The following is a 144,179-nucleotide window of genomic DNA, read 5'->3' on the forward strand; positions in this document are numbered from 1 at the left end:
AGAAGAGTGTTTAATGTTCACATATTTGGGAATATCTCAAATTTCTTCTCATTAAATTTTAAATAATTCTATTTTGGTCAAAAAATGTATTTTATATGTTTTAATTATTGTAAATTTATTCTTTTTTTGTTTTATATACTAGCATATATATCCTGGAAAATGTTTACATGCTTGAAAAAGGTGTTTGTTTTGTCATTATTTGGTAGTGTGGTCTCTTCATGTCAGTCAGTAGTGGTTACTTAATCATGTTATTCGAGTTTTAAAAAAATCTCTGTTGATATTCTTTCTACTTGTTCTATTGACTACTGAGTAAAGAATATTGAAATTTCCTACTATATTTGCTGAATTCTGCCATCCCAGAATTGCAGGACTCACCTAACCTGATTTTTTCCCCTAAGTGGAGGGAACAGGTCCCAGGAGGTACAAAGTAAACTGCCACGAAGGAAGTTTGGGTCTTGGATTTCTGAGCGGTGGACTCGGCCATCCCTCCAGACGGCTCTGAGAAACAGGGACAGTTCTTCACCTCCAACCCTAAGGATGCCCTTATAGTCCAGCGTGGGAGCACGTGCGTATGTGCGCACACAGACAGCTGAAAGCAGTTTACACGGGAACACAGAAACATGCTGAGGTCCACCAGGAGGCCCCCATTCAGGATAGAAGTAGGTCCCTCAATGAGATCCTTTGGCTGTGGACAACATGGTGTCACCTGGGGAAGCCAAGTCCCCAGCTGCAGAAGTGGGCTGCACCAGCTCAGCCTGCTCACTAGGGAAGCTCCTGCATGACCCGAGGACCGTGAGGAACAGAGTCAGGGAATGAGGAGGCTTTCTGGTGGGACAGAAGACCCTGTGCCCCTCAGGAACTGAGGCTTCAAATGCAGCTCTGCCGCCCCCTTTGTGATCACAGCGAAGGCCTCTGTCTCTGTTTCTCCATCTGTTAAAGACCTTTGATGTGGTCACAAAGGGAGCAGGCAGGTCTGCACACCTCAACAGCATGAACAGGTGCATGTGTGCGTGTTATAAGTTCATGGATTTGAAAACAGTCTGGGAAAGTAGAAAGTAGTAATAGACTAAGTGTCATGGTAAAGACATGGATTTTGTCTTCAGAGGGTCTCTGGTGTGATGAGTGAGGCTGAAAGAGAAAATAAGCATAGAAAGCCATGACAGATACACTTCAGATATGCAAATGAATGTGGCCAGATAGTACCGTGAACTAGAAGCAAGAGTTAATACAATAACCGATTCGGAAGATGCAATGGAGGAGCCTTGAGAATCAAAGAATTGAAGATACGTAATAATAAGAAGCACTAACACATATAAGTGCTAGCCATGAAATGAGCACCACGTTCTGCCCTCACAGATAGTATTTATTAGATGCTAAAACACTCCGGTCAAATATGTACTATTTTAAAAATGAGAAAACTGAGGCTTCCAGAGGTTAAGTAACTGATTGGAATCTATTATGTGGCATTCTCTCCCAGGTCTAGAACAATGGCACATTGTCTAAGGCAATCTGACTAATCATTCATTATCCCTAGGAATGGAAGGAGGGATGGGAGACTCATCCAGTGACCTGGCTTCCAGAGATCTGGCCCCAGATGTGCTGGGAGTAGGGGACCATGCCACCCTAACTCAGACAGGGATGCTCCTGGGGGCATAACGGTCAGTGTCTCTTCCACAATGTCACTTGTTATGGGTCTGGAGAAGGGAGGTGCCCAGGCTCAGCAATGCGTCCTCAGCCCTCAGCAGAATGCATAACAAATAGTAAGCGCCCAGCAAGTTGTCATGAGTCAGTGACAGAGACCTGCACTATAGAAATGTCCAAATGAGACCCAGAGAGGAGGCATGACTTGCGCATGGCCACAGGGCTCCTGGTGAAGAGCTGGGACCTGCCACAATTCAGTCCATAGAAATATCTAAATTAGTAATTAATTGAATGGATTTAACAGCAAACTTGACAAGTAAAAAAAGAAAGGATCAGTAAATTAAAACATGACAAATAAAAATTATCTAAATTGAAGCAATCAGAGGGAAAAAAGTTAAATAAAAATAACAGAACCTCAAAGAAAAACATCAAATAGTCCAACAAATGTGTATTTAGAGTCCCATAAGAAACAGAAAGATAGAGTTAAGCAAAATAAATACTTGAAGAGATCCAATGGGCTTAGCACACTTCAAGAAGAAGAAATACAAAGAAACTCACACCTAGACACATCATAGCCAATTGGCTGAGATAAAAGAATATATTAATAATAATTAGAAAGAAAAAGGCCGGGCGCAGTGGCTCACGCCTGTAATCCTAGCACTCTGGGAGGCCGAGGTGGGCGGATCGTTTGAGCTCAGGAGTTCGAGACCAGCCTGAGCAAGAGCGAGACCCCACCTCTACTAAAAATAGAAAGAAATTATATGGACAGCTAAAAATATATATAGAAAAAATTAGCCGGGCATGGTGGTGCATGCCTGTAGTCCCAGCTACTCGGGAGGCTGAGGCAGGAGGATTGCTTGAGCTCAGGAGTTTGAGGTTGCTGTGAGCTAGGCTGACGCCACGGCACTCACTCTAGCCTGGGCAACAGAGTGAGACTCTGTCTCAAAAAAAAAAAAAAAAAAAAGAAAGAAAAAACTTTCCATTAAGTTGAATAACAATAAGAGTGGTGGCTGACTTTCTGTCACAAATAATAAATGCCAAAGGACAACATAATTATGTTTAAAATGCTGAAAAAAAAATAAAATTTGTTAACCTAGAATTCTATATTTAGCAAAAATATACTGCACAAATGGAGGACAAATAAATATGTCTTCATATAACAAACATGGAAAAAATTTGTCTGTAGCAGAAATATCAAAGGAATGTCTTTCTAGCCTAAAGAAAATTATCTCAGATGAAAGCCTCAATCTTTTTAAAAAATGAACATAAGAAAGTGTTAATATGTAAGTAAATATAAAACCAATTTTAAAAATTGAATAGTCCTTGGCTTTTAAAAATTTGTGTGTGTATCAATTTGTAGGTTGGTTAAAAAAGAAAAGAAAAAACAATTCATGTGTATGAATTTTTAAAAAGCCAAGGGCTATTCTTAAAACACAAATAGAGAAAATAAAAATGATGATGGACCCAAAAGATGGTAGGGAAGGAGAAAATAAGAATAAGAAACAAATGACCCCAGTATAAAACAAATAGTAAAGTACTAGAATTAACTCAACACCTTCTGTCATTATATTAAATGTAAGTGGGCTAAATAATCAATTTAAAACACAGAGATTGTTAGGCTGGCCTAAAAATACAACAACACTATACTAGGTACCCTTTAAATATAAGCACACAGGTAGATTGAAATAAAAGAATAAAAAATATACCATAATACACCAATCATAATAAAATAAACAAATTATTGTGACTTCATTATTATCAGACAAGGTAGATTTCAAGATAAGGTATTTTACCAGAGATGCAGAGAAAGAGAACCAATTCATCACAAAGAAATAGCAATATTAAATATGTAGAAATCAGTAACATGGCTTCAAATACCTAATCAAAAATTGGGAAAATTAAAGGTAAAAATTGACAAATCCACAGTCAAGTTGAGGATTTGAATACAATTGTCTCAAGAATTGACAGAACATGCAGATGAAAGAAACAGTAGTTGGATAATATTAATTGACATGTTTCCAAACTTATTTAATCACAAATTGTTGATACAGAAAATAGGCCTCCCGGATGGACCCAGGGCCAGAATGGCCCTACACTGACTTTGGAGCCACAGCCTCCCAGTCTCCTCTCTCATTCTTATATGACAGCAACAGCAAGATTTCCTAAGCTGTTGCCTTCTCTCCACCATCTCAGTATCTAGAGTTTTCCTTTCATCTCATTCTCATCATGCCTAGATATTAGCTGTCTCCATCTCTTTCAGTACAAACTGATACAAGGCTTTTAAAAGCTTTGTGGATTCCTAACTATTAATTTATATTACACTACATTAAACATAATCTGCATTCAAATATATTTGAGCTAATCCGTTATCTACCTTGGGTTTTCTATGAGGCTGCTGTAGGACAATACACTTAAGATCCGCAGGTGTTTCATCTGTCTGAAAGGGGCTCTAAAACCATACTTTAAAGCTAGTGAGGTCTTAATAAACGGTTTTACAGCTTGGATTGTATCTTTGCCCCGAGGACCTTTCTTACTTTTGTGAGGAGTGGCTTGAAATGACATACAGTTTTATTTTCAAATCCAGAAAACCTTGGCTCCTATATTTCCTCCAAAACCTGTTGAAAAGTGAATCATACCTTCATATTTTCTTCCATAGTTCATCTCTCTCTAGCTGTACTTTATCATGTGTAGTCAAAATAAACCAGTTTACATTCTCAACATCCTTCCTGGAAATTCTCAACATCCTTCCTGGAAATTTTATTGTTTAGATCTTTTTATTTTTCACATACATTTTTAAAATTTTTCACATTGCCACAGGCAACATTTTTCTACTACTGCATAACAAGATTCCTCTTTCTTCTCCTTTCCAACATTATTTTCCTCCTTTTTCTTGAAATCCTCCCTGGCATCTTTCCCAAAGTCTGCAAGCTTCTACTAATAGTCCTCTAGAAGACCTTCTATAAATAGCTTCCACTTACTTCCTGGCCTTAAGCCAGTGCCACATATCTTAGGTTTTTGATATGGCAGCCTTCTAAATTCAGATATCAAATTTTATTACAGTTACTATTGCTGCATTAAAAATTTACCCACAGTTTATCAGCTTAAACCAAATATTTTACCTTGCTCCAAATTCTGTGGGTCAGGAATTTGGGGAGAGTTCAGTTGGGCCATGATTGCTTTAGGTGTCCCACACAGCTGACATAAAATGTCATTTGGTGCTGCAGTCCTCTCAGCCGGGCTGGGTATGTAAGATGGCCTACTCACTTGGCTGGAAGTTGATGGTAGCTCTCGACTAGGAGTACAGTTTGAGCTTTTAACCAGAACATTTGCATGTGACCTATTTAACATTGTGATCTTTTGGTAGTCTAAGTTCTTACATGGTGGCTGGCTTCTCCCTTGAGCTTACAACCTAGGAAAATCGGGTAGAAATGCCATGATCCTTTCTGATCTAGCTTCAGAAGTCATATAGCATCACTTCTACCATACTGTATTGCTCTAAGCAGTCACAAGCACACTCAGATTCAAGGGGAGGGAGCATGGCCCCCATTCCTCAATGGCAGCAGTGTCAAATATTTATAGACCTGTTTGGAAGCTGCTGTACCACAATCACTCAATTTCACAGGTAAGAAATCACCCAGGTCATATGGTGAGTCATTGGCAGAGACTAGGCTGGAGCTAGGTTTCCTGAGTGCTTCATAATTCATCTTGGGAGTAACCAAGGGCAGAGTTTCAGTGACTATAAGTTGGCCCTGCATACCTAAGCCACTAGGTTCTTCTGGGGTCAAGTCGTGGCTACTCTTTTCTCCTCTCATTGCTCACAATACCTTGATTTCAACCCGAAATAGATCTGGGGAGTCTTTCCTCTGGCAATGACTGCTTTTCTGCTCAGAGAGAGGACAGTTTTTAGTATCCAACCCATTCCATATGGGACAGCCGTCACTCTCCTTTCCTCCTCTTCCTGGATGTGGGACAAGCAGAGCAGTGAGCTGTCTTCCTTACTAAAAACCAAAAGAGTTCTCTATAAATCTCAGTTGTGTTCTGCTGGACTTTGGGCAATCCATGAAGCTATGAAGTCACAGCTATGAAGTCAATGCCCTGCAGTAAGTATTAGAGCCCATCAGAGTGGAGAAAGTTGCAGTCCTTGAGAGGAGCAAAAGAGAGGCTGGTGAGGGTTTAGCCTGCATGCTGAATGAGAGCATGAGACGTGATTTCATCAGCATGCAAGAATCCTCTCTGACAATTCGGTAATTTATGAACTGTCTTCCAATCATGATGATTACTACAGTAGAGTTATGACTTACTTGTCAATTAAAGCACTTTCTTCCTGGTTTTAGGCTAAATGCAGGCAAACTTTCCCACTTGGGGGATGTAAGAAGCTTTAAGATGACAGGTGGTTAAGACCTCAGACAAAAGAATTAGAACACTTTTCAAAAAACTGATAAGAATCAAGAGAACAGCTTGGTTAGAAACTTGGGGTCCTTAGTGATCTACACTATTTTGATTCAACCTGATAGGCCTGATAGGTTAACATGATTCCTAAAGAAATGGAAATGGGCTGAGGTTTAGCCTGCAACAAGGACCACTACAACCAACCAGTGCAGAATCGACAAAGGACTTCAACAACCTTTTTTTTTGTAGTTTTGCCTTTACAAATCCCACCCTTACCTTTGGTCTGGAGATGGTCTTTAAGGGATACTCTCTCCTGTATATATCTTTAGAGGATTGCATCTCCAATGCCATAAAATATTTGTCTCTGAGTTAGTCTTTGATGGTAAATCTGAGGATACCTACCATTCCACAGGACTTCACCATCTGCCTTTCCTGCTTACCAAGCAGTAAAATAGCTGAATTTTCAGCATGTCTCAGAGCTATTATATTTTGTTTATCATTGTTATATTGTAACTACTTTGAAAAGTAGTGAAAAAAATATGTAATGATTAAGATGCTTCCAATGATGACTGTGCTGGATTTAGCCAAAAAAAAAAAAAAAAAAAAAAGTCCACAAAGATTAAATAGCCCAAAGTTCATGTAACCTGAATTGTAACTTAGCTAACAGGAACACCCAAAGCTTACAGAAACTTGACTCTGTAGGAAAACTACAATGATATTGTCATTACCTTTGTCTCCTTGAGTTTCTAAGGACTCAGAGTGCCCTGCAATAAGCATCATAGCCGGTCAGAGCCGCAAGATCACATGGGCAACCAGCTCACTTTGCTGCAGCCCACAGAGATCACATGACTTGTCAATACCACTCAGTGAAGTTTCAGTGCAAAAGCTGACACTGTGGGTTGGGAAGTGACTCATGGTAACGAGTCACTCCTGACACCTCAGGTGGCCCAATGCACAGCTCATCTGGGTAGTCATCGATACACACTACCAGGTGAAAGCTCTGTTGGGCACAAGGGCCAGCTGCAGCCCTGGGAACTGAAGCCCTAGAGAAAGGCTGTTTTGGATTTATCTGAAAACTAACGTGAGGGGGAGACCCAAGGCTTTAGAGACAGAAACATCTGGTTCAAATCCCAGCTCTACCACTTAAAAAAATAGTGATTTGGAGGGAAATTATTAACTTCTCGCCTGTTAGTATGTAATTAAATCACCTGGAAAACTTACTAAAAACTCAGATACCCCACCTGGTAAATATTTTACTTACGTATTCTCAAAGCAAAGACACCACGCCTGGTACCAGGGAGACAACGGAGAGGCAGCCAGTGGTCCCTTGGGGGAGCAAACAGTCAAATAAACATTTGCACTGGGTGTGTAAGTGCTGTAACAGTAGAAACAGATGGTGCCTGGGGATAAAATATGTAAATGTAAAGTAATCAAAATTTCAAATTAATGTGTCTTGCAAATGTAAAGAAAAAAAATAACTATTGTGAGTTTGGGTCACTGTAGACTTCCCAGAGAAAATAACATCTCCTGGGTGTGTTTTCCTGCTGTATCACCTGGAAAGGTATTTATCCTCTCTCTGACTTAGTTTATGTGTAAAATGGGGACAGTAATAGCAACAGCAGGTTGTTATGAATGCATAACAACTTAATTTTAGTAAGGCACTTAAAATAGAACTTGGCGTATAGTAAGAATCCAGTAAATGTTAGATATTATATTCATTTAAAAATGTGGAGGCCTCACCAGCTGGAGAAGGGCAAGAGCGGTGCTCTAGGCAGACGGGCCAGGGTGCAGACTCACGAAAGTGTGGAGCGCGCAGGGCACGGAGCAGGCCAGTGTTCACTCAGCGTCTGCCTGTCAGGCACAGTGCCAAGCACTTTGATGCATTACCCCATCTAATATTATTTTACAGATGAGGAAACTAAGGCCTGCACCACAGCACCAACAGAACAAAGTCATCATTCTCAGATCTCGGCAGCTTCCAGAAAATATGTCTGTCTATAGAGATTGCAATGCTTTGTCTTTCTGCCAAGGCAAAATGTCCCTCCGGAATGTGGTTTCTGGTCTCCCACTGTGCTCCCCTTGCAGGGCTTGATGAACAGCGATGCACAGTGAGATGCCTGCTACATGCCAGTCGCAAGGCCACATGCTGGAAGGTTCCATGGCCCATACCTCACCACCGGCCCACACTGCCCTGACCCTGCTTCCTCATTAGGGGAACACAGAGACAGTGGTGTTTATTCACCCCAAGTTCAGCCAGGAGGCCATGAAGAGCACCGGGTCTGGAAAAGCAATATCTGAGTCCAAAACTGGGCAATCTCCTTCATCTTCCAGGTCTAGCTGAGGAGTCAGCTGGGACGATGTCAGCATGCCCTGTGAACAGGACAGGGCAGTGCTGGGCTGGCACGGAGGGCTCATGGCAAGGTTGGTAGTGATGAGCAGTGTACTCGGCTGGGCATGAGCCCCTGTGGCTTTGTTTCTATACATCACTCGCATTTGGGCTGCGAGCTCCATCCCACTAGGCTCACAGGAAACTGAAAATCTGTCATTATCAGCCATCAGTTTGTACTTTTCTTTGCAAGAGCTTCAGATTTGTCTGTCCATGTGGCCTTTTCAAGGCTGGGGGCTTCATGGTGCCTGAGCCTAGTCAAGGTCTCGGATATTTAGGACTGGGAACACTGGTGCCAGGGGCATGTCTCCCTGGGCATCCTGTCAACCTCTGCAGCACGGCCAGGGAGCTCAGATGGGTTGTGGCTTCCACAGAGCTCCATGTGTCTCCTCCTGACCTCGGTCCCAGGGCAGGCTCTCTCCCCCTCCCCCACTTCAGTCCTAAACATTTAGCATCCTCTCTGCCATGGACTATGGCTCTCAGAATTGACAAGAATGGTCCCTAACCTTAGGCTGCTTTTTTTTTTTTTTTTTTTTTTGAGACAGAGTCTCACTCTGTTGCCCCAGCCAGAGTGCCGTGGAGTCAGCCTAGCTCACAGCAACCTCAAACTCCTGGGCTCAAGTAATCCTACTGCCTCAGCCTCCCAAGTAGCTGGGACTACAGGCATGCACCACCATGCCTGGCTAATTTTTCTGTATATTTTCAGTTGTCCAGCTAATTTCCTTCTATTTTTTTAAGAGAGACAGGGTCTCACTCTTGCTCAGGCTGGTCTCAAACTCCTGAGCTCAAATAATCCACCCGTCTCTGCCTCCCAGGGTGCTAGGATTACAGGCGTGAGCCACCACACCCAGCTCTTAGGCTTCTTTTTATCTCTGCCTTGAGACAAGCCCCTGGCCATGGGATCACAAACATGAAAGGGCCTGACTCTGCCTGAAATAGGGGCGGGGTGAGGAAAGAAACAAGAGTAAGAGAACAATAAAAATAGTATACCATCTTGCCACATAGATAAGTAGCCATGCAAGCCAAAGATGTGAAAGGGAAAACATCTGTCAGTTAGTAAGATCCGAGTTCAAATTGTGACACTATCTACTGCTAGGTGTGTGACCTCAGGTAAGTTACTCAACTTCTCTGAACCTTTCTGTAGAAACCTCCATTTCTGCATGTGAAGTGAGAGTCCATGCTGTGTACACTATGGAGCCGGGAGGATTCAATGAGGTAACAATAACACATGCAGAGTTTCTGGTGCTGTGCCCGGTGTTTGTTAGCTACCCTGTCTGGCTGAGTTCTCCTGAGTGAATGCATTATATTGGCAAAAGTTATTCATAAGTAAGTCTGTAAACTCTTCATGTGTATTTTCAAGGTTGAATTATTGACAGGGCTGAAGTATATCTTAGCAGCTACAGAAAGGACAAGCTTCCCAGGAGAGCGGCAGCTGGCTCTGGAGGCCCCCATGTGAGTGGGCAGAAACCGCCCCTCCACCGCACTTGTCCCCGAGCCCCAGGGAGAGCACCGTGTGCCGAAAACACCTCTGTGCAGGGCCAGGGAGCCTGCGCTGGGCAGCTATGCAGTCACGTTCCAGTCACCGGAGGCGGCACATTGACAGCGCTTCTGTAGACTGAGGCTGGACCCCAGCCTCCCTGGGGCGATCCGCATGCTCCTCGGGTCCCCTGTCCTTTGGGAGTGCTGGGTCCACTGCGGGGATCTCTTTCAGGTCAGGCTCCCAAGACCCAGAGACGCCAGCGCAGATGGAAAACCAGCCACTGTCTTCTCGGGCTTCCCGCATGGCACATGAAGCCTGAGGGGACAGACAGGGAATTAATAGTGTGCCGCACGCGGTTCTAAACAGACAGAAACGTAATCAGGGATGTTGACTTCATGTGACGGTACTTGTTGCTCTGACAAAATGATTGGATTTGTGAAGTGGCGTTAAACCCAGAGCAACCGAGAGCTGAGGACAGCAGCGTTGTCTGCCGGTTGCCAGGTTTCCAGGCCCTGGGAAGGCCGACGGGCTGGGGGAGAGGGAGGAGGGTCCGGGCCAAGTGACTTGAGAGGCTCAGCATTATCTTCCCCATCGCCCCAGTGTGTCCTTCCTCCTCTGCCTCCTCCTCTGCCTCTTGCCCACACGTTCTTGCTTCCCACGTGGTAATACCCCCACCCGGGCTGAGGGCTGCCAAAGCCTAGCAGGCTGATGCTGGCCTGGTACCAACACAGGGCAGCTCCCGTGACAGCTTCCAGTGGGACAGGGCTGTGTCACCATGAGCTGCTCACCCCATAGGGCAAGACAGGTGCGTGTGGACTAAGTGTTGGGGGATGAAGGCAGGAGCAACTGTGGTGGGGGGCACGGTCAGACCGAGAGCCAGCCAGGCAGGGGCATTTATCAGACACCACTGTGGCCTACACGGGCTGGTGCTACCTGGAGTGCGGAGCAGGGTGAGGAAGAGGAGGTGGAGAATAAGTCTCCTCACCTGGGGAGAGGCAGTGCTGTCTGGGAGGGTGAGCCTGAATCCTTGAATTCAGCAAATGTGTGAACTGTGTGTTCCTGGCCTCTCGGGGCCTGGGGAGCTTGGCTGGTGACCACTCAGTACACTCAGTTCAGGATAGCTCAGGGTGGGATTTATTAAAGTGCTGCCTTGAGATAAGACAGAAATCATAACATGTCGAACAACTCATGAATGTGCTGACCATTAATAACTTCCCTTTCTGCCATTTTCCAGACGCAGTCAGCGCTGACTGGTTTTATTTCATCCCCCACACCCATGATGATCGTGCATGTGAGGGGAGGTACGGACAAGAACATACCCAAGTGCGAGTCCACTGTGGGCCTGGCCCTTCTGTCTCCTTCTAAGCAATGTGGTCAGGGAGCATCTGCGTCCATTTTCTGTTGCTATAGCAGAACACCCCAGGTCGGGTAATTTATAACAAACAGAAATGTATTTGGCTCACAGTTCTGGGGCAGGGAAGTCCAAGAGCATTGAGTTGGCATCTGGTGAGGGCCTTCGTGCTGTGGCATCCCATGGTGGGAGATGGAAGAGCAAGAGAAGGCGAGAGTGGGAGGGCAGGAGGGTCAAACTCACCTTTGTAACAAGCCCACTCGAGAGAACGAACCCACTCTGGAGATGATGACGTCAACCTGTTCATGAGGTCAGAGCCCTTACGACCTAAGTATCCTCCAAAGTTCCTACATGTCAACACTGTTGCACTGGGGATAAACTTTCCAACACATGGACTTTGAGGGATGCATTCAAGCCACAGCAGGGAGGAATGCCTGTCCTCTGCCTGTTCCCTGTCTACGCTGGTCCTGGATGGCTGGGCAGTGTGGTCCTCCCGTGCTCTCCTAGGACTCCTTCGGCAGAAGGCACCTGAGGAGAGTTTCTTCAGACGGTGCTGTGGGGAGGGCCCCAGGAGGCCTGGCTCTGGCACCAGCTCTGCCCCACATCAGATGTCTTCTCTGATACCAGGTGTGTGGAGCTTTTCCACATCACAGCCAATTGTCTGACACCAGCTGGGCGTCCAACAATTCAATCCTATCCTGAGGCTCATCACCCAGAGTTAGCATGAAACTCCACAGGGTTAATGGCTCATTCCCACAAGACTGCCAAGTACAAATGGGTGCCCAGGCTGCCCAAACTTCTGTCTATCTTGATTACAAATTTGCGGGTTCCTACATCCCTGCTCAGGTTTGATAATTCACCAAAATGACTCAGAGAACCAGGGAAACACTTCTGTTTACCATTTTATTATAAAGCATACACCTCATGGGCAGCCAGGTGGAAATGCACCAGGCATGGTATGGGCGGCGGGGCACGGGGCTCCCAGGCTCTCTCCAGGCATGCCTCCCTCCATGCTCCCTGCAGGCCACAACGCAGAGGCTCTCTGAACCCTGCAGGTTAGGGGTTGCACGGAAGTTTCATTACACAGTCACGGCGGATTAAATCCTTGGCCGTTTGGTGATTGAACTCAATCTCCAGAGGTCAAGATGGGACTGAAAGTTCCATGATCACGTTTTTAGTCTTCCTGGTGACCAGCCCCCATACTGAAGCTGTCTGTGCACCCCCTCCTGACAGGGGTCATCCCATCTGCATGCAGAAGACACTCTCATCACTCAGGAGATTCCTAGGGTTGAAGGACTCTGTGCCAGGAACTGGGGCGGAGACCAGATATATACCTCGTGTCGTGCCACACCCGCTGAGGTGTGGAATCTCTGGCAAGATACTTAACATCCCTGGCCCTAGTTCATTGTTGACAAAGAGGACTGTGGCATGGAGTAGGCCACAATGTCCCAGCTGTTTGTGTCTCACCTGAAGCTCTGTGGTCATGTCACGCCAGGTCTGTGTGCTGTGCCCGTAGGACCCAAAGGGTCAAGGGAGAGAAATGGAGAGAATAAAATACTGCAAATGCATTTTGTACCTAGACAGCAGAGGGTAAGATGTATGTTATTTGTCAAAAGGTAGGAAGACAGAAGTTTCAGCCTTAGAATTTCAGAATGAGATACACTAAACAGCTGACAGAAGATGCTCAGAGGACAATGATGTGTAGAAAAAGGAGAAGCAGGAAACGGAAGTGGCCTGTCTGCCCAGCCGAGCACAGAGCCTCATCTCCTCCCGGGGCCCCAGGATTTGACACACACAGCACATCCTTCTATCTTTAGCCTGGAATCAAAGAAGAGGAATGTCGTATCTCACACACACACACACACACACACACGCACACACACACACACATACACACACACACACACATACACACACACATACACACACACAGACCAGGGCTATACCATGGCTAGAGTCCAGTCCAGGTGACGCCATGAGCTGTCCTAGTGCAGGCAGCTCAGGGGCATCTTGCTTGCTCTGGGAAAAGGCCTCCCTCACCCACCCTCCCCAAGGGTCCACAGGAGCCCCAGGGATTTGGAGGAGATGCGTTTTAACTTAGCTGAGAATTAGGAGGCACCAAAGGAGCTGGTATTACATAACCTTAGATGAAAATCTAGAACCCCTTTTACTTAGAAAAGGGAAAAAAAAAAAAAAAGTCCAGCAACAGCACACTGGAGAGTTTGCGCAGCGGTGCTCTCTGTTCACACTGCTTACCCCGAGTTACAGTTCTCAGCGCCTCTGTACACAAAATTTTAAAAATAAAATAAAAACACCTCCTGGGACTACAGTGGGACATTCATACAAGTAACATGGAAATACCTTAAATCTCTCTTCCCAAATGTGAGCCTTATTAAATCCTGCTCCTAAAAGGCCGTAATTTTTTATTCAAAAGCCAGAAATAGAGATAGAAACAAGTGGCTTGACCGCTCCGTCTCTTGAGTCGGGCCCATGCCTCGAATCCTGTCTCCACCACTTACTTGCCGTGTGACAAAATGAGGCTGGAGTCTGAACAGCCCTGAGGGTCTGCAGTGAGCCTGGTGGAGCCCAGGGGAACAGATGTCACAGGTCTCCCTCTTGACACTCCCAGAGCGTGAAGGGGAGTCCCCCCAGGCACAGCTTCCAGCTCCCTGGTCCTCCTGCAGAGCCCACACCTTGCTTGTTCTAGTAGCAGAGGAGGAAGCCGCTCTCCCTGCGCACGTTCTTCATCTGCAGAAACAGATGGAAAACAGAGAACCAAACCTTGCTTTCCAAGAGACTCAGCCACCTCACATTTCTAGACAACGGGTCTGTGGACTTCCACTTTTCCAGGGCAAAATTTTAATTCCCTAGGTGTGGCCCATCTCTTCCTATCTTCAGAAGGTTCATAGATGCTTTTTCTAATATTCAAAATGAGTCAAACACTGGAGATAAGCAAATCTGCTGGGAAGAAGTTGTCTTTCTCTTTCCAAAGCCAATACGCATGCCTGGCTTCTCTGCTCCCAGGAGATCCAGGCCCCACCCGCTCTCCTCCCAGGTTCCAGCCTGTGGCACAGCTGGGGCGGGAAGTAGAAAGGTCCAGACTCTCAGTGGTGATTGGATAGCAGGACAGAATATTTATTCTTTTAACTGTAAAATTCTTACTGAAATATCATTCTTTTAATTTGCAAAGTAAACCTTTTCCCCCTACACAGTGGAAAAGTAAAGATAGCATCTAAAAGAACTTAAATTGCAAATCAGCAGACTCTAAATCCCGTTTCTGCGTGTTTAAAATGACTCCCATGAGACTGAGGTGGGAGTGAGTATCTGACTGATAGAAGCTACGGGGTTCCTGGAGCAGGTCCCAAGTCACGGGACGATCCCAGCCTGCTCCTCCTTTGCGGATCTCACAGCCCCACGGTGGTCCCAGGCCCAGCTCCTGACTCAAGGAAACGTGCACCCGCTCATGTCCTCGGTGCGCATGGGGCTGCCGTTTCCAGTTGGCTCCCTGGGTCCCTTCTCCAAACAACACAGCAACCGTCCCCTTCCCCCAGGAACTCCTCGCCGGGGCAGATTCCTACCTAGAGGCTGGGAGAGGCAATGAGCAGGTGGAGTTCTTCTCTCCTGGCTTGTGGGAGCTTCACGCACTGGCTACTGCCACAGTAACTCTGTTCACTCCTGTAACACCCTCTCCAGACACGGGGATCATTTTGATCCTGGTTGGAGACACTCCCTTGCTTATAAAGACACTGGAGGCCTTTTCGAGAAGAGTCCAGCTGTGCATCCCCTCAGCTGAGGGAGGGATAGGCTTGTGTAGGCTTTTGCTCCGGCAGTCAATGAGCCTTTCAGGAGCCCACCAAGTCCTTCCTTGTGGGGACACAAAATAAACACGACTGGAGCTTTCGGTTAGACAGGCCTGGTTCAGAGCTAACTCTGGTAAGTGCCTGATGACACTAGTCAAATTCTTTAGCACTTCAGAGCTTCAAATTTCTCACCTATAAAACACTTACCTTCCAGATTATCTGTGAGGACTAAATGAATAGAACAGTGCTTGACACTTGCAAGGAAGAAATAACCAATCTCACCCGAATGCCTTCAGAAAACAGAGGATGGGGAAAATGATCGAACTCATTGGATGAAGGCATCAAAATCACCTTGACAAAGACAGAAAAGGAAGAAGAAGGAGGAGGGAGATGAGGAGAAAGAGAAGAAGGAGGAAAAGAAGGTTATTACTAACATCTCTTATAAACACAGATTAAAAATTCTTAACAAAGTATTAGGAAATTGAATCTAGTAACATCCAAAATGTGTAATACATTATGGATAAGTAGATTTATTTCACTTAGCAAGTGAAAATGCAAGGTTGGTTTAACAATCAAAAAGTAAATACTATACACTTTGTATGGAATCAGAGAAGACCCCGTGTAGCAAAAGCAATTTTAAGCAATAAGAACAAAATGGGAGATATTAATTTGCCAGACTTCAAACTATACTACAAGGCTGTGGTTCTTAAAACTGCTTGGTACTGGCACAAGTGCAGGGACACAGACCCGTGGAACAGAACAGAAAATCCAAATATAAAACCAGCCTCATATAGCCATCTAATCTTTGACAAAGCGGACAAAAACATACTCTGGGGACAAGAATCCTTATTCAATAAATGGTGCTGGGAAAACTGTATAGCCACATATAGAAGACTGAAACAGGACCCACAGCTTTCACCTCTCACAAAAATCAATCACGGTGGATAACAGACTTAAACCTCAGGTATGAAACGATTAGAATTCTACAAGACAATGTGGGAAAAACTCTTAGAGACATTGGCCTAGGCAAAGAATTTATGAAGAAGACCCCTAAGGCAATCACAGCAACAACAAAAATAAATGAATGGGACCTAATTAAATTTAAAAGCTTCTGCACAGCCAAAGAAACAGTCACAAGAATAAACAGACCACCTACAGAATGGGGAAAAAATTTCTCATACTACATATCAGATAAAGGACTGATAACAAGAATCTATTTAGAACTCAGGAAAATCAGTAAGAAAAAAATCACACAACCCTATCAAAAAGTGGGCAAACGACATGAATAGAAATTTCTCAAAAGAAGATATAAGAATGGCTAACAAACATATGAAAAAATGCTCAACATCCCTAATCATCAGGGAAATGCAAATCAAAACCACAATGAGATATCACTTAACTCCAGTGAGAATGGCCTTTATCAAAAAGTCCCAAAACAACACATGTTGGCGTGGATGCGGAGAGACAGGAACACTCATACAGTGCTGGTGGGACTGCAAACTAGTGCAGCCCCTGTGGAAAGCATTATGGAGATACCTTAAACAGATTCAAGCAGACCTACCATTCGATCCAGCAATCCCATTATTGGGCATCTACCCAGAGGAACATAAGTCATTTTATGACAAAGGCACCTGTACCCGAATGTTTATAGCAGCACAATTCACAATTGCAAAGATGTGGAAACAACCCAAATGCCCATCAATTCATGAATGGATTAGTAAATTGTGGTATATGTATACCATGGAGTATTACTCAGCTATAAGAAATAACAGTGATATAGAAAAAATTAAAAAATAAATAAATAAGCAGTGTTGTCAAAGGTTTGGAGAAATTGGAGCATTGCTTACAGGACTTCAAATTGGTTTAGATGGCTGTCTTCTCACTTCGTCCTCACATGGTAGAAGGGTGAGGTCTCTCTGGGGTCTCTTTTATAAATGCACTGATCCCATTCCTGAGGGCTCTGTGGCTAAGACGTAATCACCTTCCTAATCACCTCCCCACCTCTCAATACCATCACATGAGGAATTCAGCATATGAATTTGGGCACAGGGTCACAAACATTCAGTCTACTATAGCAGGCTAATTTCTTTTGTCTTGTGTATAGTAAATGTCTTCAAAAACTAACAACAAATTCTGCTTGGCCATCTTCAACTCCTTTTCATGCCTTGATCCACTCCAAACTGGCATCTACCTTCTTTCCTTGAATTATTGGTCAAGGCAACCAACAACTCTTTGCTGCTCAAGTAATTATCTAATTTTCAGCAAAGTACACAGACCACACACAGCAGGTTCCTAACACCAGGGGCTGCTGACGGGGCTGTTCCTGAAGGCGGGGTCAGCGTGAGCATCCCACATCCCCATGCACCCTCCTCCCTCGGGCCAGCCCTTTGTTCAGATGCAAGCCGGGGAGGTCCTGGACTGTGGGATGGCACCCAGGAGTGAGGGCATGGGCTGTGGAGAGGAGGGGGGCACTTGTGGGGTTAACAGGGACCTTGGGGAGGGCCCTGTCAGGGCTGTATGGTGTGAACCATTTTCTCTGCTGCTTTCTACCATGTTTATGTCACCAAACTTGTCTTCCTTTTTGATCACACATAAGTCCTTTGTTCTTTCTCTACCTTCTGGAGTACAAAGCTCTCAGGAAGGTGCATCAGGAAGTACTAAGATGCATGGCTCTAGGCTGAAGATGCAAGGCTTCATTCTGTGACTGCTGGGTGCATGAGTGCTTCCGAATTGCTGCTTCCATTTTCTCCATCGGCCTCCGGGTTTGCCGCCCTGCAGGGTTCCAACTGGTAATGCTCCTCCTTTACCTTTGGCCATATGTTCTCCAGCAACTTCCACTTCCCACTCAACATTTATAAATAAATGCACCCACCCCAGGCTGGGCCTAAGCTCCTCCAGCATCCCCAGGTTTGAAACTGCAGAGACATGCTCTGTTCCCAAGAATTCCCCAAAACACCAACCCACCTTCAGGCCAAAAAATAAAGTTGTGCTTCCTCCTCCCCAATCCAGTGTTACTTTGTTGCTGCTTCCAAAGCCCTGGGCTCCAGAGATGTGCTGGAAACTGGGGGTGGGGCATGAGAGTGTCCTCTCTCCACCTGGCAAAGATCTGGCCTCTGGCGCTGACACCCCTGCCCCTCCATTAAAAAAAAAATAGGGGAAGCTCTGCGGCATGTTCTGTAGCAACCCAATAAACATGAGCTTCAGGGCTCGAAGCCCCCATCCCTGCCCTCCAAGGCCTGCAGTGTACTAGGGCCAGGAGACCAGCCTAGTTACGGCTCCTCACACCCCTGACCAAGAGGCATCCTGCTCTCACAGGGTGCACAGCCTCAGCTGGGAGCTAGGGGACAGTGAGAAGGGACAGTGACACTTACCTAGTCCCCAGACAGCCACATCACCCCACAGATGGTGACATGACAGAAGCACGGTGCACCCATACACGCTGCTGAGGCAGAGTGAGGTGAGCGCCTGCAGGGAAGCTCAAAGTATGGGGATGGCTTTACACCCCCGGATATAACCAGGGGCTTCTGGGATGGTTGCAAGTGGCAGCCACAGGAGTCAGGGGCCTTGACGGATGTCAGGATTTCGGCACGGGGGGCAGGGATGACTGTAGGAAAATTGAGTGGTGTGTTGGGCGTCTCAAGCAAACTGGAGGGCAGGGCGTACAGTCTTATAACTGGCTGGGGAGTGGTCTCTGGTGGGCACGGGGTGAGTCAATGTGGTTACTCAGAGCCAGATGGCCTGGGATTGTGGCCACGACAACCCCACTCACTGGCTGTATAATCACAGGCAAGATATCAAGTCTCCTTGTCCACAGATTTTCTCATCTGTAAAATGGATCCCAAAACCTGCCCCTCAGGGCTACAGCGCTGCTTAGTGGAGTAACATGAGAGACTCAGCACAGCCCTTGCCCTCAGGAGACTCGCTCATAAGTGGGGAGTAGAATCTGATCTGAGACCACTCAGGAAAACCTCCCAAACCTCGACCCTGCTTCCCCACACCCCAGCCATCCTAGGTGAGGCTGAGGATGAGTGTGGGTTCTGGACCTCGAGTGTTTCCATGTTCTTATTGAAGTACTATGTGCACACACCTGTGCTGAGTGTGCAGCCTAATGCATTTTTATACGATGTGCATCTGTATATCAGCACCAAGACCAAGAGTAAAGACATGCCAGCACCCCAAGAGGCCTCCTTTGCTGCTCCCGCCCTGCCCACTGAGGTCCCCACTGTCCTCGGTTAGCACAGATGAGGCTGCCTGGCTTTGTAGAGCACATAAGTGGAATCATGTCCATATGTGTTCTTCTGTGGCTTCTTTTGCTCCATTTATGTGTATGTGAGTCATGACTACTACGGTGCACGGGTGTGGGTGGCTCCTTATCCTCGCCATGTGGTATTGGATCATGTGACTATACCATAGTGCATTTCACCATTCTTTTATTGATGGACATTTGGATAGTTTCTAGTTAATCACTATTATAAAGAGAATATTCTGGGATGTGTTGTTCAGAGAGCATTTGAATTTCTATTGGATATGTATCTAGGAATGGAGTTGTCAGTTTACACAGTCTGTGTATACTTACCTTTAGCAGGATGTGCAGCGGGTACTACAAGGTGGTTGTCTCCCATTAATTGCCACGCGGGTATGTTTTCATGTCCCTGTGACCTGGTGCTACTTACTGACAAGTCAATCTTTCCCACCACACTACAGTGTCACCTTTGTTACAGATCCAGCAATCCTATATGCGTGGATCAGTCTAGATTCTACTCAGTCCCATTGTTAAGTTCATCTCCCCTTGCACCAATACCAAGCTGTCTTAATTAGTGAGCTGTGTTATAGGTCTTGATATTGGGTTGTGTTAGCCTTTCAGCTACGTTTCTCTTTCAAGAAGGTTACTCCCTTTTTGCATTTTCATAAGAATTTTAGAATCAGATTTTCTACCTGTACATACACTCACAAACACAAAACTTGATAGGATTTGAATTGGGATGGTGTTTAATCTGTAGACCGATGTTGTTGGTGAGCCTGGCTTTGGGCAGTCTTACTTTCCCTTTGTGAGAGGCAACTTACGGAAAGCGGGCTGAGGTGTTTGCTCATGTGTCCCCTAACAGAAGAGCAGCTTCACACTGGCTCCTGAGGACAGTTGGGACAAAGGGAAAACTTCCCCTTAGCCCAAGGAAGGTTCACTGAAAAATCAGCTCTAAATAAAACAGATTAATAAAAGTAAAGCTATCAAATGTATTTTAACATGAATACATGGGAACACTTAGAAGTGAATATTCAACTCCAGAGTGAGGTTCAGAAGCAAGCAAGGTGTGGGCTTGGCAGGAGGACCAGGGAGCTGGAAGCTGTGCCTGGGGGGACTCCCCTTCACGCTCTGGGAGTGTCAAGAGGGAGACCTGTGACATCTGTTCCCCTGGGCTCCACCAGGCTCACTGCAGACCCTCAGGGCTGTTCAGACTCCAGCCTCATTTTGTCACACGGCAAGTAAGTGGTGGAGACAGGATTCGAGGCATGGGCCCGACTCAAGAGATGGAGCGGTCAAGCCACTTGTTTCTATCTCTATTTCTGGCTTTTGAATAAAAAATTACGGCCTTTTAGGAGCAGGATTTAATAAGGCTCACATTTGGGAAGAGAGATTTAAGGTATTTCCATGTTATTTGTATGAATGTCCCACTGTAGTCCCAGGAGGTGTTTTTATTTTATTTTTAAAATTTTGTGTACAGAGGCTCTGAGAACTGTAACTCGGGGTAAGCAGTGTGAACAGAGAGCACCGCTGCGCAAACTCTCCAGTGTGCTGTTGCTGGACTTTTTTTTTTTTTCCCTTTTCTAAGTAAAAGGGGTTCTAGATTTTCATCTAAGGTTATGTAATACCAGCTCCTTTGGTGCCTCCTAATTCTCAGCTACGTTAAAACGCATCTCCTCCAAATCCCTGGGGCTCCTGTGGACCCTTGGGGAGGGTGGGTGAGGGAGGCCTTTTCCCAGAGCAAGCAAGATGCCCCTGAGCTGCCTGCACTAGGACAGGTCACATGTTGTGGCCTTGGGCTATTGTTGTTTAACTGTAGTTGGTAGTTCTGGTCACCGGTACCTCCATTGAGGATGATCTTGTAACTGCTGGAGATCATCTTCCCCGGCTCAATCCTGTTTGGCCATCTCCCTGTGGTTTAAGGTACTACAAAACACAGAACAAAGGACATTTTTTTCTGCCCCTTTGATTACTGGCCTTGGACAGGAATGGAAGTTTTAATTTCCAAAAAGAGTGGTGGGTTTTAAAGAGACAACTCCTAATACATTCTGCTCTCTTTCAGACCTTTACCTCTGCTCCATGTTCCCCACTGTCAATTCTATCCTTCTACATCTATGGGAGCAGGGGCAACGTGGCATTGATCTACTTCCTGCTTAGTTGGGGTGATGTTTTAGGTTGAAGGTTTATACTTATTTATGCCATTGCTCTTTCTGGTTTCTCAAAGCATTGGTAGTAGATTCACAAAAAATAAAGAATGCAACAGATTCCCATACGACAAAAGGGCATAAGCAGCAACTACAACTGTGAGGATTGATAAGGCTAAATGGAGTGCCCCTGATAAGAGGGATTTTCCCCCACTTGGTATCTAAGACACCAGTAGGACTGTGGGTCCTTCCTGTCGCCTTGTACATAATGTCTGAGACAGGGCTGGGTAAGAAAGAAACATGGGCCCTCTGGGAGTATGGAGGTATTAGTGTTGATGACAAATTCAGCAGTGAGACAGATCAGCAAAAGAGGTGATAGTTTGTGAAATACTCATTAAGGAGTTGTCTCTCCATCTTCATGGGGTCCCTTCCATTTGTCTGCCAGTTGTTGTTTGGATCCCCGTTCTTTCCAGGCTGTAAGCAAGATGGGTCTCCTGGTTTGAAGGGATAGAGGGGTTGCTTCCAACTAGGGCACAGACCTGAAAGAGGCAAACTCAGGTACAGTGGCTAGAATTTGATTTATCTTTTTGACGTATTGTTTTACTCTTTTTTCCCCATGTATGTTTGTATTAGCATACTTGGTTCAGGGTGCTAGGAAAGAACACTGCCTGAAATTACAAAGGGCTCCAGGAAAAAAGAAACCCCAGAGTTTCTCATAAACTATTTCGTTGGGCTTAACTTAAACCTGCCTCCAGGGGCTACCCTTATCTGGAGGAGGGCAAGTAGCAACACCTTGTCTCACTTTGGATGGGTTTCCTACATCAGTCTTGTTATGGTTTTCTTTAAAGGATGATTTATTTTCTCCATTTTTCCCATAGATTAAGGTCTCTGGGATGCATGCAATTTCCATTCTAGATGTAGGACTGGTATTCCAGGGGCAGCCAAGGGGGTCTGCAGTTCGGGGTATAGCAACCTCTCAAGTTCTCAAAGCTTGGGGAGTAAGACCTGTGGGGCCAGGTGAGGTGCTTCTCCTGTTCCTAGGTGTTCTGGCTGCACAGGAGGGGTCCTTTGCCATCCCCTTTCTCCATCGTGTCCCCAACATAGATGCTCTGGTAGGGCTTTACTTAGTTGCTGAGTTACCTCTGATATAAAGGGGGGGTCCAATATTACTTTGTACGGAGGAAGGGGGTCCATACCTTGGTCAAATGGAAAAAGGAAACTGTGTATGCACTTTCATCCTCCCAGTTGGCACTCAGGAGTTTGTATGGGTCATTCTTAAGTCTGACCTGTTACCCTAACCACTGCCACCATGTCCTTGACCAGGCAGCCCAGGTTGGTGACAGGCATCCACTCCTGGTCCTTGGCCTTGTCTCCAAGAGCTCTGTGGACTTGGCCCTGGCCCTGGCCCTGGCCCCTGCCCCAACCATGGCCATGACCAAGGCCATGACCCAGGCCATCAATGCCACTGCTGAAGCATCCACAGACTCCACCATGGCCTCCCATTCCATGGCCCCTGAGGCCTCTGTGCTCTCCTGCTGCACAGGTACCATTGCCACTTGGTGTTTTCCCCCATGTCCTTGCTAAGAGAAGTTAGAATTTAGAACAGAAAAAGTAGCTCCTGTGTCAATTAAAAGTCCTCCAATCAAGTTCCCACTGTCAATTGTGCCTGGGTCTCCAGTGGAGCTATTTGGATCATAGCCACCAGTGAGACATGGAGCCCCAGGCCCCTTCATTCATCATCTGAGTCCCGGACTTGAGAAACCATTTGCTTTCCTGAGACTTTGTTATTACCTGGAGCCCTTTGTAATTTGGGGCAGTGTTCTTTCCAATGTCCTTCCTCTTTAAAAAAAAAAAAAAAAAAAAAAAGCACACTGATTGTATTTCAACCTAGGGTCAACTTTTCTGCTCTTTAATTTGGACTATCTTAAAAGGACTCTTGGTCAGGACTGTTAACAAAACACACATTGGTTTTAGCTTCTGTTCTTTTCTAGCCTTATATACTTTAAAGGCAATATCAACAAGCTGTGAGAGATTCATGTCAATGACCCTTCTACATATTACAGTTATCCTCCTTATATCTGGAACACTCTGTCTTGTAAAAGTTATATTAACTGTGTACAAATATTCAAGGGCCTCTGAATCTGCATCTGTATATTTCTGATATGCCTGATAGATGCATTCCAGAAATGTATAAGTATCTTCATTAGCATTTTGTTGTAATTCTTGGACCTTGTTTAAACTCTTCTATCTAGGCACTCCCCTCCAGAGGCCTTCCAAAATATACTTTCTGTAGTGATTTGTTCTGACATTGTCTGTGTCCGCGTTAGATACCAAATTGGTTCTGCCATCGGAATGGCAGCATTGAGGTCTGGGGTCTGATTAGGATTCTCACCATGGAGACACTGTGCTTCCCCCTTGGCCTTGTCCACCACCAGTGTGTGCTCATTTGCAGTAAGCAATATATTCAGTAGGACCTGTATGTCTGCCCAAGTGGGGTGTTGCATTGCAAAGATGGCTGTGAACAATTCTGTCATTCTCTGAGAGTACTCTCTAAAGATTGGGTTTGAGTCTTTCCAATTCAGTCAGTCAGAGGTGGAAAATGGCCTGTAAATCCAATGTTACCCTGCTGGCTGTCCTTGTGCATTCAAGTGCCCTATCAGATATTGCCATAATGGAAATTGTCCTGCCCCAGCTATGGGTGCCCTCTGGCCAAATTAAGTTCCCTGCCAAGTCTTGGAATGAGAGACCATTCCCATTCCTGAGTCATAACCCGGTGGGCATTGGATTAAAGAATCATTTCTAGTTGCGCCTCCCCTGACCATGGGCCCCTCCACTGGCAGTGGTGGGTATAGGAGAGCCAACAGTGGGGAATCCTGTTTTTGAAGGTTTGGATTGATGAAAGGTTTCTTGAGATTCCACCTGGTTAATTCCTTCTCAATTTTATCACCTGGGGTCTGACTATCCTCACATACTGGTGGCATAGGTTCCATTTGTACCATTAACTTTGCCCCAGGCCTTTCAGCCTGTTTATTATACAGTCACATGAAAGATTATACATATGGGATCTTGTCCCATTTACCTGATCTTTGACAAAATAATTTTAGTTGTAAGATAGTATGATAATTTAAGGTTCCATTCAACGGCCACTCCTCCTCACACTCCAGTAGGTACATTGGCCAAGCAGTATTACAATAAAACACCATTCTCTTTTTAGACACAGGCTTACAGCTATAAGTTGGCCATTCAGCCAACATTCTCCCCAAGGGACTTTCATATAGAATAGAAGTGGAGCCTCCCATGTTAAAACAAAACTCACACACAACAACAATAAACACAAGTTGACAAGTAGACAATACAGGCATTTCCCAATATAATCTCCATCTTAATGCCAAGCCTACCAAACAAGTGGGAACCATACAAAAGAGAACCAAATTCTCCTTATCAAAAGGGGGATTAATCCCCCAGTTTTCCTAGTTCCAATCTACCATGATTTCCACACCTGAGGTGCCACAAATGCCCTACTACAGGGCTGGAAGTTTCACAACCTTCCCCAAATGGGCGGACACGAGGGTCTCAGTGTGCACACTGGGGAACTTACCAAAAGCACCAAGGCATTCCAACTCTTCCCAAATCCATTTCCTTTTCTTCAGTGAGATTCAGGTTATGAGGAGTTGCATGTAATTTGGAGAGGGAGAGACCACAGTTCCCCAAAGCTAAATAGGCTCCAGCATCTGCTGGGGCTGTCCCTTACTCATCACCAAAAAAAGACAATGCTCCTACTGGCAAAGGCCCATGGCTTGACCCAGGACTGCTCCCCGCCTGTTCTTGCCCCAGTAGCAGTCATGGGGTGCCATTCCACTGGGGCACCCATGGGCCCACCCAGAGATGCCAAATTTTGTAGCAGAAAGTTCAGTATTTGTCTCTGAGGCTGAATCAGTGAGAAAGAAGAAAAAGGACAAGTGGCTTGAGGAAAAGGAAAGAGAATTTTATTAATTTGCTGGCAAATGAGGAGGGTGGCAGACTAGCATCTTGAAAGACCATTGTCCTGCCTTTTTGCTGAAATACAGGGCTTTTTAAAGGGGGAGTGTTCAGAGATGGGCTGGGGTCTATGTGACCAGTGTCACATGTCATGGCTTTAGGCTATTGATATAACTGTAGTTGGAGGTTTTGGTCAACCTTATCTCCAATGAAGATGATCTCGTGGCCTCTGGACAATTCCGTTGAGCCATCTCCTGTGGTTCAAGATACTAGAAAACAAAGAACATTTTTCTGCCCCTTTGATTACTGGCTTTGAGCAGGAAAGCACATTTTAATTCACAAAATGGTAGGGGGTGGGGTTTAAAGAGACAAGTTATAATACATTTTGCCGTTTTTCAGGCCTTTACCTGTTACAATAAGGGGCCAATAACTATAGGATGAGTGGTGAAGGAGCCACAGACTCTAAAAGCCTGTCGTACCCTTCACCTAGCAGCAGATGCATCATCCCCAACTCTCCCTTAATCAGGAGTCAGGGAGCTCACACGGCGTGTGAATCCGTGGTGGCCGAGCAGCAGGCCAGCACGGCTTGTAGCAAACTGTAGGTGAGCATGCAGGGCCAGGAGGGATTTGAATTAACTTTAAAATGAAAGAAAAGCACTATCGAAGGCAAAAGAAGCACTGAACTCACCATGGCCTTGTCCAGATGCCCCCTCTGCACAGTCCCCAAGTAGCACAGCTTCCCCCCGACTTTGCCCACGTTAACCCCTTTGCTATGATACACTGCCATAGCTTCACTCAAATTCTGTCTGTTGAAATTCAGGGTCTAGAAATTGTTATTTGCTCTTTCCAGATCCCCTCTGAGATAAGTATCCTCATCCACATTGTACAGATGAGAAAACAATACCACTGAAAACAGCCAATTGCCCAGGGCTACACCATGAGAAATCAGCAGAGCCACAGCTCTGGGTCTGGTTCCAGACATGCTTCCAGTGTCTGAAACACTACCATGCTTCAGTCTGCATCATAAACAGACTGTCCTACAGGCCAGCTGTCTGTGTTCCTGTCTCCCCCCCCACTGGTTTTAGAATTCCCCTTATACAGGGACTGTCTTGCTCATTTTTGCTTCATCTACAGTATTTTTCAGTGCTTAGTTCAAGGGGATGTTCTGTTATTGTCTTTCTTTTTTACTACATAGTCTACACTGTCTGAGTGTGTGTGTGTGTGTGTGTGTGTGTGTGTGTGAAAGAAAGAAGGGACCTAGGGCAGCAGGCAGGGTGGGGCCTTATGACACTCAGGGTATGTTTCATGCTCACAGAGGCCTGGGCTCACCACGAAGGGCCATGGTAGCCAAGGACATGCTTCGCTGGCCTCCGCACACTCTCCACCATAGCTGATTTCTCTTGGTAATCACCACTCGTCACCTGATTGCTTCCTCATTACGAAGGCCCACCCTTATGACCCTTGTGCACCTTGTTATTCTTTTTCCAGGCAAACTGAGACCTTGATAAATATAAAAGCATGTACTCTGTCCACAGGGCCAGAAATGTGAAATTTTCTAAAGATGCAATCAATCAGCATTGCAAAATGCCTTAAGAAAAAAGATACAAAAAGAAGTGTGTATGTGTGTGTGCTCGTAAATGTACTCACACAACCTCACTTGTGCTCCCACTTGGTAACTTGTCAATTTTTCCAAACATCAGCACAAAATGTTTTCTACTTTAGTATCCACAAGATAGGCCCTGCTACTGAAGGAGTTCCCATGGCATTGCTGTGGCAGGCTTTGCAAAAGTTCTTGAAGAAGGGAAGTAGCCTGGATGACAAGGAATCCAACCTCACTACAGATTCAGTCTGGGAGATGTCTGGGGTACAGGCAGGAGCTTGAGAAGCAGAAGCCCTGATTTCAGATCACTTCCCAAAATGGAATCTGGGACACCTAGGGACCTCCAGACCTCAGCTACTATCACTCATATTTTCTTGTGTGATATAGTCCCAGGAAGCTGAAGGCTCCCCAAGGGCAGGGGAGCTCTGATGGTCATTACCATTTGTTTACCCTTTTCTAGGCACTATGATGACTGCCTTTTGAATGCCGTTAACTCAATTATGCTTCCCAATAACCTTAGGTACAGGGTAGGTGTAATTAAATACTTTTCTGTTTACTGAAATAGGCTCAGAGTAATTTTATGATAAAACCAAGGTCACAGTGACTTAGTTGAGCGGTAAGGAGCCAAGCTTAGTTCTACCAGGTTTCAGGCAACATACTCCATAGCCCCAGAGCCTCACCTAACACTTGGCTCCTCCAACTCGTGCAAACAAATGAATGCACGAACGCATGAATGAATGAAAGGACCAGGAGGGTCCTGGGAAGGGGCAGGGTGCTCCTCATCAGCCCTGCTCTCCCCACGCCATCCACCCCCCATAGACTCACACTGAGGACAGGTGGCTCAGGCCATGCTGACTGACCCTCTCCTTCCTTGGGAAGAACAACACACTTCATGTGGCAGAAGCCTGAGCCCCAGGTGGCGGCTCAGGAGCCTGCGAGACAGTGGCCTCCTGGGGCCTCCCCAGAGCCGCGGCCAGCACAGGAGCCTGCACTTCCAGCTGCCAGTCCTGCTCTTGCCGCTTCTTCCTCTGGCTGCAGCGGGGCCCGGACCCAGATAAAGAACATTTTTACACACGTGCAAGCATTGGCTCAGGATCAGTCTGGCTCCAGCCACAGGAAGAGGTGAGTTGGCTTCCAAGTCAGAAGACCAGCAGTAGGGCCGGTAGGAGCCTTTTGGCACCTGAGGTCTCTTCCCCATCCCCAAAAAAGGAAATTCTTCACATCATTTTGGAAACTTTTTCCCTCCTTGACGTTACAATGAACATGGGAATAAGCAAAAGCACTTCAGTTCTCTGTGGAACTAGGGCCGATGTCCTTCTGGCTGAGAGCATGAGTGACAGCCCGGCTGTCCTGGTGCCCCCAGCGACAGCCCTGGGCCAGTGTCCCTTGGCTCCCATAGTGGCTCCTCTCACCTGTCTGCACTGTAAGCTCATGCCATGGCTCCAGGTCCCCACATAGGATGTGGCAGAGAGGCCCGAGGGCCACCAGGAGCAGGGGGAGCTACAGGGCCCTGAAGGGTGGGTTCCTGCTCCTGGAGAGAGCAGTCGCGGGAGCCACCCCTTCACCTCCGGGACGGCTGCTGGCCTCGGGGCCTGCGGGGCCTGCAAGGGCTGGGCGAAGGGAGCAGAGCCAGGACTGTTGACAGTTCACAATGTAAGATTCAAGGAACACTTTGGCCCCTGTTATGTGTGAGGTGCTTTGGAGAATAGTAGCAAGTGTTTGTCCTAATTTCTTGCAACCAAGCAAGAGCAATGGACAGGGAGCACTGGCACAATTTCGAGGTAGGATGGTGTCCTAGTCTGTTTTGTGCTGCTATTGCAGCAACGTGGGACTGGGCAATTTATAATGGACCGAAATTTACTTTCTCACAGTTCTGGAGCCGGGCAGTCCAAGGTAAAGGTGCTGACATCTGGTGAAGGCCTTCTTGGTGTGTCATCACGTGGCAGAGGTGAGAGGGAAAGACAGCAAACCCTCTTTATAATGGCATTCACCCACTTGTGAGAGCTCTGCCCTTGTGACTCAGTTTCCTCTTAAAGGTCCCACCTCTTCAATATCACACTGGGGGTTAGATTTCAACCTGCAAATTCCGGAGAGGATATGAACATTCAAACCATACTGGATAAAAGGCTGATTTTGCTTTGAGCAACTCTGAAGCCATCGTCCTCACTGCCATGAGACATCTTGCTTCTGGATTCCTGTATCCTGACAGCTGCCTCCTTGACGGGGGTCCTGATGTTGCCTCCCCTGTACTCCCGGGGTGAGTTCCTGTGGCCACAGGAAGAAGCACATCCCTAGAGCCTGGGTGTCTGGATATGCAATGGGGAGGGCCAGTCTGGCCCTCTGTGCCCAGGCTCAGGGGGTCTGTCCTGACAGGTTTGGACACACTCTCATGAGCATTCCCTGTGGGGACAGAAAAAAAAAAAAAGATTTCATGTCCTGGAAGACATTAATCATTTCCTACATTAATTCCACTGGTGATAATAATATTTCTGACAGAATAAATTTAAGAAGAAACAGAAATCGAAACAGAGGCATAATATTTCTGACAGAATAATAAATTTAAGAAGAAACGGAAATTGAAACAGAGGCATTGCTGACATCCCAATTCCAAGGGGAGCAGCCGCATGAACAGGACATCTCAGGAGAAGTGCAGTGTATCTAAGGCCACTGGGAAAGCACAGACCACTGAGCCTCGCAGACAAGGACAAACAAACTCTGGGGAAAGGAATTAAAGGAAATCCAGGCTCATCATCCGATCATGGCCTCGTCTTCCTGCCAGGCCTGAGCACGAGCTCCCTCCCCAGCCCTGCCTAACCCACAACTCCCGTTTACACTTCTGGACTTTCTTACAGGTGCCAGGATGTTCGAAGCTCTCTAGTTTCTAAAATTAAAAGTGTCTTCCATTCTCATCCCCTCCTTTGGGGATTTTTCCAGCAAAATTAGGCAAAGGAGAAAACTTGCTTTTTATAGGAACATCTGGCTCATTACCAGGGGCGAGAAGAAGATGATCATGTAATGCTTGCAGATAAACACCAATACATCTGAGCACAGCTGGCCCAGGAGTCCCGAAAGGAGATCAGCGTTTCTGACTTAGGAAGAGCTGGCCCGAGCAGCACGTGCCCTTGCATGGCTCCTCCCTGGGGAGCAGCGGGTCAATGGGGCCAGGCGTGTGCGTTTGCTGTTCCGGGCATGGGCATGAGCAGGCCGTGGGACTGCTGAATGAAGCCCTCTCCCTTTCCCCCTCTCCTGATGTCCCAGCCAGGACAGTCTGGGGCCTCCTTGAGGACCGGCTGGAAGAGCTGGTATCCAAGGTGGTCGCCTGCGCAGACACCACGGCTGCAGGCAGGGAGAGGCGAAAGTGGGGCCCAGGGTGCAGAGAAAGCCAAGTGCAGTTAGGAAAAAAAAGGGGGGAAGAGGAGAGGGCGGGCACAGGGAGCGGGCCAGTGGGGGAAAGAGAAAGTGTGTGAGGGAAAGAAAGAGAACAACTGAGCAGTCACTGTGCACGCAGGGAGACATCGAGGGGAGCAGGGAGAGAGAAGGGACAAAGGAAAGAAAGTCTTCCAGAGAGAGAAACAGGGGGAAAATAATGAGCAGAAACACCTGCACGGGATGGTGATGAAGGAGACACATGAAGGAGCCCACAGAAGGGCCAGGGGAGGAACTGGCAACCAGAGCGGGAGCCCAGCTGGGGCCTAGGACAGAGGCATCGCTGGCCCAGAGGGTGCTGGGCTCCACATTGTCCCCTCGGGCCCCATGTGCGAGTTACATGGCCAGAGGGGAAACTAGTGGGATTTCCGGATTTGGAGACCGATGACCAACATTGAAGTCTCAGTATCAGTGGGGCATTTGTTCCAGGTCCTCTGAGGACACCAAAATCCACAGATGCTCTAGTCCCTGATATAAAATGGTGCTGTATTTGCATGAAACCTATACACATCCTCTTGTGTACTCTAAATCATCTCTAGAATACTCATAATACCGAATATAATGAAAATGGTATGTAAATAGTTGTACTGTATTGTTTTTATTGTATTATTCTTTATTATATTGTCATTTTTATTTTTTTTCAAATATTTTTCATCTGCAAGTATGGAACCTGTGGATACAGAGGGCCAACTATAATTATGGATCAGGATACTCCAAAGTAAGTATATGTGCTTGAAATCTCACACAAGACAGTATCAGAGTGAAAAGGTGCATTTACTATTGGAGGTAATCAAACATCATATTCCAGGAAGGTTGGGAATATAGCTGAACCTCTGACACGACTCAGCCTAGAGGTTTGAGTGCTGAGGACCCTCCTTGTCTCCTCTCTGCTTGCTGCAGCCTGGCCTCTGTGTCCCCAGACAGCATCTACCTGGCATTGCCCAGGCTTCACACTGGGCCCCTGAGGGGGACTGAGATGGGTTCCCACAGGGCTCGTGTTAAAGAAAAGAAAACCCCGGAAGGTCTCTGCCTGGCCTAGTTAAGTCAAGGGCTGGCCAAGGAAACAAATCTGGAAGGACATGACTGCTTTTACCCCAGCCACCCGCTAGAGTGATGTCGGGGGTGGGGGGCGGCATTTTGCAGAAGGAGGCAGAAGTGTCGTGTATTTTTCTGGATAGACAAAACCGACAACATCAGTAGGATGGTCTAGTGACCTTCATGCACAAACCCGTGCAGGGTCCTCTCCTCCATGTCAGGCCCCCCATCGGATGTCATTTGCTCTCTTCCTGGCCTCATTCTAAATGCAGAGGCTCAGGCCCTGTGTGTCTGCTCAGTGCTAGCCCTTGGGGAGACAGGGTGGAAGATCAGGTGAGCCCTCAAGACAGAGATGGGCTATCACTCCACCTGTTTTCGTTCTAGGCTCCTCGTCCTCTACCTGAGCATGATGAGTTGGGATCCTTCAAGGCTGGATCCCAAGCCCACTTTTCTTCTCACTCTTCTCACATTTTTCCTAGAATATATCCTACAGCCCATGGGTCCTATTGCATCGTATCTAGATGACATACAGAGTTTGTCTCCAGTCCAGGCCTCTCTCCTGAGCTTCAGACCTGTGTGCCCCTGCCTCTGTGGCTTCATGGAGTCTCAAGAGTTCTAAAAGACAACAAGCCCCTAAGAGAGTTTATGATCTTCCCCCTCTCACACTGAAACTAGTCCTCTTCCTGTAGTGTGCCCTAACAAATTAAAATAAATGAGCTTTCATTTGGTAACAGAAGCCAGGAACCCAGCACTGCCCCTTGCCTACTCATTCTCCCTCATTCCATAATCTAAGCCGTTACTAAGTTCTTTCTTCTTAAACATCCCTCAGATTTATGTGTTTCTCTCCATCTTCGCCAAGATTCTTGCCCGAAGAGCAACCATATCCTGCCACAATTTCTAAAAGTGTTGTCTATTTGGTTTAACAGCCAACATTTCCACCATAACAGAAACGATCTTTCCAAAACTCCAAACAGATCATGTTATTATCTTTGCTTAAAAACTTCCAGTCACTATTCAATGACATCTGGATAAAAATATAAATTCTTCCTGTGGCTTGTGACACTCTGCCTGATGATGCAGGTGGCAGTAAAGAAGGAGGTGCCCATGGAGCCCTCTGCACCTGAGCCATACACGACCCAGATGTCAGTTTCAGCACCACGGCCAGCAGGAAAGACTTAGGGCTCGGGGCCTCTTTATCTTCCCTGTCTGGGAGAAGGGCTGTGTGCCCAGTGGATAGCAGAGGTCTCTGGCTTCGAGGAATCTGACTCTCAGATCAATAGTACTTAACAATATCTAAAGCAGGCTGCCTAGCTGGGAGCAGGGACAGTGAATATTCTAACCCTGAAAGCTGGTGAGCCTCCCAGAGGTGAGTTACTTATGACCCAGGGATCTAAAATGGACGAGACCACAGTGCAAGCATTAGTATGTAAATGTATGTGAAAAATGCTTATAAACATGCTTATTAGAATGGGGGGTAGAGGTAGCTTTTTGATGTTAGCACTCACCATGTGAATGTCCAGACCAATCATCCTGTTATTGATAATAAAATGTCAGCTTCACAGACTTCTTGACATCCCTGACAAGCTTTGCTAGCAAGGAGGTTATGAGAACGGTCCCTGATGCCAGGTTTCCTGGTTCAAATCTCATCTCTGACACTTATTAGGTGCAGGACTTTGGACAAATTACCCCATTTATGTCTCAATTTTCTTATCTAAAAAAGGGCAATAAAACAGCAACATGTTTCTCATTAAAACTTTTGTGAAGATTTAGTTAATTTATGCGAAATCCTCAGAAAAGCACCCTATTCACAGTAACTGCTGTGTATAGAGTGACTATTTTTACTTTTATCAACAGGGCACTTTGTAAGGGAGAGTAAACCACCTTGGCAAAGCATGTCCCAGGGATTTGACATCCAGAGAACTTGGCCAAACCCTCGTCCCATCCCTTACCCTGTGGGTGGGCCCAGACAGGTCCATTACTTCTTGTTTCTTTCTCGGTCATAGTTAACAACTGTAAAACATGGATAAGAATAATTCTAAGGGATTGAAAAGGTAAATATTAATATATATATAAAGCATTTTATAAGTCTTGGCACGTAGTGAACCCCCAATAGATGCCAAATATTGCTCCTGAATGCCACAGATCCTGTCCTGATGATACATCCTGAAAGAGACGGTTTAAATTATTAGCACAAAGTTATAATAAAATATCTTGATGACTAATATATTTGAGTACTCAGAAGAATAATTGCCTGAATTTGCTGGAATTGGGACTCCATAGAATTCTCTCTTCTGTAGACAAAATTCTCCTGTAGTCCAGCCTCTTTCTGGATGGCTTGTCCTGTCCTCTGGCCTGCTGGTGCACAGATGGCCAGGCAGTACAGCGACTGGCCAGCCGCTGCGCGTGGCTCTCAGCATGGCCCTTCGGCAGCAATTCTTAATTTAATAGCTGCGAGGCTGGAGGCTGCCGACGCTGAGCCTGCTGAGTGTTTTAATTGGCACTTATTCTAAACAGTCCATTAAAGGGCCACAGCTCCCACATAGCTGTGCAGGAAATCTGGCTGTCAAAAGAGCCTACAGTGTGGCAAACAAATGCACTAATAACATGGGTCCTGCTCTGCGCACCTTACCCTGGGCCTGTGACAGGCAGGAGGCCTGTGACCCCAAAGTGCGGACCCAGAGATTTCATGATTGCAACATCTGGACAAGAGCTGAAGAGGATAAAAACAAACCAGCACACACAGATCCCAGTGCCCGCTCCGTACCTGTGTTTTGTCCATGCATCTCACGAGCGTGTAGGCTGAGATTGTCGGGTTTTCCAGTGGGCATTTTTTATGTCAATGAGACATACACCTGGCATCCTCTGTTTACTTTCATCGCCCAGTGGTGGCCTGCCGGAGAATATGGCTCCATGGCATCCTCCCCCACACGACAGTCAGAGAATCCAGTGGGCCCAGGTGCTCCTGGTGACCTTAGGCATTTTCAGGAGCTCTCGGGTGTTCTCAGGAGCTCCTGGACATGCTTAGGTGCTCTCAGGTGTTCTCAAGTGCTCTCAGGTGTTCTCAGGGCCTCTCAGGTACCACTTGTTCTGCTGGGGCAGCATAAAGTAGAGGTCAGTAGCATGTGCTGTACAGTCTAACAGCCCCGAAATACAAACACTACTGAGCCACCACACTTCTAGAAATTAACTTTGAATAAGATACAAACCTCTGCAAAATTTAGAAAACTTCTCTATAAAGTGATGAAAATAGCACCTACCTCATTAGGCTGTATAAAGATTACATCAATGACATTAACTGCTTAGCAGAGTGTCTGGACACTGCACGTGCCTGATAAACATACTGCTGCTTGTTGGTGCCTTCACCTCTGTCTACCCAGGAGCAGAGAAACCTCAAGCAAGGAGGCCCTTCCCAAGTTCAGTCTGGCCCTGTCAGTCTACAGACATGGAGACAGAGGCCCAGAGAGGGCTGGCCCAGCTGCCCCGTGTCCCAAGACAAACCCCTCTGCTGCCCCCAGGGCAGCCCCTCCTGACAGCTCTGGCAGGGAGGGGACAGACCCAGGTGTGTGTCTCTTTAGTGGAGCCCCATCTGGTGACAGCTGCCTCCTTCCATAGAGGCACAGCCCACCTTGGTCATTGTCCCACTGTGGTGGCAGAACTGGCAGCAGTGAGCCCTGATGGTGGGGTGGACAGCCTTTCCCCAGGGAAGGGTGAGATGTCATAGGAATGTGATATTCCCAGGGATACCCGTGAGCCAGCTCCACATCTCCCCACACTCAGGGGGGGGGGGCGCCCTCTGGAGCCCTGGAAGCTGTGTGTCCCATGGCCTGGAATTCAGCAATTCTTACCCAGCATTGGTCCCTCAGCACTCTTCATTCATTCACTCACTCATTCATTCTCTCTGGGAACAGGAATTTATGCTGAGTGGGGTGGCCAAACATACATATTTACCAAGCTGTGGGAGGAGTCATGAATATTTATGAAAGGAGAAAATGTGCATGCACAATCGAGCTTGTGCCCATTCCTGGGACCCACGTTCAAAACATGGTGGTGTTAGCATGATCTGAGGGCTCAGCTTTCAGCTCTCTGACGTCAAAAGGTGAAGCAGAGGACACAAAAACCCTCACTGCACATCCTTCATAGACTGGCCAGAACCACTCTGTGGTCTCTCATCAGGAAGGAATGCTGGTCGGTTGTGTCGAAACTTCAAAAAGGGAGGAGCAGCATTGGGTGGTTGGTTGAAATCAGCGGCGGAACTAGTCTTTCCACAGGGCTGGTTTCTGTTTCATCCTTACGGAAGAAGCCTGATGGAGGTTAGCGAGGGAGGGGGTGTAACGAGGCCTGTCCCACCTCCCGTCCGTCATGGCTGGGATTTCAGTTTTTAAGGTTTCTCTGGGGTTCTATTGGCCAGGAAGGGGACCATTCAGTTGATTGGGGTCTTAGGATTTTATTTTTGTTTCTTATGGGGAAAACTTTAAGCTCCTCTACAAAAAAGTCTAGGCAGAGATGCCCATGTGCAGGGTGTGGAGGAGTGAAATGATGGGCCCAGGAGAGACTGCGTGTTTGTGGGGAAGAAAGGGATGCAGCAATTGTGAGATTGGGAGACGCCAGGTCTGGAAGGGCACCTGGAGTGAGTATCCTGCTAGGACCTTTGAGAGGACAGCCGTCCAGACCTAGGGTCTACTCGATAATTTGGGGGCATAACAGAGAGAAAGAAGGAAGGAAGGAAGGAAAGGAAAGGAAAGGAAAGGAAAGGAGAGGAGAGGAGGGAAGGAAGGGAAGGAAGAAAGGGAAGAAGGAAGGAAAGGAAGGAAGGGAAGAAAGAAAGAAAGAGAGAGAGAGAGAGAGAGAGAGAGGGAAAGAAGAAAAGAAAAGAAAGAAAGAAAAGAAAGGAAGGAAGAGAGAAATAAAGAGAAGAAATAAAAAGCAAGAAAGAGAGAAAGGAAGGAGAAATGAAAAGTAAGAAGGAAAGAAAAGAGACTCAGGGTCTTCTCTTTGTCTAAACAGTCACGTCAGGGGCATAACAATGTGACAACCCCACCCCCAAGACACACATGAGAACTGTGCCCATTTTTGCACATCCTTGCCCAGGACTGGCCCAGGAAGGCTGTATTGGTGCCCACCGGCACAGGGATCAGCCCCTCTTCTGCCCAGGAACGCAGTCCAGCCCATCCCACACCTTCTCCCCAGGGTGCTCGGTGACCAGGCCCAGGAAGGTTGCAGCCCCGTTGCTAACACCACACTGCAAAAGACAGTCTCAGATCCACTTTCTTGTTTCACAGGCACAGAAAACCAGCAATGAAAGAAATGAGACCTATTCAGTGTTAATACAATTATTTTGTGAGTTAATTTCCTTTTTAAGTAAAATCGAGTGTGGACTAAACAGAACTAAAAAGAGAGGTGATGGAGGTGGAGAAGTGTGTGTGTGCAAGTAAGAGAGAAGATGGTGCAAAATTCTCTTATTTGAAAACCTTTCTTTAATGCACAAAAGATATAAATCATGCATGTAGTTCAATGTGTAATGGTCTCTGCTGCCCAGAGATTTAATATTGGCTGTGAATGATTATACCAATTCTGGCCCTTTCTGTGTACTTTTTATAATGTATTTAATTAAAGAATAGTTTAAAATTTACATGAATTACATTAATTTATAACAATATACTGAAATAGGCAGAGAGTCATCCAAGTAACAGGGGAGATGCTTTGTGCCAGATACTTTCACACGTTGTCTTGTTTAATCTTCACAACCATTTCTAAGAGGGAGAATTTTACAAATGAAGAAACTAAAATTTCAAAAAATAAACTATTTCCCAGATCACGTGACTCATGATTAGTGGAAATAACTTCAAATTCAGTGCTCTTTTATATTGCTAAGATATCACTGCAAATACTCACATTGTCATGCACAGTGACAAAGTGACAGCAAAAAAACACAAAAAAGAGTTCCAGAAGAAAAAGGTAACAAATTATATAGAAAGGCAAAAGGCTCTCCCTTTCTGAGTGTGAGAAACACTCCACTTTCCTGATATCTAACACGCAGTTACTACGAGAGCCTGAACTGGGTCATTTTTATTGCAAGTTTACAGTCATCTAACTGATTACTATGGCCCTCCAAAACCGCTTCCAGCAGGAGCTTCCAGACTATCTTTCAGCAAGGTAATAGAAATATGTTCAGGAAAACATTTCTTTCTTTGCCGGAGAGATGTCCCTGAGCGTATGGCCATTCTATGGCTCAGTTTCAGGTTGTGCTTTGCAGTTTAAACTATTCTCTGTAGAATTAGTCATCAATATTGTTAAAATTGCAGATGGGGCCCTGTAGGATAGAGGAAGCTGCGTAGAGCAGACAAGCTAATAAGCAAGAAAAACATGGGCAGATATCGGTGTCCTGGCATCCTGGCAGGCAGGGTTTCTGAGTAATATGACAGGGGGACAATTGAATTACCAAATCCTTCCCAACGTTATATATTTAACAGATAAAATAACAGAAAATATAGGGAAATGATTAAATACCTTCTCTTTTCATGATAAAAATAGGGCTGGAAAAGGAAAAATGAAAATAATTTCCCTCTAGCATTTATATTAAGAGTAAAATAATTTTTATGATTCTATTTCACAGCAGACAAATTCTCCCAAATGATTAATGTAAAGAAACAAAAAATACACTGTATTTCCATAATAGTAACTTAAAGAATACAGGAAAATAATATGATTGCTTTTACCAATGTTATGTATTTTGATGTTATCAACCAATGGTGAAGGAAATCATTATGAAGAGGGTGAAATGCAGCTTCAAATCTCCGTGATTAAATAAATAGAAAGTAAGCCAGAAAGACTTCTCTTTACCCTATGGGCTCTTCCCTTCCATCACGTACAATCCCAACTCAACCTGTGGAACTAAGGTTTTAATGGAATTGAACAATCAGTGCCAAGTCCTCTAGGCTAGGTTAAAACAACAACAACAACAAAACAACAAAAAAGCCTTGGACAGAAACCACCTTAAAACATGTTAGAAAAGACATTTTGGGTATTCCCATTCTTTTAGCTAATTTATTCATCACAATGATTAAACATACGTTAACTCTGAATTACTCAATAGATACTACCAAGAGGAGGCCAATAGAATTAGGAAGTGCCTTGCTTGTGGATAATTTAAAAACAATGATAAAACTGAGTTCAAATTAATCTGCTTTTTATTATCAAAGTATGCAAGTAATTCTAAGCAATATCAGTGGTAAGTAGTCCTCTATCCAGAAACCTTCTTAGTCTAAATTCTAGATAATTTCACAGATTACTGTTGAGTTTTAATAATATATGTGTAAGTTACACATGAGCACATTTTTATTACTTGTCTTTTAGTAAATGTTTCTTATTCTTTCCTGTTCTGCTTTCCCTTTTCTCTGTTTCAGATTTCTGTATTGTGGATAATTTTCAAAGTACAATGAAAAAAGTAAATGCTTTACCTGAAAAAATTCAAGTCAGAGTAAAAGCCAGAGAATAAAGCTTGAAATAAGAAATCAGGGTGGAAGATGCTGGTTGATGATGAGCTCAAGCTACAGGCCTAGTCTGAAAGTGACAGGGTAACAAAATAATACCAATAAAGGGAAAGTAACATTCACTGGGTGCCAGGCAGGTGGGAGGGGTTGGGGGATGGGCAAATTCACAACAGATGCACGCAGAGCACGCTGTCTGGGGGATGGGCACGCTTGTAGCTCTGTCTTGGGTGGTGCAAAGGCAATATATGTAACCAAAATGTTTGTACCCCCATAATATTCTGAAATTAAAAAAAAAACCAATAAAGGAAAATAGAATTGGAGAGGAACAAAAGCAAACATCAAAGAGATTCAAGTTGGAGGAACTCAGATTAGGGTAGCCAGATAAAAGATGTCCAATTAAATTTGAATTTAAGATAAACAGCAACTCAAATGTAACTGCATTTTTGTTTGTTAAATCTGGCAACCTTAACTCCAGTGGAATTTTAATACGTCTCCAGAGCATCATTCAAAACTCAGCTCCTCTCTGAGCAGGCTTAGGTCAAAGAATAATAAACCTTGAAGAAAAAGGAAAGAGCCAACTCTACCTGCTATTATACTTCTTGGATCATATCAAGATACAAATTTTATAGGTGTGACCTATATCGACAAGTGGTTGCAATTCTATTTAATTCCACTGAACAGCAAACCACATGAATAATAACATGCCTGCCTTACAAAAGCATCCCAGATAAGGATACACAAAGTTTAACAAGCTTGCTTAATAGATGATAAACTGAGTCAGGTAGATCTGGGTATGAACTCATTTCCACTTTAGCAGGGTGACGTTGGGAAATTGACAAAACTTGCCCCAGAGTCCAACATTTGTACAATGAGAATGATTATAGCACAGATAAGACTGTTATGAGGATGTAATAATACTAAATTTGTAAAGGAGTTGGCAAAGAATCTGGTCTCTAGAAGTAGTCGATAAATATTAGTTACTAATTAATTTAATCTATACTTATATTCAGGAATGTATCAATTGCATAAAACAAAACATAACAACTGTTAACTACTTTGAAACAAAAGTTATAAGTGTTTCTCTTCCTAGGGAGTACCTGTGGAATTTTGGAAAACCCTACCAACCTTTCCTCTTGTTCAAATAAATTCTTCTGATCAGATTACCTTTACAGATTTTAAAAACAGTATGAGTTCTTGATTCCTGATACTCTGCTCTACTTGGGATGAGCTCTTCTCTCCTAAATCAGCCACTGATCAGATCTCTCTGCTTTTTTATTCTACAATTTATGCAGTGACATTTTCTAATGATAATTGCTTTGTAAGGAGTGAATTGTTTCAGTGCTAAAATCTATTTGCTGAAACAGGACAAAGAGAAGATGCCTAGCAATGTCATGAACACTCAAGCCCTCAATAAATAGGAGTCCGTATAGGTAAGATGCTTTGGCCAGTGTTTTCATAGCCAAAATTATCCCTGACATTTCCAAATGTCATAGCTAATCCACTGTTAACAACAATGCTTTTAAATGTGCTAAAAGGAAGGCCTCCAAAAGTCATGGGTAAGGTAAAGGAAGTAGAGTGATTTTTCCTCAGCATCTCCCCCAAAATAGCAGAGTCATTTAGGCATGCGTTTTCAAAGTTCTTTATCAATACTCTCAGAATACACACAAAAATTTAACATAAAAAATGTTTAGTGTTATTTAGTGAGAACCTCAAGCTAATGGTTTCACGGGTTTGATCCCAACATGGCTAACTTGGCTAACTTAGATTTACTCTGTTCTGTGACGGCAGACCACCAGCTGTGACATCCCACCACACTCCCAACCACAGAGCACCGCAAACCCTTGACCGTAGAGTTGGCCCAAGAGCTGGCAGTTTACCCGATCCAGGCCAATCAGAATCATTCTGATGATAGACATGGATACCATTTCTTTTCTTAGTCATAGGTCGTGAGACTGGGATGATACGACCCTGAAGATCTCTGTGGCTATGCTACATTTTCTTCAACACGTGGAGAAAGCCTGTCTGTTAGAGGAAGCAAACACACCAAATAGAAACAGAACCAAGAAATAGAGGAGAGATCAACTGGAGAGACAGCAAGAAAAAATATCTTTCTTTGAATCCATAGTGTTTCTCATTTCTAAAGACAATCCCACCCTCTTGGACTTCTTAGTTGTGTGCATGATTCCGTAAATTCCCCCTTTTAAAACTAGTTTATTTGGATTTCTGGCATTTTCAAAATAACGATATCTTGGTCATATAATTTAGCCTCCCTAAGCAAAAACAGGAGTCAGATTTTTAATGAACGTCATAAAGATTATTTTGAAGAGTCAGTCACTCTAGCCATATGCCATAAATGGATTTAGATAATCTCTTCAAAACACAGTACAGTTCAAATGGAAAGTTCTATTACAGCAATTATAAGCACACTTTTTCTCACCACCAGGATCTATCCAAACATCCCTTGCCTTTGTGTATGGATGATTATATGACAAGATTTTGAAACTTTCTTACAGGAAAGGAACAATTCACTTTCACATAGTCTTCAAATTTGCCAGTTTATAGGAATAATTAGTTTTGAAATCATAAAACTTTTATCCTCTCTTCCAGAGGTGAACAATACAATATTTTAAGAAATTTGTTTTAATTGGTGGTACAGTATAGTGTGTTGAATAGAGGCCCCCAGAAGGTATATTCACATGGCATTTCGAAATATGACATCATTTTGGAATAAAGGACTTTGCAGATGAACTAAGATAAGGATTTGGAGTTAAAATCATCCTGGATTATGGTGTCCTAAATCCAATGACAGGCGTTATTATAAGAGACAGAAAAAGAAAAGACACAGCGAGACACAAAGAAGGTCATGTGAAGACAGAGGCTGGGACTGAAGTGATGCAGCTACAAACCAAGGACTCCCGGCAATTCCTGGGAACCACCGGGAGCCAGGAAAAAGCAAGGAAGGATTCTTCCCTAACGTCTTCAGAGGGAGCACAGCGCTACCAACACCTTGATTTCGGACGGCTAGCCTCCAGAACTGTGAGCAAATACATTTCTGTTGTTTTAAGCCAGCAAGTTTGTGGTCATTTGTTACAACAGCCCTAGGAAACGAATATGTACAGAAGTGTGTAGTTCCTGTAATTAATCTGAGTGTTCTTTCTGATGGTTTCCTGGTGGTTATCAGCGTTAGGTTTCCAACACTATTCTTAGAAAATGTACCATAACACATTTTGCCACGTGTGAAAGTTTCTGGAAGTTTTGAAATCTTTATCCCTGGATAATTAAATTGTTTTATTAAATCATTTCCTTGTAAGAGCATGGACCCACCTATATTCTGCTGCTAAACTGTCTACTTCAACTGTACTGTTATAACTGGCTTTCTCAAACTTTGTATTTAAATAAGATATCTGCTGAATATCAATTTGTACTGCCATTCAGAAAATGTCTGTTAAGTCTTATAGTTAACGATTCCATAAACGATTTGTTTCTGCTTTAGATCACGTTTGTTTTAGGGTCTTTGTGAGTTTGTAAATCCTGTTTCCTGTATAGTAGTCTCATGACTCCTTTGCTCCCTGTTCCCTTCCTTGGCTTAAGTTTCCCAACATCAAGATAAAAATAAAAATAACGTTGGAAAGACATTTTGCTATTTACAAGGCATTTCTGCATACAATATGCCATTCAGTATAATTAAGTGTAACTAATATAATGCTATCTTTTTAATATTTGGAATCTCTGGTTTTTAAATAAACTGATAATGTGAATAAGTCTTCTGGGTTTCTTGCGGTTTGATTGTCTTATATATTATAGATCTGTCAATGTCTACAAAAGTGCTTTCTTTATAATAAATACCTAATACATGTTTGTTTAATGCATGAATGAATAAATGAATGATCTTCCATTCTTACCCCAGAGACAAATGCAGCCTCCAATGCAGTACTTCCCTCCCACCACCACATCGTTTGCTGTAGATGGCAGTGAGAAGAATGCCCTCAGTGGAGTTAGGCAACAATGAAGCCTCTAGTTTTCCCCAGACCTTCCAAAAAGTAACAAAGGTGGGTGGAATCACAGATCCACAAGAGGCAGGAAAGGAAACCAAGGCAGCCATCATTGGGGACTACTTAACACCCAAACAAAGGAAGTAGAAAATGCGCCTAAAGCACTGGAAAATGTCTATTTTATCCAGAAATTTACTCACTGTGACCCCTCGACAAAAGAAATTTTATTTACATGATAGGGGGATTCTAGGCCAAACAATAAATATCTGAAGATTGATTGGAAAACAAGGAAGTAAAGACAGTGAGTATGGATTACTCTGTTGATAAAGAAGGAAATGGGAGAGTGTTCCAGATAGACGGAGGGTAACATAAGGGAAGGTTTTCAAATTATGGAAAAGAACTGAAATATGTATAAGCTGAGGGGACAGAGCCATTAAGGACAATTAAAAAACAAAAACTATAAGGAAGAATTAAATTTGTAAATGTAAGAAATAAAATCACAAAAGTAAAAAAATGTAATATAATATTTTTAGAACCTCAAAGTAGAGAAAGGACTTCTTAAATGGACAAAAGTAAGAAAGCCAAAAAGAAACCACACACAGATGATTTAAAAGACAAATGACTAACCAGATGGAAATATCTGCTAGACAAGTATTCCATAATACTTATCAAATTCCAAGCATCAGTAAAAAAAAGATAAACAATTCATATGAAAATAAATGAGCAAAGGACTCTTCAATACAAATGGACAAGTCAAAAAATAAGATGTAGTTGTTACTAATAAGCAATGAAAAGATGCTCAATCCTACTAGTAGTCAGGGAAGTATGAGATTGGTGCAAAAGTATTTGTGGTTTTGGACCCTGAATTTCAAATCATTATAACTAGGCTCAAACACATCTTTATTGATCAAAATAGGAGCCCTTACAATCAACACATTTTTGCCAATGAAAAATAAATGTGTTTATTCCTGTAGCATAAAAACCCATGCTTTGGGATTTGACAAACTCTTGGAAAGCATTTTCTGCATCCTACTGGTTGTGGAAGCCTTTTCCCTGCAACAGTTGTCGAGATACTTGAAGAAGTGGTAGCTGGTTGTCGAGAGGTCAGGTGAATATGGCAGATAAGGCAAAACTTTGCAGCCCAATTCGTTCAACTTTTGAAGCGTTGGTTGTGTGACCTGCAGTTGGGCATTGTCATGGAGAAGAATTGGGCTCTTTCTGTTGACCAATGCCGGCTGCAGGCATTGCAGTTTTCAGAGCGTCTCCTTGATTTGCTGAGCAGACTTCTCAGATGGAATGGTCTTGCCAAGATTCAGAAAGCTGTAGTGGATCAGACCGGCAACAGACCACCAAACAGTGACCATGACCTTTTTTTGGTGCAAGGTTGGCTTTGGGAAGTGCTTTGGAGCTGCTTCTCGGTCCATCCATTGTGGTGGTCGTCACCGGTTGTTATACACAATCCATTTTTCAGCGTATGTCACAATCCCATTGAGAAATGGTTTGTTGTTTTTGTGCACAATGAGATGACACTTCAAAATGATGGCTTTTTTTGATTTTCAGTCAGTTCATGAGGCACCCACTTATTGAGCTTTTTCACCTTTACAATTTGTTTCAAATGTCAAATGACCACAGAATGAATGGTCAACATTGAGTTCTCTGGCAACTTCTCCTGTAGGTGTAAGAGGATCAGCTTCGATGATTGCTTCAATTGGTTGTTGTCAACTTCTGATGGTCGGCCACTGCGCTCCTCTTCTTCAGGGCTCTCCTCTCCTTGCAAAACTTCTTTTTTTTTTTTTTGAGACAGAGTCTCACTCTGTTGCCCGGGCTAGAGTGAGTGCCGTGGCGTCAGCCTAGCTCACAGCAACCTCAAACTCCTGAGCTCAAGGGATCCTCCTGTCTCAGCCTCCCGAGTAGCTGGGACTACAGGCATATGCCACCATGCCCGGCTAATTTTTTCTATATATATTTTTAGCTGTCCATATAATTTCTTCCTATTTTTAGTAGAGATGGGGTCTCACTCTTGCTCAGGCTGGTCTCGAACTCCTGAGCTCAAACGATCCGCCCACCTCGGCCTCCCAGAGTGCTAGGATTACAGGCGTGAGCCACCGCGCCCGGCCCTTGCAAAACTTCTTGAACCACCACTGCACTGTACATTCCTTAGCAGTTTCTGGGCCAAATGCGTTGTTGGTGTTGTGAGTTGTCTCCACTGCTTTATGATCCATTGTGAACTCGAATAAGAAAATCACTTGAATTTGGTTTCTGTCTAACATCATTTCCATAGTCTAAAATAAATATAAAATAAACAGCAAATAGTAAGTCCTTAGCAAAAAAAACCCATAAAGTGAGAAATGTGGATTAAAATAATGTATAACATAACCACATTTATTTAAGAATGTATTCCAATATCAAACGACAAATGTCAACAATGCTAAAACCACAATTACTTTTGCACCAATGTAACACAAATTAAAGTAATAATAAATATCTTTTTTCCTCCTGAAGTTGACAAAAACTAAAAATATTGATATTACCAGTGATGGTAAAGAAATGGGGAAGTGTATATTTACATATTCTTGGTTGTAGTATAATTGGTACAAATTATTTGAGAAGTAATTTGGTAGTACTTGCTATAATTCAAAATAAGCACATCATTTGCATCAGCATTTCAACTTCTAGCAATCTAGTTTATGAAAATAAAAGCCTAAGTGTGCAAGGGTATATATGTGAGGATGGATTTTTGTATTACAAGCAATATTGAAAAATTGGAAACAATCTAAATATACATAAAGAAATGACTGAATAAACTACAATGCCACCATATAATTGAATATTATGCAACCAATATAAAAGACAAACCTACATATTGACTTGTTAGTGTAAAAAGCAAATTTTAGCTCAGTAAGCACATAATGACTCCATTCTTGGAAACATAAAAGTGTGTGGTTATTTATACATATAGATTTCTTGCATACACTCAAGAAAATGTCAGAAAGGAACTTAACATAGGTCACCTTTGGGAGATGGAATTTGATGAGTGGGTAATAGAACAAATGTTCACTTAACAACTTTAGATAATTGTTCTAAAGTGGTGGAATTACAAATTATTTTTCCTTTTTGTTGTCTTCTAGCATTTTCCTGAAATACAGAGCAAATAATGGCTGCTGGATCAGGATCCTGGAGGAGACTGTAGAGGAAGGAACCAAGGGTATAAGCGGAAGGACGCACTTCAAACACAATGAATACTTCACTCCGCAAGTGTGTGACAAGAGGGAAGAATTGGTGGGGATGTAGGTCTGCAGGGGTGCAAGAGGTAGGGTCGGAGAGTTAGGAGTGGAGACATCTTGCCTGATGACCCTGCGTTCTCAGTAAAAATGAGAAGGAAACCTGGGCTTGAGGAGAGTGGTGAAGGTTTGGAGTCGTCACAGAGGAAAAGAGGAAAAGATGCTGACCAATGACAAGTGAGGAAAAATGCACCCGTGAAGTTTTTCTTATCTAGGCCTAGCGGTGGCCCCTCACTGCAAGACACTAACAGCAAGACAGGCTAACGATGCAGTCTTGGTTTCTTGCCAGAAAGAGGAGAACGGATTCGGTGGACTGCCATCATTCTCTGCCACACTGTGACTACCTTAGATGTTTTCTGTAACACAGATCACTTTTCCTACCCCCTCATGCATCCATATTCAGTTTTACACTCATCCATCCTCAAGTTGAAATTCCTTTTTTAAATGCTATTATTTTTTTAGTTGACAAAATTGCATACATTTATGATGCACAACATAATGTTTTACAATATGTATATATTGTGGAATGGCTAAATCAAACTAACAGATGCATTGCATCATATACTTTTTTATGGTGAGAACATGTAAAATCTACTCTCTTAACAACTCAGGTTTTTTTTAATGAAGACATCATAAAGTTATTGGAACTAAAAATGACCTTTGAAATAAGCATTGTATCTATTAAGCAAAAATTACTCCTATGGAAGGTGATGGCATGATATGTAATATAAACATATTGCAAATAATTTTATATGAAATGCATAAAAGATCATGGGTGAATAATTTGAACTGATGCATTTTTTTAATACCAGGAGCTTCTCCAAATTCTAAAGTTTGCACCACATTCAAGATCTTCAAAACACTGTCCACTACACAGTGAGTGCATTGCGCACCGTTTGGGGAATGGTCACGCTTGAAGGTGCTGACTCGGGAAGAGGGGGTGGGGAAGGGAGAGACATATACCTACATGATGGGTGCAACGCGCACTATCTGGGGAACGGACACGCCTGGAGCTCTGACTTGGGGGGAAAGGCGGTACATGGGCAACGTATGTAACCTGAAATTCTGTATCCCCCATAACAATAAGATGACATTAAAAAAAAAAAAAAAAGATCACACAGCTAGTCAGCGATGAAAAAAACAAACATACAAAAAAAAAAAAAAACACTATCCAAGGACACACCATGCTTTTGGAAGGACTACACTGCCCTCTACAGCTTCAGCATAAGTAATACCGTTTGTGGGGAAAAAACAGCAGTTGAAACATCAACATGGAAGTGTGTGCGATTAACATGCCTCAGATATTCACTTTTCCTTCTTGAACTGAATGAAAATATTAAAATTTTAATAGATTTTATTTATTTTAATAAATAAAATGAAAATATTAAAATAAAGATCACATTTTAAGCACAGTGCACTACAGTATGTATAGCAGGTAACTATTTATGTAAAAAGATATGAAATATAGAGAAAGATACATATACGTGCATATCTGTAGCTTATTTTGAGGAGAACCCTTTAGGAAATGACATCATTGCCTACAGGGAGGCAAACTGGCACCTTAGGGGTTAAATGGGAGAAGATTTATTTTTCACTGTGAATCTTACTGTAATACTTCAACTTTTTGATCATACACATTCATAATCTTTCAGGTAAGAAGAATGTTAATCAGTAAAAATTTTATTAATAATTACCTACTAGCGAAGTGTTATGCATCCAAATTTTAAGCATCTCTTTCCAGAAATTCCACAACTTCAGATAAGTGATGTAATCTTTGTGCCTGCCCTGACCACTCAATTTAAATTAAAGCATACCTTCCTTAACTCTAGATTACCTTATTAGCTACAGCCCAACATCTTCACGATATAGCCACAAAAAGGGTAGTCTATGCTAGCTCACATCTGGATAACAAATCTTGAATAAGTATACTCTATTTTATATACTGTTTTTTTTTTTTTTTTTTTCTTTTTGAGACAGAGTCTCACTTTGTTGCCCAGGCTAGAGTGAGTGCCGTGGCGTCAGCCTAGCTCACAGCAACCTCAAACTCCTGGGCTCAAGCGATCCTCCTGCCTCAGCCTCCCGAGTAGCTGGGACTACAGGCATGCGCCACTATGCCCGGCTAATTTTTCTATATATATATTTTTAGTTGTCCATATAATTTTTTTTCTATTTTTAGTAGAGATGGGGTCTCACTCTTGCTCAGGCTGGTCTCGAACTCCTGACCTTGAGCAATCCACCCGCCTCGGCCTCCCAGAGTGCTAGGATTACAGGCGTGAGCCACCGCGCCTGGCCTATACTGTTTTTATTTATTAACTAATTTCTTTAAGTTGAGAGAAACTAATTTTATATGGTTAAAATGTTAATTATGAAATAGTATACAATGAAACGTAAATCTATTTCCAACTCAGTCCTCCTCACCAAAGGAAGCTAGATGTATTCCATGTATCTTTCCAGAAATTATGCCAATAAGTATTTACTGAGTGATAGAATAAGCAATATTCTAATTGAATGTTTATTCTGTGCCAAGCATCTTTCTAGGTGCAGTGGATAAGGAGTAAACAAAACTGTCACTGACCTCATAGAGTTGACACTCTAGTGAGAGGAGGCAGATAACATATACATAAATTAATAAATATATATTATGTCTAAAAGTTATAAGTGATATTTAAAAAGAAGATCAAAGGAACAGAAGTAACAGACAAGGGAGTTGCTGTTTTATGCAGAGAAAGCTTTGAGAGGATGACATTTAACCAGATGTTGGATTCAATGGGGAGGAGGACACACGGGTATCGGGGTAAGTGCCTACCAGCCAGAAAGAACAGCCAGCACAAAGGCCTTAAGAGGGAGTGTGTACAGGATTCAAGAAAATGCCAGGCCAGGTGCAGTGGCTCACACCTGTAATCCCAGCACTTCGGAAGGCTGAGGTGGGAGGATCACTTTTGCAGCCAGGAGTTTGAGACTAGCCTGGGTGCCACAGCGAGACCCATCTCTATTTTTAAAAATATGCATATATTTCTAAAAGAAAAAAAAAAAGAATTACAGCTGACTACTTTGTTAGAAACCATGCAAGCAAAAATGAGTGGAGTGAAATATTTAAAGTATTGGAAAAAAAAAAAAAACCCACCAACCTAGAATTATATATCTGGCAAAATTATTCTTCAAAAGAGAGGAGACATTAAAAGGAAAAAAAAATTGCCAAGAGGCCAGTGTGGCTGGCGTGTAAGGCCAGAATGCTAATAAGGAACAAGATCACATAAGGCTTGGGAGACAAATGAAAGATTTGGGTTTATTCTTAGAGAATCAGAGGGTGCAGGGGAGGCTTTGGGGGTCTTCAGAGAGGCGTGATATGACCCAACTTACATTTTTTAAAGGATCCCTCAAATTGCTATGTTGAGAATAGACTGGCAGTGGGCCTGGGAAAAGGTAGAAACAGAGATGAGTTCAGTGTCAGATGATGGTAAGGTAGAGAACAGTTTGACTCAGAAAAGGGAATGCCTAAACAGCGAGCTGGGAAATAAGGATACAGATGGGATATTCAGATATGGCATGTATTTAAAATGTTCTTTTGGTAGTTTGGATTTTATTATTTCAAAATACCTTTCCCAAAGATTTATTTCATCTATCTTGCAGAATTTGGCTGACCTTGCAGGCAGTGAAAGAGCTGCTCAAACAGGAGCCGAAGGTAATAAAAACTCGTGAAATACATTAGCCATTTTTTAATAGGATGCCCAGTTTAATTTGAATTTGTAATCAAGGAATATTTTACTATAAGTATTTCTCAAATATTGCATTATGGAAATGCCAAAGTGGTATTTAAGGTAATAAAAAATAGCAAATGTACTGAGAGACTATCAGGTATTGCATGAGACATACTTAATACTAAAAAATTATTCATTGTTTACCTGAAATTCAAATTTAACTGGGCATCCTTTATTTTAATTTGCTAAGCCTAAAATAATCAAAGAAATATATTAGTCTTAATGTCTTACTGTTCTTTTATTGGATAAAAAGTACCACAGGACATTTTTAGAAACTGATAAAGTAATAGTAATCGTTTTCTGATAAGTCTTTAACATAAAAATTAGCAGTGAAATGGGTTTTTAAAAAAAAACTAGCATTTGTATCTGGCTGATTATTTGCTTTGGGCTACTATAGCATCAATTAAAAAACTAAAATTATGCAATTAATAAGATTGTATAGTTTGAAAGCCCATAAGAGTATCAGGAAAATCATCTAAAGTTTGAAAATTAATAAGGAAATTAAGAAAATGAGGTACAAAATTAATATACAGGTATAAATAACTCATAAACAAAAACCTGTTATAATATTTAGCAGACAAAAAGACTCCATTTACAATAATGATTCAAAAGATGTGATACCTAGGAAGGAACACAACAAAGTTTGCACAAGACTCATATAAAGAACACCTTAAATTAGACATGAAGGATACAAATACTTGGAAAAATGGAAAAGCATACTTAGATGGGAAGATTCAAAATCACAAAGATGTCAGGCCTCTCTATGTTAATTTCTAGATTCATCACAATCCTAATAAAAATAAAATAGTACATTTTTGTGTTTAGATAAGGTGACTTTAAAATTTGTATGGAAAAATAAAAAGAGACAAGACTAGCCAGTAAAATTCTGAAAGTGGAGTTAGGCCTACAAAATAGTAAAATATATTATGATCCTGTAGTAATTAAAACAGTGTGAATTGTCAGTCCAGTGGAAGAGAATAGAAAGTCCAACAAGAGTTCCAAATACATACAGAACTTAGAATATAATAAAGGTGATCTTTCAATTTGTGAGGAAAAGACAGCTTATACCTGAGTTGACAGCCATTTGAAAATAAAAAAGGTTGGATTCATACATCATACCATACACCAAGGAATGCATTATAAATGACTCAAAGAAGTCAGTGTCAAAACTGAAAATTATTGGAAGTCAACTTACAGTGGGAAAGACCTATTCCAACTAGGACACAAAGTACAGAACCTTTAAAGAAAGGCTTAAGAGAAACCAATAGAAAACTGGGCAAAGAATATGAATAAATATTTCATGATGCTTATGTGGGTTTAGCTCATGACTGCACTCTCGCCATACGCCATGAGAAGAGCTGCTGACCCAAGGAGGATGAGATTTTTGCAGCAGAGCTGAGCTCATTAGTAGAGCCACTCAACCGAGCCTGGCCTACATCCACACCAGTCTATCCTCAGAACTGTGGATAAGAAATAAATGTTTGTTTTAGCCGATTTGTTAAGTAGCAATATTACAGCAATAGCTAACTAATGAACCTGTGAAATAACATCTATTCAAAATCACTTATTCCTGTATTTTTTGCATAGACAATGGATTGAAAACGTACGTGTCCCTTAACAGGGGGCGGGATAAATAAATTTTGGTACATTTACACAGTGGAATTCTATGCTATAAAAGAATGAAAAAGACCAGTGTTTACTGATATGGAAAATTTTCAAGATATGTTACCAAATGAAAAGCAAAGTACAAAGTAGTGTGTATAGACTGTGAATATTTGTATCAATAAGGAAGGGAGGAAATGAATATATGGACTTGTGTTTTTAAAAATCTCTGGAAGAATAAACATCATCATAACTGGTTTCTTGGTAGAGGGACAGGAACTGGTTGAGCGGGGGATAAAAGTAGAAGGCAGCTTTTTCAGAGTGTGCTTTTTGTTGTCTTTATGAGCCATGTAAGCACATTAACAAAAAGTAAGAAATTAGAGACTAATTTCATTGTAAGTCCATGGTTGCCTTTATTTAGAGGTTAAAAAAATAGATCTGAAGTATTAGAGCAGCTCTTTTAGGAAACAGGCTATTTATCCCTCAATCTTTTCTCCCTTTTCATCTTTTTCTTTTTGCTATTTCTCTCAGGTGATAGATAACCTTTCTGAGTCACTTAATAGCTGATAGCAACAGGAAGAGAGCTCCTTCTACCAGTGAGATATTAAAGGTGGGCTCAGGTCTAATACTAAGCATAAACTTAAGCGTCTGATCCTTTAATTTCTAGTTTATTTTATAAACTACTGATAAATAAGTTTATCATCTAGAAAAGGAGACAAGTTTAGTTTTCATATTTGTATAACAAATTCAGGTGTGCGACTCAAGGAAGGCTGTAATATAAATCGAAGTTTATTTATTTTGGGACAAGTGATCAAGAAACTTAGTGATGGACAAATTGGGTAAGTTTAGCCCATTGCACACTTTCCAAATATGCTTATGTTTTTCATTAGGTTAAAAATTATAATATTTTGGTGACTCTAATAAGTGTACTGATTTCTTCCATATATTTAAAAGTTTTTGTGATTCTTTCTATTTTAAATATTTACAAGTTGTTAGTTTTAGTCTGCCTCACATAGCTTGTAAAGAATTAATTTTTAAAACTGTGGCTGACTTAAGTGTTCTACATTAAAAACCATCTTCTTTGTTATATGAAACTTCTTAATCTTTTTCTTCCTAAACTCATTTTTTGCTAAGCGGTTTCATAAATTATCGAGATAGCAAATTAACACGAATTCTCCAGAATTCCTTGGGAGGAAATGCAAAAACACATATTATCTGCACAATTACTCAGGTGTCTTTTGAAGAAACCCTTACAACTCTCCAGGTGAGTTCGATTTTTATCTCAACTTAATATGCAGGAAGAAAAATTACCTACTAAAATTAGGCATACGTTTTTTAAATTGATTAATACATTTGTTATAATAAAATTGATGTGTTATTGACTAAGTAGCATTCCTTAATTTAATTTTCCCAGACTTAATTTCTATCTCACCTCCATGATTTTTGCCACATCCAGCACTATTTTACTGAAATGGACTTGATATTTTTCTTTAAATAACTCACTTTTTATACTTAATGTATGATGAAAGGAAACTTTTATATCAGTCCTATCAATGAAAAACTACTATTACTTGCCACAAATAGAAGGTAACAAAAAAATTATGTGTCTATAACAAAATAATTCTTAAATTCCTGCCACCTAACTGTTTCTTTTCTTTGCTCTGAGCCAAAGGCCTGCATTTACTGTTTTAAAAAGGAAAGGAGAAATGAGAAATGTCAGTAGAATAGCTTTTTCAAGGAAGAATTTGATGTTATTTAATGGTCACCTTCAGGTACCCACTTAAAGTTGCTTGTGATACTCATACTCTGAAAAGCATTGCTTTAGCTATTGAGCACTGGACCAAGGTAATGTCAGAGGTACAAAGATAGAAACTGGAGTCCCTGGCTTAACAGAATTTATGAACTCTGTGACAAGGCCGATAACACTTGTTTTCTAACGTGATTGCCTTGGATTAGTAGTTAAGTGAGTAATAAGTAGGATAGCGTTAAAAGGAAAGAGAGAGACTTTTGGCTGGAAGGAAAACTTCAGAGTAGAGGGAGCATTTGCTCTGGACCTTGAGGGGTCAATGGTATCCCAGTAAGCTGGTGTTTGTAGGTTCTCTGTTAGTATCTGTCTTCAAAATATCTTTTTTCTTCTGAAGACTATCGGCCAGGGTATGTTACAGAGCACTGTTATAAGAACATGGAATGTTCCCTGTGTTCAAGAGTATTAAGCCAACTAGAAAGATTGGCTTGCTTTCTTTTAAGAGAATTGAGTACAAGAAACCTAAATATTAAGTTAGAATTTGTTTTAGTGTTGAGCACTTAGCACTTTGAGTTTTGTTTTTTATCCCCCAGTTTGCCAGCATTGCTAAATATATGAAGAATACTCCTTATGTTAATGAGGTCTCAAGCGATGAAGCTCTCCTGAAAAGATATAGAAAAGAAATACTGGATCTTAAAAAACAATTACGCTGGGCGTGGTGGCTCACGCCTTTAATCCTAGCACTCTGGGAGGCCTAGGCGGGTGGATCGCTCGAGGTCAGGAGTTCGAGACCAGCCTCAGCAAGAGCGAGACCCCATCTCTACTAAAAATAGAAAGAAATTATCTGGCCAACTAAAATATATATATAGAAAAAATTAGCCGGACATGGTGGTGCATGCCTGTAGTCCCAGCTACTCGGGAGGCTGAGGCAGTAGGATCGCTTGAGCCCAGGAGTTTGAGGTTGCTGTGAGCTAGGCTGACGCCACGGCACTCACTCTAGCCCAGGCAACAGAGTGAGACTCTGTCTCAAAAAAAAAAAACAAAAAAAACCCAAAAAACAATTAGAGGAGGTATGTATGAACCACTTATTTCAGTAAAGAGCAGAAAATGATTTATAATGGCAATCTGCCCAAATGCTCAGAGATTCTATCTGAGTTGCTACAACTTAAGTTTAAAACAGTTTTTAACCAAGAATAAATTAATTCATAAAAATTTTAGTTAAATTTACTATAAACTATAAGATTTGGTGTTTTTAAAAATTATTTTAGATTTTCTTTTTTTTTATTCTTATTTCAGCATATTGTGGGGGTACAAAAGTTTAGGTTACATATATTACCCTTGTTTCCCACCCCCCCACCCCCCCCACCTCCGAGTCGGAGCTTCAAACGTGTCCATCCCCTAGACAGTGCGCATCGCACTCATTGTGTAGGTATACACCCATCCCCTCCCCCGCCCACACCTGCCCGACACCCCATCAATGTTATTCCTAAATGTGCTCTTAGGTGATGATCAGTGAAACCAATCAAATTAGATTTTCTTTTTCATTTTCAAAAGACAAAATCTGAGATTATGAAATGGGCCAGGTAGAGATATTTAAAACTTTTCATAAATACGTATGAATTACATTAAAAAGAGAGGCCATGTATAGTTATTTACAACTACTTCCTATATTTTCATGTAATCCTGAGTTCCTCTTCTACCTCTAAGATAGAAATCTAATAATAAGCATAATCACCTATCATTTTAGTTCATTTTAACCATCATGGTCCCGTATTTTATAAAAATTTTACATGTTAGTGATCTTTTTAAAAATGAGCTAAAATATCAAGTAGTAATCTTTGGAGAACATCTTACCTTTACTGTGGGTATTCAAGACTGTTTTATGGCTTCTGCCTATTATTCATACATTCTTGGCAATTAATAGAATTGTTATAACAGCATTATTATTTTATACATGCATACAGAATAGTAAGAAGAAATGTATATTTTACTTTATTACAAGTTTGAGAAATGATTATGATAACTCTATTTTGGTTTTCTGCAGTTAGGCCGTATGTTATTTCAGTAAAATTAAAATTCTCTTAGTGAGAATTAAGATTCACGTAGAAATTTAATATTCTGTTCTTTTAAGCTACTTTGAAGGTTTTAAAATCTAGCTACATTTATTATGTTACAGGTTTCTTCAGAGACTCACGCCCGGGCAATGGAGAAAGACCAGTTAGCCCAACTTTTGGAAGAAAAAGATTTGCTTCAAAAAGTACAGGATGAGAAAATTGAAAACTTAACACAGATGCTGGTAACCTCTTCTTCCCTCACATCACAACAGGAATTAAAGGTAAAATTTAAAAGATGACTGCTTAAACTTGGGGTTTGGGATAGAATTGATATTTCTATATGCTAACAATATAGTTATGCACTTACCTTCTCATACAGTACATTCAAGAAACCCAGAACATTTTGTGTGTTTGCCTACACGTCAGCTACATCTAAGAGGTTCATTGAAAATACCTGATTCCCACATGTAAAGAATTCTAATTCAGGAAGCCTGGAATACAGTTAAAGAATCTATTTGCAATATTCTTCTTAATAAAGTCTAATACAGCTGATGGGGTGATTGGAAACTACAGGTTTCCAGGCTATGTGGGAGTATTTTCTATTTAAAGGACAGAAATATTAACTTCAGGAAAATTGATCCAGAATATAAGTCAATGTAGTGATCAAAATTCTGGCTTCCAGCTTGTATACTTTTTGTTATTAATAGGGTAGGGGTTTATTCATCCAATAGCCATTTTCTGGGGTATGAGAGTTGTCATGGTTAAGAGAATGGCCTCTGGGGCTGGATTGCCTGGATCAGAATCCTGGTTTTGTCAATTCCTAACTCTTGACTTTGGACAATTTCTTGAATTCACTTTGTTGCTGTTGCCTTATCTGTGGGGTAGCGTGATACCTACCTCATAGGGTTGTTGTGAGAATTAAATGAGATAATACATAGAGTGTGCATAACAGAACGCTTTCCACATAGCAAATTCTCAATAAATGTATGCTACTAACATTACTGTGAATAGGCATATGTACAAGCCACCATGATAGGTATACAGAAGACACTCAAGAACTGTGGGTTGACTGAGTGATGAGTAGGAAATAGCCCAATGGATGGCTTAGGGAAGAATGTTCCAGGTGGAGACCTAAATGTACAAAAGCTTGGGGTTGTGAAGCAGCATGACATGTATTCCTTGGACTCAAGATTTTCTGGTGGCCAGAGCATTTTAAACCACATTGAGGGATTTAAATGTGACATTATGCTAGGGACAAAGAAAAGCCATCTATGTGACATCAGAATTGCGGTTTAGAAAGATGTAGCTGCTGTGCTGATCACATTGGCTGGGCCTCCACAAGGATTGTGGCTCCGGAAAAGGAACAAATTGGATAAAGTGGAGAGCTATTTGCGAGGCAGACTCAACAGGACCTTGTGATTGGCGTTTGGGGGCAGGGAAAGGGAGATGTCCAGAATGACGTGCAAGTATTGCTTGCCTTCCTGGATAGCAGGTGGCAGTATTCATTGAGTGAAGGGACACTGAATGAAGAGCAATGGAGATACTGAACATTTTATTTGGTACTTCTTCAGTTTGAGATGGCGGGCAGTCGAAATGCAAATACATGAAAATAAGGTAGAAGAGCTAAGATACAGTTAGTCGATTTGGGCATTAACTACTACAGATCTAAATTAAAGTCATGGGAATGAATGAGCTTGTTTGGTGAACATGTTGAGAATGAAAATAACAGAAGGCCAAGGGCAAAATCTCAAGAAATTACTTTTCAGATGAAGGCAGAAAAAGAATCCATAAAGGAACCCAGGTTTAGCTCTAGAATTAAGAATGAAACCAGGTGAAAATGGTAACTAAGGAAAGAGAATATTTCAGGCAGCCAGTGGTCAGTGGTGTCACAGTCTGCCAAGAAGTTAAATAAGATAAAGATAGACAAAAATTCTTTACGTTTAGAAACAAGGAGCTCATTTGCAAATGTAATTTGAGTTATGTGGTGGTGGTGAAAGCCAACTTACAGGGTGAGATGGCCCATAGGGATGGGGTCTCAAATACACAGTGTATTCACCTGGGTATACATTGTGTGGTATAGGTGTGAGGCACAGAAAATGGGGCAAATAATTTGAGGATATTGACTTCAAATGTCAAACGTGATTAAAATAATGATATGGAATCTGAGATGATGAAATGAGAAGCAAGAGATGAGAAGCAAGAGATGAGCTGGCCAGAAGAAAGTCATATAACAAGGGACTAGAGTCCCTGGTAAGCTAAATAGCTGTAATGGGATTAACCCAATAAATGAGTTGGGAAGGATGGCAACTGGAGTAAGTGCAGAAGGTCTAAGATTTAGGTTTATGAGTTTCAGATAATGACAAGGTCCAGGGGTGGCATTGGGAGCAAACGAGGTTGAGCTAAAGGTTATGGGAATCAAGGACGTTTATATGGCTGGGCTTTTGCAGAATGGGCTGTGGAAAATGCTGCTCATTTCAAGCAGAAGGGCAGCGTGTGGAGAGGCTTGAGAGAGCACGTAGTATGTTCTGGAGACAACAGATAATCTGGAGAGGCAATGTGGTAGGGTAGGCTCTGAACTTGTAGGCATGAGCTCAGCCACCAACTGGCTGTACAACCTTAAACAACTTCTCCAAACTTGCTGGGCACTCAGCTCATATATTAAAAGGATCTAGTAAGAGAACGTAACCCATAGGGTTGTTGAGGGGATCACATAAGAGGAGATGGTGCGTGTACCTAGTAAAGGCGCAAGAGAACAGTGGAGACTGTGAAACCTGGAAAAACACACACACTTAAGAGTCAGGCAGAGGAACAGAAAGCAGCAAAGCGGAGTGAGCAGTAAGGACAGCCAGCTGGGTAGGATCGGAAGCCGGAAACAGAGGGGTCCCTGAAGGGATGAGGAGCCAGTGGATAAATGATGAGAGAGAACAAAGTAGGAAAAAAAGAAAATGGTAGCTAGAGCGAAGTCTTACTTATTTTTAAAAAACTCAACCAGAGAGGCTTGAGCATTTGTGAAGCAGAGAGGAGGGAGTCGGTGGAGATGACAGGTGGACACATAACTGAATGAGCAAATCTCAAGAGAGAAAGGAAGCAATGAGGTCAGGGGCACTGGTGGAGGCATTTGCTTTACCAAGGAAACTGGAAGGGAGTTGGCATTGGGAAGTACCCTGTGAAAGATTTATTTGCTGAGGGAAGTTCAGATGGGCTACCTGTGATATTACCTGCGATCTGTTCCTTCCCAGTTAGGGCTGGTACCCACAGGGGGTCGCTACGGTGATGGCAGCAGCAGCTGTCCCTCCTGTCTAATGACAGATTGTTTCAATGGTTGTAAGTCAACAACTTCCTTTCAAATAAGTCCCAAAGAAGCTTGTAAGTAACACTTCAAATAAAAAGTGAAATTTAAACAGTAGTTTGATCATATTATTATACTATGGGGTTAAACACTCATTTGAAAAGTTTGAGTATATTTTCTGATCTTGGGATGTCCTTAGACTAGTAAGATATCAAACGAGGCTCAATAAAAATTCTACCAGGTAAGTGGCTTTCAAAAATACAAACTAGTTACCTTATTTGAAACCAGACTTCTGTGACATAATTTTGATTTTTTTTTCTTTAGGCTAAATGAAAACGAAGAGTTACTTGGTGCCTTGGCAAAATTAACAAAATGAAGGACTCAAACTATGCAGGTGGATTTCAAATGCCAACAACTATAACAACAAAAACACATAAGCCTGCTTTAACTTTATTAGGAGAAATTGATGAATGTGAATTCTTTTTCAAGTGGATCTACTTGTAATTGTAAAATTATAAAAGCCTCCTTATAAAGAGAAGCTAATTATAACTTAGTTAATGTGATAAACATGTTTTTTAAATAAAATGTGTGTATTCTGGATGTGATTACAATGGAGATTATGATAAAAATAAGTAATTTTAAGAAAGTAAACATGAAGTTCTTTATTAATTCCAAATCTCTTAAGAATGATGCACTATAGGGGCAACACACAAGAGAAAGGTGTTTTTGTTTCTTCTAATCATTATCCAATTAAATTACTAAGGATATAACATCTACCTTAAACATTGCTAATCTTGAAAGGGTGGCATTTACATAGGAATCTGTTTCAAAATTATGTCTCCAACATTATAATCTACTTTGGGGAGAATTTTAAAATCTACTTACAGGGACCAAATTTCAAATTCAGAATTTGTCCTTTTTTAACCTAAGTTTCATTAAGGATCTTATATTTTATCACTCATTCATACCAGTTACCTTAAGTCACACAACAAAAGAAAGACCACATCTGTTAATGTATTTTTGGCATTCATATTCTAAGCATGTATTAGCTAATTTGAGCTTATTATTTATTACCTCTGATTGAATTTCTTTTAGAGATCTTTGACTTAGGAAATTCAATAAATATGTTTATGGGTAAATTTCTTTTTCCCCTAATTACAGCTTTCTGTTCAGAGTCTGATTTTTTGCAGTAACACTCTTGAGACGTTAACTGAAATAGGGTGGAATCCAGCAACAAAGCTGCTAAATCAGGTAATTCAATGTATTTTATAGAACATAATCTTTTTGGTCTTTTTAAAATTCTTTTCTGATTGGATTTTGTTGTTGTAGCACATTACTAGCTCTGACTTAATTTCAGTAACAATTGTGGCTCTGAAGAAGGCTTCGCTCACTCTTTATATTTATACTTGATACCTATGAGGCATCTAGAGGAAGGCTAAAAATTTCACAAGGCAAGTGTGTACTAATAGGTAAAACTTTGCTTCTAGCTCTTCACTAGCAGACCTTGGTATCTGTGATATCTGTGAAGTTTCTGTTTTGCCTTAGGAAATACCATGAGGATAAAAAGATTGATTTTAAAAGTGTCAAAATTCTCAGGAAGATAGAATATATAGATCGATACATTAGGGAGAGGTCATTTTTCCAGAAAATACTGTTAAATAAAGATATGTAGTCTCATCAAAACTTTAAAAAAGAAGGAATACTGTGGTAAATAATAAAATAAGTTTAGATTCCATATTTACTTTCTAGATTGCTCACGTTCAAAGACACATAGTTTTATAATTTATTTATTAAAGAAAATTTCATTTTCATTTTGGAATACAATTGCAGTGCTTCTTACTATCATTAGTTAATGCCTATAAAGTACATAGACAAAGTGCTTTTGTGTTCCTAAGACATACTCTAAAAGTTTGTTGTTTTTTAAAAAATACCTGGTGTAACCTTTTTTTTTTAACTTGTAGTATAACTCTTTCTCAGAATAGTAGAGAAAGTAGAGATAGGCTTCTTTGAGTATGGTAAAACATAGCCATACTCAAACCCATACTATTAGTTTTAGAAGTCAATAAATAATATTTGTTTCCCTTCCTGAATTCAGAGCCACCTGAAACATAAAATAGGAGTTGGACAGATGGGAAATTAAATTATCAGCTTTATTACTGAAGAACTTGAGGATTTGTAGCCAAATAAACTTTCCAATGTGCACCCTACCTTCCCAGTTGAACTGTGCCTCTCAGGCACAGGCAACATGATTTATTTATACGATTTTTTTTTATTCTACTCCTTTCAAAATAATCTATTCTAAATGAGCCACTTTACCAAAATGTAGGCCATTAGAAAGTTATTAAAGAAAAGAATGGCTTAAACCACCAAATGAATCAAAGTTAAATTAATTACTTAATGAATCCAAATTTTAGTTAAGGAAACAAAGCATGTATGATATGAATTCCCTCTGATTGGAAAATCTGTTTTTGTTTATAATAGGAAAATGTAGAAAGTGAGTTGAACACACTTTGTGCTAACTATGATAACCTGGTATTAGACTATGAACAATTAAGAACAGAAAAAGAAGAAATGGAATTGAAATTAAAAGAAAAGAATGATTTAGATGAATTTGAGGCTCTGGAAAGAAAAACTAAAAAAGATCAAGAGGTAAGAGAGATAGAAAATGTGAAACTACTCTAAAGTATACTTTTAAAAGAAGTATCATTGTCTTTTTTGATAATGTAAATATTTATTAAATTTTATTTTTAAATTCACAGATAACATTATGTTTTAATTGTGTACAGCATGATGTTTTGAGGTATTGTGATACGGCTAATCTAGCTAAATAACAAATCCACTGCCTCACATAGATATCATTTTTGTGGCGATAGCACATAACGTCTACTTTTTACATTTTTTAAGAATATAATATATTGTCATTAACTGTAGTCATCTACTGTACAATAGATCTCTTGAAATTTATTCTTCCTATCTCACTGTATTTATGTATTATCTGACCAAGATTTCCCTTTCCCCCTTCCTCGTAACCACCGTTTACTTTCTCTTACGAGAGATCGACTTTTGTAGGTTCTGCATTTGTGTGAGATCATGTAGTATATTTCTTTCTCTGACTGGCTTGTTTCACTTAACATAATATTCTTCAGATTTATTCACATTGTTGCAAATGGCAGGATTTCATTCTTTCATATAATTCAATGGTAGTGCGTTGTGTCTATATACCAAACTTTCTTTGTCCATCCTTCAGTTGATGGACACTTAGGTTGGTTCCATATCTTGCCTATTGTGGCTAGTGCTGCAAAAAACATGAGAGTGCAGAGCTCTCTCTGACATACTGATACGATTTCCTTTGTGTGTATACCCAGTACTGGGGTTGCTGGATCACACGGTAATTCTATTTTCAATTTTTCGAGGAACCTCCTTCTATTATCCCCACAATCCCACCAGTATTATAAAAGAGTTCTGTTTTCTCCACATACTTGCCAAAATGTTCTCTTTTATCTTTTTGATAATAGCCATTCTAACTAAGTTGAGATAATACTTCATTGTGGTTTAGATGAGCGATGTTGAGCATTTTTTCATGTACCTGTTGGCCATTTGTATGTCTTCTTTGGAGAAATATTTCTTCAGGATTTATACCCATCTTTTAATAGGGTTATTTGGTTATTTGGATTTTTGCTATTGAGTGTTTTGGGTTCCTTATATATTTTGGACATTAATAGTTAATCAGATGTACAACGTGCAAATACTTTCTCCCATTCTGTAGATTGTCTCTTCACTCTGTTAATTGTTTCCTTTGCTGTGCAGAAGCTTTTTAGTTCGATGTAATCCCATTCGTCTGTTTTTGCTTTTGTTACTTGTGATTTTGAGGACTTATCCAAAAAATTGTTGCCAAATATCCTTTCTCATTAGTGGTCAGTTTAGATTTTTTATTTCTTGGTAATTCAGTCTTGGTAGGTTACAGAAATTTATCCATTTCTTCTAGATTTTCCAATTTGTTGGCATATAATTGTTCATAATAGTCTCTCATGATCCTTGGTATTTCTGCGGCTTCAGTTGTAATGTCTCTGTTTTCATCCCTGTAGCTAAGCCCTTTGAGAAACGAAGCTGTTTCCAGGTTTACACCTGGGAGTGCAATTGCCAGATCTCTCACCTGTGTGTTGCTAGGCACTCTCAAAACAACCCTCCTAGGTCTGGGGCTCTACAGGGGTTTCACAACCTCCTGCCTGAATCCAAAGTCTCCCACAAAGCGTTTTGTCTGTAATGGGTGCAGAATTCTCGTGGGGGGATAGAAACAGGTAACCTCCTGTTCCGCCATCTTCCTGATATCGCTCAGAAGTATTCTCTGAAAGATATTTCTTTCTAAGATTGAGATATTCAGTATCTAACCATTTTTCAGATGTACAATTTAGAGAATGTAAGAAATATTTAATTCATTTATGTTATTTTAAAAATAGTTGAGTCATATTTGTTTCCCTTGTGCTTACACAAGAGAAGAAACAATTAAAAGCATCTATGGGAGCGTTTGGTGTATCTGCCTCTTGGCAGATTTATCTTGAGGAAATAGTTTCCTTATAGTTCCTATTTATCAATATTTAATTTATCAGGCATGCCATAAATGTGCCTAGAGCATAGCCATTTCCTGCTGAGACCAATATGAATTTTAATATCTAGCTGACTGTTGTATACATGGATGTTGCATATTAATGGATTCCTTTTCCTTAGAAAGAAAGTATATTCCTAAATAGTTAAAACATTAGAATAACTGGAGAAGCTGATTTTGCATATTTTATTTTTCTTTCTCCATGTAAGAGAGTTATTTTGAAAATTAGTATACCTAATACTAAATAGTTTTAATGGAACTTTTAGAAATAAAACACATAACTCATTTTCTAAGTATGTAATATTAATATTAGGCTACATGTTAAGAGACCCTAATCCAGAAACCATCAGACTATAGAATCACAAATTGTCCAGAAGATTTAAGGGACTTCTTAATGCAATGTGTCCTTAACTTAGAGTCCACAGACACTATGAAATTATTTTATAAAATTTTTAAATGCATATTCATTTTTCTAAAACATGAAACCACGCCTGTTACCAGACTTACAAAGTGATCCATGAACCAACCCCCACGAAATATGAGCCAGTGCTTTGATATAGGTAAAATATGAGTTAATTTGCAGCTACTTTTTTGATTTCTGTATGGCTAGTCCAAAAGCACATTCTCCCTTTTCCTCAGTATCATTGCTTACTTTCCCACCCTCTTTTTCTTTTTAAAGAAAAAAAAAATTCTGTGCCAAAGCTATTATTTCCATTCTTCCTATAAATTAAAGTTAGTCCTACATTTCACAGGTATGATATTCACCAAGGTAAAAGTCTATAAGTTCTCCACAGGGTTTCATTTAACTTGTTTTAAAGTGTACTTATTAATACAGTGAAAATGTCATAAAAAGAACGTTGGATTTCTATCCATAAAATTGGGTTTTATTGAGGGAGGTGGTCTAGTGTCATGGTTAAGAGCATGGTCTCTAGAGCAAAGCTGCCAAGGTTAAAGCCCTAGTTTTGCTACTTACAAACTCACTGCGGATCCAAACCCATCATGAATTATTGGCAAGGCCTCGAGCAAGTCACTGAATCTCTCATAGTTTCCTGTATTTCTCCACCCTTGAGATAGAGACCGGGTGCTCACTAAGGTCCCTTCTGACTCCAAAATTTCCTCTAATTTTTGCATATTTCTTATTGGTAATAACAATATTACATAAAACTATGGGCATAAGTATGGCAACCATTTATCTAATTTTTTTCTCACATCATTAGTATATCTAGTTGATAACGAAAACTGAAGCTCATTGAATTGAGTCAGCACACTGAGAGATTACAAAATACCACAGGGTATATGACTTGTCCACATATCCACATCTCTTCCATTTTAACCCCAGTTGAGGAGGAAATTAATCCTACTTCATTTTTAAATGGACACGAAATTTAAGGTTACCTAAAAGATTATGTAATAGAGACTTACCTGTTCAAAAACAGTCTTGCAGTACCTATTCCATGTTACTAAAACTATAAGTCTATGTGTAAGCAGCAAAATATGTTCCAAAACCTGCATTTTGGGGAAAAGTTTAACCAAAGGGAATAAAAGTCAAATTATGGCAGTAGGACACTTGGTCATTTTCCTGGTTTTACTAAGGGTTTTGTCAAAAATTATCAAAGGTGTGGGTAATTTTCAAGTGGGAATATAGTAATATAGGATGCTTAACCAGTAAATTTTAGAGGGAAGAATAAAAAGGGTCAAATGTCATCATGCTGAGGAACAAGAAAAATCTTAACCATTTTACCTATTTTAATCTGGTTTATTTAATTTTATACTTTTTACAACTTCGAGATTTAAATATTTCATTTCACCTGCTGAAAATTATAGTTGAAATCTGCAATATTTTCTTACGTAGCAGTGGGTTAACTCTTGATACGGTCATATGTTTAAGTCATTTTTGGTTTTCACACACTTTCTCTTTGCTCAGCAACTTAAGCACCTTGTCATTGGGAGACTACACTTTTATCTTCACAAAAGTTAATATTTTCTGTATATAAGAACCAAACTTAAGATGAAGTGCTATTTCCAATGAGAAGTGGGAGAGTTTTTCTTTCTAAATGGTTATTTCCTAAATGTTCTCAAAAGTTACAATTATTTGGTCCTTCTTTATTGGTAAATGTGATTTTTCTTATCCAGGCGGTAGAAATAGGAAAGAAAAGGTCAAGGATGGAAGCCACTTTAAATTATAACTAGTACAGATGTCTGAGACTGCGCTGTACAATAGGGTAACCCCTAACCAGAGGTGGCAATTAAGCACTTGAAATGGGACCTGCCTAATTTGACTTAAGTATGGGAAAAAGAATGTAAAATATTTCATTTATTTTTTTTAATGTGTCTCCTAGAAAATTTTGAATTACATATATGACTCACATTATTTTGCTATTGGACAGCACCGAACTAAAATAGGAATTTCAACATTATTACTAGTCTGAAATCTAAAACTAGTCAGGACTGAATTAAACATCCAGAAAATATTATTTAAACAGGACACTGTTTTCTTAAATGTCTTACATATTGTTAGGATTTGCTTTCACTCTGTAAGTGCTCATCTGATTGAGAAGATAAATACTTTTAAGGGAAAATATGTTTATCCTTGGTAAGTTGTGGTTTACTTGTTTTGAACACAACACATTTGTACTCAAATATTTAATGCTACAGATATTTTTGTAGAAAGGCAACTTTAATAGAAATACTTGTATCTTTATACTTTTACACAGTGAACAATATAAAGCAATAGCATCGTCTTTCCAATATTGCCTATAGAATAAATCAACAAGGTAATAGTTGATAATCCCATACCTCTATAGCTTTGATGAACAGTAATAATATTGTAAAGGGACCACATGGAATGACCCTAGTCCAAATCTAGATTCCAAATCAGAACTTGTTACAAATTATGTCAGTGTAGAGCCAGATGGATAATTTATGGGAAGAAAAATCATCTTTATATCATTAATACTTTTCTATGCTTAACTTTCTGAAAACAAAAATCTATTAAAAGTGTATTTTTTAAAAGTTTAATTACCACTTTACTACCTCTTGGAAGTGGTGCATACTAATTTGATATTGGCATTATTGTAGCTTTATTAACAGATAACTATTGGGGTCATGCTGAAATTTTTTTTTTCTTATTTGCTTGTTTTATGGGGTTTTGGTGATTATTTCTTATATTTTTAAATAATGAGGGCTCTGTTATATAGTAACTTGAACAGTTGATCTCTCAGTCCCTTCTAATTGTCTTGGATGATTCTGTTTTATTTTTTTATTTTTATTTTTTATTTTTTGAGACAGAGTCTCACTCTGTGGCATCAGCCTAGCTCACAGCAACCTCAAACTCCTGGGCTCAAGCGATCCTTCTGCCTCAGCCTCCCGAGTAGCTGGGACTACAGGCATGCGCCACCATGCCCGGCTAATTTTTTTTCCTCTCTATATATTTTTTAGCTGTCCAGGTAATTTCTTTCTATTGTTTTTAGTAGAGACGGGTCTTACTCTTGCTTAGGGTGGTCTTGAACTCCTGACCTCGAGCGATCCTCCCACCTCGGCCTCCCAGAGTGCTAGGATTACAGGCGTGAGCCACCACGCCCAGCCTGTCTTGGATGATTCTGAAGCAGGAAATGAATGCTATCTTTTTGTTGTTGTTGTTGTTTGTTTGTTTGTTTATGTTTTTGGTGAGGTTTTTTTTTTTTTTCTTTATTAACTGTTGGTTTGCTCTATTGCCTGTTCATGTGCTCTTACAGATGCAACCAATTCATGAAATTTCCGACTTAAAGAATTTCGTTAAGCATACAGAAGTATATAATCAAGATCTAGAGGTGGGCATGCATGTTGGTAATTCTGTTGATAAGTAACTAGAACTATAAAACATACAATATATATGATTTCAGAAAATAGAGAAATTATTTTTGAAATATTAATAACTTTGAATTTTACCATGAATTTAAATTGATATATACAAGTTCTTTTTTAATTCCTTAGAATTCCAATCAGATGCTAAATCATGTTGCCCTCTCCTTTGGTTCTTTTAGAATGAACTAAGTTCAAAAGCAGACCTGCTTAGAGAAAAGGAAGACCAGATTACAAAGCTACAGTAATACATAGACTCTCAGAAGTTAGAAAATATGAAAATGAACTTGTCCTACTCATCGATAAAAATCAGGGTTATTTTGTTATATAATCATGTTGGCATTTATAGTATACTATCATAGCAAATGCTTATATTGTATTGCTGTAATCAATTACCATATATTTCATTTAATTTGTCAATAACCATATGAGAAAGTGACTATTAGTATAATTAAATGCCATTTTACAGATAAGGTAACATTCATAAAGAGTTGATCATGGGCCCTCTTGGCGCAGTGGGCAGCGCGTCAGTCTCATAAAGAGTTGATCATATTCTTTGAAGAAATGTAAGGAAGTTAGGGACAAGCTTCCATTAAAAAGCAATAATTTTAAAAATTTTGGATTTTTTTTTCAATTGTTTTATTCAAATTCATGCAGAAGTATATAGTCAAGATCTTAAGAGGAGCACTTATATCAGAATTGCTAAGTAACTGAAGCTATAAAATACATAAGTAATGGAACATGACTTCATAAAATTTATTAATTTAATTAACAGATATGAATGCATTCTCATAATTTAATTGTTTTAACAGTTTGAGTATTTTTTCAGAATTTTGTATCTCTAGATTTGAGTTGACATTAACATTAAATAACACTGATTCTGGTTGTGAAATTGATAATCTCTTTTCAATTTGTTTTCAGTCTGCCTGCTTACTTCAAGAATGTATCAGTTTGGTTCTAGTTTTTAACACCCTTTTTTAAGACAGCAGTGTCTAGCTGGGACTCTTAAACTATTAGTTTCTGTTGTTCTTTTGTTTTCATTTCCATTTTTCAGAGTACTTTTTGTTACCTTCTATTATATTCTTTTTTGGCCTTCTATTTGTCACAAATGTTTCTCTTTAAAAGGGTTCACACCGGTTTACACCACACTATTCTGAGAGCCTAGATAGGAAGGCTCTTTCATATGTTTCTGGAGTATCCATTCATAGTGTGGCAAGCAGAATTGCCCATTTTTTTTCATATTCATTCAATTCATTTATTAATTCATTCATGTATTAATTTATTGCCAAAGACACAGTGTTGAATTCATGTAAGCTAAAGTCACTTTAAAATGCCAGTGCTCTCTAAAAATGAAGTTGTGGATTTTTTCATGTATTTGTCATTTGCATTTTCTCTTCTGTGAGTTGCCCGTTCATATCTTTTTTTATATTTTTCTATTGGATTGTTTGTCTTTTATTATTCAATTTCTGGTTTGCTATCCTTATTTTTAGCTGTTAACTACTCACCTGTCATGTGTTCGAGAGAATAACTCAAAATAAAAATACGTAGGGAACTTAAACTGCATAGTTGAAACAACAATTGTGTTAACCTTTAATTAAACAGTAATAGATTTCTAAATTATGATGCTTCCATACATTGCTTTTCTATTTTGGAAAAATATGACTGGAACTTTTAAAAATATTTTTATTAAGGAAAACATGATTTCTTTTCATTTATTGGTAATTAGCATATTTTTAGTTAGGAATAACATCTATGTACATGTTTGCTAAAGTATTTTCTAACTCTATGAAAATTATATTTCACTGAGGCCCTTTTGTCGTCTGTCTAGGAAAACACTGAAGACCTTAAAAAGATGAAACAGACTCTGTTTGATGCTGAAACTGTAGCCCTTGATTCCAACAGAGTATCAGCCTTGCTTAGCAGTGAAAGTCTGGAGCTGAAAGAGAAAATGGTAAGTAATTTTTGAAATATTTATAATAAAGCAGTTGTAACGATCAGTACATTTTTGTGAGTTTGCAGTGTTTTTCTCACTAGAAACAACTTGCAAGTACATGCAAACAAATGGAAAATGATACTCAGTTATATCAAAGCCAGTTGGAGGCAAAAAAGAAAATGCAAACTGATCTGGAGGAAGAATTACAATCTGCTTTTAATGAAATAACAAAACTCACCTCCCTTATAGATGGAAAAGTTCCATAAAGCTATTTTTTAATTTCAAATATTTCTTTGCAAGTCTGACTTCCTCTAGAAATGTACCTACATGATTTGACAACTATATTCCAAGGATTAAACATCCATTATACTCTGACTTTTTAAATAACTTAATATTAAGTTTTAAGATTATTGGTATTGGTATTTAAGATATGGGTATCATTGGTATTAGTACTTATAATGCTTTCCATGGGCTTCAAATCATAAGGATTTAAAAACTATTTTTCAAATACACTGGGCCTCATCTTAAAAAAGATGATTAAGAGATTATGAAAAACAAATTGTCGGCCGGGCGCGGTGGCTCACGCCTGTAATCCTAGCACTCTGGGAGGCCGAGGTGGGCGGATCGTTTGAGCTCAGGAGTTCGAGACCAGCCTGAGCAAGAGCGAGACCCCATCTCTACTAAAAATAGAAAGAAATTATATGGACAGCTAAAAATAGAAAGAAATTATATGGACAGCTAAAAATATACATAGAAAAAATTAGCCGGGCATGGTGGCACATGCCTGTAGTCCCAGCTACTCAGGAGGCTGAGACAGGAGGATCCTTTGAGCCCAGGAGTTTGAGGTTGCTGTGAGCTAGGCTGACGCCATGGCACTCACTCTAGCCTGGGCAACAGAGTGAGACTCTGTCTCAAAACAAAAAACAAATTGTCTATTTCCCAACATTGACTCTTTATTTAATTTGCCAAAACTTCCTACATTTGCTCTGTAATTTGGAACTGGAAAGAAAGATTACTGATCTCCAAAAAGAACTGGAAAAAAAAATTGAAGAAAATGAGACTTTCCAGAAAGAAGTTAATTTGCTCTCAGAATTGAAATCTTTACCCCCTGAAGTAGAAATGCTGAGGAAAGAAGTAAACACATTTTTAAGCACTTAACCTTTGTTTTGAAATAAAAAACATTGTAATAGTACCTTAAATATTTTGATGTCATTTATTTTAAAGTAGCGGCAAGAGACACTGAAACATTTGACTCAACTCGTTCGGAGGAAAAATGAATATAGTTCATCTTTTAATTTGTTCTTATGTTACTGGATGAAAAAATACTTACTTTCAAAGTGTATTTAACAGTATACTTAATAACATAATCCACGTAGCAGCCATTCCTCTAGTCCTCAAATGGCCCACCCTTAGTCTTGACCTCTTTTTTCTTGGTAGTAGCCAAGAGAGTAATGAGGTAAAGGGGCAGCATTGATATACTTTTAGAGGCCAGTACAAAGCTTCCAGGCTAGTGAATATGATTCTGTAAATCCATGGCTGTTCTTTCTTTCCGCCTTTCTAAAAGAAATAAAAATGGCAAGAATTTGAGTCCTTACTATACGGCAAACATGATGGTGAAGAACTTCAGGAACATTATTTTATTTAATCATCCTATAAATTCTTTGAAGGTAGGTGCTGCTCTTTAGCCCCAACAACCAGTTATCAAACTAATGGTTGAGCCACAGAGCTCCGCCTCCTACGCCTGTCATTGTAACCACTGTGCCGTGTTACTCCTCTTTGCTTTGTCTCGCCTTTATCTCTCCTCTTTTTCTCATCTCCCTCTACCTTTATCTTTCACAATGATTAAACAATTTGTAAGCAGGATATGGATTATTTAAATTAATTATTTAAGTAATGCTTTTTAAATAATAATTGTAAACAATTAAGCATTTAAATTATTCATGGATTAAGTTTTGGGACACCTGAGCTGAATTCAAAGTCTTTAGGGAAAAGAAATAAGTCAAATTCTGAGAAAAACAATAAAATACTTGGCACACAATAAAGTTAGAAAACTCTTTAGAATGATAAGAAATACAGACACATCCTACGTAAGTGTTTTCTCTGACTGTTCTCCATGCAGTCCTTATTAGAACCAAAGAGATTAGAAAACACAATATTTTTTTTATTTCAGCATATTATGGGGGTACAAAAGTTTAGGTTATGTATATTGCCCTTGCCCGCCCCCCGAGTCAGAGCTTCAAGCATGTCCATCCCCCAGATGGTGCACATCACACTCATTGTGTATGTATACACCCATCCTCTCCCCCTCAACATCTGCCCAACACCCGATTAATGTTATTCGCAAATGTGCTTTTAGGTGATGATCAGTGAAACCAATTTGATGGTGAGTACATGTGGTGCTTATTTTTCCATTCTTGGGATACTTGACTTAGTAGAATGGGTTCCAACTCTAACCAGGAGAACATAAGAGAGTCTATATCCCCATTATTTCTTATAGCTGAGTAATACTCCATGGTATATGTACTCCATACATATACCACATTTTATTAATCCACTCGTATTGATGGGCACTTGGGTTGTTTCCACATCTTTGCAATTGTGAATTGTGCTGCTATAAACATTCAGGTGCAGATGTCTTTTGGATAGAATGTCTTTTGTTCTTTTGGGTAGATGCCCAATAATGGGATTGCTGGATCAAATTGTAGGTCTACTTGTATCTGTTTAAGGTATCTCCATATTGCTTTCCACAGAGGTTGCACTAGTTTGCAGTCCCACCAGCAGTGTGTGAGTGTTCCTATCTCTCTGCATCCACACCAACATTTATTGTTATGGGACTTTTTGATAAAGGCCCTTCTCACTGGAGTTAAGTGATATATATTGAAAGTAAACAGACTAAGAAAATGTGACAATAAGAATATTGTATTGCCTTTCCTCAATCAATTCTTTAATTTAAATGACTTTTTTTGCAGAGAATTTTTTTTCCTGAAAATTGCTTCAATGAATTATGCAGTGCTAAATCTTATTTCTTTTCATAGATACATGATAAATCTGAAGAGCTCTGCATAATAACATCAGAAAAAGACAAATTGTTTTCTGAGGTAGTTTATAAGGAGAATAGAATTCAAGGTTTACTTGATGAAACTGGTAAAACTAAAGATGATTTAACAACTGCCCAGTCAAATTATAAAAGAACTGATCAAGAATTCCAAGATTTCAAAACCTTTCATATGGAATTTGAGCAAAAGTGTAAGATGGTCCTTGAGGAGAATGAGAGAATGAATCAGGAAATAGGAAATCTCTCTAAAGAAACACAAAACTTTGGTATAAGTTTGGATGCTTTGAGGACTGAGGTTGGTACAAGATGCTGTCTAAAGAAATGACCTTGAGTCTTCTTGGGTTTGGGGTGTGTGTGTGTGTGTGTGTGTACACGTGCGCACATGCACAGCCACGCCATAAACTGCTCTGCTCTTACTGTGTCACGTTTACTGTTTTTTTAAAGCTTTCTCACAAGACCCAAGAACCTCAGCAGAAAACATTTGAGGATCATGAAAGGTTAAGTGAGGTGAAACAGCTGAAGAAACAATTAGAAAATAGAGGCTCTGTGCTGCAAACTGTAGAAAAGGAGAAAACACTGATTACTGAGAAACTTCAGCAAACCAATTTCCCCTTTCTCCAGGCCCTTGCAACTACCATTCTATTTCCTGTCTCTATGATTGACTATGCTGGGTACCTCGTACAAGTGGAATCATGCAGTATTTGTCTTTTTGTGACTGGCTTATTTCAATTAGTATAATGTCTTCAAGGTTCATTCAAGGGTCACATGTTATAGCATGTGTTAGAATTTTCTTCCTTTTTACAGTGAATAATTTTTCATTGTGTGTACAAGGGGGCATGCAAGAGTTTGTAGAAAATGGAATTAAAAGGTAAAAATTAAAAATATGAACTTTGTTTTTGAACATAAACTCCATCAAAGGCAAGACACTTTTGTAAGCAGGGATACCAGCCATTTAGTCCATCCATAAAGAACTGAGAGTCCTGGGAGTTTAACCATGTCAGTGCAGTCTTTTTTACATCATTAACTGAAGAAAAATGGGTACCCTTTAAAGACTTTTTCAAGATTATGAAACAAAAAGAAGGCAGAAGTGGCCAAATCAGGACTGTAAGGTGAATGCCTGATGATTTCCCATCAAAACTCTCCCAGAATTGTCCTCATTTGATACGAGGAATGAGCAGGAGCATCGTCGTGGTAAAGGAGGATTATCTCATGAAACTTTCCTGGGTGTTTTTCTGCTAAAGCTTAGGCTAACTTTCTTAAAACACTCTCATAATAAGCAGATGTTGTTGTTCTTTAGCCCTCCAGAAAGTCAACAGATGAAATGCCTCAAGTAGCCCAAAGAACTGTCGCCGATCTTTGCTTTCACTGGTCTGTGTCTGCTTTGACTGGACCACTTCCACCTCTTGGTGGCCATTGCTTTGGTTGTGCTTTCCCTTCAGGATTATACCGGCAAGGCCACGTTCCATGTCCTGTTAAAATTCTTCAAAGACATGGTTCCAGATCTTGATCCCACTTGTGTAAAATTTCCATTGAAAGCCCTGCTTTTGTCTGCAGCGGATCTGGTTGTAACAGGTTTGGTACCCATGAAGTGGAAAGTTTGCTCAACTTTAATTTTTCAGTCGGAATTGTACAAGCTGAACCAATTGCGAAGTCTGTGGTGTTGGCTATTGTTTCTGATGTTAATTGTCTATCCTCTTCAATTAAGGCACAAACAAGATTAATTTTTTCCTTGCAAACTGATGTGGATGGTCTGTTGCAGTGGGCTTCATCTTCAACATTGTCTCATCCCCTCCTAAAACAGGTTAGCTATTTGTAAACTGCTAGTTTCTTTGAGGCATTGTTCCCATAAACTTTTCATAAAGTATCAATGATCTCATCGTTCTTCCACCTAAGCTTCACCACAAATTTGATGTTTGTTTTTGCTTCAATTTTAGCTGGATTCATGTTGCTCTGATAGGGGCTCTTCTCAAACTGATGTCTTATCCTTCTTAGTGCCTCAAACTAGATCCTGTTCAGATGTGTTATAAGAAGTTAAAATAAATTTATTTTGGTGCAAAATATTTTGAAATCTATTCATAGATTTTTCATAATATACACTTTCCAGGAACTTCTTGAAGTCCCCTCATGTATACCATATTTTGGTTATCTATTCGTCCATCACAGAATCATGGACACTTGGGCTGCTTCAAACTTTTGGCTATTGTGACTAATGCTGCTTTGAACCTAGGTGTACAAATATGTCTTTGAAACCTTGCTTTCAATTCTTTTGGATACATATCCAGAAGTGGACTTTCTGGATTATATGGTAATTCCATTTTTAATTTTTTGAGGAAGCATCCATAATGATTTTCACACAGCTGCTCCATTTTACATTCCCACCAACAGTGCACAAGTATTCCAGTTTATCCGCATCCTTACCAATACATTATTTTCTTTCTTTTTTTTTTTTTGATAGTAGCTGTGCTAATGGATGTGATGTTGTATTTTACTGTGGTTTTAATTTGCATTTTCTAATGATTAGTGTTATTGAGTGTCTTTATATACTTGTTAGCCATTTATATATCTTTGCAGAAATGTCAGTTCAAGTCTTTTGTGTATTTTTAAATTGGGTTGTTTGATTTTTGTTGTTGAATTGTAAGAGTTCTTGATATATTCTGGATATTACCCTTTTTTCAGTTATATGATTTGCAAATATTTTCTCCCATAGGTTGCTTTTTCAGTCTGCTGATTGTGTCCTTTAATACACAGAAGTTTTTGATTTTGATGTATGTAGTCAGATTTATCTATGTTAACTTTAATTATTGCCTGTGCTTTGATATCATATCCTGGAAATTATTGCCAAAACCCCTCTGTGTTTTCTTCAAAGAATATTCCCCTATGTTTAGGTCTTTAATTTATTTTCAGTAAATTTTTATACATATAGTGTAAGGTCAGGATCCAACTTTATTTTTTTGCATGTGGATATCTAGTTTTCCTAACATCATTTGTTGAAAAGACTGTCCTTTCCCCATTAAATATTTCAAGAATGCCCCTTTCCCTGGCATTTGTTGGAGATCTTGTGACCGTATACACAAGGGTTTATTTCTGGGCTTTCTGTTCTTTCCATTGTTTTATATGCCTGTCTTTATGCTAGGACCATACTGTTTGATTACTGTAGCTTTATAGTTAAGTTTTGAAATCGGGAATTGTAAGACCTCCAACTTTGGTCTTTTTTAAGATTGTTTTGTCTGTTTGGGGTCCCTTGAGATTCCCTATAAATCTTAGGATAGATTTTTCTATTTTTACAAAAGGCATCATTGGGATTTTGACAGAGATTGCATTAAATCTGTAAATTGCTTTCGGCAGTATTGACATCTTAATAATATGAAGTCTTCCAATCCATGAACATAGATGTCTTTCCACTTGTGTCTTCTTTAATTTCTCTCAGCAACATTTCTAGGTTTCAGTGTACAAGCCTTTTGCCTCCTTGGTCAAATAAATCTCTGTGTACATTTATATACTACTATCCTATAAAATGAGCTGCTTCTTTTCCCCATTTACTCTGGAGCACAATCCTGCCTTGGAAAAGAAGATTTTTCTATTTCTGTCTCCCATTGCTTCAGTACTTCTCTCCTATAAAAACATTTTCACTTCCTCTGTATCTTATGTCTCGGCTTATTTATAATTAACCATGAACCAAAAGAACTTGACCTTGATTTGAAATTTTTAACTTATACTTTTATGATGGGAAGGTTTTTTGAGTAGATTTTTGAAAATAAGATGCAACAATCAGTGACTACTTTGAGTAAATCCAAAATGCGATTTACAGGACCCTATAGGAAAGGGGCAATAGAGGAGGAAAGAGGGAAAAAGAGTGTTATACTCACTGGGAACTGCTAGATCCTCTGTTATCAAGTTCGTTCTGGAATCATCCGTCCATGTCAATAAAAAGATCTAGCTGTGGATTCTTTGGAGCAATTCTGTTCGTTAGGGGTCCTGTAGTCTGGGATGCAAAACTGAGATCAATTTGGTTTTCTATCATGTTCATGCTGGAATTGGCCATGAATATATAAGAGTGGGTGTGGGGATTTCCAGGGGTCCCTCTGTCCATCTGGGCACCAGGGGCTGCATTGGTAGACCTATCATGAATCCGCCTAGAGTGCTCATTTTCAATCCTGCTCGATGTGTCTCTGGAAATGTAGTTCTTTAGCATATCTCAACAAAAATTTTAAACTTTGTGGTTAGTAAACTTATTCTCCTATAAAGGACAAAATTTTTTTCTTTACGTAATAATTAAATCTGTTAGATTTTACTCATAACCATGGTAGGTGAAATGCCTTTTAGGCTAAATTCAGATTGGAATGTACCTTCTTTTTTGGAGACAGAGTCTCTCTCTGTTGTCCTGGCTAGAGTGCCGTGGCGTCACCCTAGCTCACAGGGACCTCAAACTCCTGGGCTCAAGCAATCCTTCTGCCACAGCCTCCCAAGTAGCTGGGACTACAGGCATGCGCCACCATGCCCGGCTAATTTTTTCTATATATTTTTAGTTGTCCCGATAATTTCTTTCTATGTTTTCAGTAGAGACAGGGTCTCACTCTTGCTCAGGCTGGTCTTGAACTCCTGACCTCGAGCGATGCTCCCACCTCAGTCTCTCAGAGTGCTAGGATTACAGGCGTGAGCCACTGCACCCAGCCTGGAATGTACCTTGACTATCACTACAGAATACTCTGTCTCAGTCTGCTTTGTATTTATGTATACTGTTGTTTTTAGGAATAAAGATGCGACATTCTAAATTATGATATCTAACAGACTAATCCCAAAGATTATGTGTTCCCCACCTTAATTTCTCATGTAGTTAGCTCTGTGCTCACCATTGTCAGAAGCTGATGCATATTGCCAACAATAAAAGGGTAGTTCAATAAAGTATGGTTTATCTGTATCCACTCTAGAGAATGGAGCAGCTACTAAAAATTATGATTTGAAGATTATATAACAGTATGAGAAAACAGATATGATCTAAGTAGATAGAAAAGACAAGCTAAAAATAAACATATGTATATAAATTAATTACAATAGCTATGTTTAAGAAAAAATTTTAATAGAAAAAACTCTGGAAGGAAATATAGCAGAATTCTAATAGTTGGTTATATGAAGTTGCTAATATTAGATGTCTTTCCTAATGTTGTGCCAACAATTGTCAGTCTCTGTCTCCCTTTACCAATGAGTTCATATATTAGGTTACCTTTGGTTGGTTATGACTTATTAATATTTATGGATACCTGAATGTATATAATATGCTTTTCTTATCAGTATATAAAAATAAGTATATTAAGAAAAGATGAATTATGCCATAATATTATGAGATAGGTCTTTATCAAAATTATTTTACCCTCTACACATAATAACACTCTCTAGCCTTTTGTGAGTATAACTGCCTCGGAAAATATAGATTTGCTGGGAGTGGGGGATAGGGAATGATCTCCAGCTTTGGGGTAGGGGGGAATAGGTAAAGTGATAGAGTTCAAAGTTGCCCATTCCACTCCTATAGTAGTAAAAAAACAAACTACTAGTAGTATGAAACTTAGACAGTATTTATGGAAGATATGTACAAAGGAAAGGCGAATATCTTTTATTTATTGTGTAATTGGTTTGAAGTAAGTGAATATGCATACAGTCAAGTTAACCTATCATATATGAAGATAATTATTATAGTAATTCTTATCAGTGAACAGGCACCAGAGCACAAACGCTGGAGCCAGCCATTTGGGTGCTAAACCTGGTTATATCTCTCTGAGTGACCATGGGCAAGTGACTTTACCTCTCTGAAGTTCAGTTTCTTCATCTCTCAAATGGGGATTATAATAATGCCTACCTCATAAAGTGATAGTCAAGATTAAATGTCTTAAGATATGAGAATAGTACCTGGTACATAATATATTTATTGGCTATTTTATTATTAATATTACTGAAGTTGTTGTTATTAACTACAACTTTAATATGTTTGTATTTTAGATGGATGGCATAGATAAAAAAAGGAATTTGGATGCTAAAAACACCCAAACACTGATTGCAGATGCTAAGGATGATGAAATAATTGAGCAACGAGGAAAACAGGAGAAAAATGAACTCCAACAAATGTTAGAGAGTACTACAGTGGAAAAGGAACAATTTAAGACTGACCTAAAGGAAAATGTCAAAATGGTAGGATTTAGCACTGTATATTGGCAATACATTTTCATCTTTGTTTCAGATTTTTATCAACTTTATTTAAGTATAATTTACTGGCAATAAATGTATCTGATGGAAGTGTACAGTCTGATGACCTTTGACAAAATGTCTTGACCTCATGTAGTCCCCACCCCAGTCAAGATAGAAAATATTTTCATCATCCCAAAAAGTTTCCTCATACCCCTACCAGCTGATCCTCATCTCCCCTTTTGCCCCAGATACCATCCTGATGTGTTCACCTCATTCTATCTCTTCTAGAACTTCATACAAGTAGAATCATTTAGTATGTAGTGTTTTGTATTTGACTTGTTTCTACATTGCTTTTTATTGCTGAGTTTTAGTCCATTGTATGAATGTGCCACTGTTTTTTTTCTTATTCTTTCTCCTATTGATGGAAATCTGGGTCACTTCCAGTATTTGACTATTTTGAAAAAAACTTTCTAAACATTCTTGTACAACTCTTTTTATGTATGTATATTTGTTTTTTATTTCTCTAAGTTAAGTATCTAAATGCAATTCCTGGGTCATAGGGAGGTGTATGTAACTTCATGAGAATTTGCTAGATTGATCTCCAAAGTAGTTACACCATTTTACATTCCCATCAGTAAATTAAGAGAATTCTGGTGGCTCCACATCCTTCCTCACCAACACTTCCTATTTATTGTTGCTTTTAATTTTAGCCATTTAGTGGGTGTGTACTTTGTTTTAATTTGTCTTTCCCTATTGACAGAAGATGTTGAACACTTTTTCTTGTGCTCATTGGCCATTGTACATCTTCTTCTATAATTTATGTGTTCTCTCAGTGGTGTGCTGTAGATTTTCAGTGAACAGGTTTTACGTATTTTGTTAAATTTATTCCTAAATGTTTCTCTTATCTATGCTGTTGTAATGTTTTAATTTCATTTTAATTGTTTATTGTTGGTGTTTGCCAATATTTTCACACCTAAGTTAGTTTTTGTATCTTTGTTAAGGAGCAATATAATGTGTATAGGTTGAAATTAATATTTGGAGAAGTTCACTATGGATCACAGTCAAACTTGACCATTTGTATTTTAATTTTCTAAGTTTGTTGGTGTTGTCAGCTTGGTCAAAAGAGCTGAATGTAAATAAGCATACAAACAAAAACTATATTCTCTTCTCTTTGTCTGGCTAGTTTTGTTTTTTGTTTTTATCTTGATACGAGAATGTCACTGTGTGAGCTTACTGACTGGGATTAGCCCAAGACATGCTAGCAAAGGGTGGCAGCCATTTTGAGCTTGCTGGTGATCAGTGCCGCAAATCAAAGCCATCCCAGTGTTTGAAAAACCCATAACTACAATCTCATTATTAGTCGATGATAGTTCGGCAAAGTCTTTTTTACCTTACAGGCAGAAGTGAGCTAAGCTCTCATGATAGAATGCAAAATCCAGTTCTAATTCTCACAATAGGAATGTAAATTGAACAATAAAGAAACAATATATAAAACATATTCTTGGCATCTATATGATTAAGGACTCACTTTCTTTTTTGAATTAGTCTTTTCCGAAATAGTTTACCCTGATGTCTTCATTTGTAGGCTGAGGTAAATGCTGATTTTTACCCGATTTCATAAATATAAGTTAATATTTATTTTAATATCAACTTTTTTTTTAATTCTAGACCATGGAAAACCAAGAAGAATTAAGAATTCTTAGAGACAAACTTAAAAAGCAATAAGAGATAGTTGCTCAAGAAAAGAGCCACACCATAAAGAAAGAAGAGCTTTCCAGGACCTGTGAGAGACTGGCAGAAGTTGAAGAAAAGCTAAAGGAAGAGGTGAATTTTTAAAATTATCTTCCTGGCTATTTTTCCTGACTAAATTTTTTTGGGGGAATGTATTTTGATTCCCATAGACCTAAATCCAGAAATAACATGTACCTCCCAAATGAACAGATCTTAATGCTAATATTTTAGACAATTTCAACTTACACTGAGATCTAAATTAACATACTTTGTGAGGATTATATTATTCTAGAGTCTTTAGGTGAGAGATGGCCTGTGTCATTTAAAGAAATCATATATATTCATTCATCAAATATATATTGAGCACTACCATGGAACAGGCACTGAGATACATTAGACAACAAAACAAATATCCTCTCCTTATAAGATATATTAGTCATTCTCTAAAATGTAAGATTTATAACTATCACCATGTCTTTGATGTTTGCAGTTTCCTGAATCATTTATTTAATAGAAGTAAAGTGCTGTTGTAATATTTGCATAAGAGCTAAGACCCCTGTAACAACCTGGGCATTTTAGCCCAGGTGATTCTAAAATGCACCCACAAAGATATTTCTAGATAAGCTGAGGGCAGTGCCACATATTATAGATAATATATTGTGGTTTCTATTGTTCTCCTATCAAGTGTTTTTTTCCTAATATGTGTTTTCTTTTAATTCTGATCCCTTTCACCATTTCACCTAATTGAGTTTACTGAAACCTTATATCTATTTCATGCTTCTCCTAAAGAAGTAAAATCAATAGGCTGTGAAGGTCGATGTCTCAGTATTTTGGGGGTCACCCCTTATAAGCATTTTATTAGACATGAAAGTAAATCATCCAAAAAGTTTTTAAGAGAGTGAGGAATTAGTTATTTGATAGCTATATATGTATATATATATTTGATAGCTATATATGATAGCTATATATGTTAATTAGTCTCTTTGCTTTTTTACTTTATCTCATTTTCCCCTTACCTCCTTAATGAACCTATATCAGTGTCCTAGGGCTGCCAAATCAAATTACCATAAAATTAGTAGCTTACAACAACAGAAATTTATTCTGTCACAGTTCTAGAAACTGGAAGTCCCAAATTGAAGTGTCAGCAGTGCCATGTTCCTTCTGAAGGCTCTAGGGAAGACTCCTTGCCTCTCCCTAGCTTGTGGTGTCTCCCAGCCACCCTTGGCATTCCTTGGCTTATTACTGGATCACTCCAGTCCCTGCTTCCATCTTCACATGACCTTTTAATCTGGGTCTTTATGTGTCCTTTTCAGTCTCTTATGAATACACTCTCATTGGATTGAGAGACTACTCAGTAGGGTCTCTTCTTAATCATAATCTAATTACATCTGCAAAGGCCCTGTTTCCACAGAAATTCATACTCCGAGGTTTTAGGCAGACATGAATTTGGGTGGGACACTATTCAGCCCTCTACAGACACGTATGCCTAGAAGATTAGTTTACTTTTAGTGCTACTTGCCTGTGTCCTGTGGGGAGGGGAGGCAGGGCTATTAATGATTTTACATAAGAATCTTGAGAGAATGTAGACAAAATGGTAATTATAAAAATTATACATTTTAAGAGCCAGCAACTTCAAGAAAAACAGCAAGAACTTCTCAGTGTACAAGAAGAGATGAGTGAGAGGCAGGAAAAGGTGAATGAACTGGAGAATTTAAAGAATGAGTTAAAGAATCAAGAATTAACAATGGAACGTATGGAAATGGAGCAACTTAAGTTGGCTCAGAAACTTCATGAAAATTATGAGGAAATGAAATCTATAACCAAAGAAAGAAATGATCTGAAGGAATTACAGGAATCATTTGAAACAGAGAGACCAACTTAAAGGCTATATAAGAGAAATTGAAGCTACAGTAAGTTATACCCTTTTCCTTCATCTATTAAATGTTTCTTTCAAAAACTGAGCAAAGGGGCAGGCAATGTTGGGATAATGTTGCTATATTTCTTAAATTTCACTTGCTAATTAAGGGCCCACAAACAAAAGAACTAAAAATTGCTCATATGCATCTGAAAGGACACCAAGAAACTATTGATGAACTAAGAAGAAGCATTTCTGAGAAGACAGCTCAAATAATAAGTATTCAGCAGGACTTAGAAAAATCCAAAACCGAATTACAAGAAAAAGTATGTCTTTTCTTCCTCTCATCCTTTGACACTTCTTTCTTCCTTTCTCCTTTAAAGAAAAGATAAGAAGTAAGTAGTGGCTAAGTTATAATTCATTCATTTATTTGGTACGGATTTGTTGAGTGTCTAATGTGTCAGGCATAGTCCTAGGTTATGGAAATACAATGGTAACAAGGTGGACAAAATCCCTATGATCCATTTGTAGTGGAAGAAAATAGCTGATAAATAAGTAGTCGAAAGTACAAGATAACATCAGATAATGACAAATGCTATGGAGAAATGAAACATTGGGATAACTGGGCCAATGTGTTAAACGACTACTCTTTGCCCAACATTGAGACTATGGATATAAATAAGACATCATTCTGTGCTCCTGATATAGGCATATAGAAATCCCTCAAGTCCAATATGGTAAATACAGAAATATGATAATGTGAAATTACATGGTACCACTAATGACCATGGAAAGGGGAATAAATCTGTACACATAGAAAAATTGAAAAGCAGCATGGGGACCCATTTGAAAATGGGAACCATATATTTATTGGAATACAGGTTGCTTAACTCTGATTTTTCTCTTGTAGCATTTGGAAACTAGTAGAGAAATAAGGGTGCAACTGACTGCATCAGCAGTTTGTTGGTAAAGCGTAAGGATTGGTTCACTTTTGGTCTAAGCTGGAAAGAAAATTATGATAGAAAATGCCTAGCAGAGGCCGGGCGCGGTGGCTCACGCCTGTAATCCTAGCACTCTGGGAGGCCGAGGCGGGTGGATCGCTCGAGGTCAGGAGTTCGAGACCAGCCTGAGCAAGAGTGAGACCCTGTCTCTACTAAAAATAGAAAGAAATTATATGGACAACTAAAAATCTATATAGAAAAAATTAGCCGGGCATAGTGGCGCATGCCTGTAGTCCCAGCTACTCAGGAGGCTGAGGCAGGAGGATCGCTTAAGCCCAGGAGTCTGAGGTTGCTGTGAGCTAGGCTGACGCCACAGCACTCACTCTAGCCCGGGCAACAAAGTGAGACTCTGTCTCAACAAAAAAAAAAAAAAAAAGAAAATGCCTAGCAGAAAAGTCATGAATAGCTTGAGCTGGAAATGAGGGACAATGAATAGATAAGGAGTTTGTGACCCAAGGTAGGCTCTGAGGGTTCAAGATCACTTTCATTGTTGTAGAAAGAATCCTGATCTTTTCCCTTTAAAAATTATGATATTCATAGTGATCTTCAAACAGTAACCTTGGTATTTTTATCAATGTCATAAGATCCCACAACTTCATGAGGAACAGGAGCTATTTCCCAATGCGAAAGTAGTCAGCTTGTCTCAGGAAACAATAAATGAATTGGAGTTATTGAAAGAACAGTCCACAACCAAGGACTCAACAACACTGGTAAACATAGGAACAGAAAGGCTCAGGTTGACTGAGAAACTTCAAGAAAGTCGTGAAGAAATAAAATCTCTGATTAAGGAAAGAGATGATTTACAATAATAAAAGAAGCACTTGCAGTTGAACATGACCACCTGCAAGCAGACATTAGAGAAACTTTGGCTAAAGTCACTGTCATCTTTTCCTCCCATTTAATAAATATTTTATAAGAGAAGACAGCTGTTTTCTTAAATATTCAAAAATGATTTTGAAAAAGCAATGCTAAATTACAAGAAAGGGTAAAGCCAAAAATGCATCATTTCTTTTCTCCTTTAAACCTGTTCCTCCAGCATCCCATAAAGCATGACGACTGTCTTTCTCATTACTTGAGTCAGATTTCCGGGAGTTATCCCTACTGGTGGTATCCCTTCCTCTCTGCTCATTCTATAATCCAAGCACCAAGCTCATTGGTTTGAGAGTGTAAGAGTGAGTGTGTGTGTGCGTGTGTGTTTAAAATCCTCCCACTTTTCTCTCCACATTGCCACCACCCTATTCCAAGCCACCATCATTTCTTTCTGCATCAGCCTCCTAACCAGTCTCCCCACATTCATTCCCACATTTCTCTACTCCAGTTTCCATCCTGAGCCCAAGTGATCTTTTCTTCTTAAATTCCTTTAATATCTTATTGTTGCTTTTAAAATGAAGACCAGGATCCTCTACATGGCCTGGGAGGCCCTGGGTCCCAGACCTTGCTGGTCTCTAGACTTCCTTCAGCCCACTCTTCCTCCTGCTCCTTGTGCTCCAGCGACACTTGCTGGTTGCTCTTTCTCATCTCGTCGCCTTCAGACACTGATCTCTCCACCTGCAGTGCTTTCGTACTCCTTTTTGCCTAACTAATATTGTTATTCTTCAGATCTCAGCTGTAGCTTTCATCCCTTAGGAAGCCTTCCTCATGACTCACAATAGGTTAGGTTTGACACTAGTGCCTGGGGAGACCTCAGCACCTCTATTTGGTAAGATCTGACATAAAAATCTATCTTTGTTCCTAAAAGTGTAAGCAAAAGGCAGAGATCGTGTAAGTTTCATTTATCATTTTGTCTCCAGCCTCTAATAGGATACTGACAACAGAGGGAGCTCTCAGTAAAAAAGTGTTAAATACCTGAATAATGGAAGAGCGGGAGGGTGGAAAGATTGCTCTGTAAATGAGTCATTGAATCCTACCTTAATTGTTTTAGGAAGTATTCTGATTTCTTTTCCCCTAAAATAAAATCTCTCCAAATATCAACTGTATTGTTTTTTGATTCTCTTAAGATCCAAGAGTCTCAAGACCAACATGAACAGTCCTTCAATGTGAAAGAAAAAGACAATGAGAATACTAAAATAAAGAATGAGACGGAGCAATTAAAGGAGAAGTTCAAAGCCAAAGATTCAGCACTACTAAGAATAGAAATGGAAAAGCTCAATTTGTCCAAGAGACTTCAGGAAAGTTATGATGGAGTGAATTCTGCAGCTAAGGAGAGAGATGACCTACAGAGACTGCAGGAAGTTCTTCAGTCTGAAAGGGACCAACTCAAAGAAAACCTACAAGAAATTGTAGCTAAAGTAGGTTTCATCTTTTCACCATATTTTTTTTATAAATATTTTGTAAGCAAATATTTTCATAAGCACTACAGCTTTGGAAAAAGGTGTTAGTTGTATAATGGCTATAATTTTTCTATAAATTTCTTGGAATTTCCTCTAAAAAAGCACCTGGAAGTGGAAGAACTTAGTTGCTCATTGTTGCCTGAAAGAACAAGAAGAAACTATTGATAAGTTGAGAGTGACTCTTTCAGAGAGAGACACTGAAATGTCACTAATTCAAAACAAGTTAGAGCAATTGACCGTGTCCCATTCCCTTTATACCCTGTGCTTAAAGGGAACTATGCCAATTTTAGTGTCCACCAGAACAGCAAGTGCTAGTTAGTTCCAGTCCAGAAGCTGATCTTGACAAGAGAGTCCCTCCTGCCAACCTGTAGTTAACTTAAAAACTTACATGTAAATGCAGCTTCTCGGGATCTGCCAAAACTAGGTTGGAACCGCAGGGGTGGCCGTTAGCGAGCCCCAACTCATCTGGATGTCAGACCTTCATCCTTGACCCTAGTGTCGGGGTTATGGGACTAGCCGGAACTTGCTGAATGGGGTCCCCTCCATCACCACTGCCACTACCACGTTGATCCCTTAATTTGCCACTACATGCTCTGGGAAAAGTATCAAAACAGTAGCCACCCCAAACCACAGATCAGAAGTGGAAAAAATATACTGGCAAAGGCATGAGTTTACCAGCGATGTCATTTCGGTGAATGGACCAGGAAATGCAGACTAAAGCAACAGAATGACAAAATGATGATTTATTCAAGGAAAAGTCAGCCATTTTACCCAGTGGCTCAGCTAAATTGTCACATTTCAATTATAGATATTTATGACACATATAAAGTGATCTTGCAGGTAAAAAGTTCAGCTTGCAATGCATTAATTATTTCCAGGTTCATCTGGTATTTCCAGTTTTTATGTTTGTAAAATGAGAGTGAAGAGGAAAAAAAAGTTTTCACTCCTGTTGAACACAAACACTGTGTGTGACAAACACAGTTTGCTTCCAAGCTGGAGGTATCTTTGTGATTAATGGCTTATTTAAATTTTTAGTATAAGAGGTAATGGGTAAAGGAGGACTTTTAAAAATAAAAGCCCTGGGTTCTAGCTCTGATACTTGCCCTGCTCAAATCAATTATGTTCTAGTTTGAGTCCCTATATCTTGCTGTGTTCTGATTTTTTCAACCTATGTGCCATAGCAATTGTGGGAAGAAATGAAAGAGGTGGGTGAAGGAAACAACATCTTGTGGAGTTCTTTGAGTGTATTGGAAAGTTCTGCAGTATTTTTCCTTATGTTCAAAGCACTTTATAATAAATAACTAATCAAGAAACTGTTATTAGTTTTTTTAATGTTCATTTTGATGATGGTAGTGTGCTGTAGCTAAAGTTTGCCTTTGTGGAGGACTTTACATTGTACATTCCTCTGAAAGGGGATATGAAAGAATTTGTTTACTACAATATACTCAGGATCTGGAATAGTATCTGGTACATGGTAAACCCTCAATAAATATTGAATGATATAAAAGAAGAGCCTACTTAGTAAATCTTTAAAGTAATAGTATATTAGTTATATAGAGATTGTACACAAATTATCCATTTATGGAGAAGATTTAAGCAAATCTTTCTGTTAAGTCCACTAACAGGCATCGAGACAATAAATATTGCAATTAAAAAATGTAGCCTATTGCTCTCATCTCATTTTAGTTTAATATTTGCAGAGTTTTCAGTTAATAGTGGTATAAAATTCTGTAGTAGAGGGAAGGAAATATTTCTCATAGAGTGTATTGTATTCTTCTGACTCACCTTCTGACTTGGCTTTGTTAAGAAGGTTTCATTACAGCCCTGGCTTACGATCTTAAAATGTCCCTTCCCCACAGATAATTATTAATAAATTATCTCCTGTGGCTTTCATTACTTTCGTTTCTTTATGAGAGGGTATTATCCATTCAGCTGAGCAAGCAGAAAAGCGGAGCACGGTCCTGTCCTTTCATGTTTTTAAGCAAGTTCCTTCATTTCTCCAGGTTTTGACTTCATGCTCTACAATCCGTGTTGGCAAACTAAAGACCAAAAACCAAATCTAGTCCACCACCTGTTTTTATAAATCCCCCCGTGAACTAAGGATAGTTTCTATATTTACAAATAGTAGGAAAAAATCAAGAGAAGTGTATTTCACAGTATATAAAGTTATATAAAATTCAAATATCAGAATCTATATAAATAAGGTTTTATTGGAACATAACCAGGCTAACTTGTTTACGTATTTTCTATGGCTGCTTTCACACTATAACAGCAGAATTGAGTATTTTGACAGAGACTATATGGCCCTCAACGTCTAAAATATTTACTAACTGGCCCTTTCCAGAAAAAGTTTGTTGACCTCTGCTTTTGGTTGTTTAACTGATGGAAGAATTTTTTTTTTTATTTCAGCTCATTATGGAGGTACAAAAGTTCAGGTTATATATATTGCCCATGCCCCCCCATCCCCCCAAGTCTGAGCTTCAAGAGTGTCCATTCCCCAGACAGTGCACATCGCACTCATCACGTAAGTATGCACCCTACAGAATGGGAAAAAATTTTCGCATACTACACATCAGATAAAGGACTGATAACAAGAATCTATTTAGAACTCAGGAAAATCAGTAAGAAAAAAATCGAACAACCCTATCAAAAAGTGGGCAAAGGACATGAATAGAAATTTTTCAAAAGAATTTTCTTAAGCTACATAAAATGAAGCTATATGTAAGCTTTTAAAATGAATTTGGTAAGACAAAAAAATTTTCTGAATCAAAAGCTAAACTAGTTTTACATCAAAAATGTTCCGGCTGCCTCCTTGAAGTACTATTTCAGGTTTTTAAGTTGACATTCTAATATTCTGGTTTCAATCAGAATTTCAACCACAAAAATAAAGAAAGATGAGGCAGAGTCAATTCTGCCTGATCGGGAGTCAGAATGGAATTCTTGAGTAGATTAGACTCCAGTTTCAATTTTGTTTCTACCACTTATTACCCAGGAAATACAGTACTTAACTTTTTTGAGCTTCAGTTTTCTTATCTGTAAAATGGCAATAAACATATTTAATAGTTATTTCTAGGGAACCACAAGTATTAATTTGGTGATTTTGCTTCAAACCAATATTCCTTAAATATTTATTTACTGTTTTTCAGTGGGAGTAAAAAGAAACTGATTTTCTATGGACAAAAATAAATTATTCACCATTTTTTAATGTTCAAAATATGTCTTACCTGAAGTTATTTGGAATTAAATTTTACTTTGCAGGTTTTTCCACCACTTACAACTGTCAGTTACTCCTAGCCACCAACGATTAGGCTAACTTACATAGATATACTTATTAAATCTAACTCAAAATACATTTGAAAGGTCTTTTTTCTTCTTTTCATGCTAGCAAAACATTTCTCATCTTGTTCTCATCTCTGTGTGTCTGAGTGATCACATATGCATGTTTGTGTGTACAATTTTCTGAAGCAGACCATTTGTTAAGGGACATATTAAAGCTTTTATAATTTAGATGATGAAGGATAAATTGGTCTTCCGCGGTAAAGAACATTATGCCTATACATTGGTTGGCCCCAGATTTGAAAGTCCCCTGGCTGCCCTAGGCTGTAGGGTTTGTACCTCGTGGTACTTGAAGCCCTCCGGATTCTGAGAAGACAAAGATGCCGCACTGGCAAGAATTCTCTCTTGGCCAGGCGCGGTGGCTCACGCCTGTAATCCTAGCACTCTGGGAGGCCGAGGCGGGAGGATTGCTCAAGGTCAGGAGTTCGAGACCAGCCTGAGCAAGAGCGAGACCCCGTCTCTACTAAAAATAGAAAGAAATTATATGGACAACTAAAAATATATATATAGAAAAATTAGCCAGGCATAGTGGCGCATGCCTGTAGTCCCAGCTACTCGGGAGGCTGAGGCAGGAGGATCGCTTGAGCCCAGGAGTTTGAGGTTGCTGTGAGCTAGGCTGACGCCACGGCACTCACTCTAGCCTGGGCAACAAAGTGAGACTCTGTCTCAAAAAAAAAAAAAAAAAAAAAAGAATTCTCTCTTGTTTGCATTAGAGGTCTCTGTAGGGTCTGATGGGACTGGGACCAATTTACATTTTGCCTGTTGATTAAGGAGATGAGTGTGAAAACCTGAGTTAATGGTCATCAAATTTCTGATTAATTACAGTGATGTTGTATTAATAGAATGGTCTCCTTGAGCTGAGACAAAAGAATTTTCTGAATCAAAAGCTAAACTGATTTTGCATCAGAAATGTCCCGGCCGCTACCTTCAAGTACTATTTCAGGTTTTTAAGTTGACATTCTAATATTTTGGTTTCACTCAGAATTGCAACCACAAAAGTCAAAGAAAGATGAGGCAGAGTCAATTCTGCCTGATGGGGAGTCAGAATGGAATTCTTAAGTAGATTAGACTCCGGTTTTAATTTTGGTTCTACCACTTATTACCCAGGAAATATCGTACTTAACTTTTTTTAGCCTCAGTTTTCTCATCTGTAAAATGGCAATAAACATGGTTTAACCTTATTAGGATTAAATAAGATAATATGTACATATATAAGGTACTCTCTTACCACCCTGCTAGGCATAAAATAGGCTCTGAAAGAAAAGCTATTGATAGAGTTATTGCCACCGTTTTGCAGATATCTCCTTAGAATAGAAGATATATCAAAACATGAGGGAGATATGAAAGGAGGCTATAGAACAATGCTGTCCAACAGAACTTTTGGCAATGATAAAAATGTTCTCTATTTGTGGTAGCTACCAGCCATATGGGAACCAAGGAATTCATTTCTTAAAATCTAATTTTAATTAGTTTAAGATTTAAAGCCACCGATGTGACTGGGCCACCGTACCATATTGAACAGAACAACTCTAGAATTTAAAAAGATATCAACAAAGAATTAGACAAAATACTATGGCTCTGGTAACACAGAAAGAATGAGTCTCTCAGATTAGATAAAATACTAAAATGGGGAAGTCCCTAATAGGAGAAGAGACACACTAAAATTTATGACATATAGGTATATACATATTTTTAGTTAAAGACAATTTTAAGAGCAGTTTTATGTTTACTGCAAAATTGAGAGGAAGGTACAGAGACACGCCGTGTGTTCCTGCCCCTAACGCGCACCGCCTCCCTGTCGTCAGCAGTCCCCACCACAGTGGCACACTTGTTACAGTCAGTGAATTTACATGGACACATCATTGTCACCCAGAGGCCATAGTTTACATTAGGGTTCACTCATGGTGTGATACATTCTATTGGTTTGGACAAATGTATAATAACAAGTATCCACCATTACAGTTTCATGCAGAGTGGTTTCACTGCCCTAAAAATCCCCCGTTTTCCTCCTTTATTCATTCTTCCATCCTTCTCTCCCTTCTCTGGCAGTCACTGATCTTCATGCTGTCTCCATGGTTTTCCAGCATATGTAGCTGGAATCATTCAGTATGTGGCCTTTTCAGATTGGCCTCTTCCCCTTGGCAAGATGCACGTAAGTTTCCTCCATGTCTTGTCATGGAACAAGCCTATATTGAACAACATATTTTATGTAATGTATTATGCTGCAATGCTGTGAGAAGGTAAATTAGAATTATAACATCCAGGAAAGGTGTTCCAAAATATAATCACATAATTTATTAATATCACATATATTTCCTTTGAAATATATTCACATATTTTAAAATAATACTGAGTGCAATTTTAGTATTAGTGAAATCTGAGCCGCCTTCTAAAACAGAAATAACTCCAGACAGTGGATTCAGTGGTGACTTCATCTTATGGACCACATTTAATTGAGAATTAACTAATTCAATAATTTCTGGAGCCCTTAGGTGCAGGATACACTAGGATGAATCATACAGACACAGGGAAGAACAAACCAGGAAGAAGAATCCATCCGGGGGAAGGCCTTGTACTAGAACTGAAATCTGGAGTAGAAAGAGGGACACAGAAGGGAGTTCACGAGGAAGAGGGGTGAGTGAGGGCTAAATCTTGCAGAATTGTTTAGGCCAGAAAAAAGAATCTGGACTCTCTCCTTAGAGCAAGTGAAAGCCATTGCAAAGTTTTAAGTTGGGGTTGGAAGGGGATGATGACAAGATCAGACTTTGGACTTTAATGAATCTGATGGTTGGAAATAAGACAAACAAATGGAACCCTGTCTAGGGAGAAGCATGAAAACCCACCTGTAGAATCAGAGGGCGACTAAGTAATATAATATGCAAGGTCTTCCAAGAATAAAGTAGATTTTCATTATGTTCCATGGCATAGTCAGAAGGATATTTTCGAAAGTTGGATCCAGCCAGGTGTAGTGGCTCACGTCTGTAATCCTAGCACTCTGGGAGGCCGAGACAAGAGGATCGCTCAAGGTCAGGAGTTTGAGACCAGCCTGAGCAAGAACGAGACAGTCTCTGCTAAAAATATTTAATAGAAAAATTAGCCAGGCGTAGTGGCAGATGCCTGTAGTCCTAACTACTTGGGAGGCTGAGGCAGGAGGATTAATCACTTGAGCCCAGGAGTCTGAGGTTGCAGTGGGCTATGATGATGCCACGGCACTCCACCAGGAGCAACAGCGTGAGACTCTGTCTCAAAAAAAAACAAACCTACAACGCCCTCTAAGTGTTCAAGTGAAAGGAAAAGTTGCACATCTCTCATTTTAAATCAAAAGCTAGAAATGATTAAGCTTAGTGAGGAAGGCATGTCAAAATCTGAGATAGGTTGAACACTAGTCCTTTTGCACCAAACGGTTAGCCAAGTTATCGATACAGAGGAAAAGTTCTCCTAGGAAATTAAAAGTGCTAATCCAGTAATCACACAGATGATAAGAGGGCAAAACAGGCTTACTGATGATATGAAAACAGTTTTAGTGGTCTGGATAGAAGATCATACCAGCTATAACATTCTTTTTAAGCCAAAGCCTAATCCAGAGCAAGGCTGTAACTCTCTTCAATTCTATGAAGACTGAGAGAGGTGAGGAAGCTGCAGAGGAAAAGTTTGAAGCTGGCAGAGGTTGGTTCTTGAGGCTTAAAGAAAGAGACCATCTCCATAACAAAAGGGAACAAGATGAAGCAGCAAGTGCTGATGGAGAAGCTGCAGCAAGTTATCCAGACAATCTAGCTGGATAATCCATGAAGGTGGCTACACTAAGCAACAGATTTTCCGTGCAGGTGAAACCGCCTTCTATTGGAAGAAGATCTCATCTAGAACTTAGCTAAAGAGAAGTCAATACCTGGCCTCAAATCTTCAAAGGACAGGCTGACTCGCTTCTTAGGAGTTAGTGAAGCTGGGGTTTTTAGGTTGAAGCCAATGCTCATTTACCATTCTGAAAATCCTAGGGCGATTAAGAATTATGCTAAATCTACTCTGCCTGTGCTATCTAAATGAACAACAAAGTTGGGGTGAAAGCACATCTGTTTACAGCATAGCTTATTGAATATTTTAAGCCCATTGTTGAGACCTACTGCTCAAACAAAAACAAAATATTCCTTTCAAAATATTAGTGCTCATTAATAATGCACCTGGTCACCCAAGATTTCTGATGGAGATGTACAAGGAGATTAATGTTGTTTTCCTGTCTACTAATGCAACATCCATTCTGCAGCCCATGGACCAAGGAGTAATTTCGACGTTCAAATCTTGCTATTTAAGAAATACATTTCGGCTGGGCGCGGTGGCTCACGCCTGTAATCCTAGCACTCTGGGAGGCCGAGGTGGGCGGATCGTTTGAGCTCAGGAGTTCGAGACCAGCCTGAGCAAGAGCGAGACCCCATCTCTACTAAAAATAGAAAGAAATTATATAGACAGCTAAAAATATATATAGAAAAAATTAGCCGGGCATGGTGGCACATGCCTGTAGTCCCAGCTACTTGGGAGGCTGAGATAGGAGGATCCCTTGAGCCCAGGAGTTTGAGGTTGCTGTGAGCTAGGCTGACGCCACGGCACTCACTCTAGCCTGGGCAACAGAGCGAGACTCTGTCTCAAAAAAAAAAAAAAAAAAAGAAATACATTTCATAAGGCCATAGCTGCCATAGATAGTGATTCCTCTGATGGATCTGATCAAAGTAACTTTTATATGCACTGGGAAGCCAAAAAATGCATGTGACTTGCTTTATTGCAGTATTTGTTTTATTGTAGTGGTCTGGAACCAAACCCACAATATCTCTGAGGTATGCCTGTATGCTTTTCCCTTAATGTTTATCTCTTCCCCTCTGGAATGTAAGCTCCATGAGGGCAGGGACTTTGATGTGTTCTCTGCTATGTCCTCTGCACCTGTATGGTTCAATAATTACTTATTGAATGAATGAACAGATGAATGAATGAAGAATGGACTTGATGACCTCTCAAATTTCTTCCTCAGCTCACCAACTGTAGTTTGGATACCCAGAACCAGGACCAGCACTTCATGTTCTGCTACTTTGAACAAAAGCTTCCTGGCTCCCTCCCTTGGGGCAAGTTCCAAGTACCGTGGCCAATCTCTCCCATCTTCGACGTCCTTCCCCACTTCAAGTGTCTACAAGGAGCTGTGCCAACCCTTCCTCCAGGATCAACTCTTTCTGGTGCCAACTATCTTCTCCCTCACTCTTGTGCTTTACCAGAGGATGAGAAAGCAGGCCAGGACCGCTGGGAGCCATGGGGGCTGGGTGGGGAGGAATATCTGGTGGCTGCAGCTCCACTGCAGAGCTTTGGACCCCTCCGGGGATGCACACAGGGCAGCTGCTGCCTGATCATAAAATTGTCCCCCCAGATGCTGCATAGACTTCGTCCCCACCGTATGACACATGGACGGCCAGTCCTGTGGATAAATGCCCCCCACAACCAATAAGGCTGTAGCACAGGGGTGCCGACTGCATTGAACTCACCTCATAAGTTATTTGTTTTTTATTTTGGAGGAAGAAGCAAGAAAATGGAATTTTTAGTCTGTCTCAAAACACCAGTTATCTTTTTTGGGGAGGGAGGGAGGCCAATGTCTAGAAAAGAGCGTGGATCAGGAGTCAGAGGTGAGGGTTTGAATGCCAGCGTGTGAGTCAGTGTGTGCCCCAGCCTTGGGCAAGTCACCAAACTTCTAGCGTCAGTTTCCCTCCTGTAAATAGGAATTACAGCTCTCACTGCTCACTGCTCAGGGATCTTGCAGGGTTCATGGAACAAAACAGGTGCACACTTTGTGAACTATCTAATACTATTCCTACGCAGAAACTGTTATGAACAGAACTACCATGGTGGCCTTTCTCAAATGCCTAATGAAATGAAAGTGCGATCTCTCTTCACCCAGCAATGGAAGTTCAACAGAGGTGAGGAAAGCAGCCTCTTTGCATTTCTATGGAAACCATCAGCATGCTACCTATTATCTGTAGAGAGAGAGTCACTTATGGGTGTGTTTTTATGGCATGAACAAACTGACTACCTTTAGTCATTTAAATTACCTTAATAAACAAAAAACTATGGATTCACACATTTGTGGTGACTAGTTAAAATTATAGCTCTAAAAATAATTTACTTTTAAAAAAGGATTACTTGTGTGTGTGTGTGTGTGTGTGTGTGTATACACATATGCTCATTTGGAATAAGTGTGTATCCAGAAATGCTTTAAAAATATACTCCACATAATTTTAACCTAAGCAAACTTCAAGGTTAATTAAGATTGATCTGTTAGAATACAATGTTACAAAAGAAAATGTCATTGTCCTTGTTGAAGAGTATCAGCAAAACAGTACCCTCGTGTTCATTTGTCATTTGCAAGCATGACATTACTGTATGGATAGAGAGAAGTGGTGAGAATTGTCTACTGTTTCTGGGCAAAAGAGTAAATAGGCATTGGTAAAATCTCAGATGAAAACCCTACAGCAAGTAGAATTAAATGATCTATATGTCTCTTCCCCACATTAAAAAGCCTTGAGAGTTATCCAAGAAAAAAATCTAAAATTGCCCTGGGTGGTTGATTCTGAGAATTAGTCAGGTAAACATGCCGTGCTGCATGACATTATAATGAAGTCTTCTTACTGCGCCCCAGAGTTCAGTTTCCAAAGGGTTCTCATCCAGTTTGGGACTGAGCCATGGCCTTGGCATCTTTATTCACGCACTTCATGACTCAGTAGTTCCTTCTGCAGGATGAGAATGGGGAGGAGGGTGGAATCCTGCCTACAATGTAGGCCTTGCTTACAGTATGCCTGGGGTAACAGATTTGGTGAAACTAATTCAGTTGAAACTAAATTGCTAAAATAAGGGCCTGAGTTTGTAAATTTCTGATGTCTGTGCCGTCCCTACTTACATATCATGGAACTCTAACACGGCACTCTCTGCTGAAACCGGCACCGTGTCTGCAAGGATTTCTAAGAAAGGAAGGGAGGGATGAATTTCTCCTGTTTTGCTGGTTAAGTTTGCTCTGATTGGGAGGGGACTCGTGTGTTTCTATCTGGTATTTCTACCTGTATCACTTGAGGTCACCACTCTGTCCTCTCAGGAGCTGAAAACACCACCCTTTAAGCCTGTACCTTCACTCCTGGTTGCTCAGATGTTTGGCGGCCTAGAGACTCCATTGCCTTTCATGCATGTTTTAATCATGCAACTTCTGAAGCCTGTGAAATGGAATATCCACATTATATAAATTGCAATAATCAGTTCTTGATAGATTTCTGCAAAATGTTTGTTAATAACTTCCTTCAGTGTCCTGAGACATTTTACAAAGAATCATTGTCAGTGTTTCAGAGTGAAAGAAAACTGAGATAGTTATCTATACTATTTCTCCATTCTAGTATCGCATGTGGTTGGATACCAACCAGATTTCTAACAGGGTTTAAAATGTCAGCCAGAATGTACGGAATACATAGCAGAGGCTCAGATTAAATTTCCTTTGGTTTTTATTTAGATAAGCAGGGTTTGGGGTTATCTTGTGGGGAGGTAGGGAGGGAGGAATCACTGGCTCTAATAATATAATTCATTGCCCTTAATAAATCTTTTCTTCCTTTTCCCTTTAATTTGTTCCTTTCTGTGCCTTTTATGATATCTGCCAGAGAGTTGGGCAATATTCAACTCTATTATAAAAAACATCTTTTTTGAAGTTCTTTTAGGAAAAATTACCGTGAAAAGAAATTAGCCATAGAATCACATACATTTATCCGTACCGTGAGAAAATACAAAGGAAGCAACTTGAGCAATTCCTTCGTACTCTCCCTAAATTGAACACGCGTGTGGAGTCCCCAGTAAAAATGAATTTGCTTGGCCGTCCCCCAAACAGCATTACTTTGTTTGAAATTCAAATAGACCAGGATGTTTTCTGTTTGGTGAAAACAATTTCTACCATTAAGTTGCAACAGAGCTACTAAATTCACGTCACCCCCAGACGCATCTGAGTATACCTAGAAACCCTGCATAGTCAGCCCAGCATGGCCAGAAGCCCGGGATTTGGGGACATGTCTTGGGTCCTTGTTTATGGCCAAAAAAGCTCCTCCAAGCTCTCTACACCTGTCTCCACTGAACTTGCTAAAGCAGAGCCGCACTGGTGAGGCTCTGTGACATTTTTTTAAAACAATGGCTGTTGGCAATGTCCAAGTTCCCTCTTCTTCTGCCACAGAGACTTTCTTAGTGTCCAGGAGCGGCCAGTGGTCACCAGCCCAGCTCTGCGCCCTCCGTACAGACTCCAGGATGGAAATCCTGCCAACAGGAAGGAGTTCATGTTTCCTCAGCTCAGGGTAAAGAATCGCCACGATCGTGTGCTTTGAACTCCTTTTATGTACATGGCTTAATTATAGGGATGGAATTTTAGATGTGGTTGAGGTGCTGTGACTTCACTGCCACACGTAACCATTACAGTTTATTATTTAGTTCAGGAGAATAAAGCGACTGTAGACACACAGAGCTGGGCGGCACTAAAGGGACGTCTCCCGCCTGAAACGTGCGTAGCTGTCTTTCAAAGACAGTGTTTGTCTATCTCTACCACACTCATAAAAACTATAAATGAACAAAAAACTGGACACATTTTTGAAAAAGAGAGCTTTTCCCCTGCACTCCCCATCCCTGCGGCCCTCCTTGGAGAAACGAGGAGCCAGGGACTAAATGTTCTCAGCATTCCTTCTTTTGCTGGAAGACTTTACCTAAAGATAATTTGCTCCAATCTCTTTATTCTAAAGATGAGGGAACAGAGGCCCAGAAAGTTTCAAGGAAGTACAGGTGCTTGGGGAAGAAGGGAGACTGGGCAAAGTTTTACACGCACCATTGTAAGCCATTCCACACTCGCCTTTGGAGTGTCGTCCTTGGGCTACAGTAATATTTGTCTTTTTTCTACTCTGTTTGCACAAAGTGCAGGTAGACGGCCTATACCTCCCCAGAGACTGTCGAATATTTCTGCACTTTGACAGAGGCTGTGGCCAGGAGAGAAGTAGTGTAGGGCAGTGGTTTTCAGGTACTTTCACAAGCATCCACAGTAAGAAATATATTTCATATAGTGACGCAGTTCCTAAATGACATGGCTATGGTAGTGTACCAATAAAGTCCACAGAGAAATGCTCACCCTTACTATTGCAATGAATTCTGTTCTGTTTCATTTCAGAAAACACAATTTGTAACCGATTGAATTGACCCCATGTGCCTTTTATGAACGGGACCCGATTCTGTGGCTTACTTCCTGGGCTGTACCTGGCTTGCCTTGTCATGCTCTTCCTGCCCCAGATACAGCCAAATTGTTTCTTAATGTGGGACCCAGCTACACCCTGTAAAACACTTCGCTGGGAGCATCCTTGGTTGGTATTGTGTGCTAGTGGAGGACTTTCCCATGGGAATGAACGTTAGTATTTTCCAGGACAGCAGGTGCTCCTTGAGGACCGAGCTTGTATGTCCTCTTTCAAGCTGCTGAATTATCTTTTGGGTCCCCTCCCCACTTCCCTGCCCAAATAGGATCAATCAGTAAATAGTTGCAGACCAGCCCGTTCTACTCCATGACCTTGGGCAAGTTGCTTAAACTCTTTGATCCTTGGTCCTCTGATTTATAAAATGAAAAAAAAAATTAGTTCCACCTCACAAGGCTGTTGTGAAAAAGAAATGACATGTTAAATGTAAAACGGCCTACTCAACTTTAAAGTAAATGTTAGGTTATAATTATAATTTTACCTATCACACTATAGACCATGACACAGTAGAATTAAATGTACAAACAACAAAGAGAACTGGAGCTCTGGGCCAGTTCCTGATGATTCAACCTTCTGGCATTTAATAAACTAACAAACACATTAACACATTCTAAAAGTTGATCATTAAGTCTATTAGCATCTGTATAAAGTTCTATGTTGCTACTTGACCAGCCACTTTAAAACGTATTGCCTTAAATCCAGAGAGACAGAAAGTAGAACAGTGGTTGGGGGGGGCTGGGAAGAGGGGGAATGTTGATGGGTACAGAGTGTCAGGGTGGGATGATGAAAAGTTCTGGAGCTGGACGGTGCTGACGGCTGCACAACACTGTGAATGTGCTTAATGCCACTGAACTGCGCACTTAAAAATGGTTAAAATGGTAAATGTTATGTTGTGTATATTTCACCACAATAGAAAAGAAACAGCGACCTAAAACCAGGGCCTTTTTAGAGTCAGAATTTTGACCAGGGCTTATCTCTGCCCCATGTGGTGGTGTCTCCCGGGACAGTTCAACTGGGACTGGAGTGTCCAAGATGGCCTCATTTGCCACACTGGTGCTGGCTCTGGACTGGGGCACCTCTGTTCTGCTCCATGTGGCCTCTCAGCCTCCAAGGTGTCTCTCTACACGTGGCCTCTCTCTACAGCTGGACAGCCTGGACTTCTTCCCAAGGCGGTTGGGTTCTCAGAGAGAAAGCAGAGCACCAGACCGCTTCCGGCCCGGGCCTGAAGTCCCAGAAAGTTGCTTGCGTCACATCTGGCTGGTGCAGGCAAGTCGTTACGCTGGCACAGACCCGTGGCGGGAGGGCTGCGGTTCCTTTAGGACCACTTTGTGTCAATCTACTACCGCCCATGGGCCAATTTCTTCGCGTTTCTCCATGTTCTGCCTTAGCTTGAATTCTGTTCTAGTGCTATCAATAGACTAACGTCATAGCATCATAGTTACACGGATGGACTTTGGTCCCAGGCTTCAAAACTTGGCTCTGCCATTTGTTGACTGTGAGATCTTTGGCAAGCTTTCACCATCTCTGTTTCAGTTTTCTTACATGTAAAATGGGGATGGCAAGAGCATTTATGTCATTGTGTTGGTGTGAATATCAAATGAGTGAATATGAACAAAAAAACTTAGTAACGGTGCCTGGCACAAAGTAAGAACTACATAAGCATTCACTGTTGTTGTTGTTATTGTTATAATAAACAAAAGAAGCGGTCTGGTGGAGAATATTTAGAACTGAATAAGACAGAAAGGCTGGAAACTTGCTTGGGTGCATAGGACCTCCCTGCCCCACGGAGTTCTCACTCACATCTAAATCCCTGGCTGACATTTAAGCTTCTGTCCTTTTGTTCTGCCCGCAGGAGACACGGAGAACAGCGAATCAACATCTCTCGGTAAAAATCTTCTGAACACCTGAAGACAGCTGTGAGAGCTTAAGGGTTTGCGGAGGCCAATCTGTGCACAGGTGATCGAGCTGATTTCAAACGCATGTAAATCTGTGCCTGGGCTAAACGGGCACCTTATGCTTCTCTTCACCCCATTAGGAAGCTGGAGCACCGGCTCTTGTTTTCCCTGAATGCATTTAGGGAGTGAGTCTCCTGTTGTTCAGAGCATAAAACTAGAATAGGGGGCTGAGAGACGCCATGTGTGTGGCACGCAGCTCGCTCAGGAAACAATCGTGAGCAGTTAATTAGCACCTATTGCTTATGACAGTGAGTTTTCTGAACTCATCAGGGGCCCTATTGCCTAATCCAGTGGGCATGTTTCAATCCTCAGCTTCCTGGACAGCCCTGTAGCCTTTGCCATCCTCTCTTATTAATATACTGGAGTGAAGCAGGACCTTGTGGTGCATTCGAGCGTTGGACTCGGAACGCCTGGATCCAAGTCCTGCTCTGCCCTCACCAGCTACATGGCCTTGAGCAGGTTGCTTAACTTCTTGGTTTCTTCATCTTTATCCTCATCTGTGAAATGAGATTTATAAGAGTACATTGTTATAGGGATGTTTGAAATTTTTTAAAAAGCTTTTTTGTTGTTTGTTTTGTAAATATCTTAGCATAGAGGGGAGATATAGTAAAAATTTAAAAAATTATTTCTTTTGAGACAGGCTCTTGCTCTGTCTGTCATCCAGTGAGTGCCGTGGTGTCATCATAGCTCACTGCAACCTCAAACTCCTAGGTTCAAGCAATCCTCCTGCCTCAGCCCCCCGAATAGCTGGAACTACAGGCACATACTACCACACCCGGCTAAATTTTTTCTGTTTTTAGTAGAGAAGGGGTCTTGCTCTTGCTCAGGTTGGTCTTGAACTTCTGAGCTCAAGCAATCCTCCTACCTTGGCCTCCCGGTTTGCCACTGCACTCAGCCCAAAATACTTTTTAAAAACTTTTCTCCATTGACTTCTGAAACAGTTGGCACTTCTCTTGCCTATTGGAGCACTCCTTCTATTCCTCTTTTGCCAATCTTCTTTCACTCATCCATGAAAAGCTGGTGATTCCCCCAGGAGTCTATCTTTGATCCTCCACTCTTCTCATTTTCTGTAACTTTCCTATGTGATTTGTGTACTTGGTTTTAATTAACATCTACACACTTATGCCTTCCAAATCTTTATCACTAGGCTTTTTTCTTTGTAGATTCATTTATATGGGTGGTCTAAGGTTCCTTAAATTCAAAAGGACTTCCACTCCAGCTATGATGGCATAATAATTAGTACTAGACTAGTCATCCCACCATTTAAAAAAAAAAAATCACTAAACTGGACAAAATACATTGAGTCAATTGTTTCTGGAATTGGCCAAGAGACACTACAAGTCTGTGGTCCCTAAAGGAAGAGACACTCTTCTTTTGTGAGCCCCCAGATCACTCTGGCTCTTTATCTATGGGCAATTTCCTGACCAAAAAGCAATGAGCTCAAATCCAAGCAGAAAAAGTAGATCTGCTGAGCTAAAGAGGCAGAGCTCAGAGTCTGGGGCAGCTGAGCAGCCAGAATCTGCAGGGTAGGACCCAGGAGAAAGCCGCTTTGCAGAGGAAGGGCTCCAAAAATCCTCATGGGGGTCTCCTATGAGCACTTAGCTAAGAGCTGGGTTGCACATGGATGAGGTGAGATTATCCAAGGATTACCAGATACCAGCTTCAGCGGGGTTGAAAGCTGAGCCAGAGACATTAGAGTTCAAGCAGCAATGGGGAACACTGGTGTCATGGCTTAGCCTGAGTGGAAACATTAACACTTTCCTGATAACATTCCAGTCATCCAGTTGGGACACCAGAAAGATCACGTCTTAAAAGTAAGGACCATGTTCTAGAGCAGTATTTCTCGAATTGTTTCCCCAGATCAGCAGTATCAACATCACCTGAAAATTTGTTAGACACACTATTGGAAATGCAAGTTCAAGGGCCCTACTTCAGACGTAATGAATCAGAAACTTTGGGGAAGAAGCCCTGAAATTTGTTTTTTAATAAACTCTTCAGATGATTCTGGTACAAACTAAAGTTTAACCACTGCTCTGGAGAAAGGCCTACTCTAGACTTGCCCTAAGAAAGCCTAAAGCCGAGCTTTGACAAAAGCCACAGGGGAAACAGAATTTGAAGGTTAAACATACTCAGTTAGAAGGACTTGGGAAAATACCTTGAATTTTCCAAAGATTTACCCTACAGGCCGGGCGCGGTGGCTCACGTCTGTAATCCTAGCACTCTGGGAGGCTGAGGCGGGCGGATCGCTGGAGCTCAGGAGTTCGAGACCAGCCTGAGCAAGAACAAGACCCCGTCTCTACTAAAAATAGAAAGAAATTATCTGGACAACTAAAAATATATATAGAAAAAAAAAATTAGCTGGGCATGGTGGTGCATGCCCGTAGTCCCAGCTACTCGGGAGGCTGAGGCAGGAGGATCACTTAAGCCCAGGAGTCTGAGGTTGCTGTGAGCTAGGCTGACGCCACGGCACTCACTCTAGCCCGGGCAACAGAGTGAGACTCTGTCTCAAAAAAAAAAAAAAAAAAAAAAAACACCAAAGATTTACCCTACAAAGTAAAAAAAATAAATAAATAAACTACACAAATTCAAAGTGACGGGCAATAATTGACCTGCCTACTAGAACAAAAATAAAAACTCTTCAGAGGAAGATAACAGAATCCAAAATCCAGAATTTCTGTAATGTATTACCTATAGTGTCTAATATTACAGCAAAAAGTTACTAGACAGGCCAAAAAAAAAAAAAAAAAAACCATAGAAAACCAAAAGTAGTCAATAGAAATTGATCCTAAGATTGCTCAGATGCTAGACTTAATAGACAAAGATATTAAAGCAGCTATTACAAAGAGAGTCAAAGACTTAAAGGACAATATGTAATATGTTTACAATAAAGGAAGGTATGATCTTAATGAGTAAATAGATAGTGATCCTCAGCAGAGAAATAGAAATTATATAAAAGAAGCAAATGCAAACTCTAGAATTAAAAAGCAAAATACAATGACAAAGTTCACTGGAGAGGCTTAACAGCAGATAGAAGATGGCAAAAGTATGAGTCAGTGAATCCAGAGATCACCAATACGATTGTCCCATTTGAAGAACAGAGAAAAAAGATTGAAGAAAAATGAATAGAGCCTCAGAGACATGTAGGACAATATCAGACATAGGTGACTGAAGTCCCAAAAGAAGACAGTGAGAATGGAGCAGAAAAATAATGAAGTCATGGCCAAAAATTTGCCAAAGTTGATAAAAATAACTTAAGTTGTTGACAAATCCAAGAAGCTCAGTGAACCCCAAGCAACATAAATACAAAGAAAACCCATACCTTGGCCCATCCTCATTAGATTGCCAAAAAATTTTTTAATTTAATTTTTAAAAACTAAAGAGGAAATTTTGAAAACAGAGAAAAATGATACATCACATACAGGGCAACAACATGGCCGACCTCTAGTCAGAAACAAGGGAGAACAGAAGAAAATGGAATGACAGCTTCAGAGTGCTCAGAGTTTTTTTTTTTTTTTTCTTTTTGAGACAGAGTCTCACTCTGTTGCCCAGGCTAGAGTGAGTGCCGTGGCGTCAGTCTAGCTCACAGCAACCTCAAACTCCTGAGCTCAAGCGATCCTCCTGTCTCAGCCTCCCGAGTAGCTGGGACTACAGGCATGTGCCACCATGCCCGGCTAATTTTTTTCTATATATATTTTAGTTGGCCAGATAATTTCTTTCTATTTTTAGTGGAGACGGAGTCTTGCTGTTGCTCAGGCTGGTCTCGAACTCCTGACCTTGAGCGATCCAACCGCCTCGGCTTCCTAGAGTGCTAGGATTACAGGCGTGAGCCACGCGCCTGGCCCTGCTCAGAGTTTTAAAGCCAAATTACCTTCTCACTCCCCAATTGGCTCTGCATTCCCTATTCTCCATTTGAATTACAGGTCACTAGCCATTTGATTTTCCAAGTCAGAAAACCGGAAATTTTCCTGGATTCCCACTTGTCCTCTATTCTTATATAATAATCCAATAGATCCCTTTAATTCTACTTTGTAAAAGTCACTAAACTAGTCCCACGTGTTTATCTCCATTTCCTCTATGTTAAGTCAGACTTTTACTAGCCAGGCTAGGAAAGCTTAGCTTCAAGAATCAGACTGCGTGGGTTTGAATTTTGGCTGTACCACTTACTAGATGCAACTCTGGATGCATTCTGTGACTTCTCTAAGCCTTAGTTTCCCAATCTGAAGAATAAGAATAATAATCATAATAAACTTATCTATGGTTTATTTTGTGGAAATTTTATTTTATTTTATTGGTGTAGAACATTTATGTATTTCTTTTTCCATGAAACATTCCAAGTTTAGGTCAGTGGGAAATAATTTTCATCAAAGAATTGTACACTTTCTTCCCACATATCCTGCTTGGTACTAGAAAATGACTTTGTGATACATGCCACTCTTACAAGTAAAATATTACAAAATATTTCTAGGAAAATATTAAAAATAACTCAAACACAAAAGGCAAGGTAAAATGACCTGGTTTTTCAGAAATCTCAACTCCAGTGCCCACAGAATGCTAGAAGAGAGTCAAAACAAGTAAGCAACTAAGATGCCCCTCAGTGGCAAAATATTGTGCCCGCTTCATCTTTGGCATAAGCCAATTACTGGCATGAGCCAATTATGTACTTAATGCCTATTTACTGAAAGAATGAATAAATTAATATTATAGAAATTCTGTTTCTAATATGATTCATTAATTAGGACATGCCAGTCTGGTCAAAGTTTCCCATTTTTCTTCTTAAACACAACAGAACCTAAAAATAGAAAAGATTTTCAAAATAGAAGCAGTATGCACTAAGGTAATTTGTAGTTCAATATTTTTGATTCTGAAAATTCCAGTACTAACCCCGAAATTCAGTAATACAGTTGTGACATAAGGGTGGCAGAACGTACTAAGTAGGCATAATAATTATTACATAAAATGCTTATTTTTTGACATTTTGACTACCTGAGATACTTACGCAACAATATTTTTGATGCAACAAAAAGACAAAAACACCATGAATAGGAACATTCCTCAGGAATATATGTCTAATTAGTACCCTTTTTACAATCTGTGGCTTTAATAGCCTTGAACATCTTAAACTATGATCACATTTCTGGAAGGATTGCTACTCTTTCCATGGCAGAATTGTACTGTTCCTTTTTTTTTTTTTTTTTTTTGTTGAGACAGAGTCTCACTTTGTTGCCCAGGCTAGAGTGAGTGCCGTGGCGTCAGCTTAGCTCACAGCAACCTCAGACTCCTCGGCTTAAGCGATCCTACTGCCTCAGCCTCCCGAGTAGCTGGGACTACAGGCATGCGCCACTATGCCCGGCTAATTTTTTCTATATAGATTTTTAGTTGTCCATATAATGTCTTTCTATTTTTAGTAGAGACGGGGTCTCGCTCAGGCTGGTCTCGAACTCCTGACCTTGAGCAATCCACCCGCCTCGGCCTCCCAGAGTGCTAGGATTACAGGCGTGAGCCACCGCGCCCGGCCTGTACTGTTCCTTTAATCTGCAGCTTTCTAGACAGCTCTTTAACTTTTCTTTTGCTAAGAATGATGCCTTTTTCGGTTGAGTTCTCAGAGCCTTTTACCTCCACTTCCATCATCAGATCCATAATCATTATAAAGGGTATCACCTGAGATTTCTTCCAACAAAACCTTCCCTTTGTCAGTCAAAAATTTCATTGCTGTGGACCATAATGACTTCTAGAACCTTTAGATTGCCTACTGCTACCAAACTAGCATAATTCTACAAGGCTGAGAGAATCCGATAGCAAAATTTCTAAGTAAGAGAACTCCAAAATCCTAATAAATACATTCACAAAGATTTATAAGGATCAGCTGAGGCAAGGGTTGAGGGTAAGAAGGCATGCAATAATTATTATAATAAGAAAAGAAATCTCAAAACCTGGGTATGAATCAACCCACATATACCATATGTCGTAGATAGAGGCCAGGGGCCCAGAGTGACTAGGAGAATGTACCCACGTAGGAAACTGTGCAGGTTAAGGCTTCAGAAAAAAGTAAATGGACTGGGTGAGGTGGCTCAGGCCTGTAATCCTAGCACTTTGGGAGGTTGAGGTGGGAGTATCGCTTGGGGACAGGAGTTCCAGACCAGCCACCAGCCTGACCAAGAGCAAGATGACTCTACAAAAAAAAAAAGAAAGAAAGAAAGAAAGAAAGAAAGAAAGAAAACAAAAGAAGAGGAAAAAAACAAAAATTAGCCAGGTGTGGCAAGTGCCTGTAGTCCCAGCTACTCCGAAGGCAGAGGAGGGAAGATCGCTTGAGCCCAAGAATTTGAGGTATGATGATGCTACTGCACTCTAGCCCAGGCGACAGAGCGAGACTCTGTGTCAAAAAAAAAAGAAAAGAAAAGAAAAAGAAAAAAAAGAAAATGAAAATGATGGCTAATCAAGAAGTATAGCTCCCAGTTAAGGAAGGGCATGACTCAGCACTCAAAAACCTCTCAGAAAACACTGGCACCACCCACGTGGGCCAGTCCTCAGACCTGGGAGTAGTTAGGTGGTGACTGCAGTTAGCAGAGGGGAGGAAAGGGAAAGGCAGAAATTCAGTTCTGGAAGGCAAAGACACCTCCAAAACTGCTTATTTCTTCCTACACAACAAGGAGAGAGGGTTTTTTTTTTTTTTTTTTTTTTTACCCTCCCAAGACAAAAATGGTTTCAGCAAATAGTGATTTTAAAAAGAAAACTTAGGGCTGGGTGCAGTGGTTCACGCCTGTCATCCTAGCACTCTGGGAGGCCGAGGCAGAAGGATCACTTGAGCTCAGGAGTTTGAGACCAGCCTGAGCAAGGACGAGACCCCGTCTCTACTAAAAATAGAAAAATTAGCTGGCTGTGGTGGTGCACACCTGTAGTCCCAGCTCCTCGGGAGGCTGAGGCAGGAGGATCGCTTGAGCCCAGGAGTTGGAGGTTGCTGTGAGCTAGGCTGACGCCACGGCACTCTAGCCCGGGCAACAGAGTGAGACTCTGTCTCAAAAAAAATAAAATGAAAAGAAAACTTAAAATTCCACTTAAGAAAGAGTTAGAGGAACAGCACAGCCATGTTGACATTGGTTGGAAAAACTGATATGATACGGTAATTGCACCTACATTTTAGGTTTCAATAGCCTGTGGAATTATCCTGAGATTGGTGGAGGTTTAGCATATTGTGTCTGTGAAAATGCACGGCCCTAGTTGAAAATCGGCTTGGAGCACAGGCTGTTTTTGAATTGTGGCAGCTTGTGTCCAAGTGGCCACCTCTTTCAAGTGCCTTTGACTGCCACAAGAGTGGAGAGAACGTGGCAATTGAAAATTTAATGATCATAAAACATCATAAAACAGAGATTTCTGTTTTTTCTTTTGTAAAGGAACTAAATGAATAGATAGGAGGGAAAGAGAAAAGAAATGCAGTTTCTAGGGTCAGTTCTTAGATTAAATCTGAAACAGTGAACATAGGGATTTTTTATTGTTCACAAGGAAATATACTTTAGATAGAGGCCACATCAGATCATGTAACAAAATTAAATCTTATTGGCAAGGTATTCCCAACATTGATCAATCCAGATTGACACTGTGGTTGTTGGTCTTCTATTTTCTAAACTTGTTTCAGGTAATAGACCAGGGGACCTGATCAGTCTTTGTTATTTTCAGATGAAAATGAATGAAAAAGAACAGAATTGTTCTGTGGAATTATATGTTGGTATTAACTCGGGGTTTCAGAGACTGGAACGTCTCTCTTCTTCGCTTTGGGCGCTGCTCCACCTGCTGGTTCTGCGGCAGCTTGAAACGTCAGTCAGATACCACGCTGGTCCATCTGCCCGCCTGAACCTTGCGTTTTCAAGTGAAAACCTAAGTAACTTCTTCCAAATTTTAGAAAAGGGTGATGAAAGTCCATCTTCGTTTTAATAATTACCTGAAAACAGCAGTTTTTCCCAAAGGCAAAGTATGCTTCAATTGTTTCAGAGAAAGTCTGGAACACCAAAAGCTAGAACCATTGGATTAGCTTGGGAATCTGGAATTCTCTGTGAGAGAGCTAAGCCTCGTTGCATTTTTTCTTTTTTCTTTAATTTTTTAATAAAAAAGACAAGAAGTATAAGAAAATCCATCTTCAAAATATACTTGAAAAACATTGTGCCTTAAGAGCACGCCAACATAAGGACTCAGCAAATCTGTGAGACTGAATTAACAGCTCTATGGGACGGTTTCCATGGCTGGTTAGTAATGCTCCTGAACTCAGAGGGTATTTGTTTCTCTGACTCATCTGGGTCGAGCAGAGGGCAATGTATGGGGTAGGGGTGGAGGCGCGTAGCTGTTAATGCCATATTCTAAAATTATTATTTTGGGCCGGGCGCGGTGGCTCACGCCTGTAATCCTAGCACTCTGGGAGGCCGAGGTGGGCGGATCGTTCGAGCTCAGGAGTTCGAGACCAGCCTGAGCAAGAGCGAGACCCCATCTCTACTAAAAAATAGAAAGAAATTATATGGACAGCTAAAAATATATATAGAAAAAATTAGCCGGGCATGGTGGCACATGCCTGTAGTCCCAGCTACTCGGGAGGCTGAGGCAGGAGGATCGCTTGAGCTCAGGAGTCTGAGGTTGCTGTGAGCCAAGCTGACGCCACGGCACTCACTCTAGCCTGGGCAACAAAGTGAGACTCTGTCTCAAAAAAAAAAAAATAAATAAAAAAAAAAAAAAAAAAAAATTATTATTTTGGTTGCATGGACATGCCTAAATAAAAGAGAAAAAATAAAAGATTACTGTTGATTTTATATACTTTTAATCATAATGCAGAGTTCATCTTAAAATTTCAAAGAATTTTAAAGCAGGGTGTGAAACTTTTATATTGATTAAACACATGCATTGGTTAAAATGGATCACATACTGCATGAGGACCGTTGGAGTCCCTCATTTAAACTACTTTTAACAAAATTAGATTTCAGGTGCACATCAGGAAAGTGGACATATTTGTCTGGTCATTGTTAGTCTAGAATTTCTGGCCGGCCGAGGTGGCTCAAGCCTGTCATCCTAGCACTCTGACAGGCTGAAGTGGGAGGATCACTTGAGCTCTGGAGTTCAAAACCAGCCTGAGGCCGGGCGCGGTGGCTCACGCCTGTAATCCTAGCACTCTGGGAGGCCGAGGTGGGCGGATCGTTTGAGCTCAGGAGTTCGAGACCAGCCTGAGCAAGAGCGAGACTCCATCTCTACTAAAAATAGAAAGAAATTATATGGACAGCTAAAAATATATATAGAAAAAATTAGCCGGGCATGGTGGTGCATGCCTGTAGTCCCAGCTACCCGGGAGGCTGAGGCAGGAGGATCCCTTAAGCTCAGGAGTTTGAGGTTGCTGTGAGCTAGGCTGACACCACGGCACTCACTCTAGCCCGGGCAACAGAGTGAGACTCTGTCTCAAAAAAAAAAAACAAAAAAAAACCAGCCTGAGCAAAAGTGAGACCTCTTCTCCACTAAAAATATAAAACTTAGCTGGGCATGGTGGCGCATGCCTGTAGTCCCAGATACTCAGGAGGCTGAGGCAAGAGGATCGCTTGAGCCCAGGAATTTGAGGCTGCAGTGAGCTATGATGATGCACTCTACCCAGGGTGAAAGAATGAGACTCTGTCTCAAAAAAGAAAAAAAAAGAAAGAAAGAAAAGGAAAGAAAAAAATACAATCTCTATACAGGAGGAGCTTACTGGGAACAATTTGACTGAAAGGAAAGGGTTGGAGATTCAACTTGAACCGACATGTTTATAGCAAGCCCCAATGTCTCCCCTCAGTACTGTACGTGAGTGAATACTATAGGTGTTTCACCATAACTCCCAGACTGCAGCTCACTGGTCCAGACTCCCTCTATGTGACGGTCCACTCATGCTCCACCTGCTGAGAGTGTACGCTGCTTGTGACCCAACCCTGCTCCCTTCTATTGGAAACTGCCCTCAATTGATCCCAGGAGTCAACTCACGCAGAAGATTACATCTTCCCATGAGGTGAAGGCATGCTCAAAAACTCACTCAAACTCTATACTTTTTCCATACTAGTTGGCTAGGGCTGCTATAACGATATACTGTACGTAGTCTGGGTGGCTTAAACAATAGAAATTTATTTTCTCACAGTTCTGGAGGCTGGAAGTGTAAGATCAAGGTGTCATTGGGTTTGGTTTCTCCTGAGGCCTCTCTGCTTGGCTTGCAGGTGGAGCTTTCTTACTGTGTCCTCACATGGCTTTTTCTCTGTGCCTGTGCATCCCTGGCGTCTCTTCATCTTCTTACAAGAACACCAATCATATTGGATGAAGGCCCCACCCTTATGACCTCATTTAACCTTAATTACCTCTGTGAAGGCCCTGTCTTCAAATACAGTCACATTGATTGGGGCTTGGAGTGTCAACATATGAATTTGTCAGGGGGCACGATTCAGTCCATAACACACACTGTACCTGTTTTTGTCCTCTGTAGGACTTAAAAACTGCCATTAGCCAAAAGTACAAGAATCTCACCAGGCTGGGTACCTTGTAAAGTAGGTAGGGTTATATAATTTGGGTAACTCAGAGTTGCCTCAGCTTGGACACCAAATAAGCACTGATCCCAGAAACTTCACACTTCCCAGGAATAGCTGCTGGCAGATTTAAGTATTGCTAATCAAGTAGCTACTCATTTTGAAGTCTAACCAACAGGGAATTCCATGATTCAGCATGTCAAGGCTACTGTATAAAATTTTTTACATCTGTGGCATCATCCCTATAGAGTATGTTCAAGATCAAATAAAAACAGTTCATTCACCTGTTTTTCTGTCATCCACATTAGAACAAAGCAAGCAGATTCTGCATGCATGGCTGGCTTCAAACTAATTCTCCCTCTAAATGACATGATGTTAGTCCTCATGAGTTAGATGCCACCGTTGCGAGGGAAAAAGGGAGAGAGGTAGGAAGAGTTATATGCCATTTAATGAAGACTGGAATCTGAACAAAATCTTTTCTGAAAAAGAAAAGAAAGAAAAAACATTCAGACTTAGGGTTTTATCAAATTTCCAACCAAATTAGTTAAAGATTCAAAACAAATACAGTGTATGAACTCTCAGCTCGAAGGCAAATTTTTCAAAAACTGATAAGCCCTTGCCAACAAGGCCGAGGAACAAAAAACCTCTAACCTACAGCTATGTATAATTCCAATGTGTCAGATCTATAATTCAAACCTTACTACTTTTTAAAAAGTGCATTTTTATCTGGGCTTGCAGTTGCTGTGCTCTCTACTTATGTGCCAAAACAGACAGAATTGTTCCTATTCTGATTTATAAAATCACTTTTATAACATTGAATGCTGTGTGAAGTATAATATTACCAGGAATGAGTAGTAGCAAGCATCAGTCCAGGGAAGGAAACCTCTTTTTCCCTCACTAAGGGTGCTGGTGGCCTCTGGCTCCTCCCAGCCAAGGCTACATGCTGCTTCTCAGCAAGCGACAGTCAGAGCTAGAGGTGCCGTGTTGTTGAGCACAGGTAGATGGGTATTCACTGACTCCAGCATTTTCGTGGTTGATTCTGCACTGTTAACTGGCAATGCTCAGGCAATGTGGTGTTTTGGCCGCTCTGGCTTTTGAACCTGTTGTACCTGTTGAGAGCCATCTTCGGAATCAAGGGAACAAAACTCCTTGATCAAAAATAGCAAGCACCATTTCCATGTCCCAGTGCCATGTGAACCTTAGGGGAATTGACATTAAACATCCAGAGCAGAAGGTATACTGTTTGCATGTGGTAGATCTTTCTAGTCTTTGCTAAATCTCATCCTCATGAAGCCTCTGCAGTCTTGCATTGACAGTGAGCCTGTTACCACAGAGAATGGGGCAGAAGCCAGATTTTGTTAGCTTTTGCTTTACAGAATGCTGCTTTCCAGAGGACTATTTGTACTGTTGTGATTATGAATAAGAACAGCCCTAATATTTCTGCTAGTAGATTTCCTAGTAAATGCATCCCCCCAGAGGGTCAAAGGCAAGCTTAAAGTCTATGGCAAAGATAAGAACTTTGGGCAACATAGTGAAGGGGTGAGAAAACAGGCACTCATATATTGTTGGAGGGAGTTAAATTGATACAACCTCCATGGAAGGCAATTTGGCAATAAGTGTCAACACCGTACATACAATTTGACCCAGCAATTCCACTTCTAGAAATTTGTCATGCAGATATACTTACAGATCTGCAAAATGACCTGTATATAAGGGCACAAATCACAGTATTGTTTGTGATAAAAAAGCCTGGAAGCTATATGTCCATCAACAGAGGACTGGTTAAATAAAGGCTGTACACCCATACAGTGGAATACTTTACAGCCATTAAAGAGAACGAGGCCGCTGTCTTTGTGCTAATGTGGAAGAGTCTCCAAGAGACATTGCTAAGTGAAGAAAAGCATGGCTCAGAATAGAATAGAATGTTCCCATTTGTGTTAAATATAAATGTGTGGAAATGGTCTATATGTTATATTAACATATAAATATTCATAGTAAAGTACAGACTATCTCTGGAAGATGCATAAGAGACTAATATCAATGAATGCTTCTGGGAGCTCAGTGTCTGCATGCCTTGGGTGGGAGGAAAACTTATTTTTTATTGTTCATCCTTTTGTATCCTTTTGAATTTTATAGAATGCATGAATTTTGCCAATTCAAAAAATTCAAAAAGGAAATAAATAAAATATAATTTGAAAACCCATACCACTTCTTATAAGAGAGTAGGTTAGGCTAGGGAAGCAGAGAAAAGCCTTAAGTGACTCACTTTTGCTACTCTTTAGCAGCGCTAATGAAAGTGGTGATGGTTTGCCTCACGAACGTTTATATAGCACTTCTATGCACCAGGCCCTGTTGTAAGCACTTTGTTATTATTTAATTCAATCCTCACAGCAATTGTATGAAGTAGGTGCTCTACAGATGAGAAAACTGGGACACAGAGAGATTAAGTAACTTGCCCACTGTCACACAGATAGAAAGTGGCAGAGACGGGATTCGAACCCTGGCAGTGCGGCTCCAGAGTTATGCTCCTTACGGATGCTGTGTTGCTCCTCACAAAAGGGAAAATTATGGCCTTGATCATCTTTAGTATAGTCAACAAAAATAGTCATATTCTGAAATTAATTCAGACTCCCACTGTACCGCACGTCCTTTTATTTTTTCTGGGCCTTCATACAAGGTGATAGAACTTGAGTAAATTCCCAGAATTCAGTTGGTACCTGTCTTAGTCCGTTTGGGCTGCTAGAACAAAATACTTTACAGACAGGGTACTGTATAAACAGCAGAGATTTAGTGCTCACAGTTGAGCAGTGTGGGAAGTCCCGGATGCAGCGCAGCAGATGGGGTGTCGGGACGGCCAGCTCTCTCCTGCAAAGGCAGCTCTGCCTGCCGCCTCCTCGCAGGGCAGAAGGGACGAGGCAGTTCCCTTCGATCTCTTCTATAAGGGGGCTAATCCCATTCAGGGGGACAGAGTCCTCGTGACTTAACCATTTCCCCGAAAACCCCACCTCTTAATATCACGACAATGGGGATTAGATTTCAACATGAATTCTGGAGGGACACAAACATTCAGTCCACAGCAGTACCAGGACCACAAAAGCCAAGCTCCAAGTCCAGTGTTGATGGACTCTACCAAAGTACATGGGCAGGAGGAAGAAGAAGCAGCCTTGTCAAAATGATTTGATAAGGGAGAGAAAATCATGTATTCAGAGAAAAAAGGAGGAATTTAATCCTTGTCTTGTTAAATTAGTCAAATAGAATTTCCAAATGAAGTCGTCAATAAGTGCTCAATAGAAACAGAGTACTTGTTATGTCTGAAATGCTGTTTTAACATCTGTGAATATAAGAAAGATAATAATCGGTATTTACCGTAGACGGTTGGGAGTCTGGTCTTATAACTGGATTCCCTGACTAGCTCAGATACTTACCTGCTCCCCACACCAAAGAGGCCCTTATGTGTAACAGTAGCTAAGCTGATGGTCTATTTTACACTTATACACTCTCTCTAACTTTCAAGAAAGTTCTGTAAGAAAGGCATTGCATCTGTCGTAGGCAAAATCTCTAAAGTGGCCCCCAAGGTGTTGCACCTTAATCTCTGGGATCTGTGCGTACGATGAGGTTTCGCTGCAGGGGTCAGAGCACGTTCTACGGTACAGTTAACACTACAGTTAACACACTTCACGTAAGAAAGGGAGCTTATGTGGGTGAACCCGATCTAAATACGTGAGCATTTAAAGGCAGAGAGCGTTCTCCGGCTGAAAGCAGAAGTCAGAGATATTCAAAGTGAGAGAAGGACTCCACGTGCAATTGCCAGTGTGAGGACAGAGGGGACATGGAGAGGACTGTGGGCGGCCTTACAGAGGCTGACAGCCAGCAGAGACAGGGACCGCAGCCCTACGACTGGAAGGACCTGAATTCTGCTGATAACAGGAATGACCCTGAGCTCTAGATGAGAACACGGACAACCAGTACCTTGATTTCAGCCTTGCAAGACTGAGCAGAGAACCCGGTTACGCCATCTGGGACCTCTGGCCCACAGGGCTGTGAAGCCATGCCGGGCGCTGTCACCCTCTGGGCGCGCGCTAATGAGTCACACGCGGCGCAAAACCAGTGCAGCAGGACGCCCCTTCTACAGAGGGGGAACGGGGGCTCCGAGAGGTTCAGTAAAGTGGTTGACACTCTGTCGGGAAGGTGGTGAGGGCGGCATGTGACGGAGCAGACAGACCCCCCAGGCCGCTGTGCAGTGATATCAGGCAAACAGGAGCCACAGGCGGGAAGAGGAGGAGCGCGCTCTGCCCGGGAAAGGCTGACTCAGTCTCACTTGCTTTCAGAAGCCAACAGGAAACTGCCGGCTGCACAGTGGCTTGAGCCTGCGACGACCCCGTCTGCGGGAGCGGCCGCGCCTGCCGGTGGAGACGCGGCGACCAGCACCCGGAGTCAGGTTTCCAAACGGGGCTGGTGGCCCGACACAGATTGGCGTTCCAACAGCAAGGAGCAGTGCGGGGAAGAGAAGGCAAACAGACCGAAACACGCACACAGACACACTCAGCAAACCCCTCTCTCTGATGCCTCGCTTTGTACATGGGAGGCCTCGTAAAGACGTGGCAGCTTCAAAAGGAGTTTCAAAGAACAGCAACTATCAGGATCTGGTTCCAGCTCCCTCTGTGACCGTTCCTTGTCTTTCCAGCCCACTCCACTCTGACCACAGGGCCTCGGACTCTCCCTTGAATATGCTAAGCCCTGTCCCGCCTTGGGCCATGGTGTCTCTGTTCCCGGGCATCGAACATTCTTTCCTCTAGTTCCTGCCCTTAATTCACTCAAATCTCTATTCAAATAGCATCTTACTGAGTGTCTTTCCCTGACTGTCCCATTCACAGAGGTGGTGTTTTCTGCCTGTCTCAATCACTTTCCGTTGCTTTATTCTTCTTCATGGCACTTTGGCCACCTGATGTGCCTTAAATATAAAAATACAGCTATTTATTTGTTTGTCATCGACTCCTGAGCAAGAATGTAAGCTCTAGGAGGGCAGAGATGCTTGTTCTGTTTCACTGTTGCTGTGTCCTCAGTGTCCAGGGCAATCTATGGCACATAAATTGTACATCGTAGGGGCTCAAATGTTTATTGAATGGGTAAATGAATTAGAAGCAAAAGTACTGTATCTGTTTAAATAACTTGTCACTCCTGAGCTATCTCTGCACCTAGTTTTTTTTTTTCTTTCTCTCTCTTTTTGGGTAGTATTTGCTAATGGGTCCAATATGGAAATGATACTTGATTACATGGTTGTACAAAGTCTAGAATAAATTAAAAACTGGAGATAGGCCAGGTGCGGTGGTTCACACCTGTAATCCTAGCACTCTGGGAGGCCGAGGCGGGAGGATCGCTCGAGGTCAGGAGTTCAAGACTAGCCTGAGCAAGAGCAAGACCCCGTCTCTACTAAAAATGGAAAGAAATGATATGGACAACTAAAAATATATATAGAAAAAATTAGCCAGGCATGGTGGCATGTGCCTGTAGTCCCAGCTACTCAGGAGGCTGAGGGAGGAGGATCGCTTGAGCCCAGGAGTTTGAGGTTGCTGTGAGCTAGGCTGACGCCACGACACTCTAGCCCAGGCAACAGAGTGATACTCTGTCTCAAAACACAAACAAACAAACAAACAAACAAAATCCCTGGAGATAGTGTGGTATAAAAAACAAAAAGGCAAGTCTTTCCTTGTCTTTCAATAAATGTATGACCTTGGAGAAATCGTTTATTTCGCTTGGCTCCAGATCTCTTATCTTTTAAATGGAAATATATAGCGATAGGGTCCTGTTTGAAGGGGCCAGAGCAGATGGGGTCTGGAGATTTCTTTCTACACTAAGATCCTTTGAAATTAGAACTCAGTTGGTAGGGAATAGGGAAATGTGGGGTTTGGCCGTATGTTGAATGTAAACTGAGTATGTAACTTAGGACAAGTCATTTGACCTCTCTAGGCCTCCGGACAACTAACTCACAATTTCCTTGGCTCCTCTCCGAGGTCAGGTCTCAGTCTACTTGCAGGGATTGGGGGGAGCCACGTTGCCCAGGTGTCCTGGTGTTTTCAAGACCTTAATCTCTGTCGCTTCAGCCTCACCACATGTTTGGTGAGGCTTGAGGCTAAAAGGTAGGTTCAGTAGGTATTTTCTGACCACTTGTTATGTGCTATGTGCTGGGGATACCACAGTGAACAGTGCAGACAAGGTCTCTGGACGCTCACACTCCAGGGACAGGAGACAGACAATAAACAGGTACATGGAAAAGAAATCCAGACTAGTGTGATAATGCAATACAATAAACAATATATTATATATTTGGCCTTTGTCCTCAGTTGTGGCCTAGAGCTCCTAAAACCCTTATAGGCAAGTGCACAGGCGCGAAGACCAGAGAGGGCGGTCCACCCAGCGAGGGCGCAGGGGCTCCACAGCCCTGCCCGTGCCTTGCCTAGGCAGCTTTTCCGCGTGGCTATTCCCGAGTGTCGCCTTTATAATAGATTGGTAACAGTAAATGACATGCTTTTCTGAGTTCTACAGGCCATTCTAGCAAATTATGGAACCCGAGGAGGGGTTGTGAGAAACCCTGATTTAAAGCCCATTGGTCAGAAGTATAGAAAGCCAGATTTGTGGCTGGCATCTGAGGTAGGAACTGTCTCTTGGAACTAGGCCCTTATCCTATGGGGTCTGTGCTAACTCCAGATGGTTCATATCACAATTGAGTTAAATTGTGGGACACCCAGCTTATGTCTGCAGAGAATTGGAGAATTGCTTAGTGTGGAAAAACCACCTGGTTTTCCTGATATTTGGTGTCAGAAGTATTCTGTGAGAGCACAGAAAAAAGGGTGGCCTTTCCCCCTGCTTTTAACTAGTGAGCAGTGCTAGGAAGGAAACAGAAGAATGCTGTCATGGAGACGAGTGGACAGGAACTATTGGCTTTACTGGGATCAGGGAAGTCCTTTCTGGAGCATTTAAGCTGAGCTTTAAAGGATGGGAAAAATCCAGCCGTGGGGAGCATTCTAGGCGGAGGAAAGGCCAGCACGACCGTGAGGGCCGTGAGCACGGGAAAGGCCAGCATGCTCCGGGAGCAGCGGCCAGTGTGCAGTTGGGTGGTGACTGAGTGGACAGTGGCGTGACATGAGGCGGTGAGGCAGACAGGAGCCCCTTCATGTGAGTGAGGCCATAGGGGCCATGGCTAGGATGAGCAATTGTCCTGGTTTGCCCAGAACAGAGAGATTCCTGGGATGTGGGACTTTAAGTGCTAAAATTGAGAAAGTTCTGGGTGCAACGGGCTGAGTTAGTCACCATAGCCATGGAAGGACTTGTGCTTTACTCTGTCTGCAGTAGGCAGTCACCCAAAGGTTTTAAGTAGGAAATGATACGAAGTGAATTTGTTTTTAAAAGTCACTCTGGCTGGGTGCAGTTGCTCACACATGTAATCTGGAGGCTGAGGCTGGAGGATTGCTTGAGGGCGGGAGTTCAAGACCAGCCTGGGCAATGGAGTGAGATTCTGTTTCTACAAAAAATATAATAGAATTAGCCGGGCCTGGTGTTGCACACCAGTAGTTCCAGCTACTCAGGAGGCTGAGGTGGGTGGGCCCCTTGCAAAGTCCAAGAGTTCGAGGCTGCAGTGAGCTATGATCACGTCGCTGCACTCTAGCCAGGTAACAGAGCAAGACTCATCTCTAAATAATAATAATTATTATAGTAATAATAATAACAAATAAAGGTTATTCTGGCTTTTGTGTGATGAATGTTTAGGAGAGGAGCAAGATGGAAAAGGGGAGGACCAATTCACCAATGACTGCACTCCTCTGTGTAAGGCAGGATGGGGTGAGACCAAAGATGAGAGGATGTGAATGGCTACAAGACATATTTTGGAAGTAGAATGGACAGGACTTGGAAATGTGCGAGAGGAAGGCAAAGGAGTTAAAGATGACATTTGGGCTCTGGTTTTACAGACTAGGTAATTGGTTTTGCCAATAGTGGGAAATTCAAGGAGGACCTGGGGTGGAAGTCCCAGATAGGCAGGGATGGAGGTATCTAGAGTTCCAATGGGAGGAAAATGTGATACTCAGAGTGAAGACACTCTATTGTTTGTGTTCAAAGTATTTTGGAAGCAGTATCTAATTAGTTCTCATAATGGTTGCTCTGAGTTGTTAATTACCTGAATCCCATTTTACAGCTCTGGAGAACAGCAAGTGTCAGTGATTTGCCTAAGGCTACAGTTAATTATAGAATTAACAGCCACAGCAAGTAATTGCTGGGAGTCTTATGCTCTGCCAATCTTTTAAGAGAGTAACTCTTGGTTAGGATGAGTAAATTTGGGGAGAGTAAGGCATAGACTTTGAGTTCAATAGACCTAGGGTCATGTTTTGGCTTTGCTTTTTATTACTTATGTGACATGGGCACGTATATAATAAGAATATTCCTGAGTCTCACTTTTCTTGTGTATAAAACAGTAATTCTTATAGAGAGTCAAATGCTAAACATGTTCTTACTTTCTGCTGTATCCTCTGCTTAGAAATAATTTTGCCCAGAAAACTGTCATTCCATTAGAGACAACTTCTCTGATCACCCTGTAATAAATTAACAGCAGCCACCCCCCGCCGAAAGACACTCTCCACTCCACTTTAACCTTGTTTGATTTCTGTATATAGCACTCATTACCAACTGATCTATTATATATCCATTTTCAAAAGATCAGGGATTTGGTTTTATTCCCTGCTATATTTCCTGCGTCCACAACAATGCCCAGCACATGTGAGTGCACAATAATATTTGTTGATTGAATGAATAAATTAAATGAAATTATGCATATAAAATACTTGGCACAATATCTGCTCATGGTAGGAACTCAATAATTGTTATCAGTTACTATATCAGAATAGGAATTGGACAACGTATTTAATTTTACGTATTCCTTACCTAAGAAACTATGTCAACGATGCCTTAGTGTTGGCTTAGGCAGCACATGTACTAAAATTGGAACGATACAGAGAAGGTTAGCATGGCCCCTGTGCAAGGATGACACGCAAATTCGCGAAGCATTCCATATTTTTTTAAAAAAACACAATGCTTCTTTACATATTTATATTAAAAATAAATCCTTAGACTATTCTTGAAAGTATATTTACCAGTTTTGTACTTCATTTAATTCATGTACAGAAAGATAGTCTTTGTTATTCCTTGGTAATTCTCATCACCATTTTGTGGATAACAGTCATGAGGCCATGAGAACAAACCACTTAATGTACAATCTCACGAACAGTATATGCATGACCATTTAATGAATATATGTGGCACATAGTTAACACATGGGCCTCACTGTTCTTATTTTTTCTTGTCTCATATGTTCATTAGAGTATAAATTTTCCTTTACACATATTATTTTATGTTTACACTATTGTTGTTGGCCTACTACTCCATGATAAAATTTCTAGACCCTGTTCAAATGAACATTGCATAGAAGTAATCAAAATAACTTTTCATTTGAGCTGCTACCCCAACTGTATTTTAAAGTAGTTCTGTCTCTCTTACAGTACTTCAAGTAAAAAAGTACACTGAAATGTTGGCTAACATGTATGAAATGTTTCATAGGGCATCAGTACAGAGGTATCAAAATAATCTTCCTGAGGTTATTAACAGTGTTTGCAATGGTTGTTCTGGAAAATAGACATATAACCTTGCAGTGGAGAAACCTTAGCCAGGCAATCAAGATGAATATCAGCCGGAAATGATGCACCAAGGACACAACAGCACTTGTGCGGTACTCCTGCCAGAAAGAAACTTCAGTCTCATCATGAGTAAACATCAGACAAACCCAAATTGTGAGACATTCTATGAGATAATTAGCTGGTACTGAGCAATGATGTCAAGGTCATGAAAGAAATGCAAAGACTGAGCAACTGTTGCGGATCAGAGGAAACTAAGAAGACACACCAGCTAAATGCAACGTAGGAGTCTATATTGGATCCTGGACATTAGTGGAAAACTGGTGAAATTCAAATAAGGGTTACTGCTTAGCTAACAGACTTGTATTTATGTTAACTTCCTGGCTTTAATATTTATACTATAGCTATATGAGATGTTGACATTAGGGGAAGGTGGGTGAAGGGTAGTCATGAACTCTCTGTGCTATTTTTACTATACTTTTCTGTAAGTCTACAATTATTTAAACACAGAAAGTCAAACAAACAAAAAGAACTCTGTGTCTGACTTTAAAGCCTTCACTCCTGACCACCAGAATACACTCTGAATGCTGAGTCCCCGCTGCACAGGCATTTGATGACTGGCTTCTGGGACTGTGTTGCAAGACACCTGCCTGGTGTCCAAGAGCTGGGTCCTGTGCTTAGGGTACCAGGAAATAAATAAATAGAAAAAAGAATAAGAAATAGTTCAGCTACAGTGAACCTATTCACAGTTTTTCGATCTGAAAACCATTAGAAAGAATGTTAGCATTCACACAATAGCTAGTATTTATGTGGCATTTACTATGTGCCAGGCACTTCTTTAAGCATCTTACACATTTTAACATATTTTGATTCTGAAACCAGCACTCAGTTAAAGACTATTAAAAAAAAAAAAAAAAAAAGACTGGGCGCGGTGGCTCACGTCTGTAATCCTAGCACTCTGGGAGGCCGAGGCAGGGGGATCGCTGGAGCTCAGGAGTTCGAGACCATCCTGAGCAAGAGCAAGACCCCGTCTCTACTAAAATAGAAAGAAATTATCTGGCCAACTAAAAATATATATAGAAAAAAAAATTAGCCGGGCATGGTGGCGCATGCCTGTAGTCCCAGCTACTCGGGAGGCTGAGGCAGGAGGATCGCTTCAGCCCAGGAGTTTGAGGTTGCTGTGAGCTAGGCTGACGCCACGGCACTCACTCTAGCCCAGGCAACAGAGCGAGACTCTGTCTCAAAAAAAAAAAAAAAAAAAAAAATTAACACATTTAATCCTCACACCAACTCTCCGAGGGTAGGTAGTCCTCGTTATCCCTGCTCTATAGATGAAGAAACCGAGGCACAGATTTGAAGTGATCTGTGTCAGGTCGCAAGATGGGGGCGCCAGGATGCAAACCCAAGCAGACGGTGCTGTAGGGTCCACGCACTTGTTCAAGGTGCTACACCACCCTCCACACAGGCCTTCTGTTATCTGGCAATTTTGTTTTGGATGACCTACGGTTAGGGGAGCACCAGCATCTGTCAGGGTTCGGGGTCTTTAGGCCCTAAATAACTGTGTCTGATCGTGATCTGGTGAGCAGCTCAGACTCGCCCTGCCAGGGCCCTGCACCTATCGAGTGCTAAGACCTTGGCTAAGGCCGGCTTCACTGGCCCACCTTTGCCCCAGAAACCTGGACAGAAAAGATTCCCTTTCCAAGCTCAGGGCTCAGTTCTCTATTTTAGGAGTGGGTTTCTTTTTCTGTAAACAAAACCCAAGCCAACTGTATTCTACATAATCAGTGGATTTTGCAAAGCAGGGATTCCAGCTCCCTCTGATAGTATCAGAACTAAGCATGCAAACCAACAGGCTCCTAAAACCATGGGTAAGTCAATTCAATTAGAAAAACAGAAAATACACTACTGTCATGACAGCCAGAGCTGGTGCAGGAAAGCTAAACTTCTATTCATAAAGTCTCGTTTATTTAGAAAAAGAAAAAGTCGGATGCCATCAGGTTGGGATTTGTGTTCCCTGCACTGAGAGCACAGAGCCTTCGTCCACTCAGGGGCGGCTAAGCCGTCATTTCACTCTGAACACAAAGAACTATTGCTTTGCACACCCCTCCCTGTAATTAGCTCTTGCCAAAAGGGGTGAAGAATTGAACACGAGAGGTCCTTGGCTGTGGGCCAAGTGCTCAGAATTACTTATTTTATTTTGGTGAAGGAAACAGAGGACAAGAGGGCCATGTCTAATAGCCTGCTTCTTCATGGGCCCCTAATTTAGGTGCAAGTCAATAATAATCATGCGCTCTGCTTTTTGAGAGCACTAGGAGGTTGCTTCCAAGAGACCCACGCTGCAATTGCTCGTCTGAGCCAGTGACGGGCTAGTGAGTGTTTGACAGCCAGCCTGGGGGGGCGGGGGGCAGAGGGGCTGATCTGTAGTGCTTGCCGATTTCCTAGGGTACCTACTTCCACGCTGGCTGGCTTCTAAGCTCCTAATCTGACATCACTGAAGGAGGAGTTGGGAAAAGGTGCGAAGTAGCGCACCATTTCTGTTATTTCCACCGTTCAAATGCAATCAAGGTAAATAACCTTGAAAACATAGATAATAGTAAACTGTAATAAGATAATGAGGAAGTGATTGTTTTGAATATTTATTACTTTATTTTAAATGTAATGTGTTTAATTGTAAGCCCATATAATTTACTGTTAGTAATGGCTGTGTTTAACAGCAGTCTCACCAACTTTCTGGAAGGGTAGCTGTCAGCTCCAGCGCGCCGCTGGCTGAGCCCGGAGCGGGGCCGCTGTGTGACCCGGGCCAGGAGGAGCACGACGGGCCTGTCGCTGCAAAGTGGAGCTGACCGTTCTCGTCTGGAGCTCCGCCTTCCCGTGCTGTGAGAACAGCTATTTTAGCATTCCATTTCCTGTTACAGTCTGTAGGATACCTAATTCAAGTGTCTGATTTTACAAATGAGGAAAGTCAGTCTCAGAAGAGTTCAGTAATAATAATACTAATTGACGTTCGTTAAACTCCTACTCTTTCAGTTCTGCTGGTGGTATAAAGATTGGGGAAAAAATGTACTTTTGTGGCTGGTTCATTATTCTCATTCCTATTTTATCTATGGAAAAATAAAAGTTCTGAAGAGTTGGCCACTTGGTTAAATGAGTCAAGTGATCTACAATGAACTTGGGCATCTCATAGGCTTTCCAAGGTGCCATTAAGAACAGACAAATCTCCAGATCTGGGAAAAAGTGATTGTCATGAAAACTAACGCCCTTTGTTTCCTTTCTTAAATGGAATAGATGCTCTATACATTAATGATAAGGTGGTTTGTATATATCATAATAACTTAAAAGTGCTTTTAAAAACACATTCACAGAGTGTATCCAAGGATGCTCATTGTGTTGTTTCTAAAAGCAAAAAAGCAACTCTGGGAGGCCAATTGCTTGAGCTCAGGAGTTCGAGACCAGCCTGAGTGAGAATGAGACTCTGTCTCTACTAAAAATAGAGAAAATTAGCTGCACATTGTGGCACGCTCGTGTAGTCCCAGCTACTAGGGAGACTGAGGCAGGAGGATTGCTTGAGCCCAGGAGTCTGAGGTTGCTGTGAGCTAGGCTGATGCCATGGGACTCTAGCCCAGGTAACAGAGTAAGACTCTCTCAAAAATAAATAAATAAATAAATAAATATAAAAATAAAACCAAACAAGCAGAAACAATATAAATATCCATCAGGAGGGATACTGGTCAATAAATTTTGGCAATTCCAAAAATGGAATATTAACAGCCTTTTATAAAGAGTGAGGCAGACTCAAAAGCACATACAGAAACAAGGGACATCTTTAAGTTAAATTGTAACAGAAAAAAGCAGGGCAGAAAAGTGTGATACTGTGTCACCATGTATGCACAAAGAGAAGAGAAAGGGGCACGGTGCATATGCATGTATGCTCGTCTCTCTGCTGAGTATCTCTGAAAGGGTTAACGCACAACACACACAGGCACCCCCCCCCCCAATTCCCCCTAGGAGCCTGGGGGATTGGAGTGAAAGGGAGATGGCATTTTTACAGCATAGCATTTTATATTGTTTGTCTTTTATCCATGTGCATACATTACCTGTTCAAATATAACTTTAAAAAATCACTTTCACATACATTATCTTTTTCCATCTTCATTATGGCCTTATGCGTAGGTTGGGCAGAGTTTATTCTTCCCAGTTAGGGCTGAGGAAATGGAAGCCCACAGCAAAGTGACTGGCTCAGTGTTACCAACAAGTTAAGTGGCCAAGGCCAGGTCAAGACAGCCTGTGTTGTCAGGGGGTGGGAGTGTACTCCAAATTATCTCATTCTTAGCCCTGACCTGTGCTTTTTCCGCCTGAGGGTTAATCATTGACTAATAAACAAGGGAAGTTATCTAAATCAGTCCTGGAGTAGTTACAAGCACAGACTCTGGAACCAGGTGGCCTGGGCATGAATCTGGGCTTTTCACTTATTGCTGTGTGACTGGCGATTATTTCTTAACCTTTGTGTGGCTCAGATTTCACTGATGTAAAATGGGCTTAACAGTATGAGACTCTAGGTTGTTTTGTGAGGGTTAAATGTGTTTATACTGGTAAAGAGCACTTAAATAGTTCCTGGCACAGAGTTTATTATAGAAATAAGTGTTAAATCAATAAATATACACCAGTGCCCTTTTGGTAGCTTAGGCATCATCATTTACCAAAAAGTAGCTTCTTTTCTTGACTTTGTGTTTCCAAGCTGCCTCCTGTTCATTCTTTGAGAGCAAAGACTATGGCTTCATCATTTTTATATACTCCACCATACCTGGCACAGAGCCTTGTTGTATACAGTAGGTACACTATAAATAGTATTTAGACTCTAGACCCAAATATGCTGCTTGAAGTCTTGGAAAACACTGCCCCAGTGTTCCCTGTCATTGGCAATCAGGGCTTTTAGAACTGTTTTTCTGATAGTAAAATATAAATTTAAAAATTTACCATTTTAATGTGTTTTTTTGAGACAGGGTCTCACTATGTTGCCCAGGCTGGTCTCAAACTCTGGGCCCAAGCAATTCTCTCGCCTCAGCCTCCCTAGTAGCTGGGATTACAGGCATGTACCGCCACACCTGGCCCATTTTAATGATTTTTAAATGTACATTTAAGTACATCCTCAATGTTGTGCAGCCGTCACCACCACCCATTTTAGAATTATTTTAAAAGGATACTCACAATAGTTGATACTTGTTTGTTTATCGAAGAGGTAACATATGCAAATGACAAAAGTATAAACAGTCTGTGAGGGTCTATAGAAAAAGAAACTCTTCCCGTCCCAGACATTTAGCCCTCCCGTTTCTCCTCTCCAGAGACAACTGCTAATCATTTCTGTGTATCTTTGTGTGGGGTGAGAACGCGGACACTAGAGCTATCGAGCCTCGGTTTAAATCCTGGCTCCACCACTGACTAGCTCTGTGACCTCAGGCAAACCACTCAGTCTCTCTGTGTCTCTGGAAGGTAGGGATAATAACAGTACCAACCTCCTAGGGTTGTTGTAGAGATTTCTAAGTTGGTATGTGTAAAGTGCCTTAATTGTGCACATAGAAAGTATTATCTACTTCCTACGAATAATACTCTGGGGTTATAATTCTCCCAAATACCTTGGTGCATACAAATGTGATACGCACACTGTGTGCATGTGATATGCAAATCTGTACGTGTCGAAGTAAAAAATGAATGTGGGAGCACGGAAGGAGGAAGGATGGGACGAGGCAGCATGATACGCTAAGAGATCACTGTGTGGAAAGTAGGAGATTCATGTCCTGCCTGTGCCACTAATGAGTTTTCTGCCCTCCACACTACTTCTCTGGGCCTTTCTTTGTTGTCTCACCTGTGAAATGGGAACATTTGACCAGATGAGTTCTAAGGTCCCTTTCACATTTACCAGTCTGTGCCTGTCTCGCGTACGTTTGAAAAGTGCCAAGACTTTTTAAGGGAACTTAAGAAGTTGGTGTCATTAGTAGAGAGGGAGGAGGGCTCCTCCTCAAACAGGTGCTGATACTTTGGGTGACCGAGACTCCCAGATTGACTGTGCCACCTGCTTGAGTCGTCTGCTTTCCCACATCCTCTTTTAAAGGCGCCGTGCCCCGTCCCTCCGCACTAAGATTCAATTGCAGGTTAACGTGGGCCAGTTCTAAAAACCCACGGGGATTCTTTTTTTGTCCTTGGTAACTCAAAGGGACAGTTTCCTACCTGTTTTATTCTGATCACAATCCAGAATTATTGCACTGATAGATCAGTGAGTCTTTTGCTTGATTTGTTGATGAGGTAAAATTTGTAAGCTAGTAATCTGGTTATTTTCTGATAGGCTTGGCCAGATGGCACTTTCAGTGATAAAACTGTTCAGACAAAGAGGTTTCACTATGTTCTATACTTTGCACTGTTTCTCATATATCAACATTTCTGCACGTGCAAACTTTTTTCTGGCCCAGAAACATAGACATTCAATGATGAAAACTGATGAGGGGAGCTCCTAGTGTTAGCCTGGGATCATCATCTAAGTCCTGTTTGATTAGACATTGAAATACCCTTATATACATATATATATCCTGTTTGGGTCCTTTCATTATGAGCATTTAAAAATTCACCATTACTTTTATTATTCCTGCATTATTACCATTATTGTTTTATTACTAATGAACATTGGGCCAGGTGTAGTCGCTCACGCCTGTAATCCCAGTGCTTTGGGAGGCCAAGGCAGGAGGATCACTAAAGGCCAGGAGTTTGAGACCAGCCTGGACAACATAGTGAGACCCTGTCTCCACAAAAAATTTAAAAAATTAGCCAGGCATGGTGGCACACACCTGTAGTCCCAGCCACTCAGGAGGCTGAAGCAGAAGGGTCACTTAAGGCCAGGAGTTCAAGGCTGCAGCAAGCTACAATCTGCACCACTGCACTTTAGCCTGGGCAGCAGAGTGGTACTCTGTCTCTAAAAAAAAAAAGAAAGAAAGAAGGAAAATAATAACATTGTACAGAACATCTATACATTGCCATTCACAACGTGTGTTTTAAAATATTGCCTTATTTGATCTATACTATTATCCTTTTGGGAAGTATGGGAGGGTAGATAAGAGAATAAGCCTCATAGTTTTACCAAATTGGGTTCGAATTCCAGCTCTGCCCTTTCTAACTGTTCCTTAGACGTGGTGAGCCTCAATGTCCTTATCTGTAAAACGGGGCCAGTAACATCTAATTCCTACAGCTGTGAGTGGCTGCAGAGACAGCACAGAGCCCGGCTCAGTTCCCAGCACATAAAGCAGCCCAGAATGGTAGTTAATTCTACTGTTGGTCTCATTATTCTCCTTTTCTACATGAGGAAACTGGGGCTCAAGAGATGAAGAGATTTATTTGGGGTTGTTTTTGCCATGGTGATAAAGCCATGATTCAAATGTAGGTCTTCTGGATTCCAAACCTGTCTGAGTGCTTTCCACAGTACGCCGCTGTCATCAAAGGACTCTCAGTGCACTGAAGATGCCCAGCATTGTTATTTAACTTGTTAACAAGATATTTGCTGGTTTTTAAGGAATTTTATGTGCTATTTTCCTTATTTCTCTTTACTTCTTGATAGTTTTTTTCTTCTTCTTCTTTCTCTTTCATTTACTAGAACTCAAGTGGGGGAGTGTGAAATGCATAGCAATAAAAACAGTTCCTGGATGGCTTTCTCACTCATTGTCTTTTAGCCAAACAGCTTGAAATTGCTTTCAACTGCCCACCTCTTTGACAGCCTCTGCAGAGCCCCTGAGATACCTGGAGCTGAGAGTCCTCTTCATTGTCATCTAGCACAGCTTCTTCACGAAACAGAGGAGAGTACGGAGGGTAAAGTTACCGCAGTAAATTCAAATTAGTGAAGGGAAAACGAAAGAGGGAGCCAGAACTAGAACCCATGCGGGCAGGATTGCAGTCCGGATTTCTTCTTCTCTTTGCTCTTCAATGAGAGTTCTCCCTCCTCTACACTTTAACTAAAATGAATGTGCATTATCGTCCTAATCCCATGCGACTGGATTCAAGGATCATTTTAAATATCAGTGGGTTACACAATTGTGACACTTGAGACGTAGCAGTCATGAGACCAGTTAGGCTTCTTTGGCAATCACAGCTTTCACGATGGGAGTCTCCTCCCAATTTTTTTGTTCTGGTCTTGGGGCGGTAGCAAGAGCCTTTCTCGTGACATACCTAAGCCTTCCTGCTTTGGGCTGAACTGAAAGTAGGGCAGGACTTGCCAATCCCACGGTATTTCGGTGTCTCTCTCGGGTCCTCACCAAGACTAGGAAGTACGAACATTTAAATCCCATGCTCGCAGGCCCCTTTCCCCCTCCCTTCTTCCTTCCTTCCTTTCTTCCTTTTTAGGCCAAGAACACTGGCAAACCCAAATTTAGAGATTTTCCAAAAGTGAGGCCTCTATAAACTTGATCCTCTAAAAGATCCTTTCTTCCTTCTTTCTCCCACAGTTGTCCTGCCTACCTCACGATGCACCCAAAAGCAATGAATCTACGCTCAAATGCACAGAGGAGGAAAATAGCATCTGTGCACAGAGTATAATTGATTTATTTTTAAAATCGTTTTTATTTTATTTTTTAGAGATGAGAGTCTCACTATGTTGCCCAGGCTAGCCTCAAACTCCTGGGCTCAAGTGATCCTCCTGCCTCAGCCTCCAGAGTAGCTGGGACCACCAGTGCGCGCCAGCGTGCCCGGGGGCTGTGCACAGATGAGTTCTGAGGATACCCTATTTTGAGCACATGACCTAAATCAAACAGTGATGGTAATCTTGTGTTTTGAATGGTGTACAACTTATTTTCAAACTCTTTTTATCATTTAGACCTAGATTCCATTCCTTCCTAGCTGGGAGACCTTGAGCAAGTCATTTAGCCTCTCTGAGCTCCTGTTTTCCCATCTGTACAACAGCTACAATAGCTCAAAGGGCTGATACGAGAAATAAACAAGTGCGACCTGCCCGCACAGGGCCGTGGGTAACAAATGCTACCGCCTCTTCCCTCCTTCCCCTTCTTCTCCTCCTCCTCAACCCTTCTTGGTTCTTTCCTCATTTCCACTAACAGCATGGCTAAACTCGAGTTCATGTTCCTACGGCAACTCCCCATTTCTTACACTCCAGCCTGTTTAGTTCATTTCCATTTCCACCCAGCAGGGAAGCCCAACTTGCCTTCTCCTGGCTCTGGAATTTATGTTTCTGTTTGTTGGTTTGAAGTCTAACATTGCAGGGGATCGGCCTGCATCTTCCATTCCTGCTAATCGTGGTTCTTCAGATGGGATCAGGTCCTCTTTGGCAGCAAAATTTTAAAATAACACCACAGGCAAAGCACAGAAAGTCAACTGAAACCAGCCTTCCCAAAAGACCAGCTGCCTGCTCACTCAGCAGTCCGGGATTCCTCCACGGGATTACATCTTCTTTTGGACTATTTTTTTTATTTAGCTCTAGGTTTACTACCCAGAGCTGTTTTTTGCTTTCACCTTGTGATAAAAACTACAAAGATAGGGGGACTGATGGCACCCTGGAGATGCCTTAGGCTCCTGGGCAGCAGTTTTCACGGGGCCATTTAGCTGGAGTTGCACCAGCCCTCAGGCCTCTCACACCCTTGGAATTTACTCCTCGGATTCCTGAAGGCCTAGGCAAGTCTGCTTGGAGATTTGCCCTGCATTGAAAGGGAGCCCCTTCTCTGCAGTAAGATCGCAGTCAGAGTCAGTCCTGTGGGAGGAGCAGGGAGAGGTTTCCTAACCTCTTCTCAAGGCACAAAAAGAATTCCCCTTGGCCCAGAGCTGCTGGATTGGGAACATGGCTTCCAACTTCATGCTGTGTAACTGAGGATTATTTTATAGCCAGGAAATCACAGCAGAGGGGTCATTAATTCATTCACCACATATTTACTGGGCATCTACTCAGTACAAGGTACTCTGCTAGGGCCTTGGTTTACAAAGATGAGTAAGTCATAGTTCCTAGTGGGCAAAGTCAAATATGCCTACACAGAATTACAATGTTGTGTGATTTGCATCCTAAGACAGGTCTGTGTTAAGGTCCAGGGATCTCAGAGGAAAGAGACCCTCACACTGCAGATGGTGGAATGTGGGGAACAAAAGATGACATCACAGAGGGGGTGATTGCAGAGATTTCAAGAAGGAGGAGCTCAGCCATGGGTGACAAGCTGTGTGAGGGCTGCGGGTGGGGAGGAAGAAGAGAGTGTTTGGTGTGTTAACAAGACAGTTGCCACTGCAGGCGATGGGCACTCAGCCCTGCCAGGCAGCGCGGGGAGTCAGTGTAGAACAAGTCTGGGAGTCGTCCCAACAGAAGAGCAAAGAAGTTGAGTGGGGGAGTTGCCTCCAGGGCTACATCCCGCTTGCCCTTGCTCAAGTGTTCCTACAGCCAAAGAAAAGCCACAGAGAGAGCTGCAGAGACTCGTGGCAGCTTTGCATGCGTGCAGGTCACTGCAGCCAGATGCGGGCGAGGCCCTCCCAGCATGCGCCGCGTGGCCCAAAGGCCATGAGACAGGAGAAGCGCCCTGCAAATGATGGGTCGCTCACTGGGGTGGCAAGAGACAAAAACTGAAAGGAAAGTGGGAACCAAACTGTATGCCTCGGTGAGGAGCTGAGTCCTTATTGGTTAGGGGATGGGCGACACTGAGTGCCATGATCAGACGGGCCAGGTGCCATGTAAACATGCAGGCTGTGACCTGGGAAGGCAGAGTGACACGCAGACACTGGCTTTGCCAGCACACTGGATGGATGAATTGGCAGCACTTACAGGGACCTGAGCAAACCATTCCTTCTTCCATACTCCCAGGCGAGGCAGGGCCCTTATGCTACGGTGATAACTAGCTGTGCACGCCTGTGCTCACCCGACCAGACCATCAGTCCGTGGACTGTGCCTTCATTCACCATCCCGAGCCCAACTCCCAGCCCAGGATCTGGCACAGCGCAAGGACTCGGAAAGTATTTGGGTGATGGATGGCTAGTTTGGTTTATCCTCATAGCTCCATGCAGAGCTATTACTGTGCTTATAACAGGATTATCATTAATCCACAAGGTCACTAGATTGTCTGGTGTATGCATTTTGGAAGTGGACTAGAAGAGGCGGTGCTGACAGGATGCTCTGAAGCATTGTGGAACTCCTTCCCTGTAAGCCCAGAGCTGATCATAGAAGCTGCTTCCTTCCCCCACGCAGCTCCAGCAAGGCCTCAGTGGAACTTTGCCTAATTGTCACTTCCATGGAAGACATTTTGCTGCAGTCCTGATGTCATCAGAGGAGCCTGGACTTTCCCTCTGGCCTCAGCCAACTAAGTGGCCAAGCGCTCTCTTTCTTCCTAGTTTGAACAACAGTTGCTTCCGGTTGCCAACCAGAAAAAGAGGCTATCACTGTCATTCAACAAGAGGACAGTTTTCTGAAGTGGCTGTGTGACCTTTTCAGAAAATCCCCATGGAAAGGGGAAATATCTTGATGGTAAACAGGAGGAAAATAGAAACAACCCGGTCACCAAAATTGTTTCTGGAATAGGGCTCCACACCCCGTGATTCTGACACAGAGCTCACGGTAGGAGACAGTTAACAGGATCTTGCTACCACGGATGGAGCTCGCACAGAACCTCTAGGGGCCATTCGACCCAGCCCCCTGCTGTAGGCACAACCAAACTGAATTCATTAAACAGCTATACTTCAAAAATTTTAGGAAAGGAGTTTTTTGTCTTTTCCTATAGGGATCAAAAAACATTTACAGATAAGAAGCCCTTCCTAGGAATAATAGAATTTATTTTCTGGAAACTCATTTTACAGTTGAGGAAACTAAAGCAGAGCCAGTACTAAAATACACTGCCCCCTGACCCCGGTTCAGAAACGGCCTTGACGCATTCATCAAGCATTCCTTGAGTGCCCCCACATGGACTTCCCCGGGAGCCCAGCAAGCGCAGCTCAGCAAGACCGTGTCTGCAACACCACGTTGCACTGAAATATTTGCATTTAATTAACTGTAACCAACTGCCACGGCTGCTACAATAAAGGCAAGTTCGAATGCATCTTGAAATCTCACCAAGGGTCTTTGTGGTTGCAAAACGTGGGCGCTAGTACGTTGCAAATGCTCCTTGTCCTTCTACCTCCTGCTTCCCACCCTCATGTCCATTAAGAAATGAATTCACTTGGGACATACTTCATGACAATTGTGTAAATCCCTGAATTTTGTTGTAAAAACAGAAAATGCTGAATTGAATCAGGTGCTTAAAAGAAGGAAGCGTAAAGAAAAAAGAAAATCTACTTGTCCAGGTTGGTTGTAAAGAACCACAAGGATACACCTAATATTTTTGGGCGGAGGTGTCATATGAGTCACTGGCACATGGACAGTTGTCATTGCCAAAGTAACCAGGTGAGGTTAGAATGTAATTTTATTTGAGCAATACTGTGTCAACGATGCCTTGAAAGAAAGATGCCAGTAGACGATACTGGTTCTTATCATTCTAAAAAGAAAAAAATGTTGTGTCTTAGCGAAGTTAAGAAAGGAGATACTACCAAGAAGGTAGCTTTCTGAACAGTAAGACACGAGGGGGAAAATGCCCTTTGGGACAGACAGGTAAGTGTGTGAATTGCAGTAACTGCCCCATTGCTGTTTCATGACTCTTTATTCAAGAATTGGGCTTGAAGGTGTGGGTCAAAGATGCATTGCAGTCAAAGTGCCACTGAGAGTCTGGAAACGAATCTCCTGCTCCCTCCTAGTCAGCAGCGACCTGGCCTCAACCGCCTGCTCCCAAGCTGGCTGCTGTAGAGAACCTGTTCCGGCCAGTTCACGAGATGCCCCACTCTCCTACCCACAAAGTGCCACCTCCTCCATGCACCCCTGCTTTGATTGATGGCCATATGAAGCTCGAAACCTTAGAAGTAGTTCCATTCTCTCTTTTTCTCACTGCCACCCACCCACTTCTTCCTCACCACATTCCACTGGTCATCAAATTCAGTTCTCTTTATTCAACATATCAGGCAGAGTTCAATCAGAGTAAACAGAAACCACTGCAGCTGTTTTAAGCAGAAAGAGATTTATTTGCAAATGCAATTAGGTGCTTACTCGAATGTTGGAAGAGCAGGCTCTTGGCTGGACCTTTGGATATGATGTCCATAGTGACACTGCAGAATTGGCCTGCCAGGGAGCTGCTGCATCCGCCCCAGCCAGGAAGGTGGGGAATCGGAAAACCACCACTGGAGCCACTGTGTTCAGGGACACGCCACTCTCATTACAATCTAAGATCAAAAAGCCACCACTGCCTCATCTGCAATAGAGCCATGCTATGTCTGATATCATAGACCCACAACAGCAAAAGATGGGTGCCCTGTGCCCTGTCTCTCCACACCCACAAAGCTAGAGCAGCACACTGGGATGTTGCTGCAGGAACATTTTATATGCTTATGACTGTACTTGTTGGAAGAAACAGACAAAACAGCTGGAAAACTGGCCTCTCCCTCACTTTGACTTTCTAAATCTTGCAAAATGGGTCCGCTTGTCAGAACTTACATTACATTTGGAATTTTAGCTGCAAGGGAGTCTGGAAACGGTAGCTTCTAGCTTTCTGGCCTCTTAGTACAGGAAGGCACACTGAAAGGAGAGTGGAATGAGGCCATCTGCTCTGTCTACCACATTCACCATCTCCTCAACAGTCTCTTCCCTATGGACCTTGTCATCTCCCACCTGAACCACTGCAATTTCCTCGTAACCAGTCTCTCTGCTTCAAGCTCTCTCTTCTTTATTCTCTGTGTTGTGCTTGAGTTTTCTTTCTAAAACACACCCTTGATTATGCCACTCTTCTGCCCAGAATCTTGTCACCTGTAAGAATAAAGACTATTCTCCTTTCAAAGCTCTTAACCATCTGGCCTAACCCACCTTACCAGCTGCAAATCCTGACACGGTACCACACCCCTTACAATGGCCCATAAGCCTTACGAGTCTGTACACAATCTGGCCCCATTATCTTCCTACCTCATTTATTACCTCTCTCCTTTCGTCCCTCCACTCCAGCTACACCGACCTTCCAGCTGTTCATGAGCACACCACGCACACTCCTGCTCTGCCTGGAGTGCACTTCCACTGGGTGTCTGCATTAATCCAACCCTCACCGTCTTCAGTTCCTCCTAATGTCACCTTCTCAAGGACGTGTTCCAAGACCACCTTTAAAATATTGCAACCAGCCTCAGCTTTTATTTTCTTCTCCGTTTTGTTTTCTCTTCCCTTCTCTGCTCTACTTTTCTCCTTAGTACTTACCATCATCAAACATGCTTTATATTTTACTAATTAACTTTTTGTCTGTCTGCCCCCATTAGAAGTAAGCTCCACGAGGACAGGATTTGTGCGTTTGTTCACTGTGTTTTCCTGAGGTCTAGAACAGTGACTGGGACATGGTAGGTGTTCAGTAAACATTTATGGAATGAATGGTCATCTCTACTCCAAATCTTCTTGAGTCTCCTATCTCACCCCCGATATCTGACTCTTACCATAATACCATGACTCTTATGTCCAAATATTTCTTGAATCATCTCTTCTCCATCTACTTTGCCACTATCCTGGACTCTATCAGATACACCAATCTGACCTCAGCTCTCCCCGTTTAAAACCTTCTGAACTCTCTAGTATGACAGACACTTTTCCTCATGACACTTTTCCCCTTGTCTATTTCTCAATTTTAAGCTTTGTGCAGTGGCAGTATCATAGCCAATGAGGTTTATCTGAGGCGCAATTATTGCTAATTGAAAACTGTTTCTCAATTGTATTTCATACTACTGCCGTCCAACCCTTCAACCATAGAAAACTCCTTGCTTCACACCCCTGAATCTGCCATTTCTCTTGTTCCTTGGTAATTTTTGTTCACCTGAAATGCACTTCTCCTCCTATTTACCTGGCTGACTCCTAGACAACCTTCAAGCCTCTCAGCTCTGACGTCATCTCTCCTAGACGGGCCCTTTGAGTCTGCGTTAGAATCCATAACTACTCACACATCCTGGGCCTACACCCTGGCCATTGGCTGGCTGCTTGCCTGTCTTCATGGGATGTGAGTTCCTTGAGGACAGGAACCATACCTCATTTATTTTTCTGTCTTCAACATGATGCACAGAACCTGGCACATAGTAGATACTTGATAAATGTCTGTGGGCTAAAACAATAGGTGAATGGTTAGATGAATAATCATAATAGTAAATACTTCGATGAGGCTCAGAATGGTCTGGTGCTGTTCTCAGCACCCCACTTCAATAGTAATGCACAACATTTTTTTTTTTTTTTTTTTGAGACAGAGTCTTGCTTTGTTGCCCAGGCTAGAGTGAGTGCCGTGACGTCAGCCTCGCTCACAGCAACCTCAGACTCCTGGGCTTAAGCGATCCTCCTGCCTCAGCCTCCCGAGTAGCTGGGACTACAGGCATGTGCTACCATGCCTGGCTAATTTTTTTTCTATATATATTTTAGTTGGCCAGATAATTTCTTTCTATTTTTAGTAGAGACGGGGGTCTCACTCTTGCTCAGGCTGGTCTCGAACTCCTGACCTCGAGCTATCTACCCGCCTGGGCCTTCCAGAGTGCTAGGATTATAGGCGTGAGCCACCTCGCCTGGCCCGCAAAATTTCTTAATACTCTTAATGAAGTGGTTACTGCCCAAGAGTCTAACAGCCCCAGTGGCCAAGTTAATTGCCCACAGTCACACAGAAAGTGCCAGAGACAAGATTCAGACTCAGGCATCTGGCTCCAGGCTATGGGGTTTTGGCCTTTATTGTTTTTAATTGACACATAATAATTGCACATATTTATGGAGTATATATAGTGTGATATTTTGATACATGTATACAATGCATAATAATCAAATTGGGGTAATTAGGTTACCTATCACCTCAAACATTCATCACTTCTTTGTGTTGGGGCAGACTGTCTCCTTAGCTACTATGCTTACACTGGTGACAAATGGATGGTGGATACAAAGGTATTCCAAGTAGAGAAAAAATAGAGGCAAAGGTGAAAATGTTCACATTATTTTGTGTGGCTTTTATGGTCAGTAAATTTGGCCACACCTGCAATTAATTCTGTCCTAGAAAATACTCATTCCCTACAGTATATTTCAAATTAAAACCTTAATCATGTTTTTGAAAACACACCTTTTTTTTTGAAGCAGAGTCTCACTCTGTTGCCCGGGTGAGTGCCATGGCGTCAGCCTAGCTCACAGCAACCTCCAACTCCTGGGCTCAAGTGATCCTCCTGCCTCAGCCTCTCAGGTAGCTGGGACGACAGGCATGCACCACCACACTCAGCTAATTTTTTCTATATTTTAACAGAGTCAGGGTCTCGCTCTTGCTCAGGCTGATCTTGAACTCCTGAGCTCAAGCAATCCTTCCGCCTTGGCCTCCCAGAGTGCTAGGATTACAGCTGAAAACACACTTTCAAATCATTCTCAAATGTGTTCTTAAACCTCAGATCCTAGATGAGCTAGACCCTGCCTCCTTGACCTCTGAATATTGAGATCCTAACACTTAAATGTATACCCATATTCATTTATTCATTCAACAGACACTTACTGAGTGCCTACAATGTGCCAGGCAGTGTTCTTGACGCTAACAGTACTGCTACCACAACACAAACACACACATATAATCCAATCATACGTATGTGGCATTTTTGGTGAGGTCACAGAGTGTCGTGGAGCCAGACCGCTTGGGTTAAACCCCAGCTCTGCCACTTTCTATTAATAGTTGTGGGACTTCAGCAGTGCCATTCACCTGGTCGCTTCGTTAAAAAAATGGTACAACAACAGTCTCTATCTCATGGAGGGGTTGTGAGGATTATATGGCTAATACATACAAAGTGGGTGTGGCATGGTGTCTGGCAAATACTCTATTGAACACTTAATAAATGCTAGCAATTTTACGTTGGCAGTCTTTTCTGATAGGTTATTGCTGAATGGTTGAGCTTCTTACGTGGTGCTCTCTTCCATTGTAAGATAAAAAGAAATCTGGAGATCTCTGGTGGGAAATAAGTCTTAAAGGGATGTGGAGGACTTAACAGCATTTGTTGCCATAACAAAACCATTTCTTGCTCTTGAGCTGGCCTTTAGGGGCCCATGATTTACATTCGTGCTCCCTGCGTATCAGCAGGGCAGGCTTTGGCAGAGCTATTTGTGCAAGAACGAAGGTCAAGGGCTCCTTGTATTGAAGGCCTTTCTCAAAATGAAGGATTTGGCTTCTGAGATTAATGTGCGAAGTGAACCCCTGCTATACTTAATTCCCTTTTCTGTGAACTCAGTACATTTTTAAAATTCAGTCAGGGGCCCTGCTATGGTGTGGCTTGGAAACTGCAAACCCTGACAGAGTTCTGAGTGGCCCCCTTGTCCTGTGGGCCGAGGGCTGCGTCCTAGGGTTAGCCACTGGGCTAAATCTTTTGGATTAAAAAGTGCCCAGAATAACATATGTCTTACATTTGCACATATTGGATCCAGTCGGAATTCAATATAAAGATTGAAAATGAAAAGATTTTCTTTTAGAAAAGGCTTCTATGGGTGTGGCCACCATACAGGGAAAAGGCAGGCTGTAGAAACTGTGGGGAGGAGAGGTCTCTCTGGGTCAAGTTGTATGTTCTGGATTAAAACGGGGTTTATTTTCAGAATAATTTCTGTTGGGAAAAATATCATCAGCCTCAACAGAAAGCTTGGCTTCAGGTCAGTGATGTTATCCCATCCGGCAATAATTTTTCTGTTTCAGGTAAAGTTAGGAGGAAGGAGGGAAACAGGTAGACAGTAAAACCCTTGAGAAGATATAACCCTTATTCCCATTGTAAGATGGTACTTAAAAGGTCAGCTCTCATAAGCAATTAATAACTGATGCCTCCCCCAACAAAAAGTCAGTTGTTTATCATAATGTCACCTCCGTCATCAAGCATTCTTTTTTTCTTCTTCTTTTAAGATGGGGTCATGCTCTTGCTCAGGTCTCGAACTTCTGAGCTCAAGCTATCCTCCCACCTCAGCCTCCCAGAGTGCCAGGGTCACAGCTGTGAGCCACTGAGCCCGGCCTTCATCGAGCATTCTTACACAGAGAGATAATAGTAAGGCATTAATAACAACCAGCTATACAGCAATTACTATGTCCCAGGCATTGTTTTAAGCTCTTCACATTTAGGCCTCCCATGTACCATTTTAGTACATGATCTTTGCTCTTTAAGGAAAATAACTAACACGCCTATAGCACATGGAGCACAATGCTTTTATGTGTGTCATCTCACTGAACCTTCACAGTGATTCTACAGTTAGGAGCTGTCATTGGCAGCAAACTGAGGCTTAGAGACTTAGGTGACTTGCCCATGAGCCTAAAACCCAGATGCAAACTTTGATCAACCCAACTTCCAGCCCACATGCTTTATCTTGCTGTTCGCTGTCGAGTTAGAAGCTTATTCCACAGCGTCTGCGCGGTTCACTTCTCACAGGGCACAGACATTTGACGGGGTTCTTTTGGGTTTGCATGTCTCCAAAATGAGAAGTGTCCGCATACTCTGGTCGGAATCTCCTGGCCCTTTCCCCATAATTAAGAGTTAAAACAATCTTTTGGAACTCCTTGATTCTGTTCCCTAACTGGGTATTGCAAGAATGGCCATGGTTCCAGTAGTATAGAATAGTGAAAGCAGTCAAAAACAAACAAACAAACAAAAAACACAAAAAAACCAACCAAACAAAAACATCTGGCACTGCAACTTATTAGCTTGAAACAACTGCTGAGAACCTCACTTTCCTAATCTGAGCAATGGGGTGATACAAATGATTCGTGTCTTACCCATATTTACCACACACAGTTGTGATGCTCAAAGGTCAAAATTAATATATCACTGGAAATGCTGTGTACACGAGTTATCATTATGTTGTGGTTCTTTACAAAGGTCGGAGGCTGCCTGTCTTGATGAGGGTGTCCTGGGTGGTGTTATTTGATCTAAGACTTAAATATGGGAAAGACAATTCTTTGTGAGCTGTAGGGTAGGTTTTTTTTCAGGTACAAAAGGAAATACCATTTTTTCAGTACCTTCTATGTGCCAGGAACCATGCTGAGATTCTAGCTTTCATTTAACTCTTGTAGAAGTGGAGAGTGAGAGGTGTTTATAAATGAAGAAACTGAAGCTCAGAGTGGTTGAGCAATTCGTCCAGCATCACATAGGTCAGAGATAAAATTAAGATGCAAACTCAACTCTATGGGAAACTAATTTCTGTGCTCTTTGCATTCACGCCACAATATTATCTTTCAGGCAGAAGGGAAAAAAGGAAGCAGAAAGCAAAAAGCAGAGTCTGGAAAACTAACATGTCCCCGAAGAAGGGAGATTGCCTGACAATTAAAATGATGATAATAATAATAATTTAAAAACAGGCATCAAAGTCAGTCCCAAAAAAGAAGTAATGAAAGTTCACATTTCTTTTGCCACAGCCTACCACTGAAAATAAAAAAATCTGTTTTATTTTTGCTGTGTTCCTGGGGAGGGCAGTTGGAAATAGTTAAGAATAAGAATATACCTATTTCATAGGTGCTGGTGGGCAAAACTGAGGAAGAAGGTGCAGAAGTGCCTGGCGACATTTGAGAGAAGGTAACTGACTTATGCCTGCCATGAAGACTAGCTTCCTGGCACCTGGGCCTCCTCAGTAGCAAACCTCCCCGACTCCAGCTTCAGTTCACCTGGAGTCACTGACCTACACACTTTCAAACTCATTTTATTATTCCTGCTTGTTAATCCCCAGGGCTTTGGTTCAGTGCTTCCTACGGAAAAACCTATTCTGAGGTAGAAAAATCTGTGTGCCAGAGAATGTCCCCTCTTGAATCCTTTAGCTTCTCTGACAGTGAGGCTCATGAGGTCACAATCCAGATACTTCTGGAAAAGAAAAGAAAAATTCAGGCCGGGCGCAGTGGCTCATGTCTGTAATCCTAGCACTCTGGGAGGCCGAGGCGGGAGGATCGCTTGAGGTCAGGAGTTCGAGACCAGCCTGAGCGAGACCCGTCTCTACTAAAAAAAAAAAATAGAAAGAAATTAGCTGGACAACTAAAAATATACAGAAAAAATTAGCCGGGTATGGTGGTGCATGCCTATAACGCATCTACTAGGGAGGCTGAGGCAGGAGGATCACTTGAGCCTGGGAGTTTGAGGTTGCTGTGAACTAGGCTGATGCCACGGCACTCTAGCTGGAGTAACAGAGCGAGACTCTCTCTGCAAAAAAAAAAAAAAAAAAGAAAAGAAAAAGAAAAATTCAGGCTAACAAGTAGCTGGGGTTTCAAGTTGTCTTAAGGCTGTGGAGCACTTGTTCATGCCTGGCAGTGTCAACTCTTAGGTATGGTGAGAGAACCTAAGAGACTTCTCACTGCCTGCTGTTCACAGCGCATGCTGATTTGTATCATTCAATCTCAAACTCAGAAAACGTTCCATTAGTCTGGGTTAAACTTTGCCTCATAGGAAGATCAAAGCTCAAAAGGATTTAAAATTTTTCATAATTCTTTGCTTGTTTTAAGGAATCATCTTTCCTAAAGGTGGGAAATGCTGCTTTTAAATTGAACTGCGCATCTGTCCTGGCTTCACTACTCAATGAAACCTTGGACTAATGACGTGACCTCAGTGTCTTCCTCTGCAAAATGGGGATAAAATAGCTCATAGATCAGTTTGTAAGGGTCAGATAAGGTGAGGTGGGGAAAAGTGATCCATAAAGTGCAAAGGGCCTCCTTAACGTAAAGGGATTATGGTTTCTTTCTTTAAATGTAAAGTTAAACGGAAGATAAACGCGGTGGAGGCACTGATCACATTTTAGCCTTCAATAATCACTTTTTAATATTTATGAGAAATTTAAAAATCATTCCCCCTGTTTCATACTGCTTCTCAAATGGCAATGGTCAGCATTTGCCCAGCACAGTCTAGGATAAGTAACGCTCCAGGGTTAGACATCAGGTCAAGTGCTGAATCCAGTGAGAACTGGGCACACAGTGGACTGCTGGGCCCGGAGTTTGCTTGCTGTTAGGAAGCTTCATGGAATGTGCAGGCAAATTCATCTCCATATCTTTTGTCAATCTTGTAATTGTTTAGAGAGACGAAATTCAGTTGGACATCCCTGTATAGGGACTTTATTTTCCATTGTATTCAAGACTGTCCACAATAAATGGAAACTGTTTGCAAAAGTCCCATGTTAGAATCTTCCAGAAACTGAGGCTGGGGGGGAATTAAACATCTTGGTTACGGCCTCACAAGTAGTGAGTGGCCCAGCCGGGTCCTGAGCCCACGTCTAACATGACCACACTCTCTCCTCTTCAGAAAATAGCCATACTATAAATAACAACAACGGCAGCTAACAACGTGTGCCAGGCACTGTTCTAAGCTCTTTGTATGCGTTAACTTATTTACCAGCAAAAGAACATTTTTGGAACATTCCTTGATTAAAGTTGCCCAGTGAAAAACATTTTTTCCCCCTCAGTTGAATGACAGTGCAACCCGAAATCACAACTCCGTTTTAGGTTCCTGGTGGTGCCTGCTTCCTCTTCTAGTTTGTTTGGTCACAGAAGTCGATTCCTGCTGGCCGGTTCCGCGCCCACAAACAGGCTCGGGCTCCGCGAAACGCGGGCGGCTCCTCGGCTCCCGCACGAACAGGTAACGCCAAGGGTGGGGCGCGGGGTGCTTTGGGGTGCGGACGGGGCGGGGGTCACAGCCGAGTCCCCAGAGCTCAGGCAAGGTGAAGAGAGGGCTGGGCTGCGGTTTCCACATGCAGTGTTTTTTTGTTCCCTTTCTAGAAACCAGCTGCAACTCTGGGTCAGAGCACATTAAAATGAGCCGCTTCTGACCCGGCAGCGCCCGGGCCCTGCTGTGAAGGCCGCGCAAAGGTCAGGGCTCCGTCGGCCGACGCGCCTTCCCGCGCCGGCCCGGCCCTGCTGTGCCCCGGGTAGGGACGCGCCGGCAGGGCCCCCGGGTAGGGACGCGCCGGCAGGGCCCCCGGGTAGGGACACGCTGGCAGGGCCCCCGGGTAGGGACACGCTGGCAGGGCCCCCGGGTAGGGACGCGCCGGCAGGGCCCCGGGTAGGGACACGCCGGCAGGGCCCCGGGTAGGGACACGCCGGCAGGGCCCCGGGTGGGGACACGCCGGCAGGGCCCCCGGGTAGGGGCACTCTGGGAGGGTCCCCGGGTGGGGACACGCCGGCAGGGCCCCCGGGTAGGGGCACTCTGGGAGGGTCCCCGGGTGGGGACACGCCGGCAGGGCCCCGGGTAGGGGCACTCTGGGAGGGTCCCCGGGTGGGGACACGCCGGCAGGGCCCCGGGTGGGGACACGCCGGCAGGGCCCCGGGTGGGGACACGCTGGGAGGGCCCCCGGGTAGGGACGCGCCGGCAGGGCCCCCGGGTAGGGACGCGCCGGCAGGGCCCCCGGGTAGGGACACGCTGGCAGGGCCCCCGGGTAGGGACACGCTGGCAGGGCCCCCGGGTAGGGACGCGCCGGCAGGGCCCCGGGTAGGGACACGCCGGCAGGGCCCCGGGTAGGGACACGCCGGCAGGGCCCCGGGTGGGGACACGCCGGCAGGGCCCCCGGGTAGGGGCACTCTGGGAGGGTCCCCGGGTGGGGACACGCCGGCAGGGCCCCCGGGTAGGGGCACTCTGGGAGGGTCCCCGGGTGGGGACACGCCGGCAGGGCCCCGGGTAGGGGCACTCTGGGAGGGTCCCCGGGTGGGGACACGCCGGCAGGGCCCCGGGTGGGGACACGCCGGCAGGGCCCCGGGTGGGGACACGCTGGGAGGGCCCCCGGGTAGGGACACGCCGGCAGGGCCCCGGGTGGGGACACGCCGGCAGGGCCCCCGGGTGGGGACACGCTGGGAGGGCCCCTTCCGCCGGGCCCGCCGCGGGCTCCCGAGACCCCACCTGGTGCAGCGGCCTCTTTCCTGGGGCAAGCGGGGAGCGGGGGTGGCTCGCTCGGCTCGTGACTCAGCGGCAGGTTCCTTGTTCCTCAAACACGGTTCCGGCTCGGTCTCTCCGGACAGCCCGAGGGCCCGGACGTCTGGCTCGGGCAGATGTCCTCAGGTGGAGCAGGTGCCACTTCTGGGGCCACTTCTGGATGTCTGGGATGGGTGTGACTTTTTGAGCGCGGAGAGAAGTCCGACTGGTGAGGTCCCCAAATTTCTCCCGTCAAGGCCGATTTTGTTCCTTTTCGTAACCTTCAGCAAAGGTATCCGCGCTCCTAAAACAACAGGAATGTTGCGCTGGCCTTTAGCCAGCGGAGGCTCAGCGAGCTGGATAAAGTTTCAGGGCAGACTTACGGGAAGTTGCCGGTGTGGGGAGCAGAAATCTGGTTTGGTGAGTTTAGGGGAGGGAGCAGACCGAGACGACCTCGCCACTGCGCGGCGGGCGGCCTCGCGGGGAGGCGGCGGGCAGGAGGGAGCGGGGCGCGGACCCGACGCCGAGCGCCCCCGGTGCGCAGCCGCTCCCACCGGGCCGCCTGTCCCTCGCGGGCGTGGGCCGCGCCCGGGGTCCCGCTGCGGCCGGCGTGCAGCCGCGGGAGCGGGCGGCCCTCTGGTCAGCGCCGCTGCTGCCCACTTCGGAACGCGCGGCTGGCCTGGCAGACGCCAGGGTCTGCGGAGTTCTGGAGTCTTCTCTGTGCGGGGCTGCAAGGCTGAGAAATGCGGACCCACCGCGACTCTCAGAACCTGCGACCGAAAGCGATCTGTTGCTTTAAGCGGCGCGGCGGGGAGTAGCCGGACGCTCCTCGGTTTGGTTTTACATTAAGTAGAGGCGGCGAGGCGGAGGCAGGTTACTTCCCAGCCGCGGCGGTGGCTGCCGGGTTGTGCGTGGTGGTGATTTGTGAAGTGGGCGACTCCAAGGACTTAACAAAGGTAAGATGGCTTTTGGTAATCCTCCTAACTGCCGTCCCTTAAGCTTACTTTTGGGTCCCAATTTTGAAAAATATGTATTTTTTATCTTTCTTCTCCCTTTATCCCTCATCTCCCTCATTCTACCACCCTTTTCCTGATTCTGGTATATTTAGTGGGAAATAAGGGGTTTATAAAAAGATTTTAAAAGCGTCAGTTTCTGGAAAAGCAGATAGTCATAGACAGTCAGCTTCATTCATGTGTCCCTGTAGTGATGGATCTTTTTCCATAAAAGAAACAGATTTCCCCCCCCCCCTTGAAAACACGTAATTGGGCTGCCCAGGGGCACAGGTGACTCTTTAGCTCAGATTATTACGGTGAGATTGAGGAAG

At 41.8% G+C, this 144,179-nt stretch overlaps 1 protein-coding gene, 1 non-coding gene and 1 pseudogene across 2 annotated transcripts; all 3 read left to right on the plus strand.

Annotated features, from left to right (window-relative positions):
* The first annotated feature begins 10,726 nt into the window (after positions 1–10,726).
* On the plus strand, positions 10,727–96,913 carry LOC138400080 (centromere-associated protein E-like). Its single transcript, XM_069494884.1, is given in 39 exon segments — positions 10,727–10,846; positions 11,131–11,197; positions 11,755–11,874; positions 22,473–22,543; positions 22,809–22,974; positions 25,830–26,007; positions 27,470–27,529; positions 27,889–28,131; positions 28,314–28,407; positions 28,468–28,662; positions 44,137–44,328; positions 49,864–49,915; positions 52,345–52,432; positions 52,728–52,857; positions 53,931–54,050; positions 55,514–55,672; positions 59,005–59,152; positions 59,842–59,867; positions 59,869–59,931; positions 61,162–61,329; positions 67,018–67,092; positions 67,306–67,437; positions 68,952–69,074; positions 69,158–69,318; positions 70,031–70,190; positions 72,092–72,406; positions 72,556–72,789; positions 73,551–73,688; positions 78,103–78,291; positions 79,957–80,112; positions 81,641–81,885; positions 81,887–81,929; positions 82,045–82,200; positions 83,460–83,679; positions 83,682–83,749; positions 84,873–85,163; positions 85,308–85,324; positions 85,326–85,466; positions 96,766–96,913. Coding segments are annotated over 39 exon segments (5,472 nt in total).
* Positions 96,914–119,237: 22,324 nt separating this feature from the next.
* Positions 119,238–119,344, plus strand: LOC138400367 (U6 spliceosomal RNA). The gene has a single exon (XR_011236263.1). It is a non-coding gene; the product is annotated as a U6 spliceosomal RNA (small nuclear RNA).
* Positions 119,345–134,646: 15,302 nt separating this feature from the next.
* LOC138400348 (U4 spliceosomal RNA) lies at positions 134,647–134,834 on the plus strand (annotated as a pseudogene).
* Positions 134,835–144,179: the final 9,345 nt, after the last annotated feature.

The sequence above is a fragment of the Eulemur rufifrons genome, chromosome 19 (genome assembly GCF_041146395.1).
Source record: "Eulemur rufifrons isolate Redbay chromosome 19, OSU_ERuf_1, whole genome shotgun sequence".
In the NCBI taxonomy this organism is placed as follows: Eukaryota; Metazoa; Chordata; class Mammalia; order Primates; family Lemuridae; genus Eulemur; species Eulemur rufifrons.